Consider the following 142,509-nt stretch of genomic DNA (forward strand, 5'->3'; position numbering starts at 1 on the left):
AAGGTGTCGTTACCTCTGGGGCACTGAGCCAGGTTAAACAGAGATTTTTGCCCCGAAGGCATTAATTAGGGACCAATTTGCAGTTCAAGTGTGAAGGCTAATTTTAAGCTTAAATATTAAAAGGCTGACTTTCTAAGAACTGTCACTCTGATACTGAACCCTTCCACCCCACAAATACCCAGAGCTTCCCGTGCTCTGGGCACAAAGCAGGGCGCTTGAAGGTGGTGTGTATGATTGCTATTTTACAGAAGCAGGGACAGCTCCAAAGCAGACATCTAATTGGCAGGTAGAGTGTAGGTTCTGCCTGTTTTCAAAAATGGGAGGACAGTAGCTTTAATTTATACTGTATCAACAAGTAAATTCTGTATTTACAGTACTGTGTATTAGGCAATATGCTACTGAGGACAGACTGCCAGTTTGGTTGAATGCTAAATGTAGGTTCTACAATCTCTGCTCCCAGAATCCCCAGTGACATGACAGCCACAGGGATTTATATTTTTAAAGGCATGAAACCAGAAACAAAGAATGGGAAAGGAGACAATGACAACAAAATATTGGAAGTGGGAAAGCAAATGTGCAAGTGATAATTAATGTAACAGATCCAAGAAAACTAAACCCTAAACTGGCTGTGGAAAGCTGAAATGCAAACTAGATTACAGTGGATCTCCAAACAAAAGGCTCAGGAGTGGCCAGCACCAAGGACATCTAGGAGGGGTGAAGGCAGGAATAAAAGACCAAAGAAACCAATTAAAACTTTTTTTAAAGATTTTTTTTTTTTAACGGCAGCATTGGGGTTTGAACCAAGGACCTTCACACTGAGCTACAGTCCCAGTCCTTTTTAAAGTTTGAGCCAGAATCTTGCTAAATTGCTAAGTTATCCCAACTAGCCTCTGACTTGATTCTCCTGTTTCAGCCACTCAGAGGCCTGGGATTACAGGTGTATGCCAAAGGTCTTGCTGATTTTTTTTTTTTTTTAAAGGAAGAAACTGAATCCTGGATTCCATCCCATGTTTTCATCCCTGTTTATTGAGTGTTGAGACCCATGGGCTTTTTTCTTGAGATCATAGAAGCCAAAACCTCTAACCTTTTCTGAAGGGCCTCAATAGCCAAGACAAAAAGACCTAAAGGAAGTTCCTCAAAGTACAACCTGCCAAGTCACCCAAACCTGAGTTGGCCAGATTGCCAATAAGCTCCCCCACCCTCTAGTGAACCAGGGCCTTTGCACTGAGATAATCCCTAGTCTTTTTTTTTCTGAGACAGGGTCTATCTAAATTACTAAACTTCTCAGAATGCACTGGAACTTGCAATTCTCCTCCCAGAATACTCAGATTACACCACACCAGGCTCCAATAAGCCTTTCAGCACCCTGTTTTGAAAAACAAATGGCACTAAACATTTTTTTTTTTTGGTCTTTTTCATTTTTATCGGTACCAGGGATCAAACTCACGACTGCCTGCTTGCAAGGCAGATGCTTATGCTGCTGAGCTACATCCCCAGCCCCCGGCACTAAACATTTGAGGAAAGCCTATGATATAATAGGCAGAGGTCAATATTTTGAAGAAAAATCAGCTAGGAGAAAATAAGATGTATCATTAAATTATACATATATATATGTACCTATTTGTATATATACATCATTTTATACAAATATCATTATACATGTACATATTTCAGTATTTTCAGGGAAAACAAGAAGATATTATAACTACACTGAAGCCCAGGAATTTTCTTTTTTTTTTTTTTTTTTTTTTTTTTTTGCCTTTTCCCTTTTTATCGGTACCAGGGATCAAACTCACGACTGCCTGCTTGCAAGGCAGGCACTTATGCTGCTGAGCTAAATCCCCAGCCCCTAAGCCCAGGAATTTTCAACCAGCCATCTTGTTCAGTCTCAACATACTGACTCTATCTCATATAAAAGGGGAAATTAGAGTGAGATACTACCAAAAGAGAATATTCAGAAAAAATGAAAAGATGTTCAATGTCATTAGTTATTAGGGAAATGCAAATCAAAAACACTTCATATCTACTAAAATAGCTCTAAGAAAGGCAAAAAATTGCAAGTATTGCTGAAGATGTGGAGAAATTGGAACCTTCGTGTTGCTGATAGGAAGGTAAAATGGTGCAGCCTCTGGGCTAAACACTGTGGCAGTTCTTCAAACAGCTACATAGAATTAGCATAGAGTCTGGCAATTCTACTCCCAGGTATATGTTCCAAAGAAATGAAACAGATGCTCTAATAAAAGCATGTACACAAAATTTCATAGCAGCACTACTGCAATAGCCAAAAGGTAGAAACAGTCCATTAACTGGTGAATAGACAAAATGTGGTATATCTACACAATGGAATGTATTCGGCTATAAACAGGAATGAAGTACTAATACTTGCAAAGCATGAATGTGCCTCAAAAACATGCTAAGTGAATAAGGCCAGATAAATTCACATATGATACTACCTAATTTATATAAAATATCCAGAATAGCCAAATTCATAAAAGAAAAGGCAGATTAATGTTTGTCAGGGGCTAGGGGAGAGATAATGGAGAATGACCACTTACAGGTATGGGACTTAGACTGGGCAGTGAAAATGTTCTGGAACTGGATAGTGGTAATGTTTCTACAACACTGTAAATGTACTTAAGGTGAACTGTACACTTAAAATCGTTGTAAGGATAAATTTGTGTATGGGAGGGTGGTATTTTGAAACAGGGTCTCACTATGCAGTTTGGGCTTCCCTTGAGCTCAGCCCAGTCTCAATGATCCTCCTACCTTAGCCTTCCGGGTGCTGGGATTACAGTGTGAGCCACCATACCCCACCAGAAGGATAAAATTTTATGTATACATTAACATCTATCTATCGTCTTGATTGCTAAATAATATGAACCATTTTAAATTTCAATACAAAAGTTAAAGAAAATCCCACAGGAAATAAGAGTCAGAAGACAATGAGATGGAAAATGATAGAAGCTCTTGAAGACTCTAGATCTTTAATGCTTTTAAGGAACAAGGCAGGTTCATTATAAAGGATCAGTTATCAGAAGGGCATCACACTTGTCTATAGCAACTTTACAAGATACAAAGAAAATGAAGCAAACCTTTCTACATTCTGGATGAAAATGACCCCCACCAAGAAGTGATTCCAGCTGAGGGTAAATCAAATGTGAAAGTTGATGAAAGAATTTTTTTTTTAGTTTTAAAGAGGGAAAAACAAAACAAAAAATACAAGAAAAGGGGCTGGGGATTTAGCTCAGCGGCATAAGCGCCTGCCTTACAAGCAGGTGGTTGTGAGTTCGATCCCTGGTACCGATAAAAATGAAAAAGACAAAAAAAAAAAAAAAATACAAGAAAAATAAGATACAAAAGAGAGGAACAACAATAACAAAAACCCCAAAGCAATAACAATTTGGCTTTCAAAACAAAGGTTGTTGTTTTGCATAGTTATCTTCAAAAGAGTTACTCAGATTACCAGATGATGAAAGAATCTTTTGGATGTGCAAAGACGCCCTCTTTGTGTCAGGAACTAAAGGAGTTAAGCCAAGGAAATGGCAGACATGCAGGAAACAGGTGTTGCAGCAAGAGAGGTGATAAGAACTGAGGGTGAACAGGGCAGAACTCAAGGTGCCACAGGCTTGAAGTCCCCAGAGGCTTTGGGAGAGACTTCTCCAGGACAGAATCAAAAATGTACTTAATGGCTGGGTGCTTGTAGTCCAAGCTACTGAGGAAGCTGAGGCAAGGGACTGCTTGATGCTTGAGCTCAGTAGTTCAAGGCCAGCCTGAGCCATATAGGGAGAAGCTGTCTCAACAAAAAAGTGGGGGAAAAGGAAAGGAAAAGTGAAAGAAGGATAGAAAGAGAAAAAAGAGGGAAGCAAAGAAAGAGAAAGAAAGGAAGAAAAGGGAAGAGAAAAAGAAGAAAGGAGGAGGATAGAGGGAAGAAAGAAAGGTAGGTCCTAGCATGTGTGAGGCCTGGAGTACAATCCCCAACACTGGAAAAAATGTATTTCAACACACTGAAAACAACGATCATAGTTTTAGGATAATTTTGAAATAGATTAGCGACAAATTCTTTAAAAACTAAGCAACTATTCATATTAATTAACTTCCAAGAATATAAAATGGTACAGAAAAGGGGAAGTATGGTAAATCCCATGGCTCAACAGTATCATTTGTATAATGATAATAAAAGTGAATGTTGCTTTAGCCCAAAGAACCTATCTATATTTGGAGGAGAAGAGAGAGGAACAAGAGGTGTGTGTGTGTGATAGGGAGAAAAGAGGATGGGCTAGAGACCTGAACACTCATCATCCACCTGAGAAGGTTGGCTGCTTAAAACTGAAAAACCCAGAGGTAGCAGTAGATACATGTGTGGTGTCAGAAATATAAATAGAAGCTAGAGGTGGTATACACCTGCCTGTATGAGATTCTTTATCAAGAAAAAAATATATATACAAAATATTCAATAATTAAGAGTTAAAAAGTATTATAGAAACAAAAGATTCTGTAAATGGGAGGGAAAGAGGGGTTAAAGAGAAGGTAGGAGAACGTGGGGAAAAAAACAAGTTATATCATGTACAAGTACAAATTCTCTATGATGAATGTGATCACTATGTGCATCTATAATGCACCAATAAAGACTGATTGAAGAAAAAAAGTGTTGCCTCTGGATAGGCAGAAATGTCATGGGGATGATGGGCTTGATATAATTTCTCCACTGGGTTCACAAATAACTTTGATAAAAATAGGAACTAAAACTTTTGCTGTTTTTGGTTTTTTTGAGACAGGGTCTCACTATGTGGCCCAGGCTGGCTTCAAACTCTCAGTCCTCCTGCCTTAGCCTCCCAAGTATGTGCCACAACACTTGGCTTTAAAAGTAATTTTTTTTTTTTTTTGGCCTTTTTCCTTTTTATCAGTACCGGGGATTGAACTCACGACTGCCTGCTTCCAAGGCAGGTGCTTATGCCACTGAGCTAAATCTCCAGCCCCTAAAAGTAATTTTTTAAAAAAGGATCTCGGCTGGTCCGATGGCAGTGGGTTATCAGAACTTATTAACATTAGTGTCACTAAAGTTGGTATACCACCCCCCCACTGCTAAATTTGACTGGCTTTAAAAAAAAAAAAAAAAGGATCTCAAGGGCTGGGGATTTAGCTTAGTGGCACAAGCACCTGCCTGGAAAGCATGAGGTCATGAGTTCGATCCCTGGTACAAAAAAAAAAAAAAAATCTCAAGATTATAGTGAACAAGGCAGCAAAATCTCTGCGAGCAGGGATGTGGAGAGCAAGCATCAAAACCAGTAAATAGCAGAGCATGCTCTGTCGGGTCTCATGGGGTGGGCATTATTGAAGAGAGGAGGATACTCATGTAAATTTTCTTTTTTTTTTTTAATTTTTTTTTTCTTGTCCTTTTCCTTTTTATCGGTACTGGGGATTGAACTCATGACTGCCTGCTTGCAAGGCAGGCACTTATGCTGCTGAGCTAAATCCCCAGCCCCAAATTTTCAAAAGCATTTATTTGCATTTGTGGGTCAGAATTCAGCAGAGTTCTAAAATAGGAACACCAGTTAGCCAGGAAGAAGGTGAGAGTTGATGGAAGAGCATTCTGGGTAGTGGGAACAACAGATGCGAAGGCCCAAACAAAACAAGAGTAAAGCACGTCAAAGGGCTATGGCTTGTGTCTAGATGTCCCCCCCAAAGTCTCACACATTCATAGAAGGGGCTTTTTAAGAGGTAGCTGGATCTAGAGCATGTGGACACTGGGACTGATTCATGATTCATTGCTGAGATCAAGGGCACTAGGATTAAAGGCATGAGTGCTGTCTGCTGTAAGTAGACCAGATAAAATATAAGAGATAAAAAGAGCTGCGGTTGTCCCTTATTGCTTTGCTACCTTCTGCCTGCCATGAGCTTGTTCTCTTCTGTGATGTCAGCCTGCCTTGGAGCCAGCTGCTTATGGGCTGAAGCCTCTAGAAACTGTAAATTAACCTTTCTTCCTTTAATTTTGGGTGTCTGCTGTTTTTGTCTCAGCACTGAGAAAACTAAAACACACCTCAAAGCTGAGTGTGGTGGCACATTCCTGTAATCCCAGTACTTGGGAGGCTGAGGCAAGAGGATCATTGCAATTGATCCTCTCAAGTTGACTGAGACCAGCCTGGGTTACAAACTGAACCCAAGTTCAGCCTGAACTGCATAGTGAGACCCTGTCTCAAAAAAAAAAAAAAAAGACAGGCTTCAAGTGCAGAAGTCAAGGAAAGGAGGACTGATGGGTGAGATCTGAAGCTGAAAGGGAGCCTGGGACCACCCTTGGGGGGCCTCATGGGCTGTGTTACAAGTGGGCTGAGTGCTCAGCTGGAGAGTGGCTCAGAAAGTTGCCTTGTAGGATGCTCTCTCTGGCATCAGTGCAGGGGCTGCAAGGAACAGAAGCCAGAATGGAGGCCCCTCCAGTACTTACTAACTGTTCTTTGTTCCTGGACACTTGCCTAAGCTTATTTTTAGTTCCAGAGACAGACTCAAATTTTTCTCTTCTGGTTTTTAACAGAAGTTCACAGACTTTCAAAGGGTGTTGCTGGGAATCCCACATGGATCCTTAAATAGTAGACAAAACTTGGCATTGCAGTCCCTTCCTCAGTGATAAATTGTGATACATCATGAGCTCCTGGAAATAGCTGTGCTTCTGGGTTTTTGCAAGTGCTAGAGACAAAACGAAGACACTAACAGTTGGAGGGGCAGAGAGCCCTTGGACAGGTCCCCATTCCAGGCTCTGGTTCACATGTTCAAGGTTGACTCAGGGTAAGCAGACTCAGAAGAGACTGATGAAGAAGCCAGATGCTACTTTATGCATCACTGCCAGAGGAAAACTGCCAGAATGCAGGCTCTTATCTCAGGCCCTGAATGTATCCTGGATGAGCTTCTCAGAGCAGCCAGATGACATGTTGAGAAGACATATTTGCGCCTCCGGAGGTGCTTATGACAGGATCTTTCTCAGTCTCACAAGTGCTTGAGCACTGACAGGTTCATTATTGATCCTTTTCTCTATGCTCACAGTTGCTCAGTGCCTTGTCTGTTCTTTAGACCAAACCCATCTGTAAGAGCTTCCATACAGATGCTTCCCTTCACCAGGATCAGGTTTGGGCTCTTTCCAAGCCCTTATCCTCCCACTTGGCCCTGGGCTTATTTTCTCTAAGGGTACCACTTCCAAGGGCTCCCTCGACCTTGCCCCTGTCTATGCACACAGATTCCCTTGGTTATCAGAACTCATGGAAAGGCCTGATCCTAAACCTCCCAAGTTTAGATTCTAACTTCCATGGAGGGCTGGGAGCAAGCGCCTTCTCAGACTCTAGGCCCTGTGTGTTCTGTCCCTGGGGCAGTCCTCTCATTATGTAAGGAGAGAGGGGTCCACATTTCATTTCTTACTCAGGCCTCTCTCTTCTGCATCCTTTCAAGTGTTGGGAGTGTTTTCCTATAACTTTAAGCAATTGGTCTAATATACTACTTTTTAATAAACTCAGTAATTAGTAGAGACTCTGAGAGACTACTGCCTCAAACAGAAAAACAGGAGCCTGCCATAGTGGTACTTGCCTGTAATTCTAGCACTCTGGGAGGCTGAGGCAGGAGGATCACAGGTTCAAGCATGGCTGGGGCAACCTAGTGAGATCCTGTTTCAAAAATAAAAAATGAAAAAAGGACTAGGGATTAACTCATTGTGAAAACCCTAAATTTAATTCTCAATACTAAAGAAATAAAAAAAAGGGCAGTAATTTTAAATATAAAAAATAGGAAAGTATAAACAACAATTACCAACATTAAGAATGAACCAAATGCATAAGAAATTTTCATATTTAATGTTTCAAGACTACCAACTTGGCTTAAAATGATTCTACTACCAAAAAGCCTTTTAAATAAAGAATACTAGTACAATAGCCTCATGATTGAAGGACTAGACTCAAAGATGTAAAAATAAGTAAAATCCCCATTTTGTGTTTACAGGAGCCCATGTTCCGGCATCTCCCCTCTGTGGTGGTGCTAGACTCTTCCCACACGCCCTGCGGAGGGGCGGGGCCTGGGGTTGGGCCAATTCCAGGCAAGAGTGGTTGAGGGGTTAGCGTTAACTGCTGCTTCTGCAAAAACTTGTCCCTTCAGCCGGAAAAATGCTTTCCAAGTCATCTCTAAAAATAGCGCTCACTGGTGTTTTCCAGTTTGACATTCCTTCAAGCTCCTATGACTAAGGTCAATGTGAGCCAATCTGTTCTGTGCCCCTTACAGTATCCCCCATTTTGTGTGAGACCTAGCTTTTGGTTCCTGGCGCCTACCAACCCTGCTGGCATTCTGAGTTAAGGATTTGCCTGCTCAGGAGCTGCAGAGCCTCATCCCATCTGCCCTCCTCCTGCTCTTTTTTTTTTTTTTTTTTTTCGTTTTTTATCGGTACCAGGGGAACTCACCATTGCCTGCTTGAAAGGCAGGTGCTTATGCCGCTGAGCTAAATCCCCAGCCCCCTCCTGCTCCTCTTCTACAGCAGAGGGAGGGGATGGGTTTTCTGGGGATGACGATGGAAGTGTAGCCACAGGGAAATGTGGAAAGTGCCTTCACTTACCTCAGGACTGGAGTTCACAGAAGGCAACATGCACACCAACCATCTCTGGGCTGGATGTGTGATAGGAACCATCTGTGGAACATAGACCTACTCAATGGCTATGTAACCTCTATATATTAACCTGAGTCTCAGTTCCCTCATCTGCAAATTGTAAAGGGCTTAGCTAAACCAGCACTCAGCAAATGTTCACTTATTATTGGTGTTGTGGTTTGGAACATGCAAGGTAGGACAAGGCATTCTAGAAAGAGGAGAATGCTTCAGTGTAGGCCTTGATGGCAAGGACTGAGGGGTTAGGACATCCTGGTTAGATGTGGGGAGGGGCTAGGTATACGAAGGACGGGGACATATGAGCAAGTTAGAACTCTCAGCGACAGCCACTATTCTCCATGTGTTAAAATTGGTCCCCACACTGTTCTTGGGATGTACTGGAATCTCTGAGGTGGAACACAGCAGAGGTCTTAGGTCACTGTCCCAAAGCAGGTTTTGGAGTCCTTACCCATCCATCTTCCTGTTTTGCTTCCTGCACATGAAGAGAGCACTTTGCTCCACCATGAGCTCCCACCCATTGCCCCCTCCCCCTATATATCAGAGGCTGAAAGCAGTGAAGGGCTCCGATCTTGGACTGGAACCTCCAGAACTATGAGCTAAAGCAAGCATCTCTTGTTTATTTACCTCAGGTATTTTGTTACAGAGACACCTAACAAAGTCCTTCGGTCAGGGGAGCCATTGGAACTGCACTTTCCTCTGTAACAGTGATGACAAACCTTTTAGAGACAAAGTACCCAAACTGCAACCCAAAACCCACTTATCATGAAGTGCCAACACTGCAATTAAACCTCAATTACCAAGGTTTTAGATGAGAAAAACATGACTGTTGTCTAATGCTTCATGCTGCAGTGACTTAGCTTGCATGTCCTTGGGAGGGTTCTGCATGTCTACTGTGGCACTCATGACATAGATTCACCATCACTGCTAAGCAGGAGACTGGCATGATCAGATTTGGGCAAAAATAGAAAGTACAGATAAATTGTTCAGTCTTATCTCTTCTGTATCAAATGGGTAGTAGACACTGCTACCTTTAACAATATATAGTGGCCTTTAAAAGGGAAATGGTCTCAGGGACCTTAAGATGGATGTTTAGGGGCCTCAGATTATCAGGGAAACACAGGAGCAGCCAGAAATGCCCGAAGGGTTCAGAGGAGTCAGATCTAGGAGCACCTGAGTAAACCCTGTAGCAAAGGCCTCAGGCATGTGGTCAGAGCAAGCAGTAACACATAGCAGTAGGATATAGCACTGCTTTGATTCAGCAAGTCATACCAGTTAAAAACAAGGATATCAAAAAACTTTGGGGGGCTGGAGTTTTAGCTCAGCGGCATAAGTGCCTGCCTTGGAAGCAGGTAGTCGAAAGTTCGATCCCCAGTACCGATAAAAAGCAAAAAGACAAACAAAAAACAAACTTTGGGATGGTACCTTTGTTTCTTAAAAGGAAACAGTTTAGCAGCCTGATGAATAATGAATAGGAATTATCCAGCTAGAGACACAAGCTTCTGGATTACAAAACCAATTTACAGGAGCTGGGGATTTAGCTCAGCGGCATAAGTGCCTGCCTTGCAAGCAGGCAGTCATGAGTTTGATCCCCGGTACCAATAAAAAAGAAAACAAAACAAACCCCAATTTGTGATATTTTAATGATACAATAAAAGACTATTGAAAAGACTTTGGTAGACAAGAGTCAGTTACTTTGTCGGAGTTCCCTCATTTTGGGTCTGGTGTCTCATCAAGATTAGATCTTGGTTATACATTTTTGGCACAAGTGATGTGTCTTCAGGGCGTCTACCTACCTGGAAGCACACATGTCATGCTTCACTCTGATCAGCTGATTAGACTATGGCTGTAAGGCCTCTCCTCTTGTAACGAATAATCCTGGGGTATGAATATCCAAACAAATGCTGATTTAATGAATTAAAATCTACTGAATGTATCAAGCAACTTTGAAGTTTGAGATGGGTTCTCACAATGTTGCCCAGCCTGACCTTGAACTTGCAACAATTCTTCTGTCTCAACCTCCTTTTTTTTTCTTTTTCTTTTTGTGGTCTTTTTCCTTTTTATCGGTACCGGGGATCGAACTCACGACTGCCTGCTTGCAAGGCAGGCGCTTATGCCGCTGAGGTAAATCCCCAGCCCCCTCAACCTCCTTAATAGCTCTGATTACAAGCACACTCTGAAGCACCTTAGATGATCTGAAGTTTTTTAAAGTTTTCATTAGGACTGGAATGCTGTTTTACATGAAACTTTCAACTTATTTACTAACATTAGTATAGACTCCTCTTTTATTCACTGATTTATACCCATTTTTCAAACTTTTCCCCCCAAACTTTTAACGGTCAAATTGTCCCTGATTTGGTCAATGGGTTTTAAAAAAATTATTTATTTGGTACCAAGGATCAAACTCACCTCTTGCTTGCTAGGCAGGTACTTATGCCACTAAGCTAAATCCCCAACCCTGGGCAATGGGGTTTTTGACTTTCTGACATGTTTATATTGCTGAGTCCTTTCTTCTTTTCTTTTCTTTCTTTTTTTGTCTGTTTTGTTTTTATTGGTACCAGGGATTGAACTCACGACTGCCTGCTTGCAAGGCAGGCGCTTATGCCACTGACCTAAATCCCCAGCCCCTCCTTTCTTATTTTCTGACTCAGATGTTCCAGATTAATCTTAAAACTTGTCCTTTCCATTCTATTATTTTTGAGGTGCTGGATATTAAGCACAGTGTCTCATGCATGCCAAGTGTGCATTAGATCACTGACACCCCAGTCCCCAATTTAGTTTACTGAAGAATGGTATGTAGAAGCCAAGATCTTAGCACAAAGTATGTTCATTGCTACTGATTCAAGCTGCCCCTGGGCCCTCAGTGTAAAGAGCAAAGGTGTATGTACATAAACACATTCATATACATGTATGCATATACATCCAATTGTCTTTACATCTATGTATGTATTGGAAGCCATGGGTTCATACACACCTTTGATTCCAGTCCAACACGAAGGAATCATTCTAGCTTTCCCTCTTTTCACAGTGAAAAACATACTCCATTCTTTAACTTACTGGACCAATGCTTCTGTACACAGCCACTCTCTCATCCCTCCCCACATGCCTGGGTCACCTGATTAGGTTCTTACACACAGACCTTGCTGCTCTCCTCTGAATGGATTTCTTCACCCCCATCTGGGCTGCTATGGAGCCACACTAGCCTCCTACTTGGGCTCTGACACTTGGCATCTCTCCCACATCTACAGGAGAACGCCTTCACCAAGCTCTGGTCACACTCCCCAGCAGGCCACTCCTTCACCCCCAACCACAGGGATACCCTCCTTCACTCTGTTCATGCCCCTAAACCTCTTCTGCAGCTCCCCTCTACCTCAGGCAGGCACCTACCATGTTATGCCTACCTAAAAGCTTTAGGGCCAAGTTTTTTGGGGGTTAACCCTACAGAGATTTTGGCCTTGGAATGGAGAGAAGTAGTGGTGTTGAGAAATCATGTGACTTGCATGTCTTTCAACACACTACTAGCCCAGGAAGGGCAAGGCCCTCCTTGTTCCCTATCGCTATCACCAGCATCTTCAACATCCCCAAACTATGCCCACAGCTCCTTGGAAGGTGCCACTGCTGCACAGAAGAGACAGGGAGAAGGCCAAACATCTCAATCACATATCTGAATGCCCACACATGCAGATGGCAGAGAACTGCCTGGCCCAAGAAAGCATGCAGTTGCCCAGGTGATGGAATTTATTGTGTTGGGACTGGCTTGCCCTAAAATAGCTCTCTTGCAGAGCCTAAACCAGCAGTTTGTATCTTCAGATTTAAGAGCTGGTGTTTAGCACTACTGACCTGGAGAAAAGTGTGTGGACTGGGAGAAGGCAGCAGCAGCAGTGACACAGGGATCTGCATACCCTATTCTGCTCCTTTCTGTGTGATACTGGCATTGAGTTCCTTCCGTGGCCCAACTTCTCGTCTCTAAGGCAGCGATTCCTGAGGGCTTTTCATGAACTAAGCTTTGTCCATCACATATTAGTTTGGGACTGGCTCTATTTCTGGACATCTTCTGCAAGTTAGGTCCCGTGCTAAGCACACATCTCAGGGCACCCGACTCCCTGGGAGTAGGTGACATGCTTCTTGCCACTTCAGAGGCGCTCACAGACATCTTGAGAAGCTAAGGGACTTTTCCACTGACACACAGGCCAAGTCTACCTGACCTCAGGATCCTAGCTGAGACAGCTCTGACTGCGAGTTAGTTTTATTTTTATGTCAGAGGAGCTGAGTGCCAAACACTTATGATTTAAATTGCAAGGAAAACCATCTGATAAAGTGGAGGACTGAGGGTTTGCTGATGATTCCAAGAAAGAGCTGGATGGCCAGGTGTGGTGGCATCTGCCTGTAATTCCAGCATTCAGGAGGCTGAAGTAGGGGGACTGCTAAGAGTACACCGCCAGCCTGAATTGCATAACAAGACCCTGTCTCAAAAACAAAACGCAACAGTTGGGGGTTTAAATCAGTGGCATAAGTGCCTGCCTGGCAGGCTCAAGATTGTGAGTTCAATCCCTGGTACCAAAACCAAACCAAACCAAACCAAACCAAACCAAACCAAACCAAAATTAAAAAACACCAAACCAAAGAAAAGCAGGACTTGCTACCAAATGCAAGGGAAATATTTGCTTAACTTTCTCTTTGTGCCTGGGAGAGTGCTGCCTGCCAGTCAGCATCATGGAGAAACTTACTCTCAGGGACTAAAAACTCTTAAGGGTATACTAGTTACAACAAACTCACCAACTTATAGATGTTCCTTTTTTTTTTTTTTTTTTTGTCTTTTTCATTTTTATCGGTACCAGGGATTGAACTCACGACTGCCTGCTTGCAAGGCAGGCGCTTATGCCGCTGAGCTAAATCCCCAGCCCCGATGTTCCTTTTTCTTTAAGGCAACAGAAATGAAAGGTAGGAGACAGGAAATAGGCCATAAGATACTATCGCCCAAGTCTAAATTCTAAGGTTCATAAAAAAACAGACCTTGAGGGAGGCTCAGCACCCTATACATGAACTTCTCAGGGCATTTTTTAGAAGCTGGAGGATGCCCACAAGGCTGGAGGGAAAACTCCACACCTGGGTGCTTCTGAGGAGTCACACCTACAAGTTTTCATAAAACATATCAAAACAAAATGTTTAATGTTGTTTAACCTTCAGTCTTCTAAACCTGCTTGATCGCCTATTAGATAATATCTTCCAGAACATGGTCTGGGACACCAAGACTTAGGCTTTTAGAAATGGGCAAAGCACTGTTACAAGCAAGGCAGCCCATTAGGGGCAGGGCCTATACCAGAACAATCTCAGAGGCTTGTGACCGGCTAGCCTCTCATGATCTCCGGCAAGCCGGAGATCATGTATTCCCTCAGAGTACAAAATTACCTGCCAAGAACGAGAACTTTTCAAGTCCTTTCTCAACATGTGCACATTTTCTAAATACATAATTTTTAAACAATTACAGTGTTTAAGTTTTCTCTATGCATTCAAGTTTTAATCTGGGCTAGTATCTGTTACATGTCTGAGTGGGTCAGAAATAGATGCACTGTAAAATAGTGCTAAGTACTCTAAATATTAAGGATAGATAGAACATGACACAGGCTGCTGATACACCAAGGCCCCCCAACTATTTTTTTCCAGTTCCTTAAATTATAGCCTTAAAAAAGAACATAGTTTTACACTGTTGAATTCTTCCCAAAACAAAAATTTAAATGTTTCACACTATGTTGGCCTTTTCTAGCAGAACTTTAGTTCTCTGGAGACACGGATGGGGTGACTAGGTTTGGGGGGAGGCCAGTGGGAAAAATGGAGAAGACTGATGATCACTTAGGAATGTTAATTCAGCACTGTGCAAAAATAGGTTCCATTAAATGTCACAGAAAAACACCCAAGTAGCTATCTTACTATTGTTGCCGTTTATCTTGAGTTAGGTGAGGACAACAATCAAGATGGAATGCAAAGTTAAATGTTAACAGAACTGCAAAAAACTGCAGCTCTACTCACAGGAATCTTTAAAAAAATTTTTTTTGTCTTTTTCGTTTTTATCAGTACCAGGGATTGGACTCACGACTGCCTGCTTGCAAGGTAGGTGCTTATGACGCTGAGCTAAATCCCCAGCCCCTCTAAATTTTTTTTTTTTTTTTCAGCACTAAAGATCAACCCCAGGGGCATGTGTAAGCTAGGTAAGCACTCCACCACTGAGCTACATTCCCAGCCCTTTCATTTTTGAGACAGGGTCTTTTAAACTATGTTGGCCTCAAACTTGAGATCCTCCTGCTTCAGCCTCCTAGAAGCTGGAAATATAAGCACAGGGCTCCATATGAACTTCCTACCAAGACTAGAAAAATACCACCCAGGAGTGGGGGAAAACTTCTTGCCCTACACACATCCCAGTGCCCACTGCTCTGGATTCCTATCCCCAACCATTCCTGGCCTTGCTAACCTCTCAGAGCACAAATGTCTAGCTCTTCTTCCATCAGATCCTCAGATTCCTTCAGCCTCGGTGCCCAGAGATGCTAGAGGCTCTGCTCATTGCAAGCCAGCACGGTGCACTATTCATCTTGGTGGGAGTTTCGGTGTATCCTTTTTTTCAGCCCTACTGCTGCCGGCCTGTCACCTGTGCCCCAGTGGGAACATACCATCTGGGCCTCATCAAGCAGTCACAGAACAGCATCAAGACAGCACTTTGCATCCTGTTAGCTGTCTGCAGGTCTTGCAGGTTAAAGAATGCAACATCAAATTATCACACCCTGCTTCCAGAATCCAGACCTCAGTTTTGTGGCGTTCTGTGAAACTGTACCAAGACTCATGATCACAGTATACCTATCCCTCTAACCTATATTCCTTAGAGGAGATATTTAAGATGCAAACCGGGAGTATTTAGGATCAACAATTACACAGAACACCTGCAATATATGCCACACATACAACCTACTAACAATTGCTGTTTGTTTTTGTTACCAGGGACTGAACTCACAACCTCACACTTGCCAGGCAGGCACCTATGCCACTAAGCCAAATCCCTGGCCCTTTACTAATAATTAACCAAACACCTACCACATATATTTTTTTTGTCTTTTTCGTTTTTATCGGTACCAGGGATTGAACTCACGACTGCCGGCTTGCAAGGCAGGCGCTTATGCCGCTGAGCTAAATCCCAGCCCCCCACATATATTTCTAAGGTTCAGAGCTAGAAAGAAATTTCATTCCCATTTACAAAGGTTCCCAATTTTGGTTGTCTTATTTCTTATCTATATTGTGCCTGCTTGACTTGAAAGTAATGAAAGAAGGTACTAGGACTGTAGGACTGGAATCCATTAGAGCTCGTGCCCTCCCAAGGCAGAGAATCCAGTGGGTGAATAGTGGGAAGGCCCCTAAGCAGATAACCCAGCAAGCCGGCCCTCCTTCGATCCTCACATGCACACTTAAGGACATTCCCACCAGTGAAGAGCTGTCTTGGGGCCTAACATGGACCCTCGCCATAGATGAGCACTAAAGTTCTTTGTGCCTAACAAGTCTTTTCTATATAATGAATGACATGCATCTCAACCTGCCTTTCCCAGCAAGATAATTATGATTGCAGCCGCCATCCCCTTTGCAGGGGTGCACTACTTATATTCTCCATTTGCTTTTTGTCCACCTATCAAGGGTAGTTCCTGCATCCACGGTATTAAGGGGAAGAGGTGAAACAGCAGCACAGTTATGGAGGACCACAGATAGAAAAGCGCTTTCAATTAGTGCCTTTGCCATGCTCTGTGTAAACACAAGTGCCAGCAGAGTACAGCAATGACCCCAAACTCAGCTAGACTGCTGGGGCTCAGGTTTAGACTTCGATCTTAGTAGTTACTTAGCCTGCACCTGTCTTTGTGTGCCTGTCTGGAAACTAAGATGAAGAAAGCAATGCTTGCCTCAGTTGTTGTGAATATAAATCAATTTGCATGAAACGTCTAGAAGAGTGACTAGTTTCCTCTTTTTGGGCACTGGGGATGGAACTCACAATCCTGCGCTTGCCAGGCAGGTACTTATGCCACCACTAAGCTACACTCCCAGCCCTTAGAAGAGTGACTAGTATATAGCAATCTCTAATACAAGTATCTGCTATTACTGCTACTTTCATCAAATGAAATAATCCCCAAATCACCCCACAGATTGCTTGAAAGTCAAAAGACACCACCTTAACCAGGTGAATCTGTGTGAAATATGGATGCTCAATACATTTCTATAGCCTTGTAGGTTTCTACAGCATTGCAATTTTTCACAATAAAAAGTTGAGAAAATCTGAGTGCAACACTAAGAAATGCAGTTCTCAATTTTTCCTGAACAGATTTTACTGTGCCCCATGTTAATGAAAAGCATTATGGTATATAGTAGTTGCTCTGAAATTTCTCTGTAACTCCTTAATTCTTCTAAATAAAGGGAAAATCACTTAGCTCAATTCAGACAATGAAACGTTTATTCAAGAGGCAGAACATGCTGGACAACTCCCAAATCCTGCTGCATTACAGAGCTCTGACTTTGTCACTTCAATGTGTGAGTTTAAAATGCTTTTCCCCTTACCAGAAGTTCTAATAATTTTAAGGAGGAACATAATTTTAACTACACAACCAGATACCCTGTACTAGTAGACAACAGATTTTCAGTGGGATGATTTATCAAAAAAGAAAAGTCATCCAAAATTGTAAGCAGTCTGGATTCGTGTTTATTGAAGCCAGTAGAGACATCTTTTTTTTCCACTGCTAGAAAGCAAGGTTCCACATGACTGCATACCGAACCTGGATAGAGCCACACCTTGGACTAAGCTAGTTGGGGATAATCTGCAGTCCTAATCTTAAATTAGAAACACCAATGAACTTAGCATAGAGACAACAGTGAACTTCACTTACAGCATCAACATTGTTAAGGTCATGATGTACAGAGCAGTCACTTTCAACTTGGTTAAATAAAACACAACAATTTCTTCAGTTTACTGATTTTAAAATGCCAATCCCCAAAAAACAAAGTGCAAACAAAATAATAATCTAGCAGCATACCTGTTGCATTTTTAGAAGACCAATCCATGGCCCTTATCTGGGCCGTATCTTCTACGATGGGCTTATTTTTCCATTTTAAAGACAACAGCAGATATAACCACTATAATGTATATAAATTAACAGTTTACATACAAGTGTATTCAGCAAATAATGAATTTTACTTTAAAAAGTAAAGGCTGCTCACTATTTGGCCTTTGGTTCCAATGCTTGAAAACTCTATAAATAAAAATCATCTCCCTCTCACTCTCCCAAACGAACCCTGAAGCTCTCCAAAGTTGGTAGACTTTGGCAACCACTACACTGCATCAGTTTTCTCCTGATACTAGAAATGTCCACTTGTCATGAGCATAAAAGCGGTCTCCAAGAAACTTTCCTTCACTAGCCTGGCATCTTATTATTTTGCTGGTTTTAGTATTTCACACTGATCCAAAAAGTGCTATCAGTTCAAATGATACAAATTTGAATTTTGCAGTTTCTCTCTTAGACATGTGCCTTTCCAAAAATTCCTTCTTGTTTCTGTGATCACTCATTCTGCCCCAGCTGCTACAGAGAGATTAAGAGACCCCCACCTTTTGTGTGGCAATAAACTGTTTGGCATCTACTGGTTATTACACAACTATCGTTCCAGTCAGTTTACTGTCATCACCTAGACAACTTGGTAATTGGAAATCACAATATATTAAAAAAAAAAGCTGAACTAAAAAAGGGAAAAAATAATATATTTCACCAATAAAACTGGCACAATAAACATCTTTTTATCAGAAAGGCAAGTAAATATAGAACTTTCTCCTTAACAGTGTTCAGACCTTTGCTTACAAAAGCAATTCAAGACAATTCAAGACTGAAGAGTTTAGTTGTATAACACAGGATATAAATTATGCCCAGTATTGTTAGTGGTCAGTCAAATCTGGTATGTAAAAGTAATGACACATTAGGAAAGTTAGACTGAGACACAGTACAACATTCTTATAAAAAAGTAAACTCCACTTAAGCGAACTGTGGTTTTTCCCTTGGTTTGAAAACATGTCTTATACATGAAATTCATAGTGTTGCATTTAAATGCTGTGTCATATATAAAAGTGCCACTTCAAATCCACAGAAATCATTTCCAGAATGATGGTGTAACATGACAATGTGGATAAATTTGCCCTAAATGGGGAGACATCTGAAACTCTCATTTCTGGAAATAAAGAAAGAAAAAAAAAAAGCTACATATTATGAAAAACACAAAATAAGTGTTTCATTTTCAATATAAAACATTCACTTATTTGTCCTCCATCTGATAGCACTGATCAGACCAGAGTACTAGGACAAGATCCTCTTACATGTGTGGAACTCCATGAAGGCTTCCACAGACTATAAGGCAGAGTTCTGCAAGCTAATTAACTAGAGTACAATGCTGACAACTTCCCCCAAACTTTCTGTACCACACTGTAATATGGTAAAATGAGAGGTTGATCACCCATTTTCTTTTAGTAGGCTAGCCTGTGGTAGTAAAAAAACAAAGTAACAAAACCCAAAAATTTAATTAAAAAACAAAGCAGTAGCTATTTAGAAAACATAATTCAAAGTAAACTCATATTGTATCTGCTGACTTTGAACACAGCCCACAGTGACTGCCTGCCTCACAATGCACATGCATGGAGTCCAGGATTTCCCTGGGCTCATGGCATAGGCCAAGCATGTGGGTCCTAGGCAGCTGCCATCCTCCAAACCCGTGTCAGTCCAACCTGACTCGGCACCCCACATTTAACACATCTTCTGTAGGTTAAAAAGATGCCTTTACAACAAGTCTAATTCCCATTTTGTTTAGTGTTTAGTTTGGAAATGCTTCTAATTTTAAGTCTTAAACAATGATTATTTGACTCTACTGAGCACAGTACTTACTAACACTGCTTAACTCCTTCTTCCACCTCCCTCAACATTCAGCTTCCCCACCATCACTTCTCTCATTCCTCTTTTCAGTCTTTTCCTTCTTGAACTTTCTGCTATTTAATCTGCTTCCCAAGAACAAGTGAATTTGCCGATACGCAACTGGTTGGACTAGCCACCATCTGATCAATGATTTCCTGGTCTCGTCTGCTCTGCCCTGATGGAAAGTGGGTTCCCATTCTCTGCTCTACAAGCCTGGCTGTGCTCTTTCCACACAACAGCCACAAGCCCGAAGAGCGTTATCCCTAACAAGGGGCCTGACACGTAACCTTCTTAAATGTGCACTTCACACTTGGGACAAGCCAATGAAGTATTTTTTTAAAGTTCATCTCCCCTACCCCAAAAAACCGATAGCATGTGCCATATCAGAAAAATCGTGGTCTTAGCAGATCAATATACATAGTTATTTGGTCATATGACATGTGCATTTTTAAGGAGGATCAGGCTTCATTTTCTGTTGAAGAGTTTGTTACCATGGAGTCTGGTTTTCGAGTCATTCTATCCAGTTCTTCCTGAACATTTGACAACACAGTCTTTTGTCCTTAAGGAAGGAGGAGAAAAAGCAAAGCAACAATGTGAAAACAAAAAATGATTTTTAAAATGAAACATTTAAAATTATACAGACTTCTGTAAACATTTGTGGTAACATTTGTGATGACAGTAACCTTTTTTCCCAAGGAGCCTAAGACAGACCTCAATTAATTATTCCCAATGTCACAGGGCTAAATTTCCCCAGCTGTGTGGCTGCCCTTGGTAAGGGATGCCTTTGTGGCAAACAAAGGGGCCTTTCTCAAAACCCCTCTCACTCTCCAATTCTAACCCCTGTGCACTCTGCCATCTTGTTAGAGGTGGACACTAGTTTCTGGCATGCAGCAGAGTATTTTCTTTGTCCTTGACAAGTAATCAGGTTTTGTTCACTCTAGTCTAGACTGACTTTCAAGGACAGCCTGCTAATACCATGTTTCAATAAGATAAAGACCAAAGCTAGGAAGTTCAGTTGGTCAGTTGCACTTTGTTGCTCCTATTTTTTCTACTGCCAAACATTAACCGGGATTTGAAAAATGACCCTAACTCTGGTAAAAGAATAATATTAGACCACAGCCAATACCACCAGACAAGATTGAGTCTCTTTAATAGTCTGGAAGCTAGAATTCCCTAAGGATAGAATGATCTAAGGATCTTCTCTGTTTTAAAAATATCAGTCAGGAAAAACACTCCACTAAGGTATCTTATACCAACGGAAAATTAAAATCAGAAGAACCTTTTAAAATGTTCACTACTGCATGCCTAGCATGAGTGAGACCCTGGGTCTGATTCCCAGCATTATCAAATCAAATCTTCCAACTTCCTGAGATTATATGTAATTCAAAAGGAACTGGTTCTTTTCTTTCAGAGATCTCCAAGACAGACTTGCCCCATACCAGCCTACATACAAGGTCAGGTCAATGAGCCACCAAGTGTTCAGAAAGGTAGAGATAAGGACCGCCTCAGTGAGACAGTGAGGGCTCAGTCACAGGCTAACCAGATGGCAGTGGAACAAACGAAAGTCTTTTTAAAGCATCCCAGAAAATATACATGGCATGTTCAACCTGCAGCCCATCTTTTCTGTGGTCTCACTTTTTTGAATCAAGAACTATCTTGGGCCACAAATAAAATATGTAATATAGTTAATGTATATAAGCAATAACTTTCTTTTTAAAAATATTCTTTACTCATAACATTTAAAAATATGAGGGCATAATTAAGGTAGGCGTAAGTTGGACACACCTGCTTGACTATGGTTTCTAGACAACTACATCAAGTTCATAAGTATAGTTTAGACTATACCTCAACTCACCCAACAACATGAACAAACAGAAACCTGAATTTAACACATTCACAATGAGTGGATTAAGTTTGTCTTGCTTGCTGAGTGGCTTTGAACCACTGGTGGTAGATGCATGACTATCCCATCAGGCAGCATGCCAGAGTCCTATAAGGTGGTACAAGCCACTGGGAACATGCTAAATGTGTCAAGGAAAGCTGCATAATGAGACAATCCCACTAAAAGCATGGCAACCTGCCCAGTGAGAAGTACAGATATAATTCTGTGCATAGTAGTTCAGACTACAGGTCAGGTAAAGGCATGCTCCTGTCTACCTTTCCTTTCAGCACTGCTCAGCCACAAAGATCAGAAGGCCCCTCTGTACCTGACTTCTTAGCTGTGTTCTGCACACCACCAGCACCAGGACTTCCAGGAGAACCTGTTTTTTTACTCAAAAGACTATTGAAGAAGCTGGCCAACACCCCTTCACTTGCTGCATTATCTAAGGAAACAGAAAAAAGAACATTACACAAACTGGACGAATTAAAACAAAAGTAGTTCTCATCTCAGAATTAGATACCTGTAGCTATCACCTTCCTGGAACACTGATCCCATTCATTTACTACATTCCTTACACATCACCACTGTTAATTATGTGTTAGCATAATTACTAAAGCGAAATATGTTTACACTTCCAATCTGTTTGAGGGTAAGGTTAACTTGTGCTCCATATTTCTTGCTATCCTCAAGGAGATGTCCTTCTTTGTTTTTCAAAGTTTCTTAAGCCCTCCGCACTTCTAGCATGCTAAGAACAACTCATATCCTAAGTAGAAGGTGCTCACCGAACATTTAAAGTACTAAGTGGAATTCTGTTTGATGGTTTTATTGGAGTCAGTATCTATGGGGATCAAGCCATTGGGATAATAGCTGCCTGAACTAATAATTCAGATTGACAAAAGCAGTAAAGGAGAAACAAAATCCCACAATTCAAAATAGTAATAAGATAATGAGAAATAACACTAGAATTCATATTATCTATTTTATTTTTTTTTTTGTAATATCTATTTTAAAAACCACTTCCTGCCAGGCTTGGTGGCACATTTCTGTAACCCAGCACTCAGGAGACTAAGGCAGGAGGATTGCTGCAAGTTCAAGACCAGTCTGAGCTACAAAGTAAGCCCAAGGCCAGCCTGAACTGCGACTGCGTAGTGAGGGAAAAAAAAAAAAATAAAATCATGTCTTATCTCAAAATATGTATTTTAAAATCATTTCCAGGGCTGGGGATTTAGCTCAGTGGCATAAGCACCTGCCTTGCAAGCAGGCAGTTGTGAGTTCGATCCCCAGTACCGATAAAAAGGAAAAAGAAAAAAAAAAATCACTTCCAAAGGGGCTGGGGATTAAGCTCAGTGGCATAAGTACCTGCCTTGCAAGCAGGCAGTCGTGAGTTCGATCCCCGGTACCGAGAAAAAAAAAAAATCACTTCCAATTTTGTATTCCCTTCTGAAGACATCTGTAGACTCTTGGTGAGGTCTTACACAATGCTAGGTTGCTAGACTATTAATTCCAACAGGGCCTGATCTGTGCCTCTGTATCCCCACTCTTGGGGAGGGAGAAGGTAGAAAGTAGCCTTTCTCAGGGAAGAGCACAGGCCTCAGCACAGTCCCTGTAGGACTCAGACCTAGGACTAAACCACTCTCCACAGATAGGATACATACTTTTGATGTTTGGGTCTGGCTTCTTTACTGATGTGCCCGGGGAGGGGCTAGGCACACTGGCTGGCCCTCCCCGGCCCTGGGTCCTTGGAGAGCCAGACGGTCCTCTTGCAGGGGATTCCTAATTCCAAAAACAGCCCAGATCATATACAAGTATGCATAGAAGTGTAATAACAGAAAATACAAATTCCAAAAATGAAGACATGCTTCTGCAGAACATTTTCCAACTCAAGTTACAGAAGTAGGAGTCCAGCTTAGTCCCTTATTAGATCTATTTCTTCTAAGAGAAAATGTAACAAAAGGTGATAAAACCAACTCACTGATTCACGATGGCTGTATTTCACCAAGCATTTCCTAGGATTCTACCATGTTCCTGGATGTGGGCCTTTAGGAGGACCAACTCTTTGAAAACATGTAAGCCTACATAAATTTAAGTTCTCACAAATAACAGTATAAAGTCCAGAGATACCCAGAACATCAACGTTTAGGCCATGACTGTTTGGTATGAGATACTCACAGAGGCTCTTGTGGGTGTGGCCGGCTGCTTGGCAAGGACTGACTGCAAAGAGAGGGACAAAATGGCCATTAGCCAAGGACTGCAAAGTGCACTGAGGTCTGGAGAAAAACTTAACTACTAGCATTCCACTAGAGGGTGCCATTAACAAGTCAAAAAACCTAGTTTATAGAGCAATTTGGTACAGGGTGAAAAGGTGATTCTGGTAACCATTTGAAGGTAAGGAAGCAAGTAGGGCACAGAAAGTTAGAAGAGTTGGAAAAGGCATTGTCAAATCCTGCTGAGACCTGCCTGTACCCTCAATGAAATTCATGACATGTCTAAAACTCTGAGTGAAAGACAAACATTAGACTGGGTTTATATTTTTACATTGTCAGTTTGAAAGTTACTGCCTCACCTACGAAATGGGCATTAACTGTTTGTGCACCAGGCTGTGGGAGACCAATAAAGAAGTGTGGCCAGGTCACTTGGTAAAACTTGGTAACTCAGGAAGTATGCCAGAATATCTAACTTTTCATAGAAATGGCACTTTAAAAGACACTAAACTAGTGATGGAAAATCTTCTAGAGCTTTCAATGTTATGAACAGCCCACTGTGGCACATGCACCATAGGTTTACTAAGCCTAGCCCTGTGAGAGAATCTGCAAGACATTGGCACGGAGACAATCTAAGGCAGGTGGTCCAAGCCCTAACAATTCTAGAAAGATGAAGGAGCTGGGATTTCTAGTCTTAATCCTTGCAGCTTGGCCCACTTGATTCCTCACAGGCAGGCAGCCCCAACCCTCCTTGGGAACTGGCATTGCACGCTTAAGAAGGTCTCAGTCCAAATATCACTACCTTCTTACCTGTTGCTTCATTAGGAACACCTGCTCATCCTCTGCTGCCAACTCTTTGTCATGGACCAGCTGTAAAACAACACACAAATTTGTGGCCACAGGCCAAAACAACCAAGTGACTGTAAAAATTCAAGCTGCAAAGAAAAATCTTTGCTCAGGCTTCTACATGTGTCTGAAGGATCCCTGAGACAGTAGGTGCTCTTTTTCCAGTCTGGCATAGATCTCCTTCCAAAACTCACTACAGCAGGTAGCTAACTGACATTTTCAAGTCTCGTAGGTCCTAAACAACATCTCCTGATCAGAAGCTTCAGTAGCTCTCAGGAGAGAGAATCTAACAACAGTAATACAGAGATAGCAAAAGCACTGTTGGGACTTCAAGGTAAATGCCACTGAGCTCCATGTGGGTATACCATCACTTACATCCTACCCATTCACAAAACAGAAAGACCTCCTTTAAAGACGAAGAAAATGACCCTTGGATTATTTGTTTTCAAAATGATACACTGTAAGATGTTTCTTTACAGGTCCTCCCCAACCCCCATTAAAAAAACACCTGAACTCTCAAAGTGATTGATTTGGGTACCTTTCTTACAGGAGGTTTCACAATAAAATCTTCATATGTATCTTCTGGTTTCACAGTTGTAAAATTTTCATGTAAAATAGCTATTTTCTTTTCATTGTCCCAGCCTGCAGGTCTAAAGGCAAAGAGACAGGTATTGGCTATCTTTTCTTGAGACTGCTTACGGCAATACTGGGAGCACATTTTGGGTTAGAAAGGATTCCTGGGTGAGGTTCTTCCCTACAAAATTGTGTGTGTACCCGCACAGTATCTGGGTGGCTTGCAACTTTGCACACATAAAGTAAAATCCATTAGCAGGGACACCCCATCAGATCAGCAGGGCAGGCCCTGTTCTGCAGAGCTTCGGGAGCCCCAGTGTAAGAACTGACCAACCATGTGTGGCCCCTATGAGTCAGTTCAGAGCTACGGCACAATGCCAAAAGTGTAGTAGCACAGTGAAGTCCTGGCTCAACATAGGAGAATGCAGGAGGCAGCACAGAGGTCATAGCCTAGGAAAGGACCATTTCTCTTGGGCTTTGGTATGGAGGCTCCCCTCTTTTGGTCTCTTTCTCTCTGGGAACTCTTTTTAACAGTTATCTTGTAGACTGGCTCATTGACTTTGCTGGTGTAGAAAGACATACCCATGAGCCAAAGGACAAACAGGGTCTGCATCCATCCTGGGGTCCAAACCATCAGGGCTCCTGCTGGGTGCTATGCAGCTTGACATCATAGGGCAGAGTGAGACCTGGCTTCTGCTGGGCTATGACGAAGCCTGTTATCCCCATCCAACTCTCATAAACATAGCACACCACACTTCTGAACGTAAGAAGTTTTGAAAGATAGCAACTATTATTCTTACAAGACTCTAATTCTCTCTCCAACTCCTGGCCCAGACCCTCTATAAACAAGAGGGAATAGCCAGAGTCCCCCAAATGGCCTTGCTAACTTACCAATCCCCATATAAGCAACTGTCAATAGACCCAAAGGTACAAAGGCATAGGGCAGGACTGAGACACTGCTATGCCCCAAGCAGCCTTCAACAGCCACAAGATGCTTTTCTATCCCAGGCCAGTCCTAAACCTAACCAGCCTCCCCGCTTCTTGAGATCAATTGATTTGGGCACTAAGTAATTCCAAAAAAACACTGCTCACTAGGTTTGCACCTTTGGTGGCTGATTGCTTGGGATGCTTTTCTAAAAGCAGTTATGCTGTCTGCCAGCAGCCCTCGGAAGGCTCTCTTAAATGTGCTAGAGGTAATCTATTCAGTTCCTGGGTCAACCTGGGGCTCACAGCTCCAGCCTCTCAGACTGCACCCACCTCTGCTGTGGCTGACTGGGGTATGGGCATCTCCCAGCATCACCCCCTCTGCCCTCCCTGCTACACTTCCTCCATTAGTGTTTTCCTCTTCCGCTGTGTTTCAGCACTGTAGCAGGAACCCCATCTCATTCATTTCTGTGTCCCCAGCAGAAAACCTGGGCACCCAAGAGGTGCTGAGTAAGGCTTGCTGAATAGACAAATAGAACTTTTAAACTAAGAAGCCAGCTAAGCCTCAATATCAATTTGCTAATACAAGTGCTCTCAAAAACTATGGTTTCATTATTTATTTATGCATCCAGCAACATGATTGTCTAGTGAGAGAAAGAAACTCAGGAAAATAGGTATCTAACTCTTTTGGCAGGACAATCAATCCCTTTGGTTAGAAATAAATGCTGAAATTCTGAAAATAAAATAAGCACTCAGAACAGTTAAAGCCATAGGACAGGGCCAAGGAGAACTTTTACTATCATCTTTGCCAATTGGCAGAGGAATTAACTAGATGCTCTAAGAGGAGACATTTAGAATCCTTAAAGTAAAACAACACCCTACCCCAAACCAGAATCCCTAAAGTGAAATCCCTATACTTCATCTCTCTTCCCCAGCCAGGACTTTACCAGCTGACAGCAAATGGTCAAAAAAAACAGCTTGTTTGGAAACTTGCTTTCAATAAAGAAAGGCAGTAGCTCTGACCATATCACTCATTCCCCTCAGGCAGAATGCCTCCTAACTCAGGAGGAGCAAAGATGGAAAGTCTGAAGTCCAGTCCACATACTTTCCTCACAGCAGCAAGACAGCTGCTTGCATAAAGACACAGACAGAGGCATGGTACTTAAAAGGGTAAAATGTTAAGTAGTAAATATGCTATAAAAAGAAGGGGTCAAAAGCATCACCTCTCCAGAACTCACATAAAAACTGCATCCTTTTCCACAACTAAGGCAGGTGTGGTAAAGTGGAATCCGTATGTTTTATGAACAATGTATTTATATAACAAGTCGAGGTTTTTCTCTTCTTTCACTGATGTGTAAATCAAGGCAGCTCCATCTAATCAATCTGCTTAGGAAAACCAATTCACTGTGGGAGGAGACAAAATTAATCTCACTGATCTTAAAATACTGCACACAATTTGACCAGTTTTTGACAATTGAAAAGTATTATAATTAAAAAAGCAGAAAAGGGAATGGTAGCAGATGAACCATCGTGAGCATAAAACATGCTAATGTTAGCAGGCTGTGTAGCTGACTTAACACATAAACTGTTACCTTAATCCTCTGGGCTGCTTCTAAAAAACAAAGTTAGTGGCTCTAGGGTAAGCACCCTCAGCATATTGAGGTTCAGATCTTTCTGTAGGCAGATGCTCATACATGAGCAAGTCTACCTTTAAGCATACATTTCCCAAAATGGGCTCAAAGGAGGCAGCAGGAATGCATCCATCACCCTGTCTGTTGAGCAAGGGGGCTACTGGCTTTTCACAGAAAGACAGATGACAGGACAGCTCTTTCATGAGTAAAATGAAACAAACACAAGGGAAATACTAGTAGCACCTATAACAACAACCAGACTGCTAACTGCTTCTTTCAGAATAAAAGCAAAGTTTAAGATTTCCAAGCATGACAAAAATAATTTGATAATAAAATGAAGTCATGTCAGCTTTTCCTTGTGTGTGCATGGGTGTGTGTGAGCATGCAAGCGTGTGTGTGTGCACGCGCGCGCTTAGGGTATAGAGACTGTTTTTTCTTTCTCTTGGGACAGTCTCACAAAGTTGCCCAGTCTAGCCTCAAACTTGCCATCCTCCTATTTGAGCCTCCCTGTGTGACAAGATTACAGGAGGACATATTACCACACCCAACTTCAGCTTCTTAACACAAAGCCTACCAAATGTACAGCCTAAAAATAAAAATTGACCAAAGATAGGTCTAAGATAAATAGTTTCAAATTTCAACACAATACAATATAAAATTACTAAAACAATATACACAGGGAGAAGATTACTCTGAGCTTAGGTGTGGCCTTGAAGATGTCCCATTTGGAGGGAAGCCCACACCCTCTGGGCCCGACACAGCAACCCCAAGGATACACTGGAGGCAGAACCTCCGCAGATGTGACTGGATGAAGTCCAAGTGCTCGTCCCTGTAATCATGCTCCTTCTCCAGGATGCTTACTGCATCACACTGTAGGGGAGACCAAACAGTCATCTTTCTGTACTTTTGAAACTGAAAACATTTTTAAAGCTACTTTTTTATGTAAGAGACACACTTTATTTCTCTATAATTCAATTTAAGTTCTATTTCCATCTCATCATTCTATTTTTTTACCATATGTACAGACCACATGACCTAGTTTATAAAGCCTTAAGAAAACAGTTTTTAGTTGAGATTGCCCATAAACTCAGTACTTTCTGGGGATTAACCTAGAGCATACATGAACTAAGAGATGTCATGTTTCTAGCAGTTCAATGTCAATATGGTCCATCCTGACAAATTTGATGTACCTTAGTGAATCTTGGTACCTTAGTGAATCTTAAGCCTAATTCTCCCTTGGGAAAAAATTCACCAAAGCTTCTCAAACTTTCTTTCAGATGGTGACTGTTCACTGGCCAAACCCACCAAACAATTCCCTGGACACACCTTTGTGCACACCACCAACACCGGGATCCCCAGGTTATGAGTCAGTACATTGTCACCCAGAGGCAGGGCAATGTTTTCTTCATCAGAGCCTGAGGTCAGAGGCCCTCTTCTCTGTGGGGAACCCTGACAACCTTCTTCAGGCTCAATATAGTCTTGAAAATCTTTTACAACTATAGAGGAAGAGAAAAAAAAATTATACAGACATCAAATAAAAATACATATTAGTTTCAGAAAACAGAAAATGACAGTAACAACCAACAAAACATGAGCAGTTGCGTGACAAACCAAGTTGCACTGGACTCCTATATTAGGGATTTGGAGATGGTGACACAAAATGTCCATTCTGACATATTCAGTCTGAGCTTTGTAAATTCAGAGCAGAAAACAAAAACAAACGAAAAAACACCCCAAAACCAAAAAATCCTCCAGGCATCTTCAATTGCATCTAACTCCTAAACAGATTTGTAAAAATTCTAACACTTTACTAGTTTCTGCTATGAAGCAAACAAACAAATAAAATCACTTAAAAATACCAGTAGAACAGTTGAACTGTTACTTTCACATAGGTGACCATTAGATATTGCTGTAACTAACAAAAACTGCCCAAGTCCTCCAAGAAATGTTGGCTGAAACATTAAATCCCACAAAAAAAATTCTTTTCCCACACTGCTGCCTTATCTACTGAGGCTGTACCTGCTTACCTTATCTACTGAGGCTGTACCTGCTTAGCACCAACTGCATACTTCCTCCTCGGCCTCACTCTTGGGAACTCGGTCTCATCTTTAGGGGCTGTCCCTGCCTAGCACAATGAGGGTCAGCACCAGGGAACATTTCTTGGCACATACAATCACTACTCTGCCTAAGAAGGGTCTCTATGCTGAATGGCCAATGGTTTCAGTTAAACCAAGTGACACAGACCTGCACCTGGATGTAGGCATTTTAAGACTTATATGTCAGACCAGAAAATAAAGACAGGATGGTTAAAGCTATGTCAAGATAGAGAAGCCACTAGGCAGCTAGCTCTTCTCTTCTAATATACCCAGGAGGACTAAGGACCCTAGGATCCTTTATTCTCATCAACAACAAGATCACTAAGTAAATGCAAATAGCACTACAGAGGACCTAGAGAAATGTGCACATTCTCCATTTCATCCACAGAACAGGTCTTAAACATTTTAAAACAATGAGTATTTATTTACAGAGATTTTAGCTAATAAGAGTACAAAGTGAAATTGTCTTTCAAGTAATATAGGCAAACTAAAAGCTGAGTAAGCTTTCAAGTGCAGATGTGCTAATATTTCACCTCTAAACTTTTCTTTCAGCTATGCACATAACATTTTTGGACAAAAACAAGAACTTGAGGTGGTTGTTGAAGGAGCTTAAAAGAACAAATTATTTTCATAGTTTCTTTGAAAACACATTAACAAAACTTCAAATCAAAGAATGCAAAGCTTTACCTGGGTAAGATCTAACTATTCCAGATATGGGAGGCACCTGGCTGAGTCTTCCTAGAAAGTGAGCAGGGCAGAGCCTGCAGCAGGAGAAAGGTGAGCTGAGCTGCAGTAAAAGTAAGGTGGGGTGCAGTGGCTCAGGCAGCCTACTCCAGGATCCTCTATTACCTATGGTGTTGCCCAAACTCGGCAATTCCTCCACAAGGAAATGGCCCACAAGCCCTGGATAAGACTAGTCATACTGTAAACAAATGACTTTAATTGTGGCTCTCCGGTAAGCATAGGAAATTTACAATTTTTTAGCTAACTTAGCATTTTAGAAAACAAATTGGAAGACAGAGCAAATGTGTATAACATAAAGGTAAAGAAAACAGAAGATGCCAGGCAGCGAGACCATGTCTCAAAACAAAAAAATGAAAACTGAAAGATTAAAAAGTACTGAATATATTACATGGTTTCTTTTGTATGAGAAACCAAGTAAAAAATAAAGGGGAAAATAAAAGATCACAGGATGGAAGGAAGAGTGGTGGTTTTCAAAGGATACAGGATTGAGATCGAGGGAGAAGAGAAAAAGCAAAGGGAAATGGAATGAAAAAAAAGGAATAAAGTTATGCTATGCACATGTACCAAATTCCTACAATGAATGTAAACACTACACACATATACTAATAAAGTAAAATAAAGAAAAAATGTTGAAACTGCTTAAAAAATAAACTTATCTGTTGAAAACATAAAAAAAATTGAAGACTATGTAATTTAGATAATAAAATATCTATTTTCCTTAAGTGATACACAGAGTGTAAGTTAACAATTTCCCTCTAAAAAGTGAATGGCGAGTATTTTATAGCAAGGGCCACCAACCCACGTGGAGCTCCCCTTTAAGACCAGAAAGCACTGTATAAGAGGTCACAGGGCCAGGGAAATAGCTCAGCTAGGGTGTAAGGTCCTGAGTTTGATTCCCAGAACCAAGAAAAAAAAAAAGCTCACAAAATACTTTTGCTGCTTCTGCCTCTCATTTTCCCCTCTTACCTTACTGACACCCACTGTATCTACAATTGTGAGAAGACTTCACAGGTCAACACAAGCAACAAAGACTAACCTACATGTTGGCTCCATGAGTGCTTTTCCTCTGGCTCAGATGGTTCTTACGGTCAAACAGCTGCCACAGACGACCCTAACCCTGAAAGAGACTGGCTGGCCATAGAGCAGCTTTCCAAAAATGGCAGACTGGACAGTGGTTGGATTGGAAGTCCAGGTGGATAAGAGCACTTCACTCATTCAGTGTATTAGTTAAGTCCAATTAATTTGGGAAACAGAGTCCCGGAGCATGATATAGTCAACTACTTTATTAAAATGTCATCTAAAACCTGCACTAACCAAGGTGATCCTTTAATATGCAGTACAAAGACAACGGCAATTCCAACAACTCAGACAAAGGATGATGAAAGCAAGGGCCTTGGCAGCTTAACCAGTCAGGAGATACACACATGGTTCCACCAATTGATAGCTGCCCTCCACTGTCCTCTCTCATCTCCATGTAACTGAACAGAACTCTGAGGTCCACAATACATGGACACACAGACTAAAGCCTCCTTTTTTTTTTTTTTTCATTTTATTGGTACTGGGGATCAAACTCACGACCGCCTGCTTGCAAGGCAGGTGCTTATTCCGCCGCTGAGCTAAATCCCCAGCCCTTTAAAGCCTCCTTTAATGAGGACAGACATGTCCCTTCAGCTCATCTTTCCTCTTCCTCCATCCTGCTCCCTGGAACACTGATGTGAAGGGCAGAGCTCTCTTTGTTATGAAGAAGACCACAGGAAGAAGAGAAATGACAAAGCCATAAGCACAAAAAAAGCCCGGGTCTGTGAGCCCTTGGCTCCCCAGTTCTAAACTACCTACTTCTAGATTTCATTTTCAGGAGAGAAAAATTTAGGACACCATCCTCTCAGGTTATGCCATATGCAAATGAATCTAACTCTAACAACAGACATCACTGACTAAGAATATAAAATAAATTCAGTGTTTCACCTGAAGCTGCCTAGGAATGGAGCTTGTCTGTTGTATTCCAGTGCCTAAAACAGTACCTTGTACTAAGCAGACACTTTCCCTTTCACGGAAAGAACAGCAATCCCTGGCCTCTCTCTTTTTTTCTATTTTAACAAATCTTTACAATGTTATCACTCTAAGAAAACAGGTTAGAGAACTGAAATCTCTAGTGTATTCATTTACTAGTTTGGATAAGAAGCTGTATGTGCAAAGGACAGAAAACTGCTATTCAGCCTCAGAACTATTCTGTGAAGTTATCATTAAGGTCTCTATTTCAGGGGAAAAAGAGCCATTATCTAGAAAGGTCAGTGGTTGAAGACAGATGAGCTGAGCTGCATAACAATCAGTACAGCACACATGTGGTGATCCATGTATCACACTGGCAGCAAATCAAAGAATAAGATGTTCAATTCCCTATTTTAACTAATGTGGGACAGAGGCAAGATGCAGCATGGGATAATAAGACATAGAACATTAAACATAATTTGAAAAGCACATCAAATTTTTAGACCCTTCTGGCAGTTAAGTGTGAAGATCTTGTGTCATGCCTTCCGCCCTCATCAATTCACTAAAGGGAATGATGTCATCCTGTGGAACTAAGCCAGGCTGGGCCAAGCCTGTCCTGCCCAAGACGGCTGCTCCCGTCCTGGCCCCTCCCACTTCTCTGGCAAGGAGACAGAAGCTGATGTAACTGCACAGAAGCAAGGGAAAGAAAAAATAAGCTTCTAAACCACATTGCGGGGGATCAGAGGGACAAATAAACTCCCTTTAATATGAAAGTTTTTTGTTCTCAAAAGAACTTGGATATCCTTAGTCTTAAAATAGTTTTTCACTTTAACGACACCCCAAAATAACCTTATTCCTATAAAAAATTGGATTTGTTAGATCCCAAAAGATTACCTTTTTTAATACTTCCACTAAACCTACCAACAAGAGGGTAGACAGAACATTCACAGAGTTCCAGAGCTAGGGTTCAATCTGTAGAAACCACAACAAATCTCCATATCCTGCTGCTAACCCAGAATCAGAACGGTAGAAACTCCTGGAGAACCACCGAACTGATCACATTTTGGGAAGCAAGGAAAAAACTCTTCTACTGAAACACAATCAACAAAGACAATATGGACTATTGATCCATTATCTTCAACTGTAATGTGAAATACACTGCTCTGAATACTTTTTTGAAGTATTCTTGATAGCTGCATTTGTAGGAGCAAGTCAGAAGTTAATGGTGCAACAAAACACAACTCTATCCAAGTGAAGTCTCCTGACTAAAAAAGAAGATGGTTCTGACTGTCCAATGTCTACTAAAATTTCCATTTTAAAAAAACTGCACTTACACTTTCGTTCCAGCTCTCTCATTTCTTCTGGTGGAATTTTCATTTTATCAATGTGTTCCCGTAAAACACTTGCCCACTTCTGTAGTGACTCCATTATAGTCCAAGGCCTAGACATGTCCACAACAAAAATGACCAGGGTTTCTGGCAAGGATTCAGCAGAAACTGCAAACTTCAGCAGTCCTTTGTGGTAGAGGTCTCCATCCAGAATCCACACATTGCAGCGTGTATGATCTAAGAAATGAATGAAGTTATATTACAACTGGACAATGATCGTCAGCACAGCTATCAGAAAAGTAGCCTTATAAAGATGAACTCTACACAGAATATAGACAGAAATCCTAACTGAAAAGGTTCCAAATGTTCAAGGAAGAGCAAGTCCTAGTCTAGTGCCTCATGAGCTGTACAGATTTTAAAATGTTTAAACTACCATAAGAAGTATCTACCACACGGGACATGGCAGCACACACCTACAATCCCAGCACTCAGGAGCTAAGGCAGGAGAATTACCATGAGTTTGAGGCCAGCCAAGGCCACATAGTAAGTTGAAGGACAGCCTTCACATACAGAAAGTATCTACAAGTGAAAAAAAATTTTCAGCAATATCTAAGGAGCAGGGTAAAAGTAATTAGTTTTCAATAAGAACTCAGAGATGCTGATGTTCAATGATCAACTGTGCCATAGTCTAAACAATCCACTGTCCTAAGGGTAGCAATCTGTGAGGTGGATAGCAGTTCCTAGGAGGCTGTGGTTAAACAATTCCTTTTCGTGTTAGCTATAGTAAGCAGGGCACATACCAGAGAGGTTTTCGAAGAAAATACCTTTGGCTTTAAATGCCAAGATAAAATCATTACTTCTATAAGTTGAGATACAAATTGCTGGATACCTGATGATAATAAGGAATTACAGCTCTTTTTATAAAAACAACATGGTTATATTTTCTAAAAATTGTTACTTTTAGATATACTATAAGGAAATATTCCTAGATAATATAATGTCTGAAATTTCCTTCAAAATAATCCCACATGGAGTGAAGATGAGATAAAACTGAAATAAAATTAATCAAAAACAAGTTAATTGCTGAAAGCAGGTGAATGTACACTGTGGTTCATGATCCTTGTCTCTTATATTTTGTTTTCTTCGATAATATGTCTGAATAAATACATATATTAAAAAATAAGTTAAGTGCTGACATTAATGAAGTCCCCAAATTATAACTGGATGAACAAACTATAGAAGTCAATTCTCCCGACTGATAGTTTTAGAAAATTTTCTTAAGAACTATTTTTTTTTTTTTTTTTTTTTTTGGTACTGGGAATCAAACTCAGCACTTTTTAGGATGGTGCCATGCTACGAAGCTATACCCCTGGCTTAAGAACTTTTTTTTTTTTGTCTTTTTCCTTTTTAGCGGTACCGGGGATCGAACTCACGACTGTCTGCTTGCAAGGCAGGTGCTTATGCCGCTGAGCTAAATCCCCAGCCCCTTAAGAACCATTTTTAAAAATAAGAACCTTGATAGTTTCTGAAATAGTTTATTAACTTTTTTCTTTCAATAACGTCCAACATACACTTTTAAAACCCATCTCCCATTAGGTGCCTTTTGGTATAATCAATTCATTAATATGCTATAAAAATGTATATTCATGACTATTTCAACAGTATATAGTACACACTATCTAAATCTAGCTATATTTTCAAACTCATTCTTTCTCTTTCTCTTTTTTTTGGTTTCCTGAGACAGTCTGTCTCTATGTTGTTAGGGCTCATCTTGAACTCATTATTTAGTATCCCAGGCTGGTCTCAAACTTGGAAGTGATCCTCTTGCCTCAGCTTCCCAAATGTTGGGTTTACAACTATGTGCCACCATGCCGGCTTGTATTTCAAATTCTTAACGCACTTTAGATAGTGGCTTTAGTTTGGGTTTCTGTGAATGTCTTAAAAAATATTCTTCTGGATGCTAAAGGTGTCAGTCCTACTACGCCCAAGGCCTTGGCTTCAATTACCAGGATTAAAAAATAGAACAAGAACAAAAACAATGCTCTGTACCTGAAATCTATGAGTTTGAATGCCTATCCTTCAGCAGGCATGGTTCCTTTTTCCAGCCTCCTTTACCACTGCCCTTCACATGTAACTTGCCCACATGCTTGGAGACCATGAATCCCATATAGCATTAGATCCCTCAACCCTGAAGGCAGAGGTACAAGTCAAGAGACTTTTCCCACGTGGGTGACTGCCTGTAAAATGTGTTTATAATCTAGTCATGCCACACAATAAAAAAAAGACTAGGACTTAAAGATATATTATTAACCATAAGTAAGGGCAATGTTTCCACCAAACAAGTACTCACAAGTAAGTAATCTAAAAAGTATCACATAAATGCAGAAACCAAAGTTTTTAAGGTAATCTTAAAGGAATGTAAAATAAAAGTTACTTTATACTTTATAACTCAAAGGCAAGTAAAATACAACTAACGTTATATCTTGGCCTGAAACATGCTTTCTGCTGGCTTAATATAGACGAGGGTACAGATTCAGAACAGAAACACTACTTTGTGTTTTCAAAAAAACAAGACAGCTGGACATAATGGCACTCTGAAGGCTGAGGCAGGAGGATCACTAGTTTGAAGCCAACTGGGGCTACAGTGAGAGCCTGTCTCAAAACCAAAACAGACAAAAACTAAACAGAAACAAGACAAAATGATACTAGAGCTATCACGTACCCAGGATTCCATTACACTCCACACATACTCTCTTATTCTATCAACCTGCAAAACAGACACCATCGTCCATTCTACACACAAGAAATCTCAGGTGTAGGTGGTTAAATCAATTACCTGAGGCTACACAACTGCTGACTACAGGAGTAGCATCTTGAACCAGATCCACCGGGCTCCAAAGCCCAAGTTCTTTCCACAATAACCATGGTGCCCTACAAAGATAGGAAGCAAAAGATACAGACATGCAAGGTCCTCTAGGCCTGACTCAGCGGCCCTTGAGTCCCAGCCCTATAACCATGAACTCCAGTGAGCCTAAAGGTATACCTGATACCTGTCCTTCTGACATAAGACAGAGCCACTGGCACCATGCCCACCTCCTGTCTTCCTTTCAAGTCCTTCAGGGAATGTTCAGTAAGACAAAAGAAGTCAGGGGAAGGGAGCAGACAAAAATAAAAAATCCCAGGGGTTCTACAATGACCACTAAATTAGCATTCACACAATGTAGATTTCCAAGCTTCAACAAGAGACTCTCACTCATGCTCTCTACTAAACAGCTCTTGGAGACAGGAGAATTACAGTGCTAGAAAGGACCAGTTTCCTCTGTTTAGCTGGTTCAGTTAAAAACTCTGCTTCAGTTTCCTTTGTTTAGCAACAAGCAAATGGAAGCCCAGAAGTGGGAGGACTGGTTTCTCTTACATCATGAGTCTTACTGTTTAAATGGGTAAAAGCAAATATAATAAATGTAATTTAATCAATACATTTCACCTTTAGGCTACAATGATAACTTCTGTATAAAACAAAACAAAATACCCTCTTGGTACCAAAAACTTATTTTGAGCCAGTAGGGTTATTGTGCCTTCTTTTTTTTTTTTTTTGGTATTAGGAATTGAACTCAGTTGCATTTGCCAGGCAGGCTCTGTGACACAAGTGTATATCCCTGGCCCCCAATACCTTATTTTACAGCATTAAAAAAAAAAATCGAACTCTAATCCTAAGAGATTTTACAGACTTTTACAGAGTAGTTGTAAACAAAATTTGCTAACTCATACATTTCCTAATTATAAGAAAAGTTCCAAAATAATAACTAATCTTTGTTAGAATGTTTACCGTGTGCCTTTAATCACCCTAACTACCGTGCAGATAGAAACTATTACTATCTATATTTTGTTTGCTTGCTTGCTTGCTTGCTTGTTTGCTTGCAGTACTGGAGACTGAACCTAGAACCTTCCACTGAGCTACATACCCAGATCATTTTATTTTTTATTTTGAGATAGAGTCTTGCTAAGTTGCCCAGACTGGGTTCAAACTTATGATCCTTCTACCTTAGCCTTTCACAGTACTGGGATTACAGGCATAGACTATAAGCCCAGCTACTATCTACACTTCAAGGAAATAAGGGAATTCAATTATCATCCCTGAACCTCTACTCCCTCCACCTCCAGCACTCAGCATTTCTGAACAGTCACAAAGACTCAGAAAACTATCCATGAATGCATGTGAACTTTAAGATTCTCCAGAAGAACTAGGCAAGTAACAGTGGTGCTAGATTAGTGTACTAAGCATTTCACGTTTCTTTCACAGAAAACTCCAAAGCTTTAAAAAATCTTTCTTACTACCTTTATGTGCATGTCAAACTTTATCTTAATTGATTTCCTTTACATGTAGACATAAGCACCTGACAGTCCCATTCTTTGTTTTTTGCTAACATGGTCTGTAATATAAAGTGGTAAAATCTTACAAATGACCCACATTTCATCTAATCTTGAGTAATTCTCTATAAATCAAAGAGAAAGCTGAGAATGCCTAGATATATTGTAGAAGTTGGAGTCCCGGTGTGCCCTTTACCATGGATCAATGCTTCACTTACCATCTCGATCCTCATCATGGACACTGAGGTAGAGATACTCTAGGCCTCTTCCTTTTTTGCCATGCTCTGCTCCTTGTAGTTTAGTCATGAGCGTTGTTTTACCAGAACCATCTTCACCTATGAATGATATTTCCAAGAAGACAAAGGGGTACTATTTATTCTGGACAAAGATGGTAAGTCATGGGGCTGGGGATTTAGCTCAGCGGCATAAGCGCCTGCCTTGCAAGCAGGCAGTCGTGAGTTCGATCCCCGGTACCGATAAAAAGGAAAAAGACCAAAAAAAAAGATGGCAAGTCATGACATTCATATAACAAGGAACAACTAAGAATCTCACGCAAAGCCCCAACTAAGATCTCATCTGCTTTCACAAAGAACGCAGACTTTGCTCTTAAGAGTCCCTGGAGAGGGGCCAGGGTAAACGCTGCAAATTCCAGCATCTAAAATGACATCCTATTCAATTTTTCTTATTTCACAAAGGAAGGGGAAAGGTAAGTCAACAGGCCCTACTTATGATATCTAACATCCATTTGGAAAAGTAAAAGGTAGCACTGATTTCTCACAAAATAAAATTTTACCACATGAAAAAAAGTTTCAAAACAAAATTAACCTCAAAGTCTGAACACTCTGATTTAAAAACCTGATTTTTCCTCACAGTCATGAAGAACAGAAGTTATTATTTATGTTTAATTTCAGTACATCTCCTTCATAAGCATTCTGAAGGCTGGGAAACTAAAGAAAATAATTATAGACCTAAGCAAAACTCTGAAGCACAATCTCAGTAATTATGAGGCATTTCTTTATTTCCCTCTCACCAATGAGTAACACCCCCCCAAAATCCCAGCTAAACATCAAGTAGAACCACCATCAACAAAGATCACTAGATATTCTTGAGATTTAATTACATAGAATTACAGTCATGAAAGGCAAAAGGTAAACCACAATCAAAGATCACCTGTTCATACACAAGGCCATACCTTTTTCAGGCTCTCCACAGTCCATCTGGACCATGGTGAGTACTTCTAAGCCTAACTTCAATACAAGTTCATTCTGTGCCTCTTCTCACTCTGCAGCCAAAGTTACTTTCCTAAAACACAAGACCTAGTGATCCTGACTCCTCATTTTTTGAAGATCTCTAAGATATACCACAGCCTATCACCAGTCTGAAGACCATCTGGTCCCTTCAGAAATAGTAGGAAAACCACCAAAGTACCAATTCCCATAAGGCCTGGTGATGGAGGTAAGAAAAAAGGCCTGTGAAAATCTGGAGCCTGCAAGAAAGACCATTAACTCCTCAGTCTTTCATAATCCGCTCACAATGTCCCTTAGTGGGCATCTACCACAAGTGGCTTCTAACTATATCCAACACAATACAGTATATGGTCAACTCTGTGTTCTTGCCTATTGACATTTACTCTTCAAGAAAACACACAACCCCAAAATTTCCCTTGCAACAGCACGTAGCAATGTGATCCTCCCACAACGATTTGCCCATGCTCAATACGGTGCAATCATCAACACATATGTATCTGTTAAAATGAGACTGCTATTACTAAAGGTTGTCTATGCTGTCCTAGTGCCCAGCTCACAGGTCCCATTTCACAAACGGGTCTATTGTGTGAATACACCCAGAGACCACAGAGCCTAAGGGACCTGACTCATGAATTCAGCCAGTAAGGACAAAAATAATAGAAGAAAGTCCTCGGTGCTGACTCCCAGGCTTGCTGTTCTTTCAAGAGTTAAGACATCTGAGCTGCGCTAAGAAAAGCTCTCATGGTCAAGCTCCGAGCCCAGCCATCTCCATTACCAGTCTTCTCCACCCAGCCTTCTCATCAGCTCTCTCCTTTCTCCACATCATGAACTTGGTGAAAGAAGAATGCCAGGGGCGCAAGGAGTCAAAGCTCATGTCGCGCCCAGGTGACTCAAAGAATGTGCCAACAACCCGAGGCAGTACCAATGGGTTGTCCAAAAGGAGAAGCATCCCAGCGTCAGGTGAGGTGGGCTTGGCGACACTCTGGCGGACTTGCCAAGACTCCCCAGCCCGGGCCGGCCAGGGACAGGCAGCGGTAAGGGGGAAGCGGAAGGCTGGGACCTCTGGGAGGGGCACCGCCTCGCCCACCCCAGTGCCCCAGGGAGCGCCCGCCGCTCACCGAAGACAAGGATGTTCTTGCCGGACGGCAGCTTGGACCTGGCGCGGGTGGACACTTCGCTCAGGATCGAAGACCTTCGGCAACAATGGTAAGGCGGTCAGCCCCAGGCCCGCCCCAGCCCAGCCCGGCCCGGCCCGGCCCGGCCTTACCCACCCAGGCTCTGCCCGCAGCCTCACCACAGGCTCTGGCCCTCCTCCTCTTCACTGGTTAAGTCACCGGCTGCAGCTACCGCGGGCCCATTGGGACCCAGCAGCAGCTTTTTCTCTACCCCCACTGGCGCCATCTTGCCAACTGCAGCCACAAAGAGGGCCCTCCCCCGGGCCCGCCGAGGACCGCGAGGACCCCGCCGGGCCACCCACGCGCCGTGCCTCGACGTCCACGCCGGAAGGGCAGTGCCGCCTGACGAACCTTCCCGACCCAGCGACGTCTGCGGGCTGTTACGGGTCGCGAGGCCGCTGCAGTGGCGAGAAGCTGCACGGTCAGGCAGTCGCCTGGGCAGCCCTGTGTGGGGATGCGGGGCGGGGCCGCCGGGAGCCAGGACGCGCTGGCGGCCTCTAGCGGTCGAGGGGAGCAACGCCACGCGGCGCCTCTCCCACCACACCCAGGGTTTAGCCACTCCAGCTGCTTGGTGAGTGGGTGAACTGATGCGGCAAGTCCACGAGACTCAAGCAAGACAGCGCCATTTATCTGGTGCTCACTGTGGGCCAGAGTCATGCACACTCTTACTGAATCTTATCTTTTAAACAGATGAGGAGAGTGAATCTCATAAAGTTTTAACGAAACTGTTCAGGAACCCAATGATAGAAGGTAGCATCTTGGCGCTTCCCTTTCTATTCATTAAACTTGTTGAGTTTGGGCTGACCTCATCAAACCCTGCATTGAAGGATGGGTCCCCAAATCCTCATACTATCCTGGTATTCACCTTTTCTCTAAGACCCTATTATGATTATGAAGTAATGACTTTTACTACACTAAGAAATACTTAGTTTGCTTTATTAATGGTTGTAAAAAATGATATGCGGTGGCACGATAATTTCAGCATTCAAGGAGGCTGAGACAAGAGGATTGCCAAGAGTTTGTGGCCAGGCTGAACTGCATAATGATACCTACCTCAAAAAAAATTCAATTTCCTTTCAGGGGGAATGTGAGAAGAGGATGGGCAGGAGAGAAAAGAGGATATGGCATTGAAAGAAAAGGAAATAAAAATATATCACACTCACCAAGGGTAACTAGTTGTAGGCCCTAAGGGGTATTTTATAAGCAAGCTGACTTCATAAGGCATTGTTAAGTATCACAAGGAAATGGGATATGGCAGAAAAGCAACCACGTAAGTCGCTTTCAGGTGAGTAGTGGTCCTAGCTCTGCCAAAAAATTAGCAGCATACAGGACCAAACAAACAGGTGTATCACTTGTCAACTTGGATGTTTTATGAAAGGCAGCTAGTAAAAACCAGCCATTATGGCTGGTTGTGTCTAGATGTCCCTCCAAACCTCATGCACTCATAGGTGGGGCTTTTCCAAAGTGGTTGGATCTAGGGCGAATATGGGTTCTAGGCAAAACTGGATTGGTTTAGCATAGTTCTGGATGTGGATGATGGGAAACCCCAACTTGGGTGTGGGTGGCACTAATGGGTTTTATTATAAAGGGAAAGAAGGCAGGCTGTCTGTGTGCTGCTTCCTGTCTACAAGCCATGGACTGTTTTTCCTTTGTGAGATTTCTCTGCCATGCCCAGCTGCCTTGGAGCTAACATCTACAAACTATGAGCTTAAACCTCTACCAACTGTGAGCTAAAACCTTTCTTCCTTGTAGATGTCAGGTATTTTGTCCAGCAGCAAGAAAGTAACTAACACACTCATTACTTGTTTGAGGTCATAAAAGAATAATCAGTGAACTCTCACAGGATACAAGATGGAGCTGAAAATTAAGTCCATGAGCTTAAAAAGCACCAGAAGAAAAAAAACTGGTCCACTGAAAGGGAAAAGATAGTAACAGGTTTACACAGTATCTTTCTTTTCTGGAAAGAATACCAGGTATGAGGCTGCTACAGACAACAAATGCAGGCTTCAACAGGGTATGTGGCAACTCACAACAGACTAAAAGACGATGCAGGCCAGACTGAAGCTTGTCAGTAAAGGACTGCTAAGTGGCAAGGAGTGCCAGCAAGGGCTTCTAGGGACCTGTCCCTGGCTAGTTCAGGGTGCCAACAGTGATTGGATGAGAATGCAGCAGCTCATGCACAAAGGCTATGGATGACCTGAAGCAGAAAAGCTGCATAAAATACCTGGATGGCAGACTGAATACAGACTAAATCTAACACAATGAAACTTAACAAAGACCATTAAGCCCTGTTAATAGGGCTTAACAAAAAAAATCAAACCCATGAAATTAGGGTAAGAATCATTTGAAAAGAAAAATAGAAGACTTGTATCTGTATTAGCGATAATCATGTAGAATGCCAAGAAGTGTCTTAGGTCTACAAACTCTCTTTGGACCTAGCAAAGAAGCTGACCCATATGGAGGACCCATGTCTTAGGATCATATTTTTCTTTGGACACATTTTATAAACAGGTATGTACAGTGGCCAGTACATGACACTGTCCTATTACAATCTGAAATCACCAGAAGTCATCAGCATGAAGGATGAAAGATATAATACACACGTAAAAAGCTAAAGCTTATACCAAAAAGAAGGAAAACTGACCTTAGAATATGGATGTATTCAAAGCAACTTCACGTTTAACCTTCAGAAGAGGAGATATTTTAATTAACAATGTCAAACATTGATTTAGTGGGTGGGGATCTTAGCTGAACAGCTTGGAACTATTGTGAGTCCTCGGGAGGAACTTTGTCACTAGGCAAAAATATTAATACCCAAATGGCTCACACAATATTCATTTGCAATATAATGCCAAATAAAATTGAGAATATTTTTTCTTCTAAGATATGTTCTGAGCTTAAAGAATAAATATTACTAAATATTTGACCTTACAGAGAAAATTTTGCTAATCTGCTTAAAGTGTATTCTTTTAGAAATTATTATAATTTAAAGAGTTCCAAGTTCACAAAAATTATTTAATTGAAATTATTCCTGTTTCTAGAGTCACTGTCCTATGAGGGCTTAGAAGAATACAGAATTAATGTATTATCTTTCAAAGCACTTCTGTGTGTGTGATACTGAGGCTTGAATCCAAGGCATTCTTACTGAGATACATGCCCAACCCTTTTTAGCTTTTCTTTAAAAAAAAATTTTTTTTTTGAAACAGTCTTACTGGATTACTAAACTCCTGCCTCAGCCTCCCAGAGTGCTTGGATTACAGGCCACCACATTCAGCTCAAGGTATTGTATTTTTAAGAACTCAAACTAAAAACTGATAGCCTCTTTCAATCAAAGAACTGCACACGTCGGGCGTTTGACCAGGTTGTGGTATTTGTGTGCAAGATCCACAGCCGTCCGTCCTTGCTGAAAGGGAAAAGACCACAAAATTGAATTCCAATGATTTCCCATTTTGTTAACTCCATGGAAAAGATAATTTACTTCTTCTTCTGTAAAGTTTTTACGAACTCTTCTTTTTTTTTTTTGGTCTTTTTCTTTTTTATCAGTACCAGGGACTGAACTCACGACCACACACTTGAAAGGCAGGCGCTTATGCCGCTGAGTTAAATTCCCAGCCCCACGAACTCTTCTGTTTTCTGCAATTAATAAAAATTGTAGAATACATTAGTACTTGCTAAAAAAAAAGAGAAGAAAAGTGTTCGTGAGACCCAAGTAAGTGCTAACTAGAAACTACAAAGTAAGAAACCTTCACGGCTGGGATACTGATCATATCCATTTCAGTTTTAAAAGCAAACACCTAATATTAATTTAGGTGCTACCAAGTGACTTCAATAATTGTAACTTAAAAAAATTGTAACCTAACCTACCATAATGATATCCTTAATACATTTCAACCAAGAAACAAAGTTATAAACATTTCATAGTTAATGTAAAATTCTTGTAAATACTTACCTAACAGATTCAGTCTTCCAAAGAGCTCCATTAACTTCGTAAGATAGAATACTAACACTTGTTATTCTAAGAATTAGGTTTAATACTTTTAAGAAGGATCTTTTGAAAGTTAAAAAACACAATCACTACCTATATAGGTGCTCAGTTTGATTAAAAGAAAAAAACAGGGAACATGATGAAGAAAATTTTTTGTTTATCTGGGTTTGTGTGTGTGTGCATATTAATTATTTGGAATAGAACCTAGGGCATTCACTCTTACCAGTTTTTTTAATTTCTTAAATTTTGAGATAGGGTCTCACTAAGTTGCTAAATTACCCAGGCAGGCTTGAACTTGAGATTCTCCTGCCTCAGCTTTACAGAGTGATGGTATTTCAGGTATGTTCCATTATATCCAGGTTGACTTCCTGGCTTTTGAGCAATACTTTCTTGAAAGATTACACCAGTTAATAAGCAAATATTTATGATGATAATTACTAGGAAAAACTGTAGGTTTATTTTTTTTCACTTGTTGACTCATAAAATCACTGCAGATAGATGCTGGAGTAGTAATTTGTATTTTCACTTCAGGGTTCTATTTACTTTAGGACTGGATACAGTTGTCCTTGGTCACTCTCAGAAAATCTTGCCCTTGAAAGCCAGAACTATTATTTGTTCACCTGTCTAATATAAGAGCCACAGTTTAGACCTTCTAAAATAGAAAAGAAAATCTTACCAACAGAAAACTGGGAAAATAATGTAAATATCATTACTTAACAGTATTACTCAAAAGCCAGCTCTATGAGGGCAGGAACTTGGGTCTAATTTGTTAATTGCTGTATTCCCAGTACCTTGATTAGTATCTCAAAGGAAGTGATCACTAAATATTTGTAGAGGAAAAAAATTACAGCAATACATACTCCAGTGCATGAAAGCTTCCATTTGTGAACAATCTGGTTCACAAAAAGAAGCATTCAGCAAAATTTTGCTTCTGTTTGCAAACTCTGAACCCTGCATTGAGTGATGAACATGACTACAGCCATCTTCCCCAGAATCACAGGAAAAATTAAGTTCATTAATCAATGTGCTGCTGTATTATTGATTAAATTCTCTCAAAACTCATCAGTACTTGATATTTTTGAGGTTACTAGAAAACTGAGGTTATCCAAGAAATAGTTTTTAGCCTCATTTGCTAAATGATTTGAATTCAGTATAATCAGGAGTAGATAGGCTAAAATGTGTGTGGGGGGGTATTAAGGGCCTGGAATTGTTCATGTAGTCATTCTTTTCCATTCTAGCTGCCATCTCTATGATTCCTGTATTTTGTATCTGTGCCCAAATCCTTAAAGTCTTCTACACCAGTGTACTGGGCAGGCTGGAAGAAGGAAATGGCTGTGCATGCTAAGCCTTAGCTTCTTTACTGCTCGGAATATTGAACGTATATATTAGGGAGAGCAAGTAAAAATGGACAGGAGGGTTCAATTCCAGAAATTCTATTTATTTTTTGTCCTTTTTTTGAGACGGGGTCTCGCTATGCAGTTCAGGCTGGCCTTGAGCTCACTTTGTAGCCCAGGCTGGTCTCGAACTCGCAACAATCCTCCCACTTCAGTCTCCCGAGTGCTGGGATTACAGGCGTGAGCCACCACGCCCGGCTAATTCCAGAAATTCTTACTTTCAAATCCTTTCAAAAGGCCAGGCATGGTGGTGTATGCCTAATTAGCACTTGGGAGGCAGGAGGACCGCTGGAGTTCAAAGGCAGCCTGGGTTACACAAGTGAGTTCACTGTCAGTCTGCACCACATACTAAGATGCTCAAAACAACAACAAAACAAAAAAATCCTCTCAAGCTACCAATCCACCCTGACAGAGAGCTCTGAGGAGGAGCCCTGGACATTGCAGTGGTCCAGGACTCACTTTGAGTGTAGGCTGTAATAAATGAATACTGGTAAAACCACAAAACAGAAATTTATGAAGAGAAAAAAATAGCAAAATGCCAAATAATAGAGGTGTGTTGTGAAGATATTTAAGACCAAGAAAGGAAATACACAACTAAAAAATCCTATATTGACTTACATAGTAAAATCATCTTCAGAGCTTCATGAAATGGGATAATTTATACATTGACTATATTTTTTCAGGATGCCTTTGTAAATTCTAAAAAAGCAGGTCAAATTATTAACTATTTGGTTGTAGCCAAAGTAACTCTAACCTATAAATTAGATGTATGATATTCATAAGCTAAATATTAATAGTATTAAGATCACTCATAATCAATGTATAACCATAATTATGCTCTTTAACCATAATTATGCCCATTTAATGGGGCTCTAAATTTTGATATGTAAATGGACATAGAATATTTTTAGTAGTTATATATTTGCTTTGAGGACATGGTGAAAAAAAATCTCATACTCATTTGATTTCAAGTCTTTCTCAAGAACAAGATTTCAAAGTGCAGCATGTCTCTATGGAAGAAAATTTCTAGTAGCTTCTACAGGAAATAGTACTTCAAAACCTGAACTCCTCCACAGTGGTGCTGTATTTAATTTACATGTAGAAATTTTAACCCCGAAAAAGATTCAGATATATAAAGTAAATTGGACATTTCTTTCAAGTTTTTGGCAGTGAAAATAGCCAAGTAAGTATTACATAAGGCAAAATGTTTCTTAGATGTACCAAGTCCATATGTCTCTGTAAGAAATAATATAGAGGTTCTACTGATGTTACCAATCTCTGGGATACTTGGACACATAATGTACTCAACAGTTTAATCTTAACCTGCAGGTATTAACTAGATGTGAATTGAAGAAAATAATAATGTTCTATATATCTCTTTGATAAATTTGGAATGGAAACAAACCAGAAATATTAATTAACCCTGCAGTGAAACTAAAATTTCCATAAATTAATTTTTAAAGCAGCATTCTGAATTTTAAGCAGGGTATGTTATTAAGATTTATACTATTTGTCTCATCAAGTTTGACTTGTGAAATGCTAGAGTTATGAACAAAAGCCTTCTGCAAAGTCTCTCTGAGGCAATTGTACACAGGAGAATAATTCTATTCTTAAAATAGAAATGTGACCCAAAGGATAGAACAAAGGCTTTTGGAGAAGGACTCATCACACTTGAAACTAAGGTGCTGATATTTACTATTACAAGACTGAAAGGAAATACTATCTATAAACAATTAACACGTAGCAGGTGCTTATTAATGTTAGTTTTCTCCTGTTCCTTCCCTAGCTGGTAGGCACTAGATGAGCAAACACAACGAAGAAGGGAAGGGCACGGTGCCTTTACACATAGCAGGGAAAACCCTTATCAGAACAATAGGTTCTCTTTTAAGATCCATTAAAATGAGACTGGGAACAACCACTCAGCTCTTGTCTTCTTTCTTAGGGGTATGAAATTTAAATTTATTTAAAAATTAAGTATATTCACTTATTCCTCCATGGATAGATTTATTAGTGAGTTGTCTTCTACGTGGGGTCAGCAGAATTTCTGAAAAATATGGAAAACATTTAACAATATAAGTATTAGTGTATCAATTACATGAGTCTAATACTCCCCACCCCCCACAACTAGGCAGCCTTAGGTGAAATGGAAAGAATTTTAAACCACCATAGACTGAATCTGCTTCCTAGGTACATTTTAAAATGGTTGCTTAGAGACAGGTTTTCTTTCCACATTATTTTAACCACTATTTTTTAATATACTTAATACTGATCTATAGACATAATTATAGTTTTAAAGGTGCAGAATTAATTACTTTTGCTACAAATAAGTGACTTCCTTAGTTCATTTTTATATCTGTCTTCAGCTTCCACAATGACTTTGTGACGATCACACTGGTATGGGCAAGAGTGTAAGAGCTTGGTAAAATTTCGGCTATTCAGGGGTTTTCCTAATGTTATGCAACCTAAAAGAAAACAAATTAAAATAATGCATAGATTTTACAAAATAAATTATCTACTAACAAATCTATGAAAACAAATATCTACATGATAGTAACTGAAGTCACGAACTTAACTATAAAAATTGCACAAAATTCAAAGTCATGCAAAAGAGTGAAAAAAACAAATACATTATAGTAATACAAACACTGGAATACAGGTGTGAACAGACAGCAATAGTATAAAGAAAAACAGTAACTAAACTGGGTGCAGTGTTGCACACCTGTTATTTCAGCTATTCTGGAGACAGAGGCAGGAGGATCTTAAGATCAAAGCAAGACCTTGTTTCAAAATAAAAAAGGTGGGAATATAACTCAGCGGTAGAGTGTTCCTGGATTCAATCCCTAAGCATCACACACACACAAAAGCCAATCATCTTTTATCATTTAAGCATTTTTTAATTAGTACACATTTACAGTATATAATATTTACATTAATCATAGCACATTAGTATACATCATAACACATCTTAATGCTTAAGCATTTTTAAAAATTGTATTAAAAAACGATTTCAAAACAAGATAAAAGAGTAACAATGGCTAATACATTATGTATTGTTATTGTTATTTAAATTAGTTACTCAGAGTACAAGATATAGGGTTTTAAGCATTTTTAAATGGAAAATTGTAAACAATAAGAATAAAGGGCAGAACATGCAAACCACCATATATCCATCTCCCAGCTCCACTAATTATTAACTAATATAATATAGTTAATCAAATTTTGACTATACTATATATACACTGAAATGCTTGCATTAAGGTATCAGTGTAATCTAATATTCAGTGTTCAAATTTCCCCATCAATTCAAAATTTCTTTTTACAGTTGGTTGGTTAAATCATGACCCAAAGTTCATCATTACCTGTGTAGTTGATATCTCTTTTGTTTTTATTTTTTACTTGTGTATAGTACTGGTGATTAAACTCAGAGATTCATATACATTAAGTATGTACTTTACCACTCGGTTGCTTCCTCAGTCCTTGAGGTGTGTACTCTGTAAACTGGTAATTAAATCTGCATGAATGATCAGATTCATGTTCAAGTGTTTCTGCTATAATGCCTCACAAGTAGTACTGTGTGCTTTTCACTGCATCATATTAAGAGGCATTCATCTTTTTTTTAATGTCAAAATAGATCAGTAGAGTTGGGTAATGTCAGACACACTATACACGAATTGAAAACAGTATGATTTCTCTAAATTGGGAATGAAAGTGGATGCTGCTACCTCGTTTCTGTTTCACAATGATTTGTATATAGTTCTTGCTTTTTATTGCAACAATCACTAAAAAATTCAGCTTTATAAAGACACAGCATCATTGTGGTAGGTGCAGTGGCACATGGCTGTAGTCCTACCTACCCTGGAGACTAAAGAACCAGAGGATCACTTGACTCAGGAGTTTAAGGGCACCCTTGGTAATATAAGAAGATCCTGTCTATCAAAAATTTAAAAAAGACAGCCAGGGATTTAGCTCAGCAGCATAAGCTCCTACTTGATAAATGTGAAGCTGTGAGTTCGATCCCTGGTACCAAAAAAATTAAAAAAAGACATGGCATTCAGAGGAATGTGTTATAATCTAATGTTGAAATGATGAACTATCTTGAGTTCATGTGCTATCTGAAAGATGGTCATTACTGTTGTATTTATTTTCTTTAACTTAAAATACTATTTAGTACCCTTGTGAATTCATTGCAGAGCTCTGAGGTGTGGGTGATCTATTTGGAAATTGTGGCTTTAGATTCAAGAAAGAAAGAGTTCAAAGGAATGGTAGTCAACAATACAGACACAGAGATGCTAAAGTGCTAAGGTTTTTTTTTTCCCCCATACGAGGTTGTTCTATGTATTCCATGCTGGCTCAAACTCACTGTCTGCCTATGTAGTGCAGGCTGCCCTCAAAATCACAATCTCCCAGTCTAGAGTTCCTTAGTGCTGGGCTTATAGGTGTGCACTACCAGACCTAGTAAGAATTTTTTAAAAATCATTGGTTTTAGAAAGAAAAACAATTTGGTAATGACTGACTTTTATTTTGTTGGTTTATTTATTTATTTGAAATAGTCTCACTATATAGTTCAGGTTGGCCTTGCATTCACTACATAGCATTAGCTGCTCTGGAACTCACAGTGATTCTCCTGCCTTGGGCCTCTGAATACTGGGATGAAAGGTATGTGCCATCACACTTCACAAACCTTTAAGGTTAAATAGCATGGAGCCAGAAGAGACCCAGAAGAGTGAAGTAATTTTGGGCAACAAAAGGCACAGGGATACCTGATTTCAAGCTATACTACAAGCAATAGCAATAAAAATGGCATGATATTGGAATAAGAACAGATACATGGATGAATCAAACAGAACTAAAGATAAATAAACTCCACTTAGACATATCAGTCATTTGATCTTTGACAAAAGAGCCAAAAATAGGCCTGGGGATTTAGCTCAGTGGCGTAAGCGCCTGCCTGGCAAGCATGAGGTTGTGAGTTTGATTCCCAGTAACAAAAAAAAAAAGCAAAAAATGTATGTTAGAGGAAAGAGAGCCAATAGGGTTAGAAAACTGCTTATCTATGTGCACAAGAATGAAACCGAACTTTCATCTCATACCGTATGCTAAATTAAAATTAAAATGGATCAATGATCTAAACATTAAAATAGAAACACTGTATCTACTGGAGGATAAAATAAGTAAAACACTTGATGGCATAAGTATAGGAAAAGATTTTCTAAACAAAACTCCAATTGCCCAAAAAATAATAGGAAGATTATATCCAACACAGGGGATACCAGACTAAAAGCTTCTGTACAGGAAAAGAAGACTCAGTAAAGAGACAACTTCCAAAATGGGAAAAATTTTTGCCAGCTACTCTTCAAACAGAGGACTAATACACAGAATATACAAAAAACGCAGAAGAAACTTAAACCACATAAATTAAAGATTCAGGCAAGAAACAGGTGAAAGAAATAAACACACTTCATAGTGAAGAAATACAAATGGTCAACAAATATATGAAAAAAATCAACATCTCTGGCCATCAGAGAAATACAAACTAAAACATCTTACCCCAGAAAGAAATGGCAATCATTAAGAAATCAAACAATAATAAATGCTGGCAAGGTTGTGGTGAAAAAAGAACCTTTTTTCTTTGTTGGTGGGAATGTAAACTAGAACAACCATTATGGAAATCTGTATGAAGATTTCTCAAGGAATTGAAATTAGAAATTTTGTATGGCCCAGGAATCTCCCTGCTACATATCTTCGCTAAAGAGCTTAAGACATTATACTATAGTGATACATGATACAATGTGATACAATGTTTATAGTAATACAACTCATAATAAATAAATCCTGGAGACAGCCTGTATACCCATCAACAGATGACTGGATAAACAAAATGTGGTATTTGTATATAATGGAATACCACTCTGCTATAAAGAATGACACATTTGGTAGGAAAATGGTTGAACCTGGAAAATATAATGTTGAGTGAAATAAACCAGACACAGACGCTTAAATACTGTATGGTATCCCTCATTTGAGTAAAGTACAAACAAAAAAAACTAAAGAATAGATAGAAGGGCAAAAGGAGATAGATCTCTTGCACTAGGGATGTGGTCCAAGGGGAAAGTATGAGGGGTAAGGAGTAAGAGAAGGGCAAATAAGTAGAATAAACATAGGCCATGTATAGGAACCTCAATTAATGTAAACATTATATGCCGTAACATGTGCTCAGATTAGTAATATCAACAAGAATGAAAAATGGGATAGGGGATAGGAAGGGAAAGCAAGGAGATTTTAAAAAAAAACCTGTGGTAAACACATGTAATTACTCCCCAAGATGACTGTAAACTACATAAAGTGCATACATGTAATAATGAAATAAAAAATTAAAAATGGAAAAATAGTGATACTCATTTCTATTTATTTTTTATTTATTTTTGGCAGAACTGGAGATTCACTCCAGAGTCTTTGAACTGAGCTACATGCCTAGCCTTTTAAAATTGCTTTTCATTTTAAAACAAGTATCTCAATAAATTGCTTTAAGTTACTCACCCTGGGCCAGAAATTATGATCTTCCTGCCTCAGCCTCCCAGAGTGCTAGGAATATGCATGTGCCACCAGATCTGGCTAAGAACAGTGATAGTCTGAGCTAAATGTGGAGGGAGTTCCTTTAATTTTCTCAGTAGAGTGCAACAGTAAGCATGAGCAAGCTAAATATGTGTGTGTGTGTGTGTGTGTGTGTGTGTGTGTGTGTGTGTGTATGTGTGTGTGTGTGTGGTTCCTGCAAACCCAGCACTCAGGAGGTTGGGATAGCAGTACCAATGTTCCATCCAGTCCAGCCTTAGCTTCATGAAGAGTTCAAGGCCAGACTGGGCAACATAGTGAGGCCCAGTTTAAAAAACCAGGAAAAAACCCAACCCAGTAAACATTAACAAAGAAGAAATACTGGGGTATAAAAGAAGAAAAGAGATGGAATAAGTACTGTAGAACACTATAGGGCATGGAACATTATAAACATTTATTATAAAGATAAAAATAGATATTAATACTTAATGCCTGTTTGGAGCATAAATACGTATCTATTTACTTGATCTCTAAAAACATGAAAGATGTTTATTTTGCTCAGTGAAGTTAAATCTACAGATTGCACTAATTGTGACTTAACAGCAGTACAAAGTGATAAATGGGTATTAACTATATTATGTAAACAAATGTTGGGAGTTTGATATAATGCAGGTAGATGGTATTAATTTTAATGCTTTCATGCTCCAGATTGTCATTTCTCCAAAAGAATAAAGTTTAAGTGATAAAGGTAGAACTTCTGTTAATTCTAGTAAAAAGGATTAAGACCTATTATATACATGAACTAACTCCCCATGATGTATGCAATTATGTACTAACAAAAAGAAAAAAAATACTAGCTAAACATATAAAGCCTTGATTACAAAACAATTACAACTTAAAAATATTTACCTGAGCATCTATAATTCAACATTTTGGAACAGTTGTTAGTTGATTGAAAACTGACAACTTCTTTATTGATTATGTCCGAACATAATGTAAATGGATCTGGAAAAAAATTGGAAAACGTGAAATTTTTCATTAATGAGAATGGTCTTAACATTTACAAAATTTATTAACTTTCAATATTTTCATACATTTTAGCTTATTACTACACATCTGATCATCTTGGTAGAAAAACACAAAGATTCTGAACATCAGTAAAAAGTGCTAGAGCCATTTACAACAGAAAGAGCTTACACTGTAGAGAGTAGATACATCAATGTATACTTTTAGCTTTATTGGTCACCTAAATACCTGTTTTCTTGAAGAACAAAAAAAGAATATGTTGAATTATACCTATTTCTGGTAACTGCTCCTTTTTATTCTGGACAATGTGAGCTGGACGTTTAAAAGCATGGTCACTAAAAAATGAAACAAACAACATCACAATTAAAAAAGACAGCAAATTACTAAAAGTAAAGATAAACTGTTTAGGACTAGGTGTGGTGGCATAGCCCTGTAATTTCTCCTACTTGAGAAGCTGAGGTAGGAGGATCTAAAGTTTGAAGACAGCCTGGGAAACTTTGCAAGTAGCTCAGCGGTAGCATACTTGCGTGGCTTGTGAAGCCTTAGGTTCAATCTTCAGTATTAGATAAAACAGCCGTGTGTCTGTGCATGCGTAACTGTTTATATAAGCAGTGTGATTCTGGTGCTTGGTAGGTAAGAGAACTTGGAAGCAAGTTCTCCCAAAATTCACTGCAATAGTTTGGATGTGTTGACCATCCCTCAAAAGTCCACATATAAAAGGTTTTGTCCCCAAGTTGGCACTTTTGGGAAAAGTCTGTGAGCTTTTAGAAGGTGGGATCTTCTAGGAGGTCCTTAGGTCACTAGGTATGTGCCCTTGAAGGAGATCCTGGCCAATTTTCCTCTAGTTTCTTGGCCATGAAGCAAGTAGTGTGCTCACATCAAGATATACTGCTGTTGTCAGAGGCCCAAGAGCAATGGCACCTCATTCCCTCTACTATATTTTGCCTCAAATATCTTTACTGTAATGACATAAAGCTAATACATCTATGAAATTCTTCCAAAGTAGGGTCTGCAACAGTTAAAGCCTTGTTCCTAGAATTGGAGTTATATAAATTTTCCAGGAACAATAGTAATGATACCGGTAGAAACATGGAAGAAAAGCATTATAAAAAGACGAAAGAAAGAGGCCAGGGATTTAGCTCAGCAGCTCAAGCACTTGCCTGATAATCACAAAGTCATGAGTTTGAATCCCCAAAAACAAAACAAAACAGAAAAAGGAAGGAAGGAAGAAGGAATGAAAGAAAAAAAGGAAACAAAATCAGTGGGAGAAAAAAAAGCATGCAGGGGTAGGAAAGCAAAGTATTAATGATAATCATTTAGGATCTACATTTAAAAAATCTTGAAGTAGGTGTGGGATACATCTGTAATCCCAGCTCTCTAGGAGGCTGAGGCAGAGAAAGATCTTAAGTTTGAGCCCATCCTGGGCAATTTAGCAACTTAGCAAGATCCTGTCTCAAAATAAAAAATAAAAAGGGTTGAGGCTATAGCTCAGTGTGAGGGCCTTGGCTTCATTATCTAGTACCATGGGAAGAAAAAGAACCCTTCCTAAGCTGGCCAACTGGTAATGCATAAAGACCTGTAGTCTCAGGAAGCAGGAGGCAGGAGAACTGCCTGAGCCCATAAGTTTAAGACCAATCTAGGCAACACAGCAAGACATTTCAAAAAATAAAACGATTGCCAATATATTTTTGTGTCTGATGAATAAATCCTTAATCAATAAATGTAAGTTTTGATTACTATCACAGTAACAGATAACACAGTAAGAAGAGCTGTACACTGGAAAATAGACAAAGCAATAGCTGTGTTTATAGAAGGCATTTTTATATTTATTTATAGAAGGTACTACCATCAGAGGAAAAAGCATTTAAAAATGTAAGTACCAACAACTCAGTTGATAAAAATAATACTAAAAACACAGTTGAAGTAGTATATTAGTCAGATTTTCTATTTCTGGGACAAAATATTCAACTTTCATACTTTAAAAGAGGTGAAGTTTACTTTTGCTCATAGTTTCAGGGGATTCAATCAATAGTCAAGTTAGCTCCAAGGCAGAGGTATCCTGACAGAAGGGTGTGCAGGAGGGAAGCTGCTTAGTTCATGATGGCCAGGAAACAGAGCAGAGGTCAGTGCCAAAGTGGGAAGGATCCAGGGACCAGACATAGACTCCGAAGTCACTTCCATAACTCACACAGACACACTCAAAGTATGCTTCACTAATCCCCTAGGTGGCTTCAAAGCCAATCAAATTGACAAATACGCCTAACTGTCACAGGTAGAAGTATGAACAACTGTAACGGAAGAGGAAGTAATGGATAGAAGGCTTAGACCACAGGGGAAGAAGGCTGTAGCAAAAGTATACCTCTGTTATACAATTCCCTGAAAAATCAAGTTAAAATTACCATCAAGATCAAAGGGCTTCACTTAGGTTTTCTTTTTTGAGTGTTCTTTCTAAAACTCAAATTTGATTATGTCCTTTAACTTAAAATACTCAATGGCTCCCCTTATCCTGTGAGTTAAAACCAAAAATCCTGAGTAGGATATGCAAGGTCCCTGATGAACTTGTCCATATATACTCATCTAAATTCTTTTGCCAATATTTCCTACTTTATACTACCCCTCAAACCAAATTTTATCATTTTATATCTTCAGTGGTTAATAGTGTCACATACAGTAGCATACAGTGCTTGATAAGTAAATAAATGTACAAGTATTAAACTACACCTTGATTGAGAAACAGAATTCTTTTTGTTAAAAGTCATTTCTTCATGTAGGTTTTGATCACAACTTGAAGTGACTTTATGCAAAGTTTTATTTTGTCCACTGTCAGCATGACACACATTGACTAGATTTGTATTCTTTAACAGTGTCTTGGCTTGGTCATCATTTGCACAAGCTTTAGAAATGACTTCATGGGACTTAGAGCTCCGGAGTTGTCTAGGCTGGCTTTTAACTTTATCTTCTTCTGCTGCGGTACCTCCAATATTGTCTGCAGGATGTTTCAGTGTATCCTGAACATTTATTTTCATGGATGAAATATTCTTGTATTTTTCTCTTTGTATATTTTCCTATAATTAAAAATGATACATTATTTAAATATAATTCATTTCATTATAATCTACATTACATTTTTTTGTGTGTATCTTACTGAAACAGTCTTACTATTTTCAAACTGGCCTACAACTCACTGTGTAGCCCAGGCTGGCCTCAAATGGCAACTCTCCTGCCTGAGTGCTAGGATTACAGGCGTGCACTACAATGCCCAGCATATTTCTTTTAAATAACATACAAAGGCTGGGGATTTAGCTCAGTGGCATAAGTGCCTGCCTTGCAAGCAGGCAGTTGTGAGTTCGATCCCTGGTACCGATAAAAAAGAAAAAGACAAAAAAAAAAAAAAAACCATACAAAAAGCTTATGATCATTGATAGATACATTTAATAAGAGGACACTTTAGGAATAAAAAGGAGTTTATTCAATAAATAGTGTTTGCACAGGTGGGAAGCCATCTGGGAAAATATTGTAGGCATCTCATAATTACATAAAAATAAGATCAAAATTAAGTTGATGAATGAGAAAAAAGATCAAAATATTTAATTTTTAAAATATATATTCTAAAGGAACCATATTTTAATATTCTCAAGAGATGGAAAACTTTTCCAAATATTACCTAAAATCAATAAATCATAAAAGAAAACTACTTAATCATGTAAACATTTTTTTTGAACTGGGTATGGTGGCATGGGCCTGTAATCCTAGCAACTCAGGAGACTGAGAGCGAAGAATATAAGTTCAAGGCCAGTCTGGGCAATTTAGCACAACTGTGTCTTAAAATAAAAATAATAAAGGGATGTGGTTCAAGAGTAGAATTCTTAGCCAGGCTGTGGAGTGTGCCTGTAATCCCAGCCCTTGGCAAAATAAAGCAGAAGGATCTTTGGGAGTTTGAGACCAGCTTGGGCTACAAAGTATGCTCAAGGCCAGTCTGAAAAGCATAGCAAGACCCTGTCTCAAAAAAGACCAAAAAAAAAAAGAGTAAAGAGCAAGAGCTTGCCTAGCACGCGCAGTACTCTAGGTCCAATCCTTAGTGCATGTGCACACATGTACCAACAAACACACAATTTCAAAATCTCTCTGGGAGACCACGACAGACTCACTCAGTGGGAAGAAAGGAGAAGAGCAAAACCAATGGGTATCAAAACACCATGAAATAATAAGGCTACGGATAAGTTTTACCACAGAAAAGTGAGCAACAAGATGAAAAAACAGTTCATAAAACAGAAATACACATAGCTCTTAAGTGAAAAAAAAATCCTCTATCATACATGTAATAAAAGAAATTAATATTAAAGCTACCTAGAGATATCTTTCTCAGATACCCCACTGGCAGAAATAGGGAGTAAGGTAACAGATATTCATGAATGTTGCTGTTAAGAGTATATATTGGTATCATCTCTATGAAGAAACAATATGACAGTAGCTTTCATAAAAAAACTGCACATCTATAAAAAAACCTACAGATTACTTTTAAATGTGTATGATATTAACATTATCAACTAATACTTTAATGGCTAAAAGTTGAAAATAACATTTATCAGAAAGACTGCCAGTATATACATCTATCAGAATACTCTGAGAAATAAAAAGGTGAGTTTCTAGGTAAAAATGAATTAAACAAGCAGGTGTGGTGGCACATGCCTGTAATCCAAGCACTCAGGAGGCTGAGGCAATAGGATCATTATGAGTTTGAGGCTGGCCTAGGCTACACAGTGACTTCAAAGGCCTGGTTGAACTATATAGTGAGGCCCCACCTCAAAAAAAATTAAACATATCTGATTGTGGTTCTCTCAATAAAACCCATTAAATCAACACTTTTAAAAGGACATGAGCCATAAAAACAAGAAACAATGGAAGACAAAATACAGGCAACAAAAATTTCAAAACTGGAAATCAAAGAGGTAAATGATAATCTAGTTAGATTTGGCAAAGTGGATCCAAAGCTGGCAGTGGGAGAATACAAGAAACTATCTAAAATACACTGTGAAATCTTCAAAAGGTTTAAGAATTGGAGTTACAAAGAAACTCTAAAACAGCATTGGGAAACCTATGGCATGCTTTTTATTGTGTGTTTATGACAAAAGATGTTAATGTAGAATTGTTTCTTCTAAACTACAACCTCAGTGTTCAGGTTTAATAGCAGCGCTGGCACACTGTGATAAGTAAGTGGGTTTGGGTAGTAATTTGGCACTTTGTCTTTAACAGTTCACCATCACTGCTCTAGAAGGTAGGGTGAAGCTGTAGGTAAGACCAAGACTGGAATAAAGTCTTTCATAAGCAGCTGGATTACTAGATCTCATTCTCCATGTAAACTCACTTAACAGTCAGTTAAATGGTATCAGAGGGACCTCCCTCTTGTACTTCCTTCCCAAGGCTGGAGGCGCCAGTCCAGCCTTGATACAGTCTCTGCCCTGCAGGACTCCAAGCAAAGATGTCAGAATGCTATACAAGAAACAAAGACTGAAAGTGGGTACGGTAGTGCAGGGCTGTAATCCCAGCACTTGGGAGGGAGGTTGAGGGAGGACCTCCCAAATTTATAATCAGTCAGAAATACAAATGGCTGCTGATACGTACTACTAAAGTTAGGGCAGTCTTGTAAGACTGAGCCCTACCTAACCTGTGAGGTTCTTTGCTAACTCCAGGAGTTAATTTCAGAATTTAAACATCTTAGCAGTGGCAGAGATAGATTGCTGGTTCAGAAAAACTGTGCACACCTGCTATGACAAGGATGAAACTTGAAGACATTATGCTAAATAAAATAAGCTATACACAAAGAGACAAGTTACACCACTACTTATAGGAAGGCCCTAAAATATCAAATTTGTAGAGACAGAAAGTGGAAGAGTAGTTAACAGGGATTAAAGGAAAGGGATAATAGGAAGTTACTGTTTAGTGAGTGCAGAGTTTCAGTTTGGAATGACCAAAAAGTTCGGGTGACTTACACATACTTAAGTATCCCTAATAACATTGGATTATACATTCAAACATGGTTAAAATGATCAAGTTTATACATATTTTTACCATTTTTTAAAAAGGAATGAAGTTCTGATACATGCTACAACATGGATGAACATTGAAAACATTATGCTAAGTGAAAAAAAGTCAAATCCAAAAGCTACTGTTTTTTCCCCAACCTTGAGGACTGAACTCTAGGTCTCCACACTGAGCTGCATCCTCAGATCTTTTAAAATTTTTTTCTTTTTAAAAATTAATTGTGGGCTGGGAATTTAGCTCAGTGACTCAAGCACTTGCCTGGTAAGTGCAAGGTTGTGAGTTCAATACCCAGTACCAAAAAAAAAAAAAATTAATTGTATGTATGTACGCATATATTTATTTATTTGACAGGCTCTCACTAAGTGGCCTGGGCTGGGCTGGAACTTGTCATGCTCCCACCTCAGCCTTTCAAAGTATTGGAATTACAGGAATGCACCAACGTGCCTGGCAGCGCTACGTACGTTCTGATTCCATTTTGTTTCCATATTTGTTTCCAAATATTTAGAAACAAAAGTAGACTAGTGGTTGCCAGGGAGTAGGGTTAAATGGTTGCATGATACTGTGAATGTTCTTAGTGCCATGGAGTTGCATATTTAAAAATAGTTAAAATGGAAAATTTTATGTTTTATATATATATAGATGTATATATCAGAATTTAAATGAATCATAAAATAGTTTGCTAAACACACTTAATTGTACACCACTAGTGGGTGAATTATATGATATATGAATTACATCTCAATGGTGCTAGTTTAAAAAAAGAATGAAGTAGTAATATATACAATTCAGCAAACCTTGAAAACACTGGAAAAAGTCACTCACAAAAGACCACATATTACATGATTCCATTTTTATGAAAAATTCTGAGCAGGTAATCTTATAGACAGGAAACAGATCAATGATTGCCAGGGGCATACAGAAGATGACTGCTAAAAGGGCAGTTTCTTGGGGTGGTGAATATTTCTAAAACTCATTGCAGTGATAGCTGCATAATTTTCTAAGCATACTAAAACCAGTGAGTCATATATTTTAAGTGGTATGGAATATGAATTATATTTCAATAAAGCCACTACCAAAATGTATATATTCACATATATATTCATAAGTATATATACATATAGCAAGAATTTAGAGTTGCTTATACTAGTATTAAATATATTAAATAGGCTAAATAGGTTAGCCTACTTACCTAAATATTAAATATAACCTAAATATCCATCAATAAAAAGTACTGGTTTATAGCACATCTAAAATACTGGTTAATACTTAGTTTTTAATCCAGTGTTCAATTGTTATGTTGAATGCAATATTGACTATATGTTGAACCAGTATCAATGATGTAAAATATATATAACATGAAAATTTTAACTATTTTTAAATATGCAATTTTGTAGCTTTAAGGACACTCACAACCTTGTGCAACCATTAGCCCCAGCCTCTGGTAACCACTGCTCCACATGGAGATACACACACACACACACACACACACACACACACACACAGAGTTATGAGCCACACAATGATGTTTCAGTCAACAACAGACTACATATGACAGTGGTTCCATAAATGAGTTGAAATATTGCTATTACCTAGTAACACTGTACCCATCATAACGCAATGTATTACTCATGTTTTTGTAGTGATGCCACCATAAACGAACCAACTGTATTGCTAGATAAAAAGTACAGCAGGTACAATTATGTGTAATATGTAGTACTTGATAATAACAAATGACTGTGTCACTGGTTTACATATTCTGACAATTTTAGAATATATTCTATTCATTAAAAAAACCAAATTCACTATAAAACAGTGTGGTGTTTTAGATCAGCAGCATCCTCACACATCTTTTTACTGCATCCCTTTTTCTTCTTCAGGGTGGCCACTGAATGTAGAGCCTTTGCACTGACTACAACCACAGCCCTTTTAAATTTTTTATTCTCACAGGGTCTCACTAGGTTACTCAGGCTGAGCTCTAACTTGCAGTGCTCTTGCCTCAGCCTCCCAGTGCTGGAATTATAGGTGTGCGCCACCACAACTGGCTCTACTGTGTGTCTTGATTGCATCAAGAGGCCAAATCAAGTAACTGTATAGGTGTACTGACATTCTGCTGTTCTCACAATGATGAAGCTGTTGTGTGGATGCATTTCTTAGGATGTATCTGTCAAGTGACATATGATTATGCCTGCAAGTATTTATTGGGTGTGTATATCTGAGGTTGGGTTGACAGGGGGAGTGCTAGATCTCATAGCTCTTATATTTCACATCATTTCATTCATAATTTTTGCTTTACAAATATTTTTTGTCTATGTCCAAGATGTTTTCTCATGTATTACTACTAAAATTTACATTTAAAAACATTTTTAAAAAATAACTTGGGAAGAAGAAAATATTTTATACCCTAACCTCTAATGTTAACAGTATCTGAAAAAAGTTCTATATTCTTTGAAACAAAGAAGCCAACCTTATTTTCTTCTCTTTCAAGCAGGTCTATTCTGTGCAGGATTTCCTTTGCAGTCTTCCGGTGCTCTTTAAGATTCTTTTCTGCTAAATTTATATCCTTTAATTGTTCTGCTTCATTTTCATCAAAAGAGTACTCTCCTAGACTTAGAGACAGTTTCTCGGCTTTATAATATGAAGGGAAAAGGATGGGTTTTTACATTACTAGAAATGTAACATTTTAAGGACAATCTCTGCCCCACCTCACCTCTTGTCTAAATTTCATTCATCTAGGTTAAGTATACTAAATACAAAGGAATGAGAGGCCAGGGACTCAAAAGTCATAAATTAAGACTTTTCAGAATTACAAGAAAAAAGAACAACATGAAAATGTTACTCTGGACACACAAATACCTTTAGGAATATGGATATTGGTTTAACGTAGGGTATTTTGTTGTTTTTAATGCAAGAGATTGAAGCCAGGCACTCACACATGGTAAGCATGTGCTCTATCACTCAGTAACATCTTCAGCTACAAAGTAATTATTTTTAAAAACAGTATTCATGAAGTGGTTCTTTCCTGTATCTTTTAAATGTTTTAAAAAATATATTGCCCAAATTTGTATTCCACAAAAACAATCTTCATAATGGCTACACCCTCTGTGCTTCTGCCACATTAGTCATCAATTCCCTGAATGCACCCAGCTCCTTCCTGTCACCAGCCTTTGCTCCTCACTGCTGCTCAGGCTCATCACTCACCCATAATAAATAGCCTTCTTTTGCCTTTTTACTTTCTTCCAAAGACATTTCTAAGTCTAGGTCTGATTCCTTTGTTATAAACTCTCAATCACCGTAGCCCATCTCTTCATAACCCTGTGTCTTTTTGTTGTTGTTTGTTCTGATTTTTTTTTTTCCTCATCCAAAGATTCAAATGTTCTGACTTTTTGAGATAGGCTCTCACTCTGGTCCAAGTAAGCCTTGAATCTGCTATGTAGCTCTGGATGTACGTGAACTTTTTTTTTTTTTTTTTTTTTTTTTTTTTTGTCTTTTTCTTTTTTATCGGTACCGGGGATCCAACTCATGACTGCCTGCTTGCAAGGCAGGTGCTTATGCCACTGAGCTAAATCCCCAGCCCCCTATACGTGAACTTTTTTGATTCTTCTGACTCAGCCTCCATGTGCTGGGATTACATGTGTGCCCTAGCATCCTGGCTTCCCTCAAGTCAATTTATAGTAATATATAACCTCATTCTAAAAATTTTATATTGGTGTATATTTATGTAGTTAAACTAAGCTGAGTACATGTTTTTATAACTGTATTCCCAATGCCCAGCACACTGCCTACCACATAACATTTTAGCATATTTTAAATAAATATGTGAATGTCTTATATATTATGATTTAGTAATAAATTACTCTCAATTCTTATATCCTAAAAACTAAATCTGGCCACATGGCACAAAATAAGTGAATTCTCTCTACTGTTGCTATTTGTACATGCTGAAAGTACCCCAGATTTTATATCTAAATTATATACTCTGTTTTTCAAGTATAAGAAGAACCTGGAGGCTAACAGGACCTGGCTTATTGGAACAGATATAAATTCTTTTTATAAACTATAGTTGCCATTTTCTTATATAAAAGTAAACTTACTAATTTTTTTGCAGTTGTGAAGCACAAAAGTGGCAGCTTTGTTTAGTTCCTCATTCTGAGATTCAGTTAAAGCTTGTATCATGAGTGGAAGACCATTGTTTTTAAAAAGGTCATACTGATTTTCCTCTGGAAAATATATGTAAAGTTAAAATAGAAGACAACTATTTCATTGTAAACTATGAGGCAATAATCTTCGGGATAATCACATAGTTTTAATTTTTTAAAAATAGAGAAATAAGTAATAATTTCTGAGATGTAGCCAAATTACTCTTTTTTTTTTTTTTTATTGGTACCGGGGATCAAACTCACAACCGCATGCTTGCAAGGCAGGTGCTTATGCCACTGAGCTAAATCCCCAGCCCCACAGATTACTCTTAACCATGCGTCACTAAGAATAACCAAACTAGGGCTAGGGAGATAGGTCAGCAGCACAGTGCCTGCCTGGCAAGCATGAGGTCTTGAGTTCAATTCCCAGTACAAAAAAAAAAAAAAGTGAACAAACTGCCCTTACTTGGTTTGAAAAAAGGTACAACAATCATATGTGGTGGTACATGCCTATAATCACACCACTTGAGACACTGAGGCAGGAGGACTGCTGCTGAGCACAAGACCAGCCTGGGCTACATAGTGAGTTAAAGGGCAGCCTGTACTACAGAGTGAGACTCTGTCTCAAAAAACCAAAAAGCAAAAAAAAGGAGTAGGAGGATGAGGAAACAAGCACAGAGCATAGGGAGGTAGCTATTACAGTAATCTTGGTGAAAGTGCCCAGAGTTGAGTGCCTAAATTAAGAGGGTAACACAGGCAATGGATAGAAAGTGATAAAAAAGGACAAAAGGAGTAGAACCATAATTCTTAACGACCAACTGAATACAATGAATGAAGGAGGATGCAGAATTAAAATAACTCGTTGGGTCCTAAATGCCTGGGAGAAAGAAATACTTTAATGACTAAGTCATACTTTCATATAACCACAGGGAAAAAAACCAAACATATATTTTACTACTGTTTTAATAAGCACACTACATAAACCCATACTTAACCACAATCCTCTGTGCAATGACCAAGAGCAAGAATGATGCTAAATTTTTCTGTTGAATCCAGACTTTCATGAGGCAGTAACGCCAGAAGTTTTGAAACAATGCAGTACTTGGACAATACCACTCCAAAAGTAGCTATTAGTATAAAACAGAAAAAATAGTAAGTACAATTTAAAACTTATAAATATACATATGTTTTTCAGCCCTTATCCAGAAAGAGTATTAAATATATAATATCTAATACACATATATAATATCTAATATATATGAGCACATATGTGTTAATATAAACTCATTGTAATAAGATGGCTTACTATAATAATCCCCCCAAAGCGATTTTTTTTTTTTGGTACCAGTAATCAAACTCACATCTTTGCACTTACTAGGCAAGTGCTGGGTCTGCTCAACTAAATCTCTGGCCCCAAAGCAAGTTTTTGGTTCTGTACAATGATGTAAATGCAAAGTAATACCATCTTCTTAAAAGCTGAGTATATTCACTTTTATCTTACACATCTCTTCTTATCCACATTGGATACTAATAGCAAAGACCTATCTACATAATCAAATCCTGCCTAATATTAAAATAGTCTCTTAACTGATCATGGTTCTGCTGATGTTGGTTTTTTTTTTTTTGAGACAGGGTCTTGTCAGGCTGGCCTGAACTCGAGGTAATCCTTCTGTCTCAGGACACCCAAGTGCTAAGATTATAGGCATGAGCCATCATGTTCAACTTGTGCTAATGTTAAAGATACAATCAAACATAATTAACTGGGGTCTCCCTATGTAATTCAGGCTGGCCTTGAGCTCACTTAGTAGCCCAGGCTGGTCTCAAACTCGCAAAGATCCTCCCACCTCAGCCACTGGAGTGCTGGGATTATAGGCCTGAGCCACCACGCCCAATTTAAGAATTCCATTATTTTAAGCCATCTTCGCCTCATAGGACTTTTACTAGAGTTCACCCAGAGTCTAACAATATTGGTGCCAAGAATAGGTTTGTGGATTCCTTAAAGGATTTTGCCTTGATAAATTTTCTCTCTGGAGCTAAGCACATAACAGGCACTCCATCACTACTTTTTTTAAACTACTTTTTCAGTTATTTGTGATTGCCAATAGAGTCTTGTATTATAAAGATTTACAGATTATCAAGTTAGACTTGGAGTCAGAAGGCCTAGATATGAACTCATAGGAAAATTATAACTTCCATGATGTGGGGAAAGAAATTTCTAAAGTTCCTTTCCACTTGATGAGAAGCTTAAAGTCTAATTTATCGTAGTGTTTAATCTATCTTTTCAACACTCACCATGCTGAACGCAAACAAAATTCAGTTTTAAAAAACTAACAAGAATTTTTCACTCACGATTATCAGCAATACATGCATCCATTGTCTTTGTAACCATCACTGCAAGCTTAGCACTGGAAGGAGTCTTGTGTGAATCAGATTCCAGCTGTACAAGAACTTGAGACAATATATCCAGTCCACCCACAGATATAAAGTATTTCTGAACATAAGCTTAGGGAATAAAATAGCAGAACTATTAGTGTCAAACAAGGCCAGCATATGATTTCATTCAATTAATGTGCACCAAATATACCATTAACTAGACTTTTCAAATACTTACTAAAAGTCCCAAAATTAAAGAATTAAAAAATCTAATCTTTATCTGTGCATTAATATAGTTTTAAAGAATAGATTCATTCATGTAGGTTAGTATTAATTTTTTGTTGTTGCTTTTTTCAGACAAGGTCTCACTATACAGTTCAGGCTGGCCTTAAACTCAGCATGTCCCCCAGGCTGGCTTTGAACTTGTCACTACATTCCTATCTCAGCCTCCTGAGTGCAGAATTACAGCTATGTGCCACCATGGTTGGCTGCTTGGCACTGAAATTAACAAACTGTTGATTTTCTGAATTCCAGCATAACTTATTCCGTGGATTGCTAAAATCTACAAAAGGGCAAATTATTAACTGTTTTAAAACCACATATCTCACTGTTCTATTTACATGTAATTCTTTCTACTTTAAGAAGATTATTACTGAGCAATATTTTAAGCACAGGTCCAGTGACAGACACATGTTTTTCAAGTCTAAAGCCTTTGTTCCTTGTTGAAATGATTCTGATGGGGAAATATTCCACAGGTCTATAGTTAATAGTCTTCATAGCCCTTATCATAGAAATCAGATTATATAAAATAAATATGTGGTCTAGTTATAATTCTGCCACAAATCTGTTTTTCCAGGTTAGCCTAGTTCTACAAATTAAAGCCAAGATGATTTAAAAGCAAAAATCATCCAGGCACAGAGCCACACATCTATAATCTCAGCTACTAGGAAAGCAAAGGCAAGGGAACTGAAAAATTCAATGGCAGCCTGGGAAATTTAGCAAGAGGCTAAAATAAAGTCTGGGGAAATAGTTCATATTAGAGAACTCCCAGATTAATCCCCAAGATCATACACAAAAAGGCAAGAATTAATTTGCATATTGCTCAACAAAACAAAGATATTAATAATCTACAAATATCACATCACAAATTTTATACACCTGAAAAACTGTAAGGAAACATTATTTAAGGATAAGCAAACATTTCCAATATTACAGAGACTCCAAAACAGCTTCTTTACTAAAATGTATTTTATGGCAAGTGCAAGATCCTGAGTTCAATTTCTAGTACCCATCCCCAAACAAATAAATATATAAATAAAATAAAAATAAAGGAGTTTGGCAAGTGCAAGATCCTGAGTTCAATTTCCAGTACCCATCCCCAAACAAATAAATATATACATAAATAAGATAAAAATAAAGAAGGAGTTTGTTTTGGAGAGTATGGGCTCAAACTCAGTCTTACGTATGGTACAGAAGAGCTCTATCACTGTGCTATACTCTTAGCCCCACAAAAAGTATGTGTTTTTAAGTGCTTAGGTGACAATCGCCCTGGATTATAAAGATCCTTGGTTACAGCCTAAGCAACAAAATTTCAGGCTTATAAGCAAAATATTCTAGTTCATATTGGTATATTAAAGATTTCAGATTTCTTCTAATTTGTATTTTATACCAGCTTGCTGAGAATAATGAAATCCTGTGATTATTCCTCAACTGAGTTGTCATTTAGAAAAACAGGAAATGTCAAGATATTATGCAAATAGATCCCAATTATTAGAATTTCAGAGATATAATATTCTGCATGTAAAACCTGAGTATTTGTTTTAAATACCTGAATACAGATATAAATCAGCAATGTACCAAAGTTCCAATTGGTACATATCTTTGCCTCATTTAACATTATCAGTCTTTTTTACTTTTACTTATGCTAGTAGGTGGGTTGTAGTGTCTCAGAAGCATTTTAGCTTGAATTTTTCTGATGACAATGCTTTTAAGCATTTTTCAAGTGTTTATTTATATTCACATTTTCTTTGCACAGTATCTGTTCAAGTATTTTGCCTACTTTTATTTTGTTGTGCTGAGGATCAAACCCATACCCCTGTATATGTGAGGCAAAGGCTCGCTCACTGAGCCATACCCTCAGCCCACTGCACATTTTTAAACTGTTAGCTAAAGGGCTTTGCTATTGAGCTACACCCTGAGCCTGCGGCCCACATTTTAATCATTAGGCTGTTTTTATCTGATAGTTGTTTTCAAGAGCTCTTTACATATTCTGTGTTCAAGTTATTAATCAGATATACATTTCTCAAATATTTCCTCCCAGTCTATGGCTTGACTCATTTTAATAGTATCTTTTAAAGATCAAAAGATCTTAATTTCAGAGAAGTTACATTTATCATGCTTTTTGTGTTGAAGAAATATTTATCAATACCAAGTTGTGAGGATTTTCTATGTTTTTTATCTGGTTTTATATTTTTTATTCTTATATTTAAGCCTCTAAGTCATTTTAAATAATATTTTTCATATTATGTGACATAAGGGTTGAAATTCATATTTCGCATATATTATTTTTTTTCTAACCTATTAGTTGAAAATACTATCTTTCCCCCCACAGAATTCCCATGACACCTGTAATGGTTCGGATTTTTTTTTTTTTTTTTTTGGTACTAGGAAACCGACTCATGGCCTGAAGCTTACAAGGCAAGTGCTTGAGCTGCTGAGCTAAATCCCGGCCCAATGGTTTGGATCTTAAATGCACCTCAAAAGTTCATGTATGGAAAGGTTGGTCCTCAGTGTAGAAGTTTTCAGGTGCCAGGCCTTTGGAAGGATGAATCTATTCACAGATTCATAGCTCATTGGGTTTTAGGGGAAGGACTGATTATAAAAGAAGTTCCCTCTTTCTGCCTCCCAGATATCACGAGATGGGCAGCTGTGCTCTACTTCATGGTCCCTGCCGTGACGTAGTACCTTATCACAAGCCTAGAAACAACGGGACCAAGTGACCTGGACAGAAGCCTCTGAAACTGTGAGCCAAAATAAATCTTTCCTTCTTTAAATTGACCTTAATACAACACTCTTGTAAAAAATCAGTAACCATATATTGTATTTATGAGCCTATTTCTGGGCTACATTATTTCGTTGATCTAAATGTTTATATCTACACCAAAATTTTCTGATTATAGATTATTACTGAAATCGGGTAATAGAAGTTCTACCATTTTAGGGGCTGGGGATTTAGCTCAGTGGCATAAGCACCTGCCTTGCAAGCAGGCAGTCGTGAGTTCAATCCCTGGTACCGATAAAAAGGAAAAAGACAAAAAAAAAAAAAAAAGTTCTACCATTTTGTCTTTTTTCAAAAACAGTTTATTATTTTATGTTCATTGCATTTCCATGTAACTTTTAGAATCACCACACCAGAAAAGCCTGCTGGGATTCTGATTGCAAAATGCCAGAAAGCTAGAGATCAATTTGAGAAGTGTCATTCTTACAATGCTGAGTCTCAAAAATTCATGAGCATTATATATCTCTCTTTACTTATTTATTATTTTTGAGACAATTTCACTATGCAGTTCAGACTGACCTTGAACTCATGTTGTAGCCTAGGCTAGCCTTGAACTCACAGCTATCTTCCCACTTCAACCTCCTGTGTGCTGGGATTACTAGTATATGCCACCACATCTGGCTTCCTTTTGATTTTTTTTTTTTGGTAGCAGGAATCAAATTTATAACCTCACGCTTGCTGAGTTATCCCTAGCCTGATATTCTTTATTTCAGTAATATTTTGCGGTTTTCAGAACACACAGTTGCATCATTCACTGTAACAAAATACCTAAGATAAAAACTCATGGAGGCAAGGTTGATGTTTTGGCTCAGTTTCAGAAATCTCAGATCATGATCAGTTAGCTCCATGATCAGGTGGCTCCACTACTGCAGCAAAGCAGTGTAATCATGATGCAAACGTATGGCAGAGGAAACTGACAACTGGGAGGCACACAGAGAGAAAAGAAGGGGCATGGGTCCCAATATCCACTTCAAAGGCAGACCACCAAAGATGTAACTTCCTTCCACTAGACCCATCCCTTAAAAGTTGTATTACTTTCAAATAGTGCCACATACTGAAGACTTCAGTGAACCTTTGGAGAACACAGAAAAAATACAACACAGGAATTGCAAATACTTCATTAAATACTTCTATCCCTAAGTATTTACCTTTTTGTTTTTATTGTAAAAGATTATTTATATTTCTAATTATTTGTTGCAGTATTCAGAAGTAACTGACTTTGTATAAACTGCTATAACCTTATGAAACTACTAGTTCTAATAGTTTTAGATTTTCTACCTAGGCAATCATGTCACTTATGAAAAAATAATTATTTCTTCTTTCTGTTCAACTTAACTTCATTTTCTTGTTTTATACTGGACACCCAGTAAAATGTTAAAGTAGTGAGAGTAGCATTCCATTTTTCCCAGTCTTATGTAAAAGGACTAGGTCTTTCATCATCAATTATATAAACTGTAGTATTGTATAGAGGCCCTTCATCATGTTAGGGAAGTTCCCTTCTAAGTTGACAGGAGTTCTTATCATAAGTGTATTTTGAATTTTTAAACACTTTTCCTGCATTTATTGAGATAATATATAGTTCTTTTTTTTTTTTTTTTTTTTTTTAGTTTGTGAAGGTGGTGACTTTTCTCATTTTAATTTCTAATTTAATTTTTAATCTTGTACTCCTAGGATAGATGCTACTTGGTCATAATGTATTATCCTTTCTCTGTATTGTTAGACTCAATTTGTTAATATTTCACTAAGCACTTTTTTTGTTGTTTTTGTTGTTGAGACAAGGTCTCACATGTAGCCCACACTGGTTTTGAACTTCCTACATAACCAAGGTTAATACTCATTAAGAATTTTTATTTCTATGTCCATAAGGGATAATTGCTTGTAGTCTTCTTACAATGTCTTTTTTTGGGATCTGGTTTAGGTATAGCACATAATGCACTATAGAATGTGATGGGAAGTGTTTCTTCCATTTTTATTTCTACAAACAATTTACATATAACTATTTATTTTTTTTCTAAGACTTTTTTGTAGAATTCACCAGTAAAAATCAATAGGGCCTAGAATTCCCTGTGTATTGAGACACAATGTATAAAAATGAAGTGAGGGTTAAAGATGGCAGATCAGTAAGCAGTAAAATACAGAGCTTCCCTGAGAGAAATAGTTCAGATGCCTGAATAAAACATACTGGAGAAGACCAGACGGAGGAAAATGGATCCTCTTGATCCAGGAAGAAACTAAAGGGAAAGGAACCAGTCAAACTCTTGGTTGTAGAGAAACCATCAGAGCTGCCCAGATTCATGGCCACAACACTCTTGCTACAGCTGCCCAGACTCGAGATCGTGGTGCGATGGCCAATGGAGCCCCAGTTGCGCTGAAGTTGGGGGGTCGGTGAGCCCAACAGAGAACAGAGCCAGTGTGGAAACCTGCACTAACCCGCTGTGAGTGCTCAGAATGACCCTCCCACGGAAAAGGGGTGACCAACTGGACGACATACTGGAATTGGGCAGGACAGGCACAAACAAGGAACAGCAGTGACTTCAGTTGGTTGCTCCTTGCCCAGAGCAGACTGGTGGGATCTGCTTGGACTGGGTCATACCCCTAGCCGGGACCCAAAATTGTCCCTGAACATGTCCAGAACTGGTTCTGTACACAGCACACACTAAAGTGGTGAAGGCCCCCACTGGTGGACTGGCTCAGAGGGGAGGGGACAGCATACAGTGCCCCTGCTTGCACCTCAATGACCAATAGCAAACTCCCTAGCGAGCGTGCTTCTAAAGAACCATAGCCAACAAGAAAAGGGGCTAGGACCTCCACTATACACCTGTATGGAAACAACAAGAGAAAGAAATAAGAAAAAGCTCCCAGCCCCCAACTCAGTGAATGTTGATCCAGGAGAGGTAAATACAGAAGAGATTGAGGGCAGCAAACATGCAATGTCAGACATGGCATCAGCTGACATAAAGAGATATCTTTGTGACATCACAGACGAGCTCAAAACAAATATTAATTCAAGTAAAGCAAGATATAAGAAGATTAGTAAAAGAAATGCTAAGAACCTCTCAAGAAGACACAGATGGAAGAATGGAGGAACACAAAACAAGAAGAGAAACATTCAGTGAATATAAAGAAAATCTATAATACATAAAACAGATTCTAAGAGATTACCAGGAAATTAAAAACTCCATCGAAAGCTGGAAAAATTGCCTGACAGAAACTAGAGATAGATTAACAAAACTTGAAGATAGGTTTGCAACGTATGATCATGAAAGGAAAGTTCTCTTACCAAAAAAAAAAAAAGGAAACAGGCAGCAACAATACAAAGGCTAGAAGATGACAAGAGGATCTATAACTTAAGAATAAAAAATGTGCGTGAAGAAGCATAAACACAAATGAAATACAAAGGCTATTCACAGAAATAATTAAGGAAAAGTTCCCAAGCATAGGAAAAAGAAATGATATTCAGATAAATGAGGCATACAGAATTCCAGCCACCTACAACCAAAACAGAGCTACACTCAGACATACAATAATCAAGATCCCAGAAATTCAACATAAGAACAGAATATTAAAAGCTGTCAGAGAAAAGAAACAGATCACCTATAAAGGAAAACCCATCAAAATCACGACAGACTTCTCGACACAAACCATCAAATCAAGAAGAGCTTGGAGTGAAGTATTCCAAGCCTTGAAAGAAACAGCCCAGACTGATGTAGCCTGCAAAACTGTCTCTCAAAATTAATGAAGAAACAAGATGCCTCCATGACAAAGAGGAACTGGGAGAGTTCATGACCACCAATCCAACCCTACAAAAAAGACTGAAGAACATTCTAGAGAGAGAGAAAAAAAATACCAGGATTTCAGGAACAGTGGCAGAGAGGCTTCAATGAACAGGGCAACAGTGGAATGAAGGAGAAAAGTAGACAACCAATGGCAGAAAAATAGCATAGCAAAAATGAGGCAAAGAAGGTTGGCTATAATCTCTAACACAGATGGCCCTGATACACTAACAAAAAAGAAACACAGGCAGAGTAGACCAGGAGATGGGGTCCATTGAGATGCTCTGTATAGGAAATACAATTAACCTGAAAGAGGGTTTACGGACTGAAAGTCAAATATGAGAAGACAATGCTGTTACAGGAAACCAGGGAGAAATAGAGGCAACTCAACCAGCACCTGCAGATAGGGTGGAAAAGACATGATACTTTTGTGCAATATAGAACTACTCAGCTATAACGAAGTAAAACCTTGAGGCTTTTGTAGATAAAGGAATACAACTTGAGATCAAACCCAGGAGTGAGAAGGTTCGGAACCACTTAGGTAAATAGAAGGTTGCCCCCCTAATCTAAAAACAGAGGGAGTTGGTGGGACCCAAAATGCGCAGTATACCCTGTGGGAATGAAAAGGGGAGGAATTGTCTAAAAAGGAAGGCAGAGGATATTGTTAATAGTGTATTTAAAATCCACATAATAAAAAATAATAAAAATAGTGGATTTAAAATCCACATTATTCTCACCACTCTGAATATACAGATTATATTCTGTTCCAGTTTGTGTACTTGTACTAGATTTGAGGGCATAGACAACTAACCCAAAAATAGCAGAATATATTACGGTAATCATCCTTACTTTCCTATTAACTTAATCTGAAGTCCTGTATAACTTACACTGTCTTATTATGACTGATCTTTTTTAAATGTTAGATTGTTAGATTGCTGTTTTGTATTGATTGATTTTATTTGAATCTGTTATGACTGATAGTATCAAGTCTGAGAGCATAGGCAACTACACAGAAGATGACAAGATTCACTACGATACTCACTCTGGTTTGATTTTTACCTGCTTTTGAAGTCTTGTAATGTCTCCAATGTTTTGTTTTTATTAATATTGGTATGTATTACTATATTCAATTATACTATGCCTGATGATATAGACAATTCTACGGAAGATAACAAGAGACATAGTAACCATTGTAGGTCACCTTGTATTGCGGTTTTATGACTTTTTCATTTCATTTTTTCTAGGAATTTGTTCTATTTTCTAGGAATTTGTTCTGTTATACAGAGAAGGATAGATATACATGTAGAGACTCATGCATGCGTAGAACTTATAAACAGTTTATGAGAACTGATTATATAATGCATGATGAAATGCACAACTACTTTGAAGAAAAAGACACTAAGGTACCCAGTGCTGATTCTGCAATGTCATGATGTGAAATCCAGCAATACTATTATTCTTTGTTCAGAGTGATTTTAGTCTGTTTTGTTTTGTTTAATTTCAACATATGTGAAAGTATGGACACCTATTTTGAAGAGAATGAGAGACACTATGACAGCATTGTTGATTTCCTTATTGTCTGACATTGAAGACCTAAAATGCTTTCATCATTCTGTTTGGATCAGTTTTATTCTATGTTGTTTTGTATGAATTCACTGTATATGAAGATATGGACAACTATTTGGAAGAAAACAAGAGACAATATGATAGTGAAGATCTCTGGTTGTCTTGCTTTGAAATCTACATCTCTCACATTGCTTTCTTGTGTTCTGTTTTGTTGTGTTTAATTTTACCCTCTTTAAAACAAAATTGAAAAAAAAGAGATAAAATGTATATTTCCTTAATGCAAATACATGTAACTTGAGCATCTTTTGAGTGAACTTTGGTAATTCATATTCTGCAAAGCATTTGTCCAATTCATGTAAAGTGCTAAATTTTGTAGTATATTATTTCTATTTCATTATCCTTTTAGTATCTGTTAAGATCTATGGTGATGTCAGAGCTTATATTGATATTGCTAATTTTGGTCTTTATCAGTTATTTGAGGACTTTTAGTTATTTTTACTTATTTCTAAATTAATTTCTGTGGTTACAGCACACACTCTGTGACTTTTTACTTTTGCTATCTAGTTGCTCTACTTTTGAGGCTACGTGGGAAAATTAAAAAGCTATGTTGCTTTCACTATCTTCCAACATCCTCCCAATAATACTCATTCTTAAGGTTTTCCTATCTTCAAAAGTATAAATGCGGGGCTGGAGATTTAGCTCAGCGGCATAAGAGCCTGCCTTGCAAGCAGGCAGTTGTGAATTCAATCCCTGGTACCAATTAAAAAAAGAAAAAAAAAGTATAATTGCATCTCAATTGAGCAAATTAGAATAAAATTAACTTATTAATTCAATTAGTTCATTAAATACTTTTCATTTATCTTTAAAATGCATTTCAAGTATTACCTCCTAGAGTGTAAGTACTTACTGTTATTTGCAAGAGTAAGTCCAATAAATGAGCAAATAGGGCGAATTATCTCAGGTTTCATGCAATTTATTAGCCACTCATTAGCATGTGGAAAAAGTGAACAGCAAAACATTTGATTCTCATCTGCAAGGAGATTAAAGTATATCATGTTAAATTTGACATTTTGAAAGTACCAGTTTTCACTTGTTTTTATTTTTGTATTTAAATATTTGAGATAATTACCATTTTGAGGGTTGTTGACAGAGACACATAGAGTACTACATACTGAAGACCACAACTGATACCTCTGGAAAACAGTTTTATCTGACAAATTGAACTCATAGTTTGAAAAAACTGTCCTATTAGGTTAAAAAGAAAAGTTAATATAAATGTATTAAGATCTTAAATAATGAGTAATTAACAAGAAGGTATTTATATTTGCTTACCTGAACAACTGTGACAAAACTGTAATACAACCTGTTTCTCTCACAAGTGTTTGTCCAGTTCCTTAAAAAAGCAATAAATTACATATGACTTTGCAATAGTGTTGAAGAAATGTAAAGCAACGTTTAAGTAGTATTTTAATAAATAATTATCTTTTAAACCATGTAAAAGTATTAGAAACCATAACACAATTATAGGACATAAAAATTTGTAATCAAGATTATTACAGAAAACAATCTTGCACTTTCCTATAAAAATTATGAAACAATTATTTTGCATCATGATTCTCTATTACAATATCAAAATATGCTCTCAAGGGGAAAAATAAATACAGTATTTTCTAGTTTTTCCAAAATAGCAGAAGTAAATTTAGAAGCAATTAAATGCCTAGCAACTTAACTAAAGTAATGTTAAAAAATAATATCCATTCATCATTTGATGGAGATTTGGGAAGTTTCCAAGATTTAGCAATGAGAAAAACTGAAAGTGTAAAACTGGGAAATGAGAAGAAAATATTCAAGTGGGAAAGAGAAAAAGGGACGGAGGAGGAGTAAAGGAAGAAAGGGACAAGGGAAAAAAAGAGAACACAAAAAAATGGAAACCAAGTTTTTATGAATCAGGAGGGGGAATTGAAAGGAGGGGAGGGGAATGGGGAAAGAAGAAGCAAGATATATCATGTAAAAGTACAAAATCTCTATGATGAATGTTATCATTACGTATATGTAAAACATACCAATAAATTTTTTTTGTCTTTTTTGAGACAGGGTCTCACTATGTAGTTCAACCTGGCCTTGAGCTCACTTTGTAGCCCAGGCTGGTCTTGAACTTGCAATGATCCTCCTGCCTCAGCCTCCCAAGTGCTAGGATTATAGGTATGCACCACCATGCCTTGCTATAAAATTTTTAAAAGTAACTTTATTCTGGGTAGGAGGTATATGGGAACATTCTACACTACAGTGACAATTTTTCTGCAAATCTAAAATTACCCCAAACCCCAAAAGTAAATCACTTCACTATTTTTTGAAGTAAACATCAAATGATTAAATGTATGCTATTAATTCCTCTTCTAAAACTACTATTTCTAAGAAGTTAATGAGATTTGAAAAAAAAGACACTGATACAAAGACTAGAAAAAAAGGTTTCATAATGAATATTCCAATTTACTATTTAAAATTACTTTAAACATTCATAAGAAAATGTACTTACGATTATTTGAAACCAGAACCAAAATAACATAGACAGACATTCTTTTCAAATTTGTGTTTGAATCATCATTAGATAAGAGCAAAGTTAATTCTTCAAATAACTCTGAAGTACACAAACTTTGCTGACAGTAAACTGAAATATAAAATGTAATTTTAATTTCAAAGCATTAGCACAAACATTTTAAAATATGGTGAATAAAATGCATTGTTGCCAAACTAAGGATAGGTCTCCATCAGATTTCATTTAACTGACATACACCAGAAATACAACAAAATTTGTAATGAACTGATACATGCTTAAGTAGCAGACCAAAGCAGCGGTATTTTAATCAAAAGTACTTATCTAGGCTGCAAAGTATGTATTAAGATTGCCTAAAATTTCCAGTGAAAAATAAAATCAGACAAAAAATTTCAAAAGGATGAGCAAGAAAACACAACAAATAAATAAATAAATAAATAAAATTCAGGGACCTGCTTTGAGAAACACAGGAACAAAGAATACTTGTGATATTTTTTACTTTTTTAAAGCAATAAAATGCATTTCAGCCAGGTACCGTGGCACATGCCTGTAATACTAACTGACAGGCTGAGGCAGAAAGACTACAAGTTTGAGGTCTTCCTGGGTATCACAGTGAGATCTTAAAACAAATGAGAGACTGACAGAGAGAGACAAAGACAAATTTCTTTCTAAAATAAAAATAATAATACCTACACAACAGTTGAGTTTTTTGGTGTATGTGATACATAGGCAACATTTTACAAAAATAATTTGGAGTATAGCTCAATGGAAGAGCACATTTTTACATATCTTAGGCCCTGGGTTCAATCCCAGCACTGAAAAATAAAAATAATAATTTGAAGACAGTATTATAAGGAGCATTTTCTCCACTTCCTATATCAAAGGGAAGGTCTAGATTATTTTTCCTTGTACCCTCAATTCTTAGTCAGAATTTGATCCTCAAAAGTTGATGAAGACATATTTAATTAAGGAAATTATAAAGATATAAAGTTAGTTGGACAAACTGATGGTTTAAATTCACCCTCATTTCAGGTATATTGTAGAAAAGTGTTCTTGTCAACATGAATTTTTGTACCCAAAATATGTAAGTTGATCGTGCATTATCTTTATCCTTCGATGTAAGTATCTGGATAAAGTATCAAATACATAAAAAAGAAATTAAATTCTAAAATTAGCCAGGTGTGATGGCATATACCTATAATCCCAGTCCTTAGGAGGCTGAGTCAGGAAGACTGCTGCAAGTTCAAGACCAGCCTGGGCTACATAGTAAAACTGTCTCAAAAAACAACAAAAATCTTATTTTTGAGTAAAATATAACATATACTTGAAGGATAACAAAATTTGTATTTTACCATTTTTTTCTGCAATAGCTCCTAAAGTGAATAAGGCTGCTTCTTTTACCATGCTGTGCTCACTTGACTTTGCAAGATTCTTTATAAACATCAAACCACCAATTTCCCGAAAATAAATACTTGCATCACCTGTAGGGTGGAGAGATGAAACAAAATAGAAATTGTGTGTGGGTGATGTGTGTGTAGGCTATTCTGAAAAAAAAAAAGAAGAAAAATATAACAGAGTAAATGAGAGTTCTGCATAATTAACCTGTCATAGAGCTAAAATACTAGACCCATGAGTAAAAATTTACTATGATGTCTTACTGTTTTGTTGGCAAATTGAATAAATAGTGACCAAAGCTTCCTTTTGTGATAAAGCGTTGTCCATTTGGTACTTCAGACACTCCAATAATAAATTCAGATCAGTCTTCATTTCTGAAGAAGAAAAATTTCATATTTTAAACTAAAAGTTTTCTTTCAAAAACTAACCATTAAAAATCCACTTTTTACTTACATGTTTGATTTGTTTGTTTCTTTTTTGAGCCAGGTTCTCTCTATATAGCCCAGGATGGTCTTGAATTTTCTAGGTAGCCCAGACCAGCTTGAAACTTATGATTCTGCCTCAGCCTCCTGAGTGCTAGAACTACAGGCATACACTATTGCACCTCATTGAAAGGTATGACATTTGTAAAAATATTACTTTCATAATCTAACAAACAATAAAGATGCATGAAGAGAAAGATACTCTTTAAATAAAAGAACTTAAATTTCATATAGTCCTTTAGTTCTCCCCTTTCGTGTAATACAGGAATAATACAAATATTATTCTCTTTAAGTAAGGCTACACTGGTTTAAATACCTGCCATTTAGAAATAAACTGAATAAAGCAGGTATGAAAGCACTCTGGGAGGTCAAACCAGGAAGATCATAAGTTTGAACCCAGCTCAGTTAACTTAGCAAAACTCTATCCTTAAATAATTTTGAAAAGGGGTAGGGATGTAGCCCAGATTGAAGGCTCTGGATTTAATTCCAGCACCGAAAAACAAATGAAGAAATGAAGAAAGGAAGTCAGTTAAAGAGGCAGGGATGAATGAAAAGGAAGGAAAGTGAGAGGGAAGGAGGAACTAAATGAAAATGTAAAATATCAAAATTTGTAGGATGCTACTGAAACAGAATTTAGGAGGAAATGTGTAGCAGTAAATACCTAAATTAGAAAAGTCTCAAATTGGAGACTTCAGTTTCCATTTTAGGAAACTAGTAAAATAAGCTGGGTTCTGGGACTAGTAATCCCAGCTACTTGGGAGACTGAGGCAGGAGGATTACAAGTTTGAGGCCAGCATGGGCAATTTAGCAAGGGCCAATATCAAAAACTAAAAGCTAAGCATGGTGGTGCACACCTGGAATGCCACTCAGATGGCAGAGGCAGGTGAAGCTCTCAGAGTTCAAGACCACCCTGAAATGCATAGTGGCACCCTGTCTCAAACAAAATGAAACCAACAAAATTAAAATGGTCAAAAGATCTAGCACCCACAGGTTAAAGCCCCCAGTACTGAAAAATCAAATGAACAAGAAAAAAGAGAAAATTAACCCCAAAGTAAGCAAGAAAGGAAAATTATTATAAAGATGAACCTGAAATAAGTAAAGTAGGAAAACAGTCAAGTTCTTTAAGAAGATAACACAATTAATTAACCTCTAGCCAGAATGATTCGGAAAAAGTAAGCACAGATACAAATCACCAATATCAAGAATGAAAGAGATGGCATCATCACAGATTCTACAGCTAACTCAAAAGATAAAAAAAGAGCATTTTAAATAATGTCCTACCTATAAATCAATGATATAGGTGACAAATTGCTTGAAAGACATAAATCACTGAAACTAAACTGTAATGGGATACTACTTATAATTTAAAAGAATTAATAACTTCTACATGCAACATGGATGCATCTCAAAATACACTGAGGGATAGAAACGACAGAAAAAAGTACATACAATATAACTCCATCATTGAAAAAATACAAACTAGTCTACAGTAAAAGAAGACAGATCAGTGGTTACCTGGGGAATGAGTACTGGAAAACAACAGAGGGAAGGGTTATTTAAGGACACAAGATATAGTCATCATCTTGATTATCCTTATGTTTGCACAACTATGTACATATGTCAAAGTTACCAAAATGTAAGCTATCTGAACTGAACAGCAAACAGGATTTATATAGTTATACATAGACTTTGGCATAAGGCTTGAGTTAACTTTTTTTGTAAAGGGATCAAACTCATGATCTCCTTGCACTCTCCAGGCAGGTGCTTTTGCCACTGAGCTAAATCCCCAGCCCACACATTTTGAATTCTGAAAGATATAGGATGAAGGATGCACATCATAACATAAAGAACCCTTCTTTTCAATGTTTTTTCTCTTTTAAATAAAAAAATAGTACAGAGGAGTACACTAAAGAAACTAAGATGTATCACATCAATGTTTAGTCTTCCAAGACTAAACACCAAAGAAAACTTAAATTTAAGGCACAATACAGGGTGCAAGAAACTCCTTTATGTGCTTCTCCACCACTTTCTGCACATCCGTCTCATACTTTTAGATCTCCTATAATACTCCTTCCCTTGCTAGCCAAACCACCTACTGACATCTACAACTATTATGTTTTATCTTAGTTTTGTCATCTCTAGGCTGAGCAACTAGTTCCTTTAAAAATTCCTGAAGAGGGCGGGGGATACTAAATACAATACCAACTGTGTAAGCAATGAAAGAAAATTTGATAAAATAGGTTTAAAATTTAAAACAATCAGTGCACTGTGCCCCTTTGAGCGGCAGCATAAGTCCTAATACAGCCTCTTCTGGATGGCATATAAAAAGTTTAAATGGGCATAGTTAATTCCAGCACTCAGGAGGCTGAGGAAGCAGGATGGTGAATTGGAGGCCAACCTGAACTACACAGTGAGTTCAAGGACGGCCTGAACTACATGGTAAGACACTGTCTCAAGAAAGATAAAAAATTTAAATGTTGAAGCTTCAAAAGACACCATCCAAAATGTAAAAAGAGAACTTAGTCTGGAAGAAAATACCTGTAAGTTGGATATCCAATAAGGAGACTGTGTTCAGAATATTTAAACTCTTAAAACTCAATAATAGAAAGACAATCTAATAATTAAAAAGTATACAAAAGATTTGAATGTACATTTCTCCAAAACAGATAAATTGCCACACAACATTTTTGCTATTCATCAGGAAAATGCAAACCAAAAATCACAATTAGATACCATTTTATACTGCTACTAAACAAATGATTGATGAGAGATAACAGATAAATACCCTTCACCTTTTGGCTGGGGTGACTTGGGGGTATCACTGCCAGAGTTTCCTAGGGAAGTTAAGCCTGAATATCCATAATTGGATACTGTACTTTTCCATCTTCCTTTCCCTTCCTATTTCTGTTTCTCATTTCCCAGCTAGCTAAAATTTTTTTCTTAGAAACTGCTAAAACCCAAATCCTCAATCTCAATGTCTACTTCTTGAGGTAAACCAAAATAGAAAATGAGAGGAAGTGAGACTGAGAAATTTCAGACGAAAGAGATATAGGGCGGAAGAAGTATGATAATGAACAGGTATCTGTCTTCCCGGCTTCCTTGACTTTCCCTTCTCCTGAATCTCAAATTCACTCCTCAAAATTCTTTGTCTCTGTAATATTCTAAGACTTCCCTGACAAGCCTGGCACAACAGCAAACATGAGTAATCTCATCTACTTGGCAGGCTGAGGCAGAAGGATCCACTGAGGCCAGTTCAAGGTCAGCCTGGTGAATACAGCAAGACCCTACCTCTAAAAAACAAAATGATAACCCTTGATATTGGGACTTCCCTCTACCTACTGCCATATACCTTCAGTCATATTTCTTAAAAGACTAAGCTACTCATACTGTCCTCATATACTCTACTGCAATCTGGCTGATCTCCATTAAAACTATCTTAATTTTTCCCCAGTCCTGAAGATTGAACCTAGGGCTTCATGAATGCTGGGCAAATCCTCTACTTGTGAGCTAGGTTCTCAAACCCTTTTACTTTTATTAATATTAATTTTTATTCTGAAACAAGATTTTGCTAAGTTGCCCAGGCCAGCGTTAAACCTGCAATCCTCCTGCCTCAGTTTCTCAAGTAGCTAAGATAGCAAGCTCTGTGCTACCATGCCCAGCTGTTGTAAAATAAATGACATCTAAATGTAAAATTCAGTTAAGATTCAGTCTTCATCTGTGGTATGTGGTACAGATACTCTTATATGATTTTTTTCTCATGAAGCATTTTTTTAAAGTTCTGATTTCCAAGACATCACACTTTTGATGCTTTCTCCTTTCTAAAATGTTTCTTTCAGTCTTTTTTTTCTGAGACTGTTCTCTTTAGCTAAACCTTTCTGTTGGCATACATTAAAAAAAACTCTTCCCCATCCTTTTTTATATTCCATTTCTACTTTTCAGAAAGCCACTGTTACACTGTCCCTTTCTGCAGACTTTGACAGTGGTCTCTCAGGTTCCTACAGTTATTTTATATAGCACCATTAAAGCAACTATATATAACATTCTAAGTATTAGTACATCATTTTGTTTGCATGTCAGTTGAATTATGTGATAGGTACAGAGCACGTGCTCAATGCTGGTGACTTATTCCTAGATGCTGTCACATAATCTGCAGTATGGCATGCAAACATAGAACTAACTAGATATATGATCCATGAATTTTTTTTTTGATCCATGAATTTTTCACCTTGTATTTTCTTTGTGTCCTCACTTTCCATGCTTGTCTATATTCTTATTTCTTTTTATTTCACCTGTAAGAAAGAAGTATTTTCTCATTTTAAATTGGATTTTAAGCATTCCAGAAATACAAATGCAAAGGAAGTAAGAAAAGAATAGTTTTCTTAAAGCCAAAAGACAAAGACCTGAATTTGCACTTTATAGATATGTGATACTGGACACGCTTATGTTCTCTGAGATTCAATTTCTTTCTCCATAAAATAAGACTGATGTTCCGTTATAGAATTGTTTCAAGTATTATATCTGAAAACTTATGTAAACACATCTAGCCTTTTTAAATTACTCTAGGCATTCAATAACAAATTTCATTAAACAAATGGCTAGTTGACTAAATCAAACCAGTCCTTTCAGTCCCACTTTCTTTAAAATATGAATCTTTACCCCACAGTTTCAAATGAGACACTACTGCATGAAGATTTTAAACACAAACACAGACCTACACTCTTTAGATTTCCATTTCTCTCCGCAAACTAAGCTTAACACTAAATTTTTCTAAGAACTCATGATTATGTTTAGCATGATATTCTACAATTAAGCTTAAATCTTTGTACATATAATTTGTTAGAAAAATTTCTGAACATATCTCTTGTCAGAAAAATGAGGCAACTCTGACACAGTCTCTCACATGCCCTGAGAATGGTAAATTATTTATAAAATGTTATCAAATTCAACTTAATTTCTTAGAGCAACAAATGAGGACAACAAAATTCTAAACTTTTTTATTCAACATGAAAATAAAATCCCTAAAGCTTAAGGAAATTAAAAATAGGATTTTCATAAGTTAATATATGAATATATGCTAGTTTTGTCATTTTAACATAGTACCTCATTAAAAAGGAAATGATAAGTACATTATGATACATCCACAGGATAGGATATTGTTGCAAGAATACTGACCTTGAGTAGAAATGTTTCATAGCAACAAAAAAAAAATGCTTATATTTGTCAAGTTAACCATAAAGAGCAAGATTCAAAACTTTATCTACATTAAGGCACCAACTAGATAGTGGCAAATATAAGACTGGATGGAAAGACAGCAACATTATTAACAGTTACCTTTAGGAGGTGGTTCTATGGCTGTTTTCTTCCACTAATTTTCATTTTTTGCAATTTCTGGAATAATGACTTCATGACTTCTAACGTTTAGTATCTACTATAGGCCAGACTCTGTACTTTTATACTTTATAAATATTATCTTTTAGTCATCGCAATAACTTTATGAGGGAGTTTTATGAAAAGACTGATGAGAAAAGGGTGGATTAGTTGCCCAAGTTTCAACAGCTACAGTTGGATTAGAAACTAAGAATACCTGAGGCCAACAGAGGAAAATCTTCTCCATTATATGTCTCCAATATGCAGTATAAATACACATTATCTTTGTATCTTTTTTTTTTTTTTTTAACTTTTTATCAGTACCAGGGTTCGAACTCACGACCGCCTGCTTGCAAGGCAGGTGCTTATGCCGCTGAGCTAAATCCCCAGGCCAAATACACATTATCTTTGGGCAAATGATTTAAGATTTGAAAAAAGAAAAATAGATTTCTTTTTAAATGAGAGGTTAAGGTACTACAACTCATCAGCAGGGTGCCTGCATAGCATCTATAAGGCCCTGCTTTAACACTTAGCACCACAAATCAAATAAAATAGTTGCATTAAACAATTTTAATGTGGCTAGTGAGGCCTAACTAGCCTGACTTCTAGTTCAGCATTGGACCTTCATGTAGCTGAGTATACAACCTTTAATAGACTCTGGGTTTGATTTCCAGAGCAAGAAAAAAAATCAAATTGTTAAAAAAATGAACAATTGTATCATATGAGGATGCTTTCATTTTATGGGGACGCTTAAAGATTATATCCTTAACTAGCCACTCTTCTAATATAATTTTATTTTTAAAAGAGGGCTCGGGGCTGGGGATTTAGCTCAGCGGTATAAGCGCCTGCCTTGCAAGTAGGCAGTATTGAGTTCGATCCCTGGTACCGATAAAAAGGAAAAAGACAAATAAATAAATAAATAAATAAATAAATAAATAAAAGAGGGCTAATGCACAAATTTTTTGGTCTTTTCACTTCTTTTTGCAGAGCTGGAGATCAAATCTTGGGCCTCGTACATACTAGACAAACACTTTACCATCGAGGTACACCTCCAGCCCCTGTATAACTTTTTTTTTTTTTTTTTTTGCCTTTTTCCTTTTTATCGGTACCAGGGATCGAACTCACGACTGCCTGCTTATAAGGCAGGCACTTATGCCGCTGAGCTAAATCTCCAGGCCCTCCCCTGTATAACTTTAAAATCTAAATGTCTGGAAATTGAAACTGACAGCATTACAGTACCCTACCTTCTTTTCTGTCTTTTTATAATCTTCTCTAATAAATGGCTACTGTGCGTAGTAAAGACAGTTTGCCAAGCATCTAGTAGCAGTAATACAAGTTATCTACTTAAAAGCTAAATGCTTTAAAAAAACATTCACAGCAAAGGACAAATTATAACTTTTAGGGGATTGGTGACTATAAAATTCTATTTAAAATTATAAAACAAGTATAGTCTATTCCCCAAAAAAAAAAACTGTCAAATAATGCAGATTATGAAAGATTCTCAGTAATTTAGTGAATGGCTGCAAATTGTCACCAGCAATGGGACTTTAAAATCCTTTATGGTATTAACACAGGATAAAAGAAGTTGTCCACGTAGCTATCCTACTTACAACTTTTAATCTACTCCCCCAAACAGTACTATTAACTCAAATTCAAATTTCAGTGAGAAATCTAGGGGACATTATTTCCCTAACCCTTTAATGTAAGGGATGGGATAAAGAACCTCATTCAAGGTATGAATATATTCAGCCCCTGAATTTTACTTACCTACCAAACCTAGAAAATGTTAGTATCAAAAGCCATCTTTCTGTGTAAGACTGGCAGGGATAAAGAAAAAAAGCCCACCCCTACTGCCGTCACTAATTTGACAGTGGAATTGCAGGAAAATGCCCTTTAAAGGAAAGGCCAGGTGGACAAAGGTTTCGCAACTGTGATACTGTGTAAGTTTTCAGCTGCAATAGTTTAATTGGATTGTGAAACAGCAGTTATTCAGGTCCCCAAAAATATGCTGATTACCAGGAGTCAGCTAGCTTTATGATATTAACACAGGTGAGAGCGCAATGCTCCATGACCTCACTCAAATTCCACCCAGAACTCGTCATCTTCCAAGATCAGGCGAACTCCACCTGCTCCCTCGGTTTCTGCTGACACCAGTGCCTCACTCCCCTCAAGAGCTGAAGACCTCCTTTGGAAGAGCACAGATGGCTCTCAGGCTCCACTCAGACCAGGCGCTGGTAGAGGGGTGCTCTGGCAACCTGGGTCGGTGGAAATGGGCTCGTGGCCTTTGCTCAGCCCGAGAAATGATCTCTATCTGTGGACTCCACGCCTTTCCTTGGGAAGAGCCTTGGGGCTGGAACACACAGTGCACTAAAGGTGTTACAGACGGCAAACTAAGTGGTACCCGTTAAGGTCCTTTTCCAGGCTGTGGAGGCTGCTGCAGGGAGTAGGGCCTGCTCAGGACGCCGCGTATCCTCAGCTCAACACCTCCCTCCAGTGGGCTGGTAAGTGGGAACCAAGTGGGGGGGTGCCACACCTGAGCTGCTGTGAAGGGTCTTGTGTGCCTCTGCAGCCTGCCTTCCACAGGAGGAACGGTCGCCGCTAAGGCAAGGCTGGAAGGCGCGGCAGTCAAGGCCTTGCCCCTTATTAAGGCAAAGTGCTCTGAGAGACAGCCCTCTTTCCCTTGCTGCACGCCTACCTCGACGCCTGACCCAGCTTCCCGCCCAGAGGGCTCGGCTCACTTCCGCTGGGCGGGACTTCCGGCCAGAACTACCGCCCTCCAGCAGTTACTGCAAATCACTGGTTTCAGAAGTTTCCTGGGGTAGCCAGTGGGCAGGCGGGGAGATTTTAATGAAAGAAAGTCACTGTTTGAAGGGGAGATCGCCAAATCTCACTGCCCCCGGTTTTAAACACTTCCTTTCTTCAGAAAGGTGCTATCCCCAAAGGAAATCAGGCTCCCGTGCTGAAAAAGATAGGCTCAAGGATGATGTGGGCTGACTAGGCTCAAGGATGAAGTGGGCTGACTATGGCGCATGCCGCGCATGCGCAGGTGCGACTGGGCAGCCCCTGCTCAACCCCTGCCCAGACCTCGCTCCCAAGCATCCTGACCCCAGGCCGTCTTCCCTTGGGTTGGGCACTCCATTGAGGGAGCATCCTTGCCACTTGTCACACTGCTTCATCAGGTTGCCACCTCACAGTCAGCTTCAATGGAGGCCAACAGCACTTTTCTCTGTCTGGACCCAAAGATAGGCTCACGCCTAGCCTTTGCCTTCTCTAATAAAACCCACTGCATCAGAGTGCTAGTAAATGGAAGTCAATTACTGTTAGGAGGCAGTGCCAGTTGTCACTAAGGCCAGCTGATAAGGGGTTTGACCTATTAGGGCCCAAAAAACCCACATCTCTGGGCAACTCTAGCACAGCTTTACCTAGGAGACACTGGCCTTTCCCTAAAATAGAGTCATTGCTTAGGCCTGTATAAAGTCAAAAGCTGGGCCCTTTCCTGGATTTCAAGTTTTCAGCTATGTCTAATGACTAATAATCCAATGTCGTTAATCTTTAAAATGAAATTAATGTAAAATAGGACAACCCCATAAAGGTGCAGTAAGTACATAGAAAAACCTAAGTTAGGATGCCACATGGTTTTGTTTTCTGATAAAACTACATATTCTGTAATGTTTCCTACTACATTGTACTCACATTTAACAAATAATGATGGTCCTAGTGTACACAGCTACAACTCACATGTAGCTAAAATTAAGATAGTAGTGTTGGGGTCTCTACTTAGACACCCCAACCCCCAAACAGGTGCAGGGTGAAGGCTCAAAGGAATAAGACACAGGGCATGATCTTTAGGGCTGCATGAGGAGAGAAATCTCTAACTCTGCTAGCTGGTTAGCCAACTGACACTAGACAGCCCATATTTAATCACAACAATCAGGAGTGGACAATGGAGGAAACCTGACAGGGTCTTGGAAGGGGTTTAAGGACCCACCAAAGGAACAGAAGATGCTAATGCAAGAAAACTATCCAGAAAGTCTCTTAAATGGCCTCAGCTGTGGCCTATCTTGCCCGCTGAGGTGTCTCCTCATTCTCAGTTCAATCCTGCCCCAGCCACACCACAGCCCTGCACGTGTATTCAGCTTCAATGCTCTCCAACATGGTAGTGAAAGAATATTTATGCTATTTCTAATGAAATAAAGATAACTGATGATAAATAACAACAAGCCATGAGTAACAGCTCAATGAGAAATGAATGAAGTTTATTCTCTGGGAAAATGACTGCTTTCTTTTCTTTCCCTTCCAAAAAACACTACATTACTACAAATGAGAAAAAAAAAAGTTTATTGAGGAAACAATTTAACAGTGTTCTTCAGCAGAATTTTACAGATTAAACTGTACAGTAATTTTACTGAAGACAATTACAATTTCAGTCATTAACAGTATACAGGATGCTTAATCTATAATTGGTAAGTTGCTGAAGTTTGGGACATGCCACTATAAATGTATGTATTATTAAAAATTACAAATTGCTTGGTGACTATTTTAATAACTTCTTGAGCAGCAGCTCCTGCAAAAAGAAGAAAAAAAGCCAATCTTTGAGAGAATGTCAAGAGTTAAAACTATTCAGATTTGTAAAGTAACCTTTTTTCCTCCATAAGCAATGATGTTTAAAAGCAACTCAAAACAGGCATAGTTTACTCATATCAAAACAAAAAACTACAATTCCTTATTAATTGTGGTATTAAAGGAAATAAAAGTTTTATTTTAGAAAGACAATTGGCTACTAAGCCACAAATTAAAAGGTTTATTTTTAATTATGGTAGTATAAAAAGATTGGCAAAATATAGTAAATGAACAAAACAAAGTTTAAATAGTAGTAGTTTGGTTGGTGGAACTTTATTTTTTTTTGGAGACAGGGTCTCATTGTGTAGTTCAGGCTGGCCTTGAACTCACAGTGGTCCTCCTGCCTCAACCTCTCCAGTGCTGGGATCACAGGCATGCACCATGCCTAGCTTTTATGGAACTTTTTAAAGGATACATAGAGGCAAAAAGATTCAACAGACGAAAATCCTTCTGTTGAATTTGAATTTTATCTTATAGCTATTTTACTTTCATAATAAAAATGGATAAAGATATATTTATTCTAAAAACATTTATAACCTCAAAGGGACCTATATTAAATACTGCCAATCTTCTATAATTATTCAAAACAAAATACAAAAGAAAAACCTACAAATCAAGAAAGTTCTGCATCTTTTTATAATCCAAAGCTGCTGCTTTCCCAAGCAGTCATTAACATCATAAAACTTTATACTGAGGATATAGTAGGGAAAAAAGGACAAAAGAATCTTACGTGCACTCATGGCCCTTACTTTCTAGCAGTGAGTGAGAGATAATTTACAAATAATAAAGTGATCATAAGTGCTAAAGAGAAAAGGAAACGTAAGAAGATGTGAAGCCAAGTAGAGGGCTCAATTCTGGAATCAGGATGGCATCACAGAGATAACACTGCCAAACCTGAAGAACATGAGGGAAGAACACCACTGTTCAAAATGATTACAGAAGACAAAGAAGTAAAAACTTCAATTTATATGTTTTTCTGCTATAGGAAGTAATCTATCCTCTCTGGTTGTGTCTCTTCTTTGATAAATTTGCCCCTCTCTGTCAACTAGCAGGTTGCTATTTAAGTATAAGAGACTAATTTTTTTTAAATGAGTAATGCAAGATCAGGATTAAGTTGGATTTCCATTTGGAACACTTTGAGTATTAATCCAACCTAAAGCATCAAAACATTAATCACCTAAAAGGAAAATGTCATAAGCAAATGGCTCAGTCTACAGGAAGTCACTGGCTGCAGAATAATTTTTGTTTGTTTTTTGAGGGGATCATGGACTGAATGTGCCATCATTCCTCCCCACTCAATTCCTTGTTGAAATCCTAACCCCCAGTGTTACTGGTGTCAGGAGATTGGGCTGCTGGGAGACGAGGTTGTAAGGGCAAAGCTCTATTAAATGGGTCACTATCTTTTTAAAGGAGATCCTGAAGAATTCTGTTGCAATTTTTTCCATCATGTGAGGACACAGTAAGAATAAGAGTGGGTTCTAACCAGGCTCTGATCATACTGATACCTGTAGCTCAGATTTCCAGAACAGTGAAAAATAAATTTCTGTTGTTTTATAGTCTACTATTCTGTTATAGTAGCCTAAACTAAATTGAGGAAGAGGGAAGGAGGGAAAGAAATAAAAGTTTTTATGAAAGAGATGGCACTTTTTAATTAGGACTTAAAGAACAGGAAATTTTAGACATGCAGAAATAGATTTTGAGGCCATCAAACCCAGCAAAGTAAAGCTATTGGAGTAGGAAAGGGTATGTGGAACCAGAACATGAGGTCTTTGATATCAGACTAATGTCCCTGGACTTGTTTCTGAGGTCTTCTGAGGAGAGAGGAAGTATGAGTATGTGAGTACGAAAGCGTGTGTGTATGTGCGTGCATGTGTGCATTGGTGGCAGACAGCTAAGTGAGAAACGTGAGAAACTATTGGTAAGTTGGTCTAATGACTGAAGATGGATGGCAGTGGGAGAGGTAGAAGCAGGAAGACCAGATTTGAGGGGTAGGGGTGGCAGTGGGGTAGGGGTGTTTGCTACTGAATCATCTAAATTTAATATGACACCTTAACTCACTGACTGCCCTAAGTAAAATAGCTAAGAAAACAAAACTTGGGATTGAAATATGTATTAATGGTATTATGGAGCAACAGACAAGCCTTCTAATCTATGGAACTCACCCCCTAAGAATGCAGCAATGGTATGTGGCTCAGCAGCTCCATATCGGCAACTACAAGAAACAGACATAAATTAGACTAGCTTTATAACAGGTAGGGTATTACCTCTTACATATCCTAAGGATACTCACAATTCATGGATATAATCATCTTTCACCATTACAGATAATCCATATTCCTGAAGAAAGCCAGTGAGACAAGACTTCAATTTTCCTATATCTTCTTCTACTTGATAGTTAGATACTCCTAAAATAATATATTTTTTAAAAATTAATTTTTAAAAAATAAATATGATTGAAAACTCAGTTTCAGATGTTCTAGTCAAAGTAGTAAGATATAAGCTAGACCAAAAAAAAACAACAGAAACTGTTATTTGCAAATATTGGAAACTTGATTTAATCTTCACAACATTTCATGAAGTAGATAGTACTATCACTATCACTATTAAAAAGTGAGGCAAAGATTTAGTTACTACAATCCTCATTTTACAGATGAAAAAAACTGAGGCACAAGTAGATTACTTGGCTCATAAAGAGCAAACAGAATACGAGTCCAGTCAGTTCTTAACCACTAACCAGTCCAATAATTAAATATACAGATAACCAAAAATTACATATTTTTTGTTAATTTTCTTAAGATAATATAACAAGAAATACCAGAACAATAATTTTATCAAATGTATTCAACACAAAAATTGACTGAAATGACACCTTCCATGATACCATTCTAGACAGTATGTAAACAAAAGCACTGCCCAAGTGATGCTAAGGGTAAAGAGCTAAGTAGCTAATGATTAAATGATAATGTCTGCAAAAGTAAGCTATAATTACTACCAGAGGAGAATTACTACCAGGGTTTAGAAGTCACTGGCATACTTTCTGTGGCTTTCCTATTGTACTAGATGAAATTCGGTGGAGTCTTAAAAATAAACTATGGAAACTGACAGAAGAAAAAATTTTCTTCTATTTACATTCAACTAGCATTCCCCTGTAAGAGTTTAGACTGAATCACTACCTGCAAATAGTTAAAATATAAATGGTAGTTCCTCTCTTGGATGAACTAGGTATAATCCATTCACTAAATGAAATTTAAGTGCCACTGTTATAAATACCCAGAAAACACTTTAAGATTCAACTCAAGTGTTTACTCAAGATTTTATTATACTTGGTAATTCTATTGCTGTTCTTACCTGGATATCTACCATGTTGTTTATAAAATCTATCAACAGCCCGTAACATTAAATATAATACTATCTCATTATCTGGATTGTCCATGCTGGAAACTGAAAGGTTAAAAAAAAATATCAGAATAATTTGGGTAATCTGCAACACACCAACAATGAAGTTACTATATATTCAAATTTCAGAGTACAATGCAATACCTGTACAAAATTTACTATTTTTTGACAGCAAAACAGAAGTTGCTAAATAATAATATAAGGAAATATATGAAGATGCTACCCACTGGTCTTACAGACTACTAGCTGGAGTCAGGCAATCTCTTATGAAACTAGTCAGATGATATCAGTTCTTATGTAAAGCACACAAAGGACTTGGTGATCTAAATGTAATTTTATGTACATATTAAGTTCTATATAATACAAATTAAAATTGCTTAGATTAAAGACTAGACTATAATTACTTATATTATCACTATCCACTCAACACTATTATACTGAGTACTGAACCAAGGGTCTGACACTGAGCTACATCCCCAGCCCTTTTTATTTATTTATATTTTGAGAAATATTCTAAGTTGCTGAGACTGATCTCAAACCTGTGTTCCTTCCTTGTCAGCCTCCTTATGAGTTAAGATTATAGGGTGTACCACTGTGCTCATTCAGGTTATTATACTTACTAATTTCATCCTTGTTCATTGTATCCACACCATATTCTTCAGCTAAGGAACGACATCTCACCACTCGAAGAAATGCAGAATTGCTGCCTGAACCCAGAAAAGACTTTATGGAAATAACAGTTGTATCAAGTCAAAGGTCACCTTAAGAACAGAATTTTTTTTTTTTGGTACTAGGAATCAAACTCACAATCTCACACTGTGCCACTGAGCTATATCCCAGGCCCAGGAAATTTAGTTATGTACCCTACACAGACGTGAGAATATGAAGAAAGGTCTATTTGGCTCTAATGGTTAGCAGAGAAGGCAGAACACAACTCGTCTTAAGTTCACATGCTTGACATAGTAACTAGTTCAGAACTGAGTAAAGTGATGGCAACTCTCTGAGCTTCAGTTTGTCATCTGTAAAACCGTTTACTTGTGAGAGTTCTGTGGATCAAATGTGACAAGAGTATACTTAATGCAATGACTGATATGGTTTAATAAACAATAGTTTTCATCATTGTTATGGACAAGTCCTAAATGGGAGAGTGTTATATAGTATGCTCTTGGAATGCACAAGGCTTTAAAAAAAAAAAAAAAAAAAAAAAAAAGGGCATGGTGGTGCACTCCTGTAATCCCAACCCTTGGGAGGCTGAAGCAGGCAGATTGTGGCAAGTTCGAGACCAGCCTGGGCTACAAAGTGAGCCCAAGGCCAGTCTGAACCACATAGCGAGACCCTGTCTCAAAAAGACCAAAAAAAACCCTTTTGTATTATGGAAAATTTTAAGCATATACAGAACAAACAATACTCAACATCTGGCTTTTAATCTGGTATCACATAATCTAACAGAACAAACAAATGCACAAACCAGAGGCAAGATTAGCAGTGTAGCAAAATATTAAAACTGAGGCAAAGCAGCCATTATAGAAACGGTATCTTAGAATATCTTAAGAAGTGGAAGCATGCAAAATATAAAATTTTTTTTTTTTTTTGTCTTTTTCCTTTTTTATTGGTACCGGGGGTCGAACTCACGACTGCCTGCTTGCAAGGCAGGCGCTTATGCCGCTGAGCTAAACCTCCAGCCCCCCAAAATATAAATCTTCATGAATGTAAAACAGACGTTTTGTTATTCTGCAACAAATAAAAGAAAATGCTTTTCCTACTGTGGAATTATGGAGATAATTCCAGAAGCTCAGCTATTCTGAAGCTATATGGTAAATTCTTAATTCCATTAGTCATCTAACATACATCAAAATGAGTATTTTAACCACTATTGTCCATATATATGTGATCCATGACTTCATACTCAAAGTCTCAGACATTAATTTACCTTAAAATTACTAAGCCAAAAATTGTGTTAATAATAATTTTCAATTAATTGATCTTCATGCCTTTTTAACACTGTCATAAATATGATCTACCTATGACCACATTTTAAAATATTCTGTCTCCCAGCAACCGGGAGGCTGACGCAGATTAGCATGAGTTCAGAATCAGCCTTAGCCTCATAGTGAGTTCAAAGGTACCCTAAACTACATAGTGAGATTCTGTCTCAACAAAGAAATAACAAAAAAGCCCCTCTCCATTTATTATATTCTGAGAGGGAAAAAAACATGGATCAATTGATATATCCCATTAAGACCATGAAAAATTTAAAATTTCAACCATTTAAGATTTCTGTAAACATTCCCTATGGCATATTTTTATCAAGCAAAATAAAATTAATTCAAGGAGACTTACAGAGTAATTTTAATTCTTTCTCCGAAATGGATTCTGGTGCCTGTAAAGAGATAAATATAGGCTTTGTTGCAGTACAAGAGAATATTAATAGAAGATATAGCACAAAGCCAGTTGCTCTGCAAAGGGGAAGCTGTTTTCAACAGCTCAGAGTGCACTTCCAAATACCTGTTTCCTTACAACTATTCTCAATAGACAGGCAAGTGAATGCTCCCTCTAAAAAAGCACATAGCCAGTGTTCTGGGCTGCAGTATATTCTGTATGAGATATACACAGGAGGCCTGAGATATACATCGGAGGCCTATGTGTGAGGCCCAGTGTGGACAGAGTTTACCTGGCCAATGGACTGTAACAATTTGGCAACGTGATGACCTACAGCAGCAGCATCTTTCTTTGCTTTTTCACGGTAACTGAAAAAGAACAATAAAAATTTACAATTAATAAATTTTGCAATTGGCAAAGTTTAAATTATTTCTATGAAGATAACAAAAAACTTCTTAATGAATACATACTAGCACAAAAATGTGAAATGCAGAAGAAATGCCACCACCAGCACCTCTTAACAGTCAAAGGGATCTTTCCAGTGTTGGTGACAGACTCTTGGGGCTCACTAAAACCAATACTACCACCATAATTAACAGCACCCAACTTAAAACTGTCTCCTAGAAGGATCTACAGCCCAGCCTTCTCCAACAGAAGACCTAAGAAATTATGTTACTGAAGAACACAAATTAGCTCCTTGAAGTGAAGGTCAGGGCAAGTTAAATACTTAAACTGTCCATTTAGAAATTCATGCAAAACTTTCTTTTAGGTCTGTTTATATTTCTCTCTCTAAAAACGATCAGTGTTTAAATTTACCTCTATGATCTTTCTTAAGTTTTGAGTAGTTCAGCTCTTAGGCAAGGACTAGAAATCAAGATTCACTAAATGGTACCTGAGATCTCTGACACTGCTTGCCTCTTGAGCACAACTCAGAACCTCTGGTTTCATCAGCAGTATGCTCCAACTACAGAAAGGTAACATTCAAGGAGATCCATCCCTATAACAGTCTTTCTTGCTAGCAATCCCTGGGATAGCAGGTATCTGTCTACACTGATGAATTTTTTATAAACTTTGAAAGATTTTATGAATTCATAAAAACCAAAGACTTTGGGGCTGCGGATTTAGCTCAGCGGCATAAACGCCTGCCTTGCAAGCAGGCAGTCAAGTTCGATCCCCAGTAAAAACAAAAAACAAAAAACAAAAAAATGAAGACTTCACAGTTTAAAAGTTATAGATAGAAGGGCTGGGGATTTAGCTCAGTGGCATAAGCGCCTGCCTTGCAAGTGCGTGGTTGTAAGTTCAATCCCTGGTATTGATTTTAAAAAAAAAAAAAAAGTTACAGATAGAAGGCCACAGCTAAGAGAAAATGCTCTGAAACAGTTTCTTAAGGTTCAAATCTTGATTTTGTCATTTTCCAGCTGTATAACCTTTTTTAGGCTTTAGTTTCCTCCTGTAAAATGCATGTAACATCTAATAAGGTTGTTATAAACCGTATGTATTAATACAGTGTTGAATAGTTTATAAAGAGTGAATGATCAGCTGTCAGGTTTTATACTGAAATGGCAAAGAAAAAAATCTGGGCTTAGAGATATATGGAAACTCTATACTTTCTACTGAATTTTCTTTTGAAACAAAAACTGCTCTAAAAAATAAAATCAATTTAAAATCTATTTCTAGATAGGTAAGTCTATACTCCTACCATTTAAGAGGCTGAGGCAGGAGCATCACTGTGAGTTTAAAGCTAGCCTGGACTACACAGGGAGATACTCTGTCTCAAAAAAATTAAATTAAATTAAATCTATTAAGAAAAAACAAAATGCCTCCAAATTCTTCAGCTTACTTGTAAAGCAATGAGGTTATGACAGACTTCCCTTTGATTTCTGACTGATGAAATATTTATCCCCAATGTAAACACATCAAATTGTTATATAGTCTGAAAACACTGACTCACACATTTTGTAATTTTATATATTTGCCTGAATCTGCAATCATATCAGGAATTGTGCCTCGAACTGGTAAATTTCCTTGACCTTCTTTGGTTACAAATTCCTTTAAGGCACGAGCTAAAATCCAAAATGGTGGAGTCTAAAAGAATAAGGAAAATTAACATTAAATGGTGTTTTATTTTGATCTAAAGATTAAAGCAGCATGTTTATTTCTTATTATTACCTGTTTTGTGATATTTATGCAGCAATCATCATTAAATATATCTTCAATATTGCTTGGAATCTAACAAAAAAACATGTAATATTTATAATAAGAACTTGCCCGCCTTTAGTAAGTCAATATTTCTTCAAATAACCTCTCTGAATTCTCAAAGTGTAATAAAATAGTCAACTTTTGATGTGTTTTGTTTTGTTTAGAATCAAACCAGATAGAGCTCTGATGCAGAAAAAGTAGAAAAAAGCTTTCTTTTGCCCCATCTTAGCATTCAAGTCTATTTTATAAAAATGGTGTAAAGAAGGAACCCAAATAGCTCATTATACATAATTATATCTAAAAACAAAGATTATAGACCTTACTAACAATTTTTCATGGTTTTTCCGTTTTGTCAAAAATTTGAAGTCCTTGCATCCAATTAAAGGCTACTAAAAGAGCAAACTACTCTAAAAATAACCTAAAAAATTATATTATTCTAGTGCCAGCAAGACTATCAGACATTAATAAAAATCATAGGCTTTGATTTTACTGTTGTGTGAAAAAGAGATTTTAGTGGTCAGAAATGCTTTTTTTTTTTTTTTTTTTTTTTGATACCAGGGATCAAACTCAGGACCTTGTGCTTGCCAGGCAGGCACTTAAGCCACTAAGTTAAATCCCCAGCGATTTTAGTGGTAACCATCTAACTGTTGTGCTTCCACTCCCTGTCCCCTCCATTCTATTCACACAAGAGCCAAAACAAGCTTTTAGAAACACAAAACCCTTCAATGGCCTGCGAGGCTGCTACAATCTGGTCTCTCCAAACACAAATCATTCCTACCAGTCTCTGTTTCTTCACTCCAATCACACTGGCTCTAACCACTAGCACTGCATTTTAAAAACTGAGGTAAATTTCACATTAACTGAGGTAACTGAGGTAAAGTTCACATCTGTGAACTGTACAGATCTTACACAATTCGATGCACTTTGGTAACTATACTTTCAACCATCACTTTGATTAACACATAGAAATTTTTCATTACCTTGAATGTTGATTCATGAAGTATACACTTAGTAACACTATTTCATTGTTTTCAAAGTCTGCAACAATAGCTTAAGAGTCTTCCTTAATGTAAAAACAGTTGTTTCAAAATGTAAGAAAATTCTAACTTAATTATCAGGTGTGTTAACACAAAGTCGCTCAAAACATCACTAACAAAACTACATTGTAACAAAAAGCATGTGAGTTATCTTCCAAATAATCTTTGAAGTATACAACATCATTAAGAATACCTTCCATTATATCCAAATAATTACTATCAGAAGAAAATGGAGGATAACTTTCCAAGAAGCACTATTTTGAACTAGCAAAATAATCACCTCATTATATAGTTTCTACCTCCAAACTTAGTATTTAAAAAATCACACACTTCTAATAAATAAAGCTGTGTTACATTTATTTCTAACTATACATTTAAGAAGTTATGATCAACTTTCACATCTGAGGGCTTCAGAAAGCATTTTTCTTATATGAATCGTTCAGCAACTCTTAATACCTGAGTTGTATTTAGTGCAGTGTTCACATTTTTAATAGCTTCTTCAAAATTCTCTTCATCTTCTGGCATTCCATTTTCATTCTTCAAAATTCCTATAAAATGGAAAAAGGGTTAACAGCTGCCATTTTGTTCTCATTCCTTCCCTCCCCAATGTTATAGAAATCATCTTGTCATATTCCAAGAAAGAATCCAAATACTGAACTTTAAGAAGAAACAGAGCTTATCATTTGTCCTTCTTAAAACCACACAAGAATTGGTCCTTTTTCTTCCCCAGAGACAAAGTAAAATAAAAGCTCATGATGGCATCATCTGACAAAAGTGATAAAAGAAACTGAATAAACATCTGCTTCTAGCAAAATGCTTTACAAACGTTACATAATATTTAATCACATCCCATATTACCTTGTCGAATTAAATCTCTGAAGTCTTCTTTTTCTTTATAGGTTTTGGGAATTCGTCCATTTGTCTAAATTGGTTAAAAATTTTAAAATACGTTTAAGAACTCAAAATATGGAAATTCAGAGTCCAAAGTTTTCCCCATGCTCCACGTGAGAGTCTATCAACAAATACATACTTCATTGAAGTCAGAGGCTCACCTGGTAGAAAAGACAAACTGAAAGCCATTTCTCTACAGTCTTTCTCCATTGCTAGTTTAAGAATGACATCTGTTCATATTTCAATTTGTTAATTAAAATATCAGTATTACAAGAGCTACTAAAACTCCACAAAGAAAAAATTAATCTCCCATTCCCTTTTATAGAAATTCTCTACAATAAATTGAAAATATATATTTTTCCCCCCAATGGGTAATCTCAGATGATTTTTTATTTTATTTTTTTAATTGAAATTATATTTACACATAGAATTATAAAAAAAAAACATACTTCACTATACCATTGTGCTAAATATTTAGCTACAATCACAATCCACGGCGTATGGCTATGGTCCTAAAATGAAAGACAAATCAAAGAAAATACCAGTATTAGTTAACAATTCTTTACTATAGCATATCATTTTTTTAAAATTCAATAATATTTGATTATCTCCTGAGATATGTAAAATAATATGGGAAAATAAACTGGGCTAATAAGGACTGACTTAGATATATGTTTTTAGAGGCCTGTGATGTCAACCATTGCCCTAACAAGAAAATAGGTTCAGAGATTGCCACTCTCAGACCTAGTTCAAATCTTCAGATTTCAGATACCAATCCTAGACTAACACAATCTTCTTTGTTTTTTTTTTTTTTTTTTTTTAAATGAGCCAAATAAACAACTAGGTGTGGTGGGTACATGGCTGTAATCACAGCACTTGGGAGATTGAGACAGGAATATTACATGTTCAGGGCCAGCCTGGACTACAGTAGGTTTGAGGCTAGCCTAGACTACATAATGAGATTTTTCTCAATCCTATCTCCCACCTCCAAAAAAAAAAGACCCAAAATACTTGTATTTTAAGATGTAGGTGGGGAAAATATATATGCTCTTTAAATCATATAGTCTGGCTGGGCATGGTGGAACATGCCTGCAATCCCTGCTACTCAAGAGGTTAAGGCAGAAGCATCACAAGTTCCAGCCCAGCTGGGCAACTTTGAGAGGTTCTTTTTCAAAATAAAAAATATCCCTGGGAATGCAGCTCAATGTGAGGTGCTGGGTTTAATCCCCAGTACTACCCAAAGGAAAAAAATTATATAGTCCATTACAAATAGCATTATTCTATAATGAAATATATAGTTACCTGGGTAATTTTTTTTTTTTAATTTACCTGGGTAATTTTAAGTTTCAAGAGGCCAAATTCAACAACCATCCATCTAGAATTCACATTTTTTCTGAGACAAGGTCTCACTATGTTCCTCAGGCTAGTCTTACCTGTGCGAAACCAATCTACTGCCTCAGCCTCCCAAGTACTGAGAGCACAGGCATATGACACCGATAATGCACCTGGCTATATTCAAACTTCGCCCTTTTTCTTCTTGAAACAAGCCTCACTATGTAAGCCACGCTTGCCTTAAACTTGTGATCTTCCACTTCAGCCTACCAAGTAGCTGAGATTTCAAGTGTCCACTACCACATACAGCTCAAACTATTTTTAAAATTGTTCAGGAAAAGGCCATGAAGAGGCCTACTGAGATAAGTTAAAGTCCTTGGATGGTGAGTATCCAGAGATGTTTAGTTTATGTACTTCAATAAAAATGTTTTTTAAATTTGGGAGAACAATAAATTTATTGAAAAGAAGGTGTTGCTATTGTTAACCTGGATGACAAAATATGAAGGGTCATGATATTTTCTTATAATGGTATAATTTAAAAACTTTAAGTTAAACAAGTATTTTGCTACCTATAAATTTAAGATCACATACAACTAACCTTTTTTTCCATATGATCTAAATCATAAGACTGAAAATGTTCTCTCAGTTCAGGAAATGGCTTATCCAGTCGTAGATCCTCTAATGCATTATCTGGATGAGATTCTATTACTGTGAAACAAATAATCCAAAAAGATTAAGTTAATTCTTTAGTAATACTGTGGCAATATGCTACAGTATTGCTAATTCTTAAATGGTCAGAGGACCTACATACACTTTTCACTGTGATTAAAGTATAACTTTACACAGTAAACACACAAATCTTAAATGGGCTGTAAATTTTAATAAAAGTAAATCCAAGCATGGTGGTATATGGTATATGCTTATAATCCCAGCATTCTAGGAGTCTGAAGCAGGAGGATCACAAGTTTGACTCCAACCTGGGCAATTTAGCAACTTTACAAGACTCTGTCTCAAAAACCAAATAAAACAAACAAAATCCCCAAAACCTGACAAAATATACATACATACAACATCTGACAAACTACCATTCTTTCTCTTGTGGTCTTTGATAGACAGCAATGCCTAGAACCCTGATGCTTATACTTGATTTTTGCTTCCTTGGCCTCAACACCAGTCACTCCCACTTCCTAATTTCACTTTGCATGCTGCTCTCCACATGAGAAGGTATAGAAGAGTGCACAATTTTACTGAGTGTTTACAAAGAAACATAACGTATAGTCATATGCTAGCTATGTAACCTTAGGCAAATAACTTAATCTTTTTGTGCCTCAACATCATCTGCAAAAAGCAGATACAATAGTATCACCTCATAAAGATTGAGGAAGAGTAAATGTAATGTTACACATAAAGGCAGGTACACAGCAAACAATGTTAAATTTTATTATCTACCTCTTCTTCCCCTCTTCCCTATCCCTATAACATCTTCCCTAAGTCATGGGCACTCTGCTCCCATCCCTTATCTAGATCACTGGAAATCTATTAGTAGCAACCTCTGTCTCCAATCTTAGCCTCTTAAATCCTTTCATTATCCACTCAACTTTGGAATAATTATTTAAAATAAAAATTATACCCTATCATTCTCCCACTTATAATCTTCAAATAGGCCACCACCACCTACCTGAAGTTTACTCAATAAACTATGCCTCCTATCTGCTGATAGTGATTACTACTCCTCAGTGAGGCCATCAACGCTGAAAGGTCTTACTGCATTAACAGAGTGCCTGGCTCACAGTTGGCATAGAATGAAAATGTTTTCATGCGCAAATAAAGAACACTGTATAGTACTGAATAAAAATCTAAGATTAAGCTTTTCTAGGTAAAGGGCTAGTGTCAGCCATGAACTGATATAGGGTTATGAATGCTGTTTTCTTGGAAACAGTAGTTGGGTAAATGCCTTATCATGTGGAACTGCATATAAACTAGGGAAACCAAAGACATACAAGAGAATAGAATAAAAGGGTAGCATGACCCCGCTTCTCTCCTGTATCAATTGGTACAAGTAAAATGGAAAAAGAAAGTAGGTACAATAATACCTCAGTTCACAAATGCTTCTGTTTGCAAAAAATTTGGTTCACAAAAGCATTCAACAAGATTTTGCCTCCATTTGCAAACTACTTTGAGTGACAAGCATAACCACTGTCATCTTCCCCACACAAACACAAATGTAGCCCCACAACTGTAAAACAAATTTAGTTTGTAAACTGAGGCACACCTGTACTTGCATACCTGTTGGGCCTTCTACTCAGATGAAGAAGTTGTACCTGTTGTGTCTCTGTTTTCTAGCCTTCTACACTAGGTAAAGAATCAGTAGATTAAAGCCCATTGAATCTAATTGCCACTTTGAACCCATAACAAGATGCACTGGTACAAAATTACTTTGCAATTTAAATTTGACTTTCTAAGGTTCTAAGTTTCTAAAATTGTAGTTAAAGCACTGATAGCAAGCCCCATATGCTCAACAATTTTACCTGGATGTTCTTTTATAATGATCCTCATATAACCAACCAGTCCATATGTCCTACAGATCAAAAGAGGGATTTGGGAATTCCAGAGGACATCTGCTAAACGTAGTAATGTACTGTAAAAGAAAGCAAAATAAAATAAGAACATAAGCAAACGAGTATGCCAAATATGAAACATGCCCAACACGAAAATATCTGAAAATAAAGCAGCTTTCTTACTAAATAATAAATACAAGATACATCATTGCACTTCCATAAGCAGCTCAGTGAAAAGCAAACAATTTTACAAGGCTACCGTCTTAAAGAAAGTACATTTTTTGGACTAGTGGGATATGAAACCCTAGTTATACTAGGAAAAATACTGTTGACAAACTTTCCTGACAGAAAATATTTATAAATCCTATACATGTATTTCCAAATAATTTGTATAATTCTACCTAGTTTTAATACTAAAAAGTAGCCAATGTTCACTTTATTTTTTTTCCAATGTTCACTTTTAAGGCTCTAAACGAATCCAAAGAAGTTTCAGATTTCAGTATTTTCACTCTTTTGCCTCTTGGTTCAGTGCTAAAATGAATACATACAAGAGCTTCAAGTTGAATATTTCTATAGAATTTAAGAATTTTAAGGGCCTGGGGATATAGCTCAAATGGCACAGCACCTGCCTGGCAAGTGTGAGGCCCTGAGTTTGATTCCTGCTACCAAAAAAACAAAAAGTAGAACAAAAACAACAACGAAAAGAATTTTTGAAACTACGCCTTAAACTATAGAAAGAAAATAAAACCATGTAAACGTAATAAAATTTTTTAAATTTTAAAAACATGTTAATATTAAAATTTACCTTTCAGGAAGCTGAGTTGCAACCACAACAGTAAACCTACAGAAAAATGAAGGATCACTGTCTAGAAGATTTTCTGGACTCTAAACAGGACAAGGGAAACAAAAAATCCAAAATTTAACAATCCACATTATACACAGCAGAAACAGTTAAGCTATTTTAGAATAAATGAGGTAATAATTCAATGTTGACTAAATTTAAATGATACAAAATTCAAAATTTTAAGTTTCTAGGTTTTCAAATTATTAAAAATAATGCTTCAGTCCAGAAATAATATATATATTATACCTCTTCCACAAAATTTCCAGAGACATCATTATTTAGTTCTTGTAAGAACTCCACAGCAGCTTCAGCTCTGTTCTTTTAAAAAAAAAAAGCATTTGACTTGAATTAGCAAATACTTAGTTAAAATGTAATCCCCCAATCTACAAATAAGGCAAGACACACTGTTTTTTAAACCGTTGTGACAACTCTGCTTTCACAGTGTTTAAATGAAGTCTTGGCTTAAAACTGAACTAAACTATCACTATCCACAGTTCTCAAATGACATTATCCACCCTCACCTTTTCTGATTAGACAGATGACCAAAGACCCTGCATAGCAGGCAATCCTGGATCAAGTTCAGGCTTACTCTAACCACTCCCATCTATAATTCTTTACACAGTCAAACAAACTTCCATTCAGAATGGTATACTAAGTTCACCAAGTTGGTTTTATAAGATTTTGTATTCAAAACATAAAAATAAAGACTCTTTTGGCTAATGTCAATTAAAATTTTTGTTAACCAGAATACTGTAATTTCAGAATATTGTTATTTTCTTTAATACAAAAAGGTATAAAATCATACAGTACTTCTAAATTTTTAAATCAATAAACATTATTCTTTTATGTGTAGAAAAAATGAGCTAACTTTCTTAGAGAATAAGCTCATTTAAAGCGAAAACTGTTGGGCCTGGTAATCTCAGTACTTGGTAATCTCAGGAGGCTGAAGCAGTAGTATCATCAGAAGTTTGAGGCTGGCGTGGGCTACTCTGTGAGTTCAAAGCCAGTCTGAACTACACAGAGAAACCCTGTCTCAGAAAAACCAAAACAAACCAAACCAAGACAAAACACCTCAACAAAAGGAAAGCCATCAAGACACAACTGCATAGATATTCACACACACATATATTCAATAACAAATTGATTGTTTACCTTGCCAATACTGCTCCTTTGAAGGAAAAAACTAAAGTGGATAGAAGAGGAAGAAAAAATTCAAAGGCTCATGTGACTATAAAGAAAAAGCTGTTTGTAAAAGCATGTATTTATATTCATAGTAAAAAAACAACAAACTATTTTTGAAAAAAGATTTTAACAGACTTCTTAGCAAGAAAGTCTAATGAAAATATAAAATTGAGCTAATAAATCAGCACTTCCCAAATTATACACCACAGAATAAGTAAATTTCAAAAGATGCTCTGAGAAAAAAGGATTCCCAGACTTTAAAAAAAAACTGGAAAACATTATATGCCACATTTTCTTCATAATACACATGATATTAAATTTTGGCTGGGGATTTAGCTCAGCGGTATAGGCACCTGCCTGACAAGCACAAGATGGTGAGTTCAATCCCCCGTACCAAAAGCAAATATGATATTAAAAGTTTTATAGTTAAGAAATTTTAACTCTATTTGACTCATTTCCCAAACTCACTTTACTACTGTCCCATTTAGCATCTAGAACATTTCTTTAAAATCAGTGTTCTGCAAACCAGCCTTTGAAAATGTGCTGAACCATCTGTTTTGCAGGAAACTATAAACTTCATTCAGGTGTCCACACATACCACTAGTATGTTCTATGGCCCAAATAAAAGGCAGCTTATCAGTCATAGTGCTATATTGTGGCAAAAGTTCACAGCTCTATATGAAAAAGAAACCTTATTCTCTTCACATCTTGCATTTGTAATGATTAAGTGAGCAAAAATACAACTTTTCCTTACAAATCTCCATAAAAGGGCCATGTTGTGGATAGAACATTGTACTCTTGCCCAAAGACAACAAAGCTAAATACGAATTACATTCTGGCTTTCCTTATATTTCTTCCATGACACTGGTTGGCCTTTCCTAACATGTATATCTGAAAAAAAATAGAACATACTTATTTCCAGCATCTTCTCCGCTGACCTGATTTCTATCAATAATTGTAAATGATCCAATACCTGGGAGACAAAACAGTTAAGACTATTTCTGGATTAGAACTTTAAAGAAGTCAATCTATTATTTTAAAAAAAATTTTAAATCTTATTAGGTTGATTTTCTTTGGAAGCCATCACTTAATATATTTTGTATTTACTTTGACTATCTTCTGTGTCACTTTCTTTCCTTTTTTAAAAAATCAGATTAGTACATTTTTAGCTATACGTAAGAATCACATTCATCATAGAGAATTTGTACCTATACGTGATATAACTTTTCTTCTTCCCTGTTCCCATATCCTCCTTTAAACTCCTTCTCCTCTCCCTACTTATAAAAGCTTTGTTTCCATATTTTTCTTCTTTTTTCTCTCTCTCTCTTCTTATTTTTACTTTTCTTTCCTTTCCTTTCCCTCTCCCATCTCCTTTATTCTCCTCCCCATTTGAACATTTTCTTCCTATTTCACAATACCTAGTATACATTTTGGTCTTTATTTACACTTTTGGTTTCTCATACCAGAGAAACAATGTGGTATTTATACATGTGTCCCATTAAGAAGTCAATTTAAAACACAATCACTAAACTACATTACCTGGTAGTACCAAGTTTTTAAGAATTTCAGTGCCTGTAGCAGTTGCATTTATCAGGCAAACATGAGCAGATTCCAAAGCCTCTTGTCCGTGATCACCCCACAATCTACAAAACAAGACACAAATTAAACAGTTTAAAAATTTCCATAATATACAATAATTTTTTCACTGGAATGGTAATCTGCTGATCTGTTCTTATATACAGTAACTGTATTATGGCAGTTATCAAAGACTTAGACAAATTATACTTTGCAGAGTGGGTGGAAGAGCATCAAATTAGAATCAGAACTTGGTCATCCAGCTTCATAAGCATTACTATTGTTGTTGTTTGTTTTGAGACATGGTCTTGCTATGTAGTGCTGGCTGGCCTTGAACTCGATAGTAGTACAAGCTGGGCTTGAACTTCTGGCAATCCTCCTGCCTCAGCCTGCAGAGTGCTGCGTTTACAGATATGTGCCACCATGTCTGGTATGTCCATTACGCTTTTAAAGCCAGGTAACTTAAGGACAGAAAGTCTCTGGAAATGCTCATCACTTAAGTGTTTTAGCTAGGCATAATGGCACATACCTATCATTCCAGCTACTCAAGAGGCTGAGGTAGAAGGATTGCCTGAGCCAAGTTAAGACCAGCCTGGGCAAAAGAGTAAGACCCTGTCTCATACGAAATAAAAAACATGGATTTGCACTTAACACCTAGTCTATTCTGTTTCATTGCTTCTAAGTTACATGGATCCAGTACAGCACATTTAAGATCTTAACATAGGCTGAATGCAGTAGTGTAGTATCTGATACTTGGGAGGCTGAAGCAGAAGGATCACAAGTTAGAAGCCCACTTGAAGAACTTGTTAGCAAGACCCTGTCTCAAAGTAAAAAATGGGATGGGGATGAAGCTTAGTAGTGGACCTGCCCTGGGTTTAATCCCCAGTATCACTTAAAAAAAAAAAAAAGAAGTAATCTTGATATAGGACTTATCACTGTGACAACTGCAAGAGTAAGTCAAAATTTTACCAGCAAAACAAAATTATTACCACATGAAAAATTTCACAAGAAATGCTTTTAATACACAGATTGGCCTGGTGGCACATACCTATGATCCCAGCACTCTGGAAGGGTGAGGCAGGGGGATTATAAATTGCACCCCAGCCTGGGTAATGCACTGACTTTGCAAGACCCAATCTCAAAATCAAAATGGACTGGGGCTATAGCTCAGTGAGAAGGTCCTGGGACTTGAATCCCTAGAATCACAAGGCAGAAAAAAAGGACATTCTAATTGCAAGATTCACAGATATATATATAGACAAACAGAAGGTCGTAATTAGAATTAGAAATGTATATAACCTGATTCACACTGGCATGTCATTACCAGGGAAAGCACATGATCACATTTCATGGCTTTCAAGCTAAGATGGTTAGTTTCACCTCCCAAAAAACTATTAATTGGTTTATTTTTTTTCTCGTCAGTATACAAGTATAGGTGAGCCCAAATCATTAGAGAACACCATACTCAGGTAAGTATTAGTAGCCCAGAAGACTAAGAAAGACTTTGGTATGCTTCCCCTGTTACCTGACTTAAAGTAGTAAGCAAAAACAGTCACAACCAACTGCCCCATTTCATTTATTTGCTGAGCATCCGTCTCTCTTTAAGCTTCATGAGGGTCCAGATTACCCCATATATTCACCACTGAAGCCCCAGTGCATGTCACAGGGTTTTATCCAGGGCAAATCATGAACAGCTGTCAAATGGACGTAAGAATATCCTGGAAGAACCAGATGGACTGGAAACATCTGGTTTTTGTGTTTGTTTTCCCATGAAAGTAGGGCATTTGATAGATATTTAGGTAGCTGGCGGATGAACCTCAGAATATTAAAGTATCTCTACGTATGTCTGAAGAAGCCAAAATTTTATTTCTAACTGCTTCTCACTGACCCTTTCAAACCAGTAACTAGTACTCCTTATGAAAGGGCAAGTTTGCTACTAATCTAATATAATCGGCTCAAGAGAAAAAAAAAAACCCTCTTCTGGATTTTAGTTAAACACAAGTATCTTGTCATTGACTCATACATGGTTATACCTGTATTCAAAGCACAACTCCAAGAATTTACAAGACAACAAGATGTTCTGTCACCTTTTTTTTTTCTTTCCCCTCAAAATCCTGGAAGCAATAATACAACAGAGTAACAGCTCTAAAGAAGCCAGAGTTGAAAAACATGCGGAACTCTGTAAATTACCTAACTTCTCTAAGCCTCAGTATCCCCGTATGTAAAGCAGTAGTGTGTCTGACCTCAAGGAAACTTGGAGAATTAAGCATCTAAATCCTCTAAGACGCCCAGGCTGTAGGTGCAAGTGGAAGTTCGGATCCTTAGGGACAATTTATAACTTCTCTTGGCCTGGGGGCGCTAAGAAGGAAGAGGACACTCAGCATTTTTGTATCTCGCATATTGTATCAATATGCGAAAGATGCTCAATAAATACGGAATGAGGACGGAAAAGGCAAGGGTAGGGAAGGAGCCCAGAATCTGCCACGTTTAGATTTGTCCTGTCCAAGTGAAGTGGCCCTTGGCCACATGCGGCTATTGGCACCAGAAATGATGCTAACATGCATTAAAATGTGCTTTAAGTGTAAAATACTCGATTTCTAAAATAGCCTGGGGGGAAAAAAGTAAAATATCACAGTAACTTTTTACAATGGGTACTGACGAAATACTACTAGGTTAAATAAACTAGGCTATAAAATTGTATTTCATCTATTTCTTTGTACTTTAAGGTGGCTATTTCAACATTTATAATTACGTATATACGTGGCTCCATGTTAACATAGTTGTGCTCGGACAGCGCTGGCTTAGAACAATAACTGGCATTTCTTGCGTCTCTGGGTATGCGGTACTCCCGATCCTCCATTCTGCAAAACGAGGGGCCTGGGTGCAACGAGGCGGGGCCAGCAGCCTCCATGGGGACCGACAGCTTGAGACCGCGCCCCCCCGGGCCGCCCTCCGCGTGGCAGGCGAGCGCTCCCCGCGGAGAAGGGGAGTCCTGGCCTGGTAGAGCGCGACGACCCCCGGCCAAGCCCAGGCGCCGGCTCCCTGCGCTCCGTACGGCCCGGGCCCGCCCGTCGGGAGGCCCGAGGGCGGTCCTTCCGCGCCGCCCAGAGCTTAAGCCCTGCCTGGACACAGGAGACCTCGCCGGCCTGCCCACTTGGTTCGGTAGGCCCCCGCTCACCTCAGCTGTCGGTCGTACTTCTGTTCCTTAAGCAGCTTGTCCGGCTGCGCCATGGCTGCGCCTGCTCCGCGAACCTACAACCGCCTGCCGAAAGCCGCCACCACTAGTTGCCGCGCGCAGGCGCACTGAGCGGCCCTTGCCGCCGGCTGCTGGCGGCCCGCTGGGGGACGCCGCTGCACTGCGCACGCGTCACTGTAATTCCCGGCATACTCTTGTTGCCTGTCGTTGGAACCAGGCTGGAGTTGGTGGACTGGTCTCCGAGTCTCAGCGCTGCTGGTGTATCAGTCAGTTCCTCTGTTCATGCGGTGATTGTGGGGAATTCAGACTTCAGAATCAGGCCTGGACTTTAATCACTTAATGATTGTGAAAATTGTTCTCTCTCAAACCCTCAGTTTACCCACCTGTGCGATGGGGATGAGTGGGCCTCTGTCAAATGGGTCATTTAGCCTAAAATGAGATTTTTAAATACAAAATAGCTTGCATGAGCTGGGGATTTAGCTCAGTGGCGTAAGCGCCTGTCTGACAAGCGCGAGGTTGTGAGTTCCATCCCCCCGTACCAAAAGAAAAGAAAAGAACTCGCATGAATAATTTTTATTGTCATGATATTATTGTTCTCCTGTTTCTTTCACCTGTTCTTTTCACCTTCTGAGACCTGTTTTGAGTCACAAGAGCAGTCGCAGAGCAAAGACAGTAAGTTCGGACCCTGATCTGGGGGAGTTCACTATCTCTTGAGGGAAGAGAAATAGGAAGCAAGACACTATGACCCTCCTATAGAGGGAACCTATGGTTTTGGGGGTGCATAGAGTCCATCCTACTCCTCTTCAGGAATGTTTCATGTATGGGGATGAAAGGGCATTTCTAGGAGACAAGGCTGTGGGTGCTGGTGAAGTTGGTCAGGTGAAGAATACAGAGTAGTTAAGGAAGGTGTGAGAGACAGCAGAGGCTAGGTGGTGAGGACCATCAAAATAGAAACAAAAAATTTAATGTTTCTTATTCCTGAAAAGAGGTCATTTCTGGAAGAGAGTCAGTGTCCTCTGAGAAAGAGTGCCAAGGAAGGAGGTTACTCCATGAGGAAGGGGAGGAAAGAGAGGCCCAGTGACCAGTAGGCAGAGATGGGAATTCCTTTCTCTGTATATCCCAGATTCTACAGACATCTTCAGGTTAATTATTGCCTGAAATAAAGTAAAATGAGCACAAATCGCCATAGCCCGCTCTCGATCCCTTTAGGGTGGAGATGGGAGAGAACACAGTTTGACAGCAATGATGAATGTACTTCCCCTGGGCTTGGTCTCCAGGACACACCCTCCCATGACTTCCCTGACTCCTGCCAATCCCCATGGAACACAAATGATGGGAGATAGAGATATGAGACTTTCTCAGCTTATCATGTCCTATGCTGTGACATTTCCTTCTTCAGTTGGACAGGTGAAATATAAGGGATAATAAAATACACCTGGGAATGTAGGATGGCCAAAAGGTGGTAGATGAAAGTTTACTGCTTGCTTCTATGCCCATTGCAGTTACAGACACCATGGAAGGAAATACCCCTAAATTTGGTGGGCATGTGTGTGGAGGTTATACTACCTGTGAAGAAATGCATGGTTTTGAAAAGGGTTATGTTAATGGTGTTTACAAAAAGATGCCTCAATATATTGATTTCCTAGACTACCAAAACACAGTGCTACAAACTAGATGGCTTAAAGCAAGAGAAATGCATTGTTTCACAGTTCTGGAAGGTGGAAATCTGAAATCAAAGTTCCGCCAAGACTGTGTTCTTTCTGAAACCTGTAGGAGAGGATTCTCTTCCCCTTCCAAGTTCTCATGATTTGCCAGCAATCTTTGGGTTGCAGCCGCAGCATTACAATCTCTGCCTCCCTTGTCACATGACACTCTCCATTTGTGTCTCAGTCTGTGTCTCTTGTTTTGATTGCCTTATACGAATCAAACTCAAGACCTCCCGCTTTCCAGGGAGGCACTGTGCTGCTGAGCTATATCCCCAACCTTGTTTTTTCTTAATAGAACACCAGTAATATTGGACTAGGATCTAGCTCATGACTTTATCTTATCTGAATTAAATCTCCAAAGACTCTATTTCCAAATAAGAACATTCACTGATACTGGGGCACTATGGCTTCAACGGTTTTGCAGGCATCCAGTCAACTCATAGAAGCAGGTAAAGGTGGCTGTGCTGGAACTATGGAAGCTGATTGGACATAGCCCTGACATCAGGGAACTCAGTGCCCACTGGTGCAGTCCTATTGTGGAATACAGCAAACTAGAGGTATCAGACCAAGAACCTATGACCTAATTAATTTGGGCCATTGGTTTCCAAAATGTCCTGAACCAGCAGCATTATCATTCAAACATTTGTTAAAAATGCAAATTTGTTAGAAATGCAAACCCCAAAACATGAGGGTAAGGTGCACTAAACTAATGAGCCTTCCAGGTGATCCTAATGCATGCTCAAGTTTGAGAACCACTGAGCTAAACTAACGCTCCACTGAACAGGTGGGAAAATGGATCCCCTGACCACTCTCCCTGCCCCGTATACTGAGCACTTAACATGTACCAAGCAGGCCCTTGACATGTATCACCTCTTGTGTTCACCTAATGGGACAGATATTGCTGCTAACCCAAATGAATAAGAGGTTTGGAGACAGGAGGAAAATAATGAAAATTAAAGAGATTAAAAACAAATATTCTAATAGATCTGGCCAGACTTTCAACACAGTTCTGTTATTTTATTCATCCTGGCTAGTCTCAGCCAGGGAAGACTGGATCTATAGGCTCCTGGGAAGTTTGAGGCAGCCTAGAGTCTAGGAGATAAGGAAAAATGAGTTATAACCTCGAACAGCTCGCTCGCCGTGGCTCCTACTGCTCACTGCTTGCCTTTGGCCATCCCTGCCCTTCTCACCTGTTGCTCATTGGCTGATTCCTGCCTCTCCCCAACTGCCTGAGCTCTCCAAGGCAGCAGTGGGTCTCATGTTCATGGGTTCATGTATGACCCATGCCTAGCCCAGCACTTGACACCTAATAAGTCTTCCATAAATCTTTGCTGAAAGAACAAAACGCTTTCCACAATATTTTTTACACTTTCAAATAAAACTCTTGGTAATGTATATATCATCTAGTTTGGTAATTTTACTTCTAGTAATTTACCCCAAGGAAATCATCAGACAAAAAGAAAAATGTATAAATAAAAATGTATGCTACATGAAAAGAAAGTGCTCTAAAGGTTATAACTGCATATATGTTTAAGTGTATAAGATAGATAACCATATTACTGAGTTTTGTTGGATCATTGAAGAAAACTGTTTGCAGTCTCACTGTTTGAAAGTCCACTTTATATGCTTTAATTTTGTAATTTGAACAACTATTTCTAAGAGGAGAATATGTAATCTATTAACTAGTGATTTCTTACTGTTTATTTTTTAAATTTTGTATTACTTGTACCCTTTTTCTGTTTTTTTTTTCTTTTTATCCTTAAATAAAATTTTAAAAAAATGTATGCTGCAGTGCTACAGTAGTGAAAACTGGAAATTATACAACAGAGCTATGTGTGAATATTATATTAAGTGTCAAGTTGTCTAAAGTTAACAAGGCAGGAAAATCTTGCCTAGGGCATTAAGTGGAAGCTAGTCACATAAATATATATATACATATATATGACTATATATGACTGTATGTATATATATATGACTTTATTACTAATATGTAGCAGAAAAACCTGTCAGGATTTTCACTAAAATATTAAATATTAATGATCTTGGGGCTAGGGATTTAGCTCAGCGGCATAAGCACCTGCCTTGCAAGCAGGTGGTCTTGCTTTTATCGATCCCCGGTATCGATAAAAAAAAATATATTAATGATCTTTGGATAGTGACAAAACCAGTTATTTAAATTTTCTTCTATATGATTTTCCAATTCTTACAAATTTTCTGTAGCAAACAAGTTTGACTACTAAAATTGGAAAATGAATGTCTAGGGGTCTTAAATGTGCCCAATAAGGTAAGGGAAAGGGGAGAGAGTAAAGGTCCTAGGGCCTGAGAATTGTGTCCTTGGTACCAAGAGTCACAGATATTACCTCATCTGACCACCTTATTAGTCTGCTAGATTCTCTTCCTGTTTTATATATTAAAAAGAAAAAAGCAGGCTCAGAGGGGAAACAACTTACCCTAGGTCATACAGCCAGTGATACTGGGTATCAACACAGATCTAGGTGAATCCACAGATTAGGCTCATTGAAACCTACCACATGTACTCAGACACTTGCAGTGGATCTTTTTCTTGAGGCAGGGGGTGCTGGAGCTCAGTCCTAGGCAATGATTTGGGGATTTCATTTTGTTTTGTTTGCTTGATACAAGGAACAGGGCTTCTAACTTGGCCCACTATCCCTATGCATAAGAAATGGTGAGAAGGAGGGATGATTCTGTCTATTGGTGCAGTGTTGGACATCTGATGTTTCAGTGATATGCACAGGGTCCCCATGGGTGGGCAGGGCAGGGACAATTCCCAAATCATCTTTCTGTCAAGCAAAAACACTGCACTTTCAGGAAGGGGTGCAGAACTTGGCCAAGGTTGTTTGATGAGTAGGCGTGACTTCACAAGCTGCTCCTGCCTTCCTCTCCTAGCCCTTCATAGGTCTCCACATCCCCTGTCCTCCCCCAGAGTGAAAGCCAGGAACCATTGAGACCAAAGAATAGCCTTTCAAGCAAAGAAATCAATTCATCTTTAAAGACAGCATAGAATTGAGACCAGAGGAGTCTGAATGGGGGCACAGGCTCCCCCACATTGACCTGGGTAGGCTGCCAGGCATGTGGGGCTTCTTCATCTAAGAAAGGCACATGCTACTGTCTCTTCTCACCTGCTTGAGTTCCCAGCTCCCAGGGAAAATTGCTGTAGATGGGTTTCAAGAAGGAAAGAATTAGATCAACTTTGATTTAGTTGCTAAAGAGGCCATATACTATATATACTTTAATTCTGTCCGAAGGTACAAAGGACTAGAATCCTCCTCACCCCATCCTGCCTGCCTCTGCCCTACTGTTTTCTAGTCTCATTCCTGGAAATATGACATTCTAACTTACTTTTCTTAAGTCCTTCTCATTTGTATGTCCGCAAATGAGAAACAAATCTAAAATCCACTTCCTCTCCTTCCTGTGATTTTAGACAATGTTGAATGAGAGCCCCAGCAGCCCCAAGTTGTCATCCTTGTTCTGTCTCTCACTGCAACCCTTGAGCCATCATTCAACCTCTTTGAATCATGTTTTCCTCATCTATGAAATGGGACAAAATTACTCCCCAGTTGTCATGTGGGTGATGCAGGAGACAAAACCTTATGAAAGGCTCCAATTTTAATTTTTAATTACTATAAAAATGTCTGTGTTGCTGGGAGAAGGAAGTGGGTCAGTGGAGTTTGGGTCACCCCTAAGTCCCCAATGGCCTTGCAGTCTCCCTCCTAGAAGAAAGTGGGGCTGGATTCAGTGGGAGACAGAGGACCCAGGCCTCCCCCTGTCTTACTGATTTCTAGGTTGAAGACCTGGGACCTTGACAATTTGGATTCTCTGTTACCTGCCCTGGTCTTGAGAGCCACCCACTACATCTCTAATGTCATAGGAACCAGGTAGATAGGATGGCAGAGTTCCCTCCAAGGTCAACCAGAGCAAGGCTTGAAATAATGTCTCCTGGTCAAGGTCTGACCAGGAGACATCTACACATGACCCTTTAGTTCCTTATGGGTACAGGCCCCTGGTGGCATCATTTGTCTGTTCTTGCATCCACCCACCCATCTGCTTATCTTTCCCAAACTGCTTTCTGAGGCCTAGCCTGAGACAAGCCCTATCCTTGGCACAAGGCCACATGCTAAGATGAGTCAGATTGGAGCCAGTGGGTGGAAGACAGAGGACACACAAGGAGGATGGCACGACAAGAACCAGGGCTCACGGTGGGAAAATGTTGGGCACTGAGGTTGAGTGTAGCAGGGTAGTGGGTTTGAGCTCCCAGCTGGGGTGCTGAAGGTCATAAAGGAGCAAGAAGAGATGGCACAAACAGAGGGACAAGCAATGAGTCTCTGAAGGAAGCAGGAAGTTGTAGAGAATAAGAGGGAGAGTAGGCGGCGGGGCTCAGACATGGTTACAGAGGGAAGCCAAACTGGTGTTTGTGGGTCTGTCTGTCCCCCTTGTGCACTGTTTGATGTCACTCCTCCCCACTCCCACTTTGGGGCTCTGGTTCCACCCTGAGCTAGGGGTTTGGATTGGCAGTCCTGACCTCTGTCTCTTTGGATTGGCTCCTCTGCCCACAGCACCGAGGAGGAGAAGTGGTAGAGTGCCTAAAGTAAGAATGAACTGGGACTTAATCATCCTCACCCTGGCTAGATGACCTTGGGCAAGTCACGTCACCTCACTTCACCTCACACACAGCCAATGCAGGCAGCACATACTGTAATGGGGACTGTATCACAGAAAGGACCTAAAGAGCTGGCAAACAGGGAACACTCCAGTTCTGGATACTTGATAGTGTCATTTAAAAGGGACTTTCCACCCCCAGAAAACACAGGGCCTAGAGCCTGGGTCCTCAGGAGTGGCAGTTCCATCCAATTCAGGGACAAGCCTACGGACAGATACAGTGTGAAAGAACCATGCAGCCTCCAGCATGGGCTGTCTCTTGTCATGGTGTCCCCCATCCCAGAGTCATACACATGGTAGGGAAGGAGAGCAGAGCAAAGCGCCTGGTGGGAGGTGGTGGGAGGTGGGGTGAGAGGTTTACCTCCTCCTGACCCCGCAGCTGGACCCCGAACTCTGCGGTCCTGCAAGCTTGTAGGGAGGGGGGGCAGGGCCAGCCTCTCTTACCCTGCTGGGGGGTGGGGGGCGGGTCCCCGGGGAGCTGCTCCTCCTGCCAGCCACCGCTTTAAGAAGCTGCTCCGCGGCAGCGAAAGGGGCCGAAGCTGCAGCCCGAGCAAGCGGACTGAGCCCAGCCGGCAGGTGCACGGCTGCGGGGACAGCAGCGGTATGACCGGCTGGGGCTACGGCCAGGAAGACGGTAGGCGCACAGCCCCGCCCGCTCCGACCCAACTGCACTCACCCGGACCCGCACGTCCAGGGTGGATTCATGAGCCTACACCCGTCACGCACCCAGTCCCTGCTCTCCTCCAGTCCCCAGAACCCGGCCCGCTCTGCCTGGCCTCAGCCCCGGTTCCCCAGCGCCCCGCGCAAAGTCCGCGCTGCGCTCCGGAGGGCCCGGCCGCTAGCGAGCGACCGGTGGACGAGCTCGTCCCGCCGCCGCCGCCTAAGCGCAGCCCCCGACTGCCACGCTCGCTTACTGTGACCCTGCCGCCGCACTCACGCATCCCCCGGCGTGCGCCGCGCGTGGGGGTGGCCGGGGCAGCTGGGGGCGGTTGCGGTGGAGCGTGGTGCGCGGGTGTCTGTGCGGAGAGCGAGCGCACGGTGTGTGAGCGTGGACCTCCCGGGAGCTGGGCTCCGCGTGGGCAAGGGCGCAGTGTCCTCAGGAGTTTCCCCGCAGAAATGCCCGGGCTGCGGTGCCGGCTGGTACGTGAGGCAAGGGGCGCTTGGGGGCGCACGCATGTATTTGACTACACAGAGCAGGGTGTTTGAGCACGTCAGGTGTGAGGCGTGGGAGTCCATAGCCCACACCAGCCTTTTGGTGTGACCCTGAAGATAGTTCCTGCATCCTGCCTCAGTTTCCTTAAGATGCAGAGGAAGTGAGAAGAGGCAGGAGGTAAGCTAGACGGCTTGAGTGTAGATATGGGACGCAATATCTTCCTTTTGGGTACTCTTATCAAGCATGGTTAGGGTGTGGGTAAAGACTTACACATTTCCGAGAGATAACCGATGAACCTGCTAAGATCTAAGCTGTCAGAAGGGGAACCCAGGCTGGCAGGTGGGGGTGGGGAGATCCTCCCAGCCCTGCTTCTTTGGGGAGAGAGTCACTTTGTGACCTGTGTGGGAGTTCTGGGCTACTGGGGTAGCCCAGAAGTTGCAGTGGAAGTTGCAGTGGACCAGAGGGAATTTAGGGGGTGCTGCAGAGTTTCTGCTGCCTCTGGAACCCCAGAAGCAAAGGAAACCCCCCCAGATCTGGACATTCAAGACAAAGAAGACATTCAGAAAAAGAGACCAGCAGAGATGGCGAGAGACAGAGAAGTAGGAGTTTGACAGAACTCATGGAAGACCATCTTCCCCTGTCAGCTTTTGAATGCTTCCCCCTCAAAGTCTGCGTCCCCTGATGCCAGCCCCTCCTGCTATTACTGCCCACCGGCTTGGAGCATCCTGTGTCCTCAGAGGCCTGCCACATGGGCCTAGCATCCTCAGGCAGCTCCCTCTAACCCAGTCTGATCTGGATTGTCCAGCCTGGGAGCAGTGAGAGAGAAGGAACAGAGGATAGAGGTTCCTGCATGCAGCCGTGTTCACAGGACTTCAAAAATAACCCACTGGGGCCGGGCCGTGGTTCTGAGTCATCCATAGGGGACACAGCTCTGTCGGCACCTGCTGCTGTTTTCTCAGGAAAACTTAAGAAGCCTAAAGAGGGAGAAGCACCAGCCGGCAGTAGCTCTAAAAATAGGCTGCATCTCAGGATGTTCCCCAGGGAGATGCTGAGCCTCTAGGCTGCAGATGGAGCCCCGGGGAGGCAGGTGGTGGGCGCCCGTGGGTGTGTGTGCAGGTGTGTGTGTGAGAGAGAGTGTGTGCATGAGCATGTGTCTTGCTCTGGTCCCTTTGTGCAAACTTGGGATTCCAAAAGGAGGTGTTTTTGTGTGTGGGTGCATACTCATGTATCAGATGTAGTGAGCAAGGTTATGAGTGTGTGTGTGTGTGTGTGTGTGTGTGTGTGTGTGTGTGTATACACACATGTTCTGGGCTTGACCACTGTGAGCCTGGTGGCCCATGTCACTGTACACATATGAAGGTCAGATCTACAGACTCGTAGGCAGAGGCCTGGGGAGGTAGCTGGAGGCAGTACAGACATATGCTGTGTGTTTATATTGGTACATGTGTACATGTGTGCTTGCATGAGAGGCCCTCAATTCCCTCGTCATGCTGGTTTCTACTTCATGAAGTGGTTGTGGGGAGCAAATACTTGTCGCAGAGTCAAAGTTAGGTTGATGTGAGTTTTTGCTGTTATCATCACCAACACTGTTTGCTCAAAGTACAGAAAGAGACTAAATAATTGATTTTTTCTTTTCTATGACAGGGTTTTGCTATGTAGTTCAGGCTGGCCTTGTACTCACTATACCTAGGCTGGCTCTGGAACTTGCAGCAATTTTTCTGCCTCTGTCTCTTGTGTTCTGGGATTATAGGCATATGCCAATACTAAATATTTGATAGTCAGGTCAGAGACTTTAGATGTCTGCTTGAGTGTGTGTTGAGGATTGAAAACCATCTCTGAGCTTGCAGCTGTGAATATTCTCTTCTAGGCAGTATCTCTTTTCACCTCCTATGAGGACTGCTAGTGAGTGCTAGGAAGACCATTCTTAGATAAGAAAATGGAGTTTGAAATGCAGTAGCAGTGCAGTAGTGGAGTTGGGATTAAACTCCAAAGCAGCTCCAAAGCAGGAGCTCACTGAAAGGATGTCAGGGAGACAGTTCCCCAGGGCTTTTTTCAGCCTGAACCTCAGAGATTTTGGCTTGCCTGAGTCCTTGCTGCCTCCCTACAGGCCCCTCAAATTGGCACAAGCTGTATCCCATTGCCCAGGGAGAACGCCAATCACCCATCAACATCATATCCAGCCAGGCTGTGTACTCACCCAGCCTGCAGCCATTGGAGCTTTCCTACGAGGTCTGCACATCCCTCAGCATCACCAACAATGGCCATTCTGTCCAAGTGGACTTCAATGACAGTGATGACCGAACTGGTAAGTGGCCTATGCTAAAGCCTGGCACATATTCCCCTAAGGTCTTAACTCTGTGCTGCACTGGCTCAGAAGCGGCAGCTTGCTGTTGTGGGGAAGGACAGCTTGGCTGAGCCTCAGTCTCCACTTGCATAAAATGAAAGTGATAAGATCACTTAGAGGTGAATGAAAAAAATGAAGTGGCATTTGTAGTTCCATCACATAACACACACTTAAGAAACATTAATTCCATTTCTTCCCATCCAGAGTGTTGCAGATCAGGTTTGGTTTTACTGCTGTCGTTGACCTGCTTTGTGTTCCAAAGCCCAGCCCTCCTTCCTGCATTATCTGGGCCAAGCTTGGTCATGAGAGAAGAGCACTGAGATGCTCTTTGCGCTGGACCTCTTGCCCACCTCTCAGATAGGCAAATAGAGGTGCAGGGCACTAGGGTGTGGCAGGACAAGACTGGCTCCAAAAGTCTCCCTTTCCACCTTGCCCAGGACCTGAAGTTCTCAGCCACCCTGGGCCAGAGAGAGGCCTGTAGAAACTTGCAGCAACTCCTTCAAGATCTCTGCTCTAGATCATAGTCCAGGTTCTTTCATGATGGATTCCTAGGCAGAGGCTTTGGAAGTACTCTGCAGTGAAGGGATTTTGTCCTAATGACTAGCCTATGGGAATTTGGGGTGGGATGAGAAAAGAACCTGCTGGTTTCTTATGAGAGGAAGTATATGGCCCCCTCCCTCTAACCACTGAAGCATGCAAGGAAACTTATCTCTCAAATAGAAAATCAGAAGGAAGGAAAGAAGAAAAACTAGAACTTTTCATGAGGAAAGTAATCTTAGTTGCTTAGTCTTGAATTTCCTGGTAGGCTAAGAAAAGAGAAAATTAGATGTAGTAGTGGGTGTGGAAAGAAGGCAAGCAGATCCGCAGGAGAGATAAACTGTGCTGACCTCTAAGAAGAGCCTCTCAAAACTTTGGAGAGGGGATATGGGAGTCTAGATGACTCTAGAGCAGTAATTTTCATATGGCTGTCCATTCCAGCAGCGTTTAGAGTGCTCTGCGGGCTTAAGTCAGACATCAGGAGCTTAATGAAGGTCATTGGGGTGGGGTGACTCAAGATCATGTCTTTGGATTGCATTCAGACCTGGATGGGGCTCCCTCCCCCACTGTAATGGCAGCCAGAGGAGTCAGAAATCCATGAAAAGAATAGTGACCCATTGTGGGCTACTCTGGAGGTCAAACACATAGAAAGTACAAGTCAGTGGCAGTGCATTCCATGGTCAGCTGGAGGGAGAAGATAGGGAGCCAAGCCCAAGTGGTCTTGGGTCCAGGTGAGACAGTCTCAAGCAGGGCCACAGATCTACCAGGAAGCCCAGTTGTTCCTACCACTGGGGGATGGTACAGCCTGACTGAGGCCCTTCCTACAGGCTGCCTTTGCCGTCCACCTACCTACCATTGCCCAGATGGGCCCTGCTTCTCTCATAGGTCTGGGCAGCAACGAGGGGCCTCTGGCCCGGCCTGGCTTGGCCTTATCGAGGGGCCCATGGGGACAAGGCCTTGCTCTAGTCACCCATCATGGAGGGGCCTTGTGGAACTCAGCCTGGGACTGTCACCTGATCTAGGGGCTCACATTCAGGCCTGGCTGGGCCCCCTTCATGCCAGATCACTTTCAGCTGGAAATTCTATCTGTCCCAGGTAGCCTCATACATGCCCCCAGCTTACCAGCTATCAAGGTGAGAGAGTCATGAAACCAGCACAAGTAGGGGCCTCCCAAGAGACTATTTACACAGGAGATGGCTCTGAGGACTTGAGCCTGTCCCAGAGGCTATGGACCCTCAGGAGCTGGCCTCCTGCCTGGGGCAACACCATGTGGTAGGGAAGTTCAAGGTTATTAGAAGGCAGTGCTGCCTGGTGATTAGGGGTCTGGGCCCCGCACACATACCATAGCTTGATGTGTTGCTGAATGACCTTGTGCAGATGCCTTGTTCTCTCTATGCTTCAGTTTCCTCTTTTATAAATAGGAATAATAGTAGAGTTTTCTCATTATGGGCTACTGTGAGAACTAAACAGATAAATCCTTCCAAGCCATCGTTGGGTCAGGGCTCTAGAGATGGAAGGCCTATTGTCAGTGGTTTCATGGGAAATCAGGCAGGAATGGGGAAGGGGACCCAATGTGGAGAGCTGTACTGTATCATTTTCAGATCCCTCTGTCACTTGCAGCCTGTTGAGGCTTTGATCCTGACCTGGATTTGGGGCTGCAGGGATGGTCGGTGGAATTGACCCAAACCCAACCAGCCTGGCAGATTTTCCACATAAAAAAATATATCCCCTTCCTGCTTCAGTCTTGGCATTGCCTCACCAGGCTGTGGGTCCTCCCACACCAACTTCTACATCCCCATTCTGCCCGCAGTGGTGACTGGGGGTCCTCTGGAAGGGCCCTACCGCCTCAAGCAGTTCCACTTCCACTGGGGCAAGAAGCACGAGGTGGGCTCAGAGCACACTGTGGACGGCAAGTCATTCACCAGTGAGGTGAGGGCCACCATCCGCTGCTCCGGGAAAGAATATGGGTCAGATGGTTCAGGTGCCTGGGTTGGGGGTGACTGGAGAGGGTGAGGAGGAGCACATGGGCCTTTAGGAGAGACACTGGCCCCTGCCTCAGCACAGGGCTATGTTCTGAACAATACCACCACTGTCCTGTCTGGGGATTCCCACCCAGGAGTTTTTGGAAAGGCCTCCCCTGACTCCTGTGCTGCTGATAGCCCTTCAGGAACTGAGCCTGGCATTCAAGGCTCTGCACTAACTCACCTTGCCTGGCCTCATTTCCCCCTGCCAGCTTCCCCCACTGAGCTATTTGTGACAAATCTCTGTACCTTGTTCCTTCATGACTCCAAGCTTTTGCCTATGCTGTCCCCTTTGCCTGAAATGTCCTCCATGGTTTTTATTTCTTAACCCTGTTTATTCTTTGGACTCAGCTGCAGGTGCCACCTCCTCAGGGAGGCATTGCACTGGATTGCTATCACTGAATTCATGTCACCAGCAGGCAGGCCCTGAGCCATGTGCCTCCTTGGGATCCCCTGGGGCTCAGGAATGTGTTGGGCGTGGAGCTTTGGGGATGCTACCTGTGGCCCTCCCTCTGGAACTCCCTGAGTCCCCTGGGAGGTTTGACAGCTCCCCCTCTTGCAGAGGACAGAAATGTGTTCTGAAAGAGGAGGGGGTTGGTTCTGAATTCTCATGTGGGCCCCTGGTAACACTGGCCCTGCCTGGGCCTGGCCTGCTCTTTCCCCAGCTACATTTGGTTCACTGGAATGCCAAGAAGTACAGCACCTTTGGGGAAGCAGCCTCAGCGCCAGATGGCCTGGCTGTAGTCGGCATCTTCCTGGAGGTGAGTTTGGGCCAATGGGTCTGGGAACAAGGTATGATCCTAATTTGAGTATGCAGGGGTGCTAGGCTTATACTAACCTCTCCCTGACAGACGGGGGATGAACACCCCAGCATGAACCGCCTGACAGATGCACTCTACATGGTTCGGTTTAAGGTGAGAGTTGGTCTGCCCCCCTATTGGGAGCAACTGGGTGGGATGAGGGAAAAGATTAGCTCACATTTGGGTCCAGCCACTCCTCCATGCTGGTGGCCAACCCTGGAGGATGTGGGTCAGCACCTCAGGGCCTTGCATCTGACCCTCCCACATCTGGTTCATGGCCCAGCTAGCACCAGCATGCAGCCAGGTGGGATATAGGATGTGTAAGATCATGGGTCTGTGAATGGTGCTTTGTCAGGCAGAGCTATTGAGGGAAGCCACAGGAAAAAGTGTGAACACAGTGACCAGAGAGACCTGGAGCCATAGCTTTTATCTACTAGCAAACAGGTACAGAAGATACAACCTAGGTTGGGGAGGTGGCAGCTCTGGTCACAAACATTTGGTCACAATTTGCCATCAGTGGGCCAAGAAGAAACCTGAATCCTCTGATGGCAACAAGTGAGGAATCTACAGGCCTGGCGATAGTAGGAGATCTGTGCTGACTCCCAGGTCTCCACCCTGCCCCAGGGAACCAAGGCCCAGTTCAGCTGCTTCAACCCCAAGTGCCTCCTGCCTGCCAGCCGGCACTACTGGACCTATCCAGGCTCTTTGACCACGCCCCCCCTCAGTGAGAGTGTCACTTGGATTGTACTCCGGGATCCCATCAGTATCTCGGAGAGGCAGGTGAGTCTTCGAAGAGACCCAGCTACAAATATATGGCCCCGTCCAGGCAGGGTGGAGTTCCTCCATCAAAGCTCCCATCTTTTGCTGGTAAATGTTTACATTTTTTAATTAGGAGTTAGTGTGGTGGTTAGTCATTAGGACCTAGATACAGGCTGGGTGGGGAGATGCCTGGATCCAGGAGCTGTGCCTACTGTGTTGGAACTAGAAGGGTACATGCACTGTTATGCCTTACTAGACAAGACTGAAACTAGAACTAGGTAAAATGGGCCAGGCTCAGAAGTTTAGTGACCAAAAAACTGAGCTTGGGACTATCAAGTAAAGAGGGATGGGGATAAGCCCCAGGGTACAGGGAGAAATATGGATAGAACTGGCTGTGTATGGGGAAGCCAGATGATGCATTTGGAGTCCAAGGACCACAGTACTCTCATCTTGCCCTGAGTGTCCCTTCTGCTTCTCAAGATGGAGAAATTCCGGAGCCTGCTATTCACCTCCGAGGATGATGAGAGGATCCACATGGTGAACAACTTCCGGCCACCACAGCCATTGAAGGGCCGTGTGGTCAAAGCCTCCTTCAAGGCCTGAGCTGCTCACCTGCCCAGCCAGCCATCACGGCACCATCTTCCCAAGGGCTTCCATGTCAGCAGACACCAAACCATCTGAGGCTCCCTGCCTAAGGGGTGCTGTGGACCCCTCTTCAGCTGGCTTGCTTCTTGGCCACCCTGGAGGGTTCTTGATGGGACCTACAAGTCATAGGTACCCTTCAGCTGCCCTGGGGAATAAAAGAACAGGAGATGGGCAGAGTCCAAGCCGGGAGCTGCCTCTGTTCTCCAAGACCCAAAGGCCCCTTGGAACCTCCTCTTGTCTTCCCTACTGGCAGTGGTAGCAGCCCCACCCTGAGCTCACACTGTGATGGATGAGACTGAGCTCCCCAGGGCAGGCAGCTGGCATTGCCAGGAAGATGCAAGCAATAATTAGAGGTGGGCAGAGATGCCCTCTCAGCATTACCTCTTCTGCAGGCCTCTGCCATGCACGCACCTCACTGCCAGGCTACTAAAATCAGCACCCAGCCTGCTGGAGGTGACGTGGCCTTTTCCCTCTAGCCACCAGCTGCCATGGGCAGGACCTGGCTACAGCTTAATATATTATCTTCCTTTGTTCCTACCCAACCACCAAAGCCACCTACATGACAGTCCATCCATGTACTAACGAATAAACTCATTTATTCATGCAACAAATACCAACTGAGTACCTATGCTATGTTAAGTACTTTTTGGGGCTTTGGGGAGCCATTGGTGGGGAGTCAAGGGTACTGTATTGAGAGGGACTGGGTACTGGGCCAGGGAGGGTTATGCAAAGGTCCAGAAGGTATAGAGGCAGAAGAAAGGAAGATGTTTTATTTAGGAAGAAATGAAATTCCAACCACTGTTCCAATGCAGAGAGAGAGGAACAGCAAGTTTAAGCAGAAGGAAGAGCAGGTGTGAGGCTCTCAAGTGACAGCTCAGTGTGGTTGTAGGGCCAATTCCCTGACAGAGGACATGGGACTCTCCCTGGGCTCATGGGAAGCCATTAAAGGTTGGCAGTAGAGGAGGGACAAATCCAGGTGTGCATGTGGGGATGATCCCCCATGGAATGTGGCAGGGAGCAAGTGGGGCTGGTGGCCCTGAGGCAGAGGACAGGGTGGTGGGGTTGTATGATAGAGATTTAAGGGTATAGCTCTAAAGACAGCTCTTGTCTGGTGTGACAGAGAAGTCCAGTATGGGTCCCGGAGGCAGAGAGGATGGCTTCTTGTGGACTGGGGATCCTGAGAGAAGCTGACTGTACTGGATACCCAGAATTTACAGACCCTGAAAGAAAATTTAAGGAGACACAAACTCTAGGCCCCAACCAGATGCTTGCACAACTCTGAGAGTGAGTGCCTCCTTAAATTTGTACCCTGAGTACCTTGCTTCTCTTGCTCTAGTCCCAGAGTCTGGAGAGCTCTCAAGCCAATCTCTGTATGGTCTTAGAGACCCAGTGAGGGAAGGTATAAAAGTGAGACATAAATCTGCAAGTTTGGCAGTGAAGGGGAAGAAAGGAATGGCTGAGTGGTGATGGGAAGGTGGCAGAGGTGTGTCTGAACACTCCTAAGAAATGGGCTGAACTTCATGCCTGGGAGGGGATGGTGGAGGTTTGTCCACTGCTTATTTTGGCTTTAGGTCTTGTCATTGTCATTGTACCACAAGGGAGCACCCAAGCTCCAGGGTACTTCCGGTTGTTAGATCTCTAGTTTTGAACTCAAGGACATGGAGGAAGCTAAGGCTTACTCTATTGAGTAAGTGGGTGGAGAGCCACACCTTTCAGTGCTCAGGCAAACCTGTCCCGAGAGTGGGTGAAGGTCAGGGGACAGGAGAAGCAAGTCCCCCCAGTGTAGGGCCAGACACAGGCTGCTAGCCTGACCAAGAGGCTCTCTTTTTCCTCCAGGTTTCAGTAGTCAGTCAGAAGGGTGGGGAGATATTGGGAAGACGCAGTTTGCTCAGTTGGGAACAGGTGGCTTTGGCATCAAGGAAGTCATGCTGACCGTGTGAACTGTCAAGGCAGGCAAAAGGCCTGGGGCAGTTGGGGAGTTTTCTTCCTATGACCAAGAACTGTCATTACTTCCACTTCACAGGTGAGGATAATGAGACTCAGAAGAGAGGCAAGTGTCCACACAGGAGCTAAACCAGAGCCTGATATGTACCATAGCAGCAGGCCCCAAGGGAGGGAAAGATGGCATTATGGTGACCAACCTGGGGTGGCATAATAACTGCTGCTGGATGTGCCAGTGTGCCTGTCCAGCATCTCCCAGGGGTAGTGGCACCACAGGGCTGGCACTGCAAAGAACTTGGAAAATGGGAACTGGTTTTATAATAATTATCTTGAGGCTGCCAAGAATTCTCTCTCCCTAAGATCTTTCCCTTAATTCATTTATTAAATTTAAAACTATTTTAAAACCCAAAGTGGCCTCTTTATGTTACAATCACAGCCCAAGATTTGACCGTATTACATTCAAATAGGAAGTCTGCTAGAACCAACTAGAACCCAAATATCTCCAGCAAATTTGGCCTCACGGGACCCCGGACTGGGACCTGAAACCTCTTGGAGGGTAATAATCTCCTGGCAATGATGGTGGGCATCCAATACGAGACAGGCTCTGCTTACTCCCTTCCTGAGGGTCCCTTCCTGGGCAGCCATGGGTGCCACTGGAGAGACTCAGGGAGGGCGGGGGACTGAATTCAGTGGCTACAGTATACTGAGTCTGTGGGCATGCTAGGGTCACAGGCTTCCCTCAAAGGACCTCCTGGAGAACCAAGTCTTTTGGGGTCCAAAGCAGGTTTCAGCTTTGAGGATGGAGAGATACTAAAGAAGTGGCTGGCTGTGAAGTTTCAGTCTGTTATGGTTTGTGTGTAGGTATCCCTCCAAAGTCTCATGCAGTCATGGGGGTTTTTTGGAGGTGGCTGAATCTAGAGTGTATGATTGATTCATAGTACAGTGCTGAGATTAAGGGTGGGTGATTGCTGGATCACTCCACTGATTGGGTTGGCACTGCGCTAACCCCAGTAGACTGATAAAATATAAGGGACAGAAAGTCTTGCCTTGCTTTCTGTCTTCTGCTGCCATGGACTGTTGCCCTGTGCCATCCCACCTTGCCTTGGAGCCAGCTGATATGGACAGAAACCTCTCCAAACTGTGAGCTAAACCAACCTTAACACCTTTAACTTTGGATGTTGGGTATTTTGTCAGCAATGAGAAAAGTAACTAGGACACAGCTCCTGCTATAGTTCCTTCTACAGAGGACTTGCTTCTTGCTCCTACAGAGGCCTAGGAATGTTCCCAATTGGCTGTCTGTGGACGCACCCTAGAGAGTGTGATCTAGGGAACAGTAGCAAAGTGTTGACTGAGGTGCTACCTTAAGAGGCACTGTAGCTGATATCCCAGTGGTGGGGCTGGAGCAGGGCAGAGTTTCCTTGGCTGGAGCTAGAGCTGGCATGGGGGTGGTGAGGGAGGGAACAGCATTACCTACCTGTCCAGTCTGGGGATCTTGAGGAGCTTCCCACATCCATAAGTCTCAGCTCCAACTCAGAGGCCACCCTCAAAGGCAAAATGTCCTGCTGGTTAGTCAAAGTTTAGGGAGAAGGAGAGGAGTGATGCTAGCATGGAACAATCTGATATTTGCCCCCAGCTAGAGCCAGAAACCAGGAAAGCATCACTTTTAGAGACTTACCTGTCAATAACCCTAGGGCAGACATTTCTAAATATGTTCCTTAGGTTCTCCATAAAATTGAAATGACAATATGAGGAACTTTTATAGTTAAGAATTCTCTAGTAACTGTATAAAAAATGTAAAATTGCTCATTCCTATAATCTCAGCTACTTGGGAGGCTGAGGCAGGAGACCAAAAAGTTCAAGGCCGCCCGCCGTGGGCAACTTAGTGAGACTGTCTCAGAATAAAAAATAATAAAAAGGGCTTGGAATGAGCTTAGCTCTGTTTGGATCAATCTCCTGCACTTGAAAAAAAAGGAAGTCTTTTGTTATGGGGGATTGAACTCAGAGCCTCATGCATGCTAAGCAAATGATAAATAAGTCATTTTAATACCATGTTTTATTAAACACAATTAGACCAGGAACATATCCATGTGAATAGGTCATCCATATAAAAAACATTGATAGTTAACATTATTTTTGGTAGTAGGCCATTGAGATCCAATGTTCAAGAGCCCTGTGTGGCCAACAGGGACTGTGTTGGACAGTGCCTCTCCAAACGGATGCCATTCTTTGCAGGGCCATCTGGTGATGAGGTGTATGAGAAGGATCTTTGGCCAAGCCAGCAGCCAGGCAAAAGGATGGCAGGAAGGAGGCAAATCTGCTCCAAGCCTCTGTTCCTCGGCAAGAGCTGCCTCAAACACTTGATACCTTGATACCCAGCTGGTTCTTCTTCCAGGCTTTCCTCCTCCAGGAAATATTCCCAAACCTGCTTCACTCCAGCCCAGCTGGCCCCGCTCTGGTCACCCTGCAAGACCTTTGCTGTTCCACCAGGAAAAAGGCCAAGACACTCAGCAAGGAACCGACTGCAGAGGACTAGCAGGCTGTGTAGGGGTAGTGTCCGTGTAAAGGAGTCTGCCTGGATTGAGGAGATGTGATCAGTCTGAGAGAGGGGTGTTTCTGGAGGAGGGCCCCAGAACAAAGTAACTGATATCCCCAGCAAGAGACAGAAGCCTCAGCAATAGGGAACCAGACAGGAAGGAGGAAGGGCTGGCTAGCACTCACCCAGCATGTATTCTCTAAGAAAGGACAGGTGGACAGGGCCACAGGGGTTCTTAGGTTCCATGGAGCCCCACAAAATCTAAAGCAGGGGCTAGAGGAAGAGGACGCTTCAGGAGGCTCAGCGAGCACCAGGCATCATTTTCTTCTCACATGGGTCCCAGTGCACATTCTGGCAGATGCTACCCTCACCTCCAAGCTCGCTGCCCTTTCTTGACCCTGCAGGATGGACTCATGCTTGGGCCCTGACAGTTTCCAGTTTGCTGGTCTGAGAAGCCGGCCCAAACCCCTCTAGAAACATTCCAAGTGTTTTTGTCTTCAGGATCACTGGAAGGTGAGCAAGTGGCTCCTTTATCCCCACCACACTCCCCTCTTGGGATAAGCACTATGAGAAAGGCCAAAATGACCCCAAGGTCATCTGGGCTCCCAGGAGTCCTTCTGGCTTTCAGGAAGGAAAACTTCTTGAAAAAGTCTCTTTCTCCTTACTTTTCTTCTCTCTCACCTCTGTCTCTGACAAGGTTTTGGTTGCTTTGAGTGTTTCTAGAGGGCATCCTATCCTGTCTCTCCAGTTACCAAGGCCGCTGGGGAGCCAGAGTAGACCTTGCTACTGATGCTTCTGAATGCCTAGAAGTAAAACTTTTGAACCATAAGCAGCCATGGCAGGAGTCAGCAAGCCACTGAGGGTATCCCAGGGCATTTGAGATGACATCATATATACAGGTAGAACAGCTGAGGCTGGAGAGGGAATAGTTTGCTGAAGTGAGTTAGTGGGAGAGCTAGAATTTAGAGGTCCTAGTCCAGTGTTTTTCCTTTTATTAACAGGGACTTATGTATCAGAAAGAACTGTGCCCCAGATAACTTCCTGCTTACTGTAGAGTGCCTGAAATCTTGCCGCTTGAGCTTCATTGATGGCAGGGAAGACATGGTCTTCTGATGGTTACCAGTGCCCTTAGAAGGGACACGAGTCAGTAACACCCTTTTAGGGAATGATTTTGTTGCCCCATTTTCAATCGGTTGTTGGACTGGTTCTCTAGGCCTATGTCTCCCCAAAGTATCAGTGGGGGGCCTGAAAGGTAGAGCGACAGCTGATTTCCCAGAAGGAGAGTTAGACTCATGTCCAAGCTGAGGAGTAGGTGGCAGCTCTGGACCTCAGCTGTGAGTTACCCCTCTGTGATCCTAAAAAGGGCCCATGGTGCTGGACTCCTTCAGTGGGGGCTGATAATCAGAAGAGCTGCCAAGACCTCCAGACCTTTGCCCATTGCTGAGAAAGAATGCCTAGACTGCATTTCCCACCAGCACCATGTAATGAGGGCTCAGAGTTAGATTTAGATGATTTATGGAAAATAAAGACATTTGATGTTTTTAACATATCCAGGTCTATGAACCATGACCCATATGACAATGAAGTCTGTACTTTTGCAGAAGTCAATGCCTGAAATGGTTTCTCCCTGGAGTGCAGAGCTCTGATGGTATTATTTCAGGCAGGAGCAGGTGAAATGAAAAGTTATTTTGGGGGCAGCCAAGTCTTTATAGTTCTGGCCCTGGTGCTAAATCCAGAAGCCTATGGTTCTGGGGGCAGCAGAAAAGACCAGGTCGGGGGGAGCCCTTTACTCCTATGCAGCTCTGGTCTTTGGGGCACAAACTTCTCATATGCATCCTTTGACCCTAGAGTAGGGGCAGAGACCTCAGTGTTGAGGTGGCTGCTTTTTTTGTGTGTGTTTGTCCTTTTTATCGGTACCGGGGATCAAACTCACGACTGCCTGCTTGCAAGGCAGGTGCTTATGCCGCTGAGTTAAATCCCCAGCCCCAGACTGGCTGCTTTAAAGGGTGTCAGTGGTTGTCAGCAACTCCTGGAGGATCCAGGTCAGTGTATCAGCATCCAGCTTTGCAATCTTTGGGGTGCCTCAAGCCAGCAATCCCTGAGGTTAGAGGCCACGCAGGAGGGGTATGGAAAAGTGCTAATAAGCAAGACTAAGTCAGAGAGGGCCTTAAATCAGGTATTAACAGACAAGGGCTTGACCCAGGGCTGCCTTCCTCAGCCCTTGCTATTAGAAAGACCCTCAGAGGTGAGCTCTCAGCAGCCATGGCACAGAAGACCCCAGTACTGCTGGGAAATTCTGAGCTTTCTTTGTTTTTTTCTCTCTTTACACTATAACACTCAGGAAAATTGAGCTTTCGGTTGTGGCAACCGAGAGGAATGACCAGCATGTAAAGTTCTACTACCAGAGACAAAGCCTTCACCTCCCACATTTTTTTTTCCAGTACTGAGCTCAGGCTCTTCACACTCAGTTATCTCCTCAATGTTTATTTTATTTTATTTAGGGACAAAATCTTGCTAAATCACCAAGTTGCCCAGGCTGGACTTGAAACTCAGGCTTCCAGAGTGCTGGAAATTACAGGCATGGGCCACCACTCCTGGTTACCCTCAACATATTTTTTAAAATCTTTTTCTTCTTTTTATTTTAATATAATTTCAGACATTGAAAAAGTAAAAAGTATAATACAACAAATAGTTAGTGACTGGTCAACCAGACTCTCCTTTTTCTTCTCATTTGCTTTAGTGTTTTTTCTCTTTGTGTGTTTGTATGTGTGAGTGTGCGAATGCACATGCTATAGTTTGGAACTGGAAGTTCCCAAAGGCCCATGTGGTGAAGTCTTGATCCCCAGGCAGCCACTGTTGGCATGTGGTAGAACTTTTAAGAGGTAGAGCCAAGTGGGAAGTCGGCATTGGGATTGTGCCCTTGGAGGGATTAGTTGGACCCTAGCCTCTCCCAGTTTTTTTGTTTCCTGGCCATGAAGCAAGAAGTTTGTTTTGCCACTTATTCCTAAGTACTTAAGTGTTTCCCCCCAAAACAAAGACACTGTTTTACCTAATTCATATTTTTGCTGAATGTACCAGTAATGTCTTTATGACAGCGACGTAATCCCAGGTCATACATTGCATTCAGCTATCAAGGGTCTTTATAGTCTTTTGTCTGGACTAAGTTTCCAATCTCATTGACTTTCCTGACATTGATGGGTTGAAGAGTACCACTCAGGCAGCAAGATGGTCTTCACTTTGGGGTCATCTAGTATTGTCTCATGAAAAGATTCAGATTTTCCACTGTTCATTGAAATATTAGACACAAATGAAAGTGCCATATCGAGAGGAACATGACGTGGATTTTGCCTTTTGCCTGTGATGCTAGCTTTGTTTTTAATAAATTTAAGCATAACTTTTACACAGAAAATTACCTATCCTTTATGAACATTCATAACCTGAACACACCTGTATAACCTACACTCAAATCAACAAAAGTCCATTGTCCACACCCTAAATCTGTTCCCTCACCAAATCACTACCTCCTCAAAGTAACTGCCTTCCTGATTTCTAACAGCATAAATTACATCTGCATGATTTTGAACTTCCAATAGATGAAATCATTAATTTCAGAAATCTCCTTAGTTTCTTGCTTTTTTGGTACATATTATGAGCACTTTTTATGTTAATAAGTTTGCTTTTTACATTAATAAGTGTAATGCCTTCCAGTAGGATCCTGAAATGAAGTGTAAATAAAATATAACGTATCTATACACAATTTCAAAAAAATATCTTCTTTGTAATATCAAGTTCAGTAATATTCTATAGAGTAAGATACATTTATTTACACATAAGTAAAAGTATATTTATAAATACAAATGGTATCATTTTTAATAAGGATAATATGCATGTCAGTATATAAATGCTGGGGCACAGGAATACTGAAAAAGTGTTAAGGTCTTCCAGTGTTTGTGCCCATATTCAGAAGCTCCTTAACACAGCAGGTTTCAGGAATGTGATGTCCTAGTCTTCACAGTGTGATTTTATTAGATTATGAATAACTTCTAATAAAACTTAAAACACTGTCTAAGTCTGTTTTCTATGGTTATAGTAAAATTCCTGGGGGTGACTGATTTATAAAGAGAAGAGGTTTATTTTGGCTGACAGTTGGGAAGGCTGCCAGAGTAAAGATCCACAGCTGGCATCTGCTTGGTCTCTGAACAGGGTTTTGTGCTGCTTCTACCCATGGTGGAAAGTGGAAGAAGTGGGCATTGTAGAAGAGGGCACTTGTGTCAGAATGAGGAGAAGGGCCAGGCTTTCTTTAAAACAGTCTGCTTTGGTCATAGCTAACCTGCTGTCACAGCAACTGCAGTAGTCATTCCATGAAGGTGGAGCTCCGTGATCTAATTACCTCTTAAAGGTCTCATTACCTCTCAACATTGTCACATGCAGGAATTAAACCTTCATGTGGGTGTTGGAGGGGACAAATATATTTTCAAGCCATTATGCACGAAGTGCAATCTTCCCTCATTGCACATAATAACTTCATTCTTAGAAAACTTGTTATCTATTATAACTGCAGAAATCCTTTACGTTTTCAGATAAAAGCGAGCAAGATTGTAGGCTCAATGATGATAAACAGATTGCTCTCCTGTCCAAACATCCAGGTGAGATATGTGAAACCCAACTGGACTCAGACAATCCTCTGCTGTGTGAAACTTTCCTGGAGGACTCCTAGCATCACTGGGCACTACAAAACAGGGGATCTCCCCAAGTGGTGACAACTTCAGTTCCCCCAAATGCTTGTCAGGATGGTACTACAAGGATAGGGGATGAGGGAGATTAGGGCAGGTAGAGGGAGAAGTATCAGAAGGGAGTGGAAGGGTATAAGGTTGGGCATGACCTGTAGAAGAGGTGGGGTTGAGGCCAATGAGCAAGCTGGTCTTGGAGGTGGAGGGTTAGGAAATCCTATGTGGGCCTTGCTGTCCACCAGCCAGTGTATCCTGCAGAGGATCTGCCAGGTCTTTGCTTTGTATTTTATTTTTATTTTAGGTCTTTGCTTTTCTCAGTGGTTCTAGGTCTCCAGGAAATTTACTCCCAAAAGATGGTGGGTCACTGTCATCTGTGAAGCTATGAGGCCCTTCATGGGCTGAATGTCCTCCGAAGTCACACATCAAAATATTTATCCAGTCTTCACATGTATAATTTAGTATAAAAATTGTGTAAAATGATTCTCGATTGACAGGAGCTATAAGGAAGGCAAACGCCTCTCATTCTTCCTCATGCAATCTTTATTTTAATAAAATGTGAAATAATGAATTATTATAAAGTATCTTCCTTTGGTACCTCTGAGCACATGCGCCGTGCACATGTTCTCATGTGTGTGGGGTGACCTATCAGTGAATACAGTTTGTAGATTGGTTCATTTAAACAGACCCCAAGTCTTTTGAGACAGATGCCCTCCTTATTCCCATTTGCAGCTGAGGCACTGACAACCAGATTGGTCAAGACACTTGCTTTAGGTTACACAGGTGGACGTGGGAATGGGGCTAGGCTTTCTCTAACTCAGCACCGTCTGAGCCTTCTTTAGGCTCTTGGAAAGGATTTATGTGGCTTCCACATCTCTTGTCATCTTGTTCCAGCACAGTGTCAGTCCCTAGTAATAAGCCAGGTTGTGCGAGTGCAGAGCTGGGACACACACACACACACACACACACACACACACACACACTCTGCACTTGCTCTGGAAAGTGATGCTCAGGCAGTTCCTGCCGTGCTTTTCTCCCCCTGGTGGCCATGTATAGAGCTGCATCTGGTGTTTGAGCCGTGCTAGTAGGGGTCTCAGTGGAGCCTGGCTATGCTGGGAAGGAAATAAAAAAAAGGCAGGTTCCTGCTCGTCAAACCACTTACCACATTTTTGCTGTTGTTTGGTGCTTCGGCTTTTCTGGAGTCTTAAAGTCCTGTTTCCTCTGGTGACTGTGGGCCCCAGAACTGGACCGAGCTGGACAGCTAGCCTGTACCACTACACTGCAGGGGAGGTTTGAGGCAGTAGTGCTGTTTCCCAAAGATACGGAGGACAGAGGCCAATACTGCAGATAAAGGAACAACAGGGGCGAAGGCCTGCATGATGGTCCATGGAACTGAACGTTAGCCTGAGAAAAAGCTGGATTAAATTTGACCTAGTCTCCAGCATAGCCTGGAGGTGGGGGTGCCCTGATTACAGATTCTAGTTCTTCAGACAGAAATAGCTCTGGAGCAGAGGAAAGCAGAACAGATCTGCCCTGTCACCCCACATTCATCCCCTGCCCTCATTCTCCAGTCATCACAGCTGGGGGGATGTCTGCCCCTACATTATGGGGTTGGCTGCCCCCATTTAACAGATGCAAAAACAAGGACTGTAAATTCTGCTGAGGTTCTTTGCCCTAGGCACACATTCAGTCAGTAGCAGCACCAGGATTCGGCTGACCCAAGGCCTCATCTTGTAAAAATCACCATGTCACACAAGGTATGCTATTCCAAGTAAAGAAAGGCTCTCATTTCTTGGAAAAGCAGGTGAAGAGAATGGTCAAGGACCTGGTGATTTGTAACTGAGTCTCAAGGTTGTCATGCCACTCTGGTCCTCAGCAGGAAAAATACCCAGACTAGATTCTTAGCCTTCTAACTAGAATTGGGTTCTTCAGGTGGTGGTTTGCAGGATTTGATTGTTGCTATTAGCTAATGAAAGTTTGCTTGGCTCTCTATGAGTGTGTTTGAAACCACCAGCCTTGCATTTCTCATAAGAAGTCTAGGCTCAGAAAGCATCCATGTATTGTTAGTTCCCAGGAGGTAAAGTCTGTGTTTAAGTTATAGTCTGGCTGGAAAAATCATGAGTATATTGTGTTTTCCCTTTAACTTTGGAGATGCCCAAACTGGTCCCCCAGCCAGTGGATAAAGAAGCTTTCAGAAGAATAGTTTGACTAGGAAGCCAGAAAGCAGGGTTTATACCCATTTTCTCTATGAAGCTAGTTTCCTGGGTATCCTGGGGGAGTCACTTCAGGTCTCTGGTCTTTATACTTAAAAAAAAAAAATGGGGCTGGGGATTTAGCTTAGTGGGATAATGCCTGCCTTGCAAGTGTGTGGTTGTGAGTTTGATTCCTGGTATCGCTAAAAAGAAAAAAAAAATGGACACACAAGTTTCTTATGAAATACATGGGTTCTGCCAGTTACAGTAAAGAAGCAGTTCTTTATAACATTTGGAATGGCTGCAATGCGGGGGGAGGGTGAGTATCTTTTCCTGCAGGATTTTTTGGAATCTGGACTATCCACTGTGCATTGTGAATCATTTCCTGGAGTGGATAGTGCGGTGTGGCACTTCAGAGATGATTTTGTGGGATCGTATCCTGCAGATTACACTTCAGGAAAGTGGGGGGAATGATGCACTCTCAAGTCCTTCCCAGCCCTTGTGCAAGGTCTGTAAGAAGGACAGGCAGTCCAGGCCATAAAAGCAAACTCTTCCTCTGGCCCACAAACTCAAGGATCTTTTCCCCTAGTGCTTTCTCTCTGCAGAATGTTCTCTCACTCCCTAACTTCCTTAGATCTCTACCACAGTCTGCATGAACAGAAAAACCTCAGATTTCCTTATCTAAAACAGAGTTCTCCAGTCCTCACTCCCCAGGCCGGTGGAGGGCACCCTATCCTCTTCCCAGCTGCCTCAGGAGCCCTGCCACAGAATGTGGGCTGTACCGACCATCCCCACCACCCGGCCCGTGTGTAGCACAGATATTAGTTGATTTTTTCTACTGTGTGTTTAAAAGAAAACAAGTTAAAAGAAAAATGCAAAGGCAAATGGGATGCGAAAGTTCCTACAGATTCACGGTTCAGAGATGGGCATTTCTAACTGCTGGCTATTAAACGTTGTACTATTAAACATTTCTCTGCAGGCAACAGGGATACACAATGGGGAGCAATAAATCAATCACTATTATCATAATGCACATTAGTCATAGTCACATTAGATTAGTCATAATCTGTTTTTTTTTTTTTTCTATCTGAAATTCTGTCCTGGCCAGTTTGAACCCCTGTTTCACATCATGCCAGATGCGAGTTGGGTGGTGGGACTGGGGAGGCCAAGATGGGGTCTCTAAGGCCTGGGGTTTTGGGGCGCTGACACGCTGCACACCATCTTTGCGTACATCCCAGACTGCCTGCCCCTTTCTTTGCGCAGAGTTGCCTACTGGCTCGCTCCGACCAGAGCCTTCCCAGGAATCCCAGGGGAAAGGACTGCTAGGAACTAACGGTTTCCTGGAGAGCTACTGTTTCACTAGGTAGGGCAGGCTGGGATTCCCAAACGCTTGCAGAGCAAGCTGACACTGCGGGTGCACTCCGCCGGCTGGCGCCTGCTGGAGCCTAATTCGAGGAGCAGCGGCCCCTGCTGGCAGCTTTTCCTGCAGCCTGGTGGGCCCCCCGCGGGCGGAAACAAGCTTCTGCAGGGCTCTGATGCATCTTTCCAACTTTCTGTAGCCTTTTCCTTCAGGAGTTTTCTGATTCTTCTCTCCAAGACTTTCACAAAAGGTCATGATTCACTTGCAACACTGAATACAGCTTGAATGGGATGAACGCGGGATGGTGTGGATAGATAGGAATTATTTTTGTCCCTAAATCCCAGATCATGGCAGCCTTGGGACAGCTGCTCTCTTGGCTGAGGTAGTCCTATGTTTGGAAAAGCCTTAAAGAGACAGAGAAACTCGATCTTTTTTCCTAAAGCGCCTGCCCATTTTCCTTTACAAAACAGCACGCATTAATCTTGATTGTGTGTGCTAGGAGTTTAACACAGCTGTTGTGAGATTGTCTAAAAATTTACCTGTTAGCAAATCTTCAAAACTGATTTGAGGAAGGGGCTGTGTCATTCAGTTTTCTGTCACTGTGACAAAATACTTAGAATAATTTAAACCGGGTGCGGTGGCACACGCCTGTAATCCCAGTGCTCCGAGACTGAGGCGGGAGGATTTGTTGCAAGTTTGAGACCAGTCTGGGCTACAAAGTGAGTTCAAGGCCAGCCTAAACTGCACAGTGAGACTTTGTCTCAAAAACAAAGGAAAACAAAACAACAAAACAAAAACTTATAAGAATAATAACTTCAGCCAGGGAGGCTCACGCCTGTAATCCCAGCAGTACGGAGGCTGAGGTGGGAGGATCATTGTGAGTTTGAGATCAGCCTGGGCTACAAAGTGAGCTCAAGGCCAGCCTGAACTGCATAGCAAGACCCCGTCTCAAAAAAGACAAAAAAAAAAAAAAAAAAAAAAAAAAAAAAAAAAAGAAAAGAAAAAGAAAAAAGAAAAACTTTATTTTTGAAGAATAAAATATATTTATTGAGAAAAAGAAAGCTTCAGTGTGAAGAGAGACAGAAGGGGTCCTGAGTGGGTTGCCAAAGACTGTCTTTTCCAGGGACTTTTATAGAGTAAAATCATGAGGTGAGATGGGTTCAAGGTGGGGGAAAACTGGGAACTAACAAGGCAGATGGGCATAAGGTGGGACATAACTATAGTTAGCCAATAAGATCAATAGTTCAGGTAAAATTGATTACACTAAGGACAAATGGGGAAGCCAGTCACATAGAAAGCAGGCAGTGACTCTTTCCTAGGGCATGGGAACTATTTAGGGTATCAATCCTAGGATATGGGTGCATTTGTACGGTCTTTTGTCTTGAGGCCTGGCTCACAGCGGGAGGCGTCAGCTTCCCCAGCAGCTGGCCAGGTTCTGCACTGCCTCCATTGAGGACCTAGCACTATCTCACTTCCTGTAATATTTCTGACTAGCTCAGCTGCCTGCAACAATGCCTCCTCTGAAGAAGTAACCCAAACTGCTGTGAGAGGATATGGGCAATGAATGATCAAACTTCAAGCTGAACAGGGTTGTCGTTACTGAACAGCAGTCAGAGGTACTTTGCAGAGATCCTGTCTAGAGGCCCTCGATAGATACCAGGCATTTTCATCTTGCATATGCACAGCTTTAAATCTGCGTCCAATGATCTCGGTGGAGGACCTCCAAATGATATAGGGGAATGAAATGCCCAACCTGGTCCAAGAGTTCGTGTTCTCTAAAACCCAAGAATGAATTTTAGGAACAATGGAGGTGAAGAGTAGAATATATTTATTGAGAGAAAGAAAGCTTCTTTCTGAAGCGAGACAGAAGGGGTCCCGAGCGGGTTGCCCAAGAAGAATATCTTAAAGAAGGAAAGATTTGGATTTGGATTTCTGGTCACAAAGGTTTCTGTCCCAGTCAGCTAGTTCCATTGCTCCCAGGCCTGAGTAGATGCAGAAGCGGCACAGAAGAAAGGTAAAGGAAAGCTGCTTGCCATGTGACAGTCAAGAAACAGATAATTCCAGCATCTTGGGAGACTGAGGGAGGACGATCACAGGTTCAAGTCCTGCCTGGGAAAGTTAGTGAGATCCTACTTGAAAGAAAGAAAAAAAGAAAGAAAGAAAGAAAGAAAGAAAGAAAGAAAGAAAGAAAGCCAGCTCAGCAAAAGAGTCCTTGAGGTTGATTCCTCTCCTGAAAAAAAAAGCAGAGAAAGAAAGGCCAAGAGGAAAGGCATGACCCAGTCCCTTCAACTAGGTCTCACCTCCTGAGTTTCCACTACCACCCATCAAATTATGGATTAATCTACTAATCTAATCACCTTTGGAAAGCTCATCAGCCGGCAACCAAGCCCCATCACACAGCCTTTGGAGGACAGTTTATTTGCTTGTTTTTTTGAAACAGACTCTTGACATGTAGTTCAGACTATCCTTGAACTCACTATCCAGTCCAGGCTGTCCTCAAACTTGTGGAGGTCCTCTTGCCTTACCTTCTGGAGAGCTAGGTTACAGGCATATGCCACTGTGCCTGGTGTGGAGGACATGTTAGTACTGGCGCTGAGGCAGGACTTGTGTTTTTCAAAAATCCCCAGGCTTTGTTACTAGCGCAAGAGCCTGGATTGGCAGTCATTCCTTCTGAGGAAAAGGACCACAGGGGCCTTGTTTGTGAGAATGTGCATGTGTTTGTCCTCTTGTGTGTGGTCAATTGGAGAGGGGACGAGCTAGGAAAAGTCACCTGGTTGGCTAACCAGTGAAGTTAAATCGCTTTATTTGGGAAAAGGTTTGTGCAATGATAACTATCTCAGGGCGTAGATGTGCTGAGATCAGCAAGACTGTTTGGGTTTATTCAGTTGCTCTGGGGAGTCAGGACACCAAAACAAAACAACATAAAACAAAACCACTGCAAAGACAAATTCTTCTGCTTATTGGTGAGGCAAAAGGTAACTAAAGTTTTTGCAAATTCTCCTAGATATCAGGGTAGAGGTCACAGTTTTGATAGAAACTGGCTACTACCATTTCAGGTCTCCCTGACACAAGATCATCCTCAAATCTGGTTTTCCCCACACGTCATAGAAATTCTTTTTTTTTTTAGTCTTTTTAAGACAGAGTTTACAGTGGGGATTTGAAAGTTAAAAAAAAAAAAAAAAAGACAGGGTCTTGCTAGCAGTTCAGGCTGGCCTTGAGCTCACTTTGTAGCCCAGGCTGGTCTTGAACTTGCAACAATCCTCCTGCCTCAGCCTCCCGAGTGCAGGGGTTACAGGCGTGAGCCACCACGCCTGGCTCTTAGAAATTCTCATGTCTTAGTTACTTTTCTCATCACTGGGACACAGTAGCCAACACCTGAAAATTAAGGGAAGAAACGTTTATTTTGGCTCACAGTTTGTAGACTTTTTAAAGTCCCGAGTCCGGTGGCTCCATGGCAGGGTAGCAAGGTGGAAGGACATGTCTGAAGAGAAATAGCCCACGGCTAGAGAGGGACTAGAGAGATCAAGGGAAGAGGAAGTGAGACACCTGCATATCCTCAGGCCTCGCCTTCAGTAAAACCTCCCATTTACCTCTCAACATTATATTTAGCTATAAACTCATCAACAGATAGTTCATTGATGCGTATTACACCTTGTCTCCATGTCCAACAACCTCCCAAAAGCCCCACCTATGAGCTCATGAGACTTGAGGGGGGACATTTAGATATAAATCATAACATCTTGTCTCTGTACCTAAGGAATCAGGAGACTTGGCCGGAATCATCCAAAAGATACATCTCCCTACTCCAGTCACACTCCTACCTCTTTTTTAAAATGTAGGGTTTATTTTTTCCTGATTTTACAAGTTTGTTGCAGAAAATTTGTAATGCATACCTTTGCCTCTTTAGGATAAATGGAAAGTTATGGAATTAGTCAATGAGAGACATGCTTCAATTTACGTTCTCACCCATTTGAGTTGGAATGGCTGCCCACCAACATTATATATCTCAATCATGTTTTAATCTTTGCTAGACTGACTGACAAATGTCAGTAGCCTAGGGCTGGAGATGTGGCTCAGTGGTAGAGTGTTTGCCTGGCATGAATGAGTTCTTGATTCTAGCACCACAAGAAAAAATAAATTCATAGGTCACTTTAATTCATTTTTTTTTGTTTGTTTGAGTAAGGCTCAACAGTTTTGCATATTTTCTCTAATACCACTAGTTGAGTTGTACTTTCTCTTCCTCAAAAGAAGATAAGTCCTTTGTTTTTGTACTGGGGATCAAACTCACGACAATGCACTTGTCATATAGGTGCTTATGCCTCTGAGCTATATCCCCAGCCTTTTTTTTTTTCTTATAAGAGCTTGAAATGAGGAAGATCAGATAAAGAATTTGGACAGGGACATCATATATAACTAGATTACTGAGAGTTTGTGTTTGTTTGCTTGTTGTAGATAGAATCTCTCTATGTAGCCCAGAGTAGTCTTGAACTTATTTTGAAGCCCAGGCTGGGTTCAAACTTGTGAGCTTCCTCAGCTTTCTGTGCTGAGATTATAGTATTCAACACCACAAAGGACTAGTTATAGCTTGTAAGTGAAAGTTCTGGTGCTCACACTATTCTCAAGGGTGCATTTGTGCTTTGGAAGTGGGGAGTATGTGGTAACTTGAAAAATATCTGTGGTTTCAGAATTAGAGTAGTGTAATTTTCCTCAGGAAAACAGTGGGGGCATCCCTATCCCCAGGGTCATCTCAGGGCCTGTCACATTGTCTGGGCAGATGCCCACAAATGGAGCAATTAAACTCTGTAGGCTTTGTCCTGAAGAACTCAGTGTTAACCTGTTACCTCAAATGAACTCTTGGTGTGAACAAAACAAAACAAAACCAACCAAAAGCCCAAATGAAACCCAGAAACAAAACAGTATCCTTTCCAGTTCTCTCACATCTATTTATTAAGAGGTGTTTGTTTTGTCTTATTTTGTCTTTGTGATATCGGGAATTGAATTCAGAGCCTTGAGCACGCCAAGTAATCCTCTGCTGAACTACACTCCTAATCCTTTTTATTTTATTTTTTTCAAAATAGGGTCTTGCAGTGTTGTCCAGATTGGCCTCAAACTTAGGATTCTCCTGCCTCGGTCTCCTAAATATCTGGAATTACAGTCTGTGCCAGTGCATCTGGTTAGAGTTATTTTTAGTGTGGGTCTAAAACAGGTCACCTCAATGTCCAGGAAGAGAGATGTTTCAAATTCTGACTTAGAACTTCCGGAAAGGGCGAAGGGTGAATGGCAGTATAAATATCATCAGGGCAGGTCTAAGAAGCATTTTACTGCCGGAGTGTCCTTGGGTCCAGGTCGGCTGGCAAGACTCCCCAGGTAAGACTGTGTCTTCCTGCCAGAAGATCACATTCTCAGGACTCCAAGGAGCCTTTTCTGCTTATTTCATCTTTCTGCACTTCCAAGGAAGGGATTCCATTTGACTTACACAGTTAGAAGACTTCTATTAAAATAATCATGATTGAGATCTAACCAAGTCTTTGCTGGGAGTATCTTAGAAGGGATGCAGGAAATATCTAATGTTCTGGTTCTCTGCCTTTACTGACCAACTAACTGCTAATGT

At 40.1% G+C, this 142,509-nt stretch overlaps 4 protein-coding genes and 1 long non-coding RNA gene across 13 annotated transcripts; 2 read left to right on the forward strand and 3 right to left on the reverse strand.

Moving 5' to 3' along the window:
• Positions 1 to 17,322: 17,322 nt before the first annotated feature.
• On the reverse strand, positions 17,323 to 40,974 carry Dync1li2 (dynein cytoplasmic 1 light intermediate chain 2). Its single transcript, XM_003472042.5, has 13 exons — positions 40,714 to 40,974; positions 40,538 to 40,611; positions 38,391 to 38,507; positions 33,811 to 34,041; positions 28,974 to 29,143; positions 28,424 to 28,517; positions 27,255 to 27,390; positions 25,058 to 25,169; positions 24,484 to 24,543; positions 23,642 to 23,683; positions 23,128 to 23,245; positions 21,798 to 21,914; positions 17,323 to 20,149 (listed from the first exon to the last, which is right to left on the reverse strand). Exons 1-13 carry the CDS (start codon positions 40,818 to 40,820, stop codon positions 20,049 to 20,051), a joined length of 1,479 nt encoding a protein of 492 aa, XP_003472090.1. The 5' UTR covers positions 40,821 to 40,974; the 3' UTR covers positions 17,323 to 20,048.
• A 2,298-nt stretch (positions 40,975 to 43,272) lies between these two features.
• Terb1 (telomere repeat binding bouquet formation protein 1) lies at positions 43,273 to 88,388 on the reverse strand. Of its 5 annotated transcripts, none has more exons than XM_063247462.1 (18): positions 86,990 to 88,388; positions 83,153 to 83,216; positions 78,709 to 78,819; positions 78,403 to 78,531; positions 77,033 to 77,164; positions 75,829 to 75,889; positions 75,626 to 75,741; positions 75,404 to 75,526; positions 66,076 to 66,228; positions 64,722 to 64,853; positions 63,682 to 63,807; positions 62,055 to 62,215; positions 56,270 to 56,613; positions 53,819 to 53,883; positions 53,432 to 53,527; positions 48,286 to 48,435; positions 47,958 to 48,017; positions 43,273 to 44,227 (listed from the first exon to the last, which is right to left on the reverse strand). In XM_063247462.1, the coding sequence occupies exons 2-18, from the start codon at positions 83,181 to 83,183 to the stop codon at positions 43,923 to 43,925; spliced, it is 2,295 nt and encodes a 764-aa protein (XP_063103532.1). In that variant the 5' UTR covers positions 83,184 to 83,216; positions 86,990 to 88,388; the 3' UTR covers positions 43,273 to 43,922. The 5 variants fall into 5 exon arrangements, with proteins under 5 accessions (XP_063103532.1, XP_063103530.1, XP_063103531.1 ...); XM_063247460.1 differs by having other exon boundaries at positions 86,828 to 86,996; XM_063247461.1 differs by lacking the exon at positions 86,990 to 88,388 and adding an exon at positions 86,696 to 86,823.
• On the forward strand, positions 68,542 to 74,799 carry LOC134475765 (uncharacterized). The gene is made up of 2 exons (XR_010047003.1): positions 68,542 to 69,121; positions 74,175 to 74,799. It is a non-coding gene; the product is annotated as an uncharacterized LOC134475765 (long non-coding RNA).
• A 227-nt stretch (positions 88,389 to 88,615) lies between the features above and the next one.
• Positions 88,616 to 109,945, reverse strand: Nae1 (NEDD8 activating enzyme E1 subunit 1). Of its 5 annotated transcripts, XM_063247468.1 has the most exons (22): positions 109,486 to 109,916; positions 108,551 to 108,665; positions 107,356 to 107,503; positions 106,272 to 106,375; positions 105,645 to 105,705; positions 104,703 to 104,733; positions 103,797 to 103,863; positions 103,512 to 103,591; positions 102,677 to 102,786; positions 100,747 to 100,856; positions 99,266 to 99,328; positions 98,784 to 98,847; positions 98,382 to 98,473; positions 96,859 to 96,918; positions 96,641 to 96,774; positions 94,982 to 95,057; positions 94,651 to 94,690; positions 92,931 to 93,017; positions 92,263 to 92,355; positions 91,205 to 91,319; positions 91,077 to 91,126; positions 88,616 to 88,858 (listed from the first exon to the last, which is right to left on the reverse strand). In XM_063247468.1, exons 4-22 carry the CDS (start codon positions 106,317 to 106,319, stop codon positions 88,749 to 88,751), a joined length of 1,491 nt encoding a protein of 496 aa, XP_063103538.1. In that variant the 5' UTR covers positions 106,320 to 106,375; positions 107,356 to 107,503; positions 108,551 to 108,665; positions 109,486 to 109,916; the 3' UTR covers positions 88,616 to 88,748. The 5 variants fall into 5 exon arrangements, with proteins under 5 accessions (XP_063103538.1, XP_063103539.1, XP_063103537.1 ...); XM_063247469.1 differs by lacking the exon at positions 108,551 to 108,665; XM_063247467.1 differs by lacking the exons at positions 107,356 to 107,503; positions 108,551 to 108,665 and having other exon boundaries at positions 109,486 to 109,912.
• A 6,417-nt stretch (positions 109,946 to 116,362) lies between these two features.
• Positions 116,363 to 124,756, forward strand: Ca7 (carbonic anhydrase 7). Its single transcript, XM_003472041.5, has 7 exons — positions 116,363 to 116,520; positions 119,147 to 119,344; positions 121,731 to 121,849; positions 122,607 to 122,702; positions 122,793 to 122,855; positions 123,366 to 123,521; positions 123,981 to 124,756. The coding sequence occupies exons 1-7, from the start codon at positions 116,490 to 116,492 to the stop codon at positions 124,101 to 124,103; spliced, it is 786 nt and encodes a 261-aa protein (XP_003472089.1). The 5' UTR covers positions 116,363 to 116,489; the 3' UTR covers positions 124,104 to 124,756.
• Positions 124,757 to 142,509: the final 17,753 nt, after the last annotated feature.

Source organism: Cavia porcellus, unplaced genomic scaffold (assembly GCF_034190915.1).
Source record: "Cavia porcellus strain 051 isolate PalLab524CR breed Dunkin Hartley unplaced genomic scaffold, mCavPor4.1 scaffold_4, whole genome shotgun sequence".
NCBI classification, from domain to species: domain Eukaryota; kingdom Metazoa; phylum Chordata; class Mammalia; order Rodentia; family Caviidae; genus Cavia; species Cavia porcellus.

Coding starts and splice junctions, on each gene's coding strand:
- Dync1li2 (XM_003472042.5), bottom strand. CDS start 40,820: ATGGCGCCAGTGGGGGTAGAGAAAAAGCTGCTGCTGGGTCCCAATGGG. Junction 27,391..28,423: donor GCGGAGGTTCTGCCTCCAGT/GTATCCTTGGGG, acceptor CAGATTGATTAG/ATGGAGCTGCCTTGATTTAC. Junction 20,150..21,797: donor GAACACAGCTAAGAAGTCAG/GTACAGAGGGGC, acceptor TCCTTCCTTAAG/GACAAAAGACTGTGTTGTCA.
- Ca7 (XM_003472041.5), top strand. CDS start 116,490: ATGACCGGCTGGGGCTACGGCCAGGAAGACG. Junction 119,345..121,730: donor TGACAGTGATGACCGAACTG/GTAAGTGGCCTA, acceptor TTCTGCCCGCAG/TGGTGACTGGGGGTCCTCTG. Junction 122,856..123,365: donor TCTACATGGTTCGGTTTAAG/GTGAGAGTTGGT, acceptor ACCCTGCCCCAG/GGAACCAAGGCCCAGTTCAG.
- Terb1 (XM_063247462.1), bottom strand. CDS start 83,183: ATGGAAAGTGAGGACACAAAGAAAATACAAG. Junction 75,742..75,828: donor GTTTTGTCACAGTTGTTCAG/GTAAGCAAATAT, acceptor TTAACCTAATAG/GACAGTTTTTTCAAACTATG. Junction 48,018..48,285: donor GTCACTTATTTGTAGCAAAA/GTAATTAATTCT, acceptor CATATTTTTCAG/AAATTCTGCTGACCCCACGT.
- Nae1 (XM_063247465.1), bottom strand. CDS start 109,538: ATGGCGCAGCCGGACAAGCTGCTTAAGGAACAGAAGTACGACCGACAG. Junction 103,869..104,702: donor AAAGGAGCAGTATTGGCAAG/GTAAACAATCAA, acceptor TTTTTTTAAAAG/AACAGAGCTGAAGCTGCTGT. Junction 91,127..91,204: donor GATGATTATATCCATGAATT/GTGAGTATCCTT, acceptor TGTTTCTTGTAG/TTGCCGATATGGAGCTGCTG.